At 34.1% G+C, this 144,179-nt stretch overlaps 12 protein-coding genes, 1 long non-coding RNA gene and 1 other non-coding gene across 34 annotated transcripts in view; 6 read left to right on the top strand and 8 right to left on the bottom strand.

Annotated features, from left to right (window-relative positions):
* The window catches only part of LOC110824174 (heat shock cognate 70 kDa protein 2), a 2,890-nt gene extending 1,118 nt beyond the window's left edge, over window positions 1–1,772 (bottom strand). Inside the window, exons 1-2 of the mRNA XM_022054737.2 lie at window positions 1,417–1,772; window positions 1–797 (exon numbers count right to left, since the gene is read on the bottom strand). The exon at window positions 1–797 is cut by the window's left edge and continues 1,118 nt beyond it. Coding sequence (XP_021910429.1) covers window positions 1–797; window positions 1,417–1,630 — 1,011 coding nt within the window. The 5' untranslated portion in view covers window positions 1,631–1,772. The remainder of the gene's footprint in view (window positions 798–1,416) is intronic.
* A 22,922-nt stretch (window positions 1,773–24,694) lies between these two features.
* OBP3 (OBF-binding protein 3) lies at window positions 24,695–26,837 on the top strand. Of its 2 annotated transcripts, none has more exons than XM_022055904.2 (2): window positions 24,695–24,934; window positions 25,195–26,837. In XM_022055904.2, exons 1-2 carry the CDS (start codon window positions 24,881–24,883, stop codon window positions 26,248–26,250), a joined length of 1,110 nt encoding a protein of 369 aa, XP_021911596.1. In that variant the 5' UTR covers window positions 24,695–24,880; the 3' UTR covers window positions 26,251–26,837. The 2 variants fall into 2 exon arrangements, with proteins under 2 accessions (XP_021911596.1, XP_021911589.1); XM_022055897.2 differs by having other exon boundaries at window positions 24,703–24,934; window positions 25,192–26,837.
* Window positions 26,838–34,269: 7,432 nt separating this feature from the next.
* LOC110825487 (alpha/beta-Hydrolases superfamily protein) lies at window positions 34,270–44,339 on the bottom strand. 12 transcript variants are annotated; one of them, XR_015816862.1, is made up of 10 exons: window positions 44,089–44,337; window positions 40,733–40,977; window positions 40,050–40,545; window positions 39,460–39,784; window positions 38,851–38,949; window positions 38,598–38,706; window positions 37,655–37,897; window positions 35,388–35,515; window positions 35,198–35,273; window positions 34,270–34,917 (listed from the first exon to the last, which is right to left on the bottom strand). XR_015816862.1 is itself a non-coding variant. In XM_022055967.2 (8 exons), the coding sequence occupies exons 2-7, from the start codon at window positions 40,914–40,916 to the stop codon at window positions 37,698–37,700; spliced, it is 1,413 nt and encodes a 470-aa protein (XP_021911659.1). In that variant the 5' UTR covers window positions 40,917–40,977; window positions 44,089–44,338; the 3' UTR covers window positions 34,270–34,917; window positions 37,655–37,697. The 12 variants fall into 12 exon arrangements, 5 of the variants coding, with proteins under 5 accessions (XP_021911659.1, XP_021911645.1, XP_088069056.1 ...); XR_015816864.1 differs by lacking the exon at window positions 35,198–35,273; XR_015816863.1 differs by having other exon boundaries at window positions 34,369–34,917; window positions 35,198–35,515; window positions 40,733–41,522.
* A 7,193-nt stretch (window positions 44,340–51,532) lies between these two features.
* Window positions 51,533–52,947, top strand: LOC110825476 (CASP-like protein 4D1). Its single transcript, XM_022055938.2, has 3 exons — window positions 51,533–51,977; window positions 52,356–52,491; window positions 52,592–52,947. The coding sequence occupies exons 1-3, from the start codon at window positions 51,793–51,795 to the stop codon at window positions 52,811–52,813; spliced, it is 543 nt and encodes a 180-aa protein (XP_021911630.2). The 5' UTR covers window positions 51,533–51,792; the 3' UTR covers window positions 52,814–52,947.
* A 553-nt stretch (window positions 52,948–53,500) lies between these two features.
* LOC110825458 (uncharacterized) lies at window positions 53,501–55,774 on the bottom strand. 3 transcript variants are annotated; one of them, XM_022055924.2, is made up of 2 exons: window positions 55,080–55,774; window positions 53,501–54,612 (listed from the first exon to the last, which is right to left on the bottom strand). In XM_022055924.2, exon 2 carries the CDS (start codon window positions 54,592–54,594, stop codon window positions 53,662–53,664), a length of 933 nt encoding a protein of 310 aa, XP_021911616.1. In that variant the 5' UTR covers window positions 54,595–54,612; window positions 55,080–55,774; the 3' UTR covers window positions 53,501–53,661. The 3 variants fall into 3 exon arrangements, with proteins under 3 accessions (XP_021911616.1, XP_021911621.1, XP_021911607.1); XM_022055929.2 differs by having other exon boundaries at window positions 55,099–55,774; XM_022055915.2 differs by having other exon boundaries at window positions 55,076–55,773.
* Window positions 55,775–65,083: 9,309 nt separating this feature from the next.
* On the top strand, window positions 65,084–67,829 carry CER10 (3-oxo-5-alpha-steroid 4-dehydrogenase family protein). The gene is made up of 4 exons (XM_088212929.1): window positions 65,084–65,361; window positions 65,611–65,650; window positions 66,251–67,005; window positions 67,501–67,829. The coding sequence occupies exons 1-4, from the start codon at window positions 65,293–65,295 to the stop codon at window positions 67,567–67,569; spliced, it is 933 nt and encodes a 310-aa protein (XP_088069055.1). The 5' UTR covers window positions 65,084–65,292; the 3' UTR covers window positions 67,570–67,829.
* Window positions 67,830–68,689: 860 nt separating this feature from the next.
* On the top strand, window positions 68,690–79,072 carry LOC110824270 (KIN17-like protein). Of its 6 annotated transcripts, none has more exons than XR_015816861.1 (5): window positions 68,690–69,027; window positions 75,391–76,649; window positions 77,823–77,928; window positions 78,014–78,116; window positions 78,832–79,072. XR_015816861.1 is itself a non-coding variant. In XM_088212928.1 (3 exons), exon 2 carries the CDS (start codon window positions 75,407–75,409, stop codon window positions 76,619–76,621), a length of 1,215 nt encoding a protein of 404 aa, XP_088069054.1. In that variant the 5' UTR covers window positions 68,690–69,027; window positions 75,391–75,406; the 3' UTR covers window positions 76,622–76,649; window positions 78,014–79,072. The 6 variants fall into 6 exon arrangements, 1 of the variants encoding a protein (XP_088069054.1); XR_015816860.1 differs by having other exon boundaries at window positions 77,823–77,933; XR_015816859.1 differs by lacking the exon at window positions 77,823–77,928.
* Window positions 79,073–80,514: 1,442 nt separating this feature from the next.
* On the top strand, window positions 80,515–84,024 carry LOC110824044 (actin-like). Its single transcript, XM_088212926.1, has 5 exons — window positions 80,515–80,668; window positions 81,751–81,820; window positions 81,966–82,359; window positions 82,660–83,273; window positions 83,575–84,024. The coding sequence occupies exons 2-5, from the start codon at window positions 81,761–81,763 to the stop codon at window positions 83,638–83,640; spliced, it is 1,134 nt and encodes a 377-aa protein (XP_088069052.1). The 5' UTR covers window positions 80,515–80,668; window positions 81,751–81,760; the 3' UTR covers window positions 83,641–84,024.
* Window positions 84,025–85,293: 1,269 nt separating this feature from the next.
* On the bottom strand, window positions 85,294–87,324 carry LOC110824041 (epsin-3-like). Its single transcript, XM_022054551.2, has 4 exons — window positions 86,806–87,324; window positions 86,159–86,287; window positions 85,877–86,038; window positions 85,294–85,750 (listed from the first exon to the last, which is right to left on the bottom strand). Exons 1-4 carry the CDS (start codon window positions 86,919–86,921, stop codon window positions 85,396–85,398), a joined length of 762 nt encoding a protein of 253 aa, XP_021910243.2. The 5' UTR covers window positions 86,922–87,324; the 3' UTR covers window positions 85,294–85,395.
* Window positions 87,325–88,150: 826 nt separating this feature from the next.
* Window positions 88,151–92,616, bottom strand: LOC110823920 (Nucleotide-diphospho-sugar transferases superfamily protein). Its single transcript, XM_022054417.2, has 10 exons — window positions 92,457–92,616; window positions 92,271–92,319; window positions 91,568–91,674; window positions 91,017–91,062; window positions 90,428–90,562; window positions 90,207–90,296; window positions 89,970–90,098; window positions 89,777–89,860; window positions 89,421–89,485; window positions 88,151–88,615 (listed from the first exon to the last, which is right to left on the bottom strand). Exons 1-10 carry the CDS (start codon window positions 92,567–92,569, stop codon window positions 88,420–88,422), a joined length of 1,014 nt encoding a protein of 337 aa, XP_021910109.1. The 5' UTR covers window positions 92,570–92,616; the 3' UTR covers window positions 88,151–88,419.
* An 82-nt stretch (window positions 92,617–92,698) lies between these two features.
* Window positions 92,699–92,771, top strand: TRNAK-CUU (transfer RNA lysine (anticodon CUU)). Its single transcript has one exon. It is a non-coding gene; the product is annotated as a tRNA-Lys (tRNA).
* A 1,928-nt stretch (window positions 92,772–94,699) lies between these two features.
* On the bottom strand, window positions 94,700–95,863 carry LOC110824158 (uncharacterized). Its single transcript, XM_022054717.2, has one exon. It carries the CDS (start codon window positions 95,627–95,629, stop codon window positions 94,928–94,930), a length of 702 nt encoding a protein of 233 aa, XP_021910409.1. The 5' UTR covers window positions 95,630–95,863; the 3' UTR covers window positions 94,700–94,927.
* Window positions 95,864–114,012: 18,149 nt separating this feature from the next.
* LOC110823930 (glucan endo-1,3-beta-glucosidase-like) lies at window positions 114,013–116,466 on the bottom strand. The gene is made up of 3 exons (XM_022054433.2): window positions 115,355–116,466; window positions 114,366–114,642; window positions 114,013–114,266 (listed from the first exon to the last, which is right to left on the bottom strand). The coding sequence occupies exons 1-3, from the start codon at window positions 116,384–116,386 to the stop codon at window positions 114,241–114,243; spliced, it is 1,335 nt and encodes a 444-aa protein (XP_021910125.1). The 5' UTR covers window positions 116,387–116,466; the 3' UTR covers window positions 114,013–114,240.
* A 1,062-nt stretch (window positions 116,467–117,528) lies between these two features.
* On the bottom strand, window positions 117,529–118,963 carry LOC148268694 (uncharacterized). 2 transcript variants are annotated; one of them, XR_015816710.1, is made up of 4 exons: window positions 118,786–118,963; window positions 118,307–118,530; window positions 117,830–117,931; window positions 117,529–117,693 (listed from the first exon to the last, which is right to left on the bottom strand). It is a non-coding gene; the product is annotated as an uncharacterized LOC148268694 (long non-coding RNA). The 2 variants fall into 2 exon arrangements; XR_015816709.1 differs by lacking the exon at window positions 118,786–118,963 and having other exon boundaries at window positions 118,307–118,779.
* Between the last annotated feature and the right edge of the window lie 25,216 nt (window positions 118,964–144,179).

Below are 144,179 nucleotides of genomic sequence, written 5' to 3'. Positions count from 1 at the left end.
GACAGTGCTCTTGTCCATCTTCGCATCCCTCAAGCACTTCTCAACAGGTTCCATACACTTCCTGAAGAGATCCATGTTGAGCTCCTCGAACCTGGCACGAGTGATTGTTGAGTAAAAATCAATACCTTCATACAAAGAATCAATCTCAATGGTGGTTTGGGCAGTTGATGAGAGAGTTCTCTTTGCTCTCTCGCAAGCAGTTCTCAGTCTCCTGAGGGCTCTTGGGTTCCCGCTAATATCCTTCTTGTTCTTCCTCTTGAATTCCTGAACAAAGTGGTTCACCATTCTGTTATCAAAATCTTCACCTCCTAAATGGGTGTCTCCAGCGGTGGCCTTCACCTCGAAGATACCTTCTTCAATGGTGAGCAAGGAGACATCAAAGGTACCGCCTCCCAAATCAAAAATCAACACGTTCTTCTCACCAACACTCGTTGCCTTTTTGTCAAGACCATATGCAATGGCGGCTGCAGTTGGCTCGTTGATGATACGCATCACGTTAAGGCCAGCAATGACGCCAGCATCCTTGGTAGCCTGACGCTGAGAGTCATTGAAGTAAGCTGGAACAGTAACGACTGCGTTCTTCACGGTTGAACCCAGGTAAGCCTCTGCAATCTCACGCATCTTGATGAGGACCATGGACGAGATTTCCTCTGCGGCAAATTGCTTCTCCTCGCCCTTGTAGTTGACCACAATCATGGGCTTGTCACCAGGACCAGGAATAACCTTGAAAGGCCATAACTTGATATCGCTCTGGACAGATGCATCGCTGAATCTCCGACCAATCAAACGCTTGGCGTCTGCAACACAAATAAACTCAATTGTCAATTTCGCTTCTCCAAAAGGATACTCCTCTTACTCATTAATTATGACAGACACAGAAAAATCATAAGCAATAGCTAATTCACTGATTAATCAGAAGAGAAAAAAAAAAAAAAAAAAGAGATTCTCCAGGGAAAATATTCTATAGTTCAGAACGTAGGCCCAGAAGCAACTAAAGGCCCATAAGAAACAATCTCTGACTACAAGCCCAGAGAGCCCGACACAATGAAGTCTTCAATTCCTTCCGTCAGTTTCAAGTATATAATACAACTAAGTATACTAGGCAAATGAAACTCAATTTTATAATTTACTCAACAGTTGATAATTAGACAATGAATTTAACTCTCGACATGCAAAAGCTCCATCGTCAAATAACCAGACAAGTCATAAATAATATGTGGAAACAGATCTTGCGAAATTTTACAACACAAATAGTAAATAGAACCTAGATTATACTTGGCACATCCTAGATCTGAATGTTTCATTTCTCAAAAGAACACCAGATTCATGATTAACGTAGATCTGCGAACTAATCATCACCAAGAGACATCCAAATTGACCCTCGGAAAATTATTCAACAGAGTAGGAAATACTTACCGAATACCGTATTCGTGGGGTTCATGGCGACTTGGTTCTTAGCAGCATCACCGATCAACCTCTCCGTATCGGTGAAGGCGACGTAAGACGGTGTCGTCCGGTTTCCCTGGTCATTGGCGATAATCTCAACACGGTCATGTTGCCAAACTCCGACGCAGGAGTAGGTCGTGCCAAGATCAATACCAATAGCCGGCCCCTCACCTTTTCCTGCCATAGTTGATACCGAAACTGATTCTCAAGCAAGCTGGTTGTCAAGCGAAGAAAGGAATGAAAGAAAGCGAGAAAAGTAACCAGAGAGATAGATCTAGGGTTTGTTTGAGATGAGATTAGTGAATGGCTTTGGGAGCGCTAGGGTTAGTGCATATATAGGTTTTAATTTTGGCGGAGGGAGGTCTGATTCTAGAATGTTCTGAGCGGGATGACTGGTCATCAGACGTTGATTTAGGGAGAAGCGAACGGTCTAGGATTGTCTAGATGGTTCGGTTTTGTTGGGCTTTCGTGGCATCGGGTTGGTTGCGTGGTCGTCGGCCACGCGGTTTCTAGAATATTCAAATTCTTGCCCGAACCCGAACCCGAGCCCAATAGATGCTAATGGATCGCCCATGGTTTCTTTTGGATTATATGCGGAGATGACTGAAATTCAAATTCAAATTTAGATAAATTCGATAAATAAAAATTTAAATATGAAAATAATAGAAAAAACATAATAAAAAATAAAAAATAATTAAGTGGTATATCATATATATATATATATATTTTTTCTGTAATTTTACGTATTAAATATTTGACATAAAAAATTAAATAATCAAAATTTATATATTTAACACAAAATTACTTCAATTAAATATTTATTTTTTCACATTTTTATCAAACTTAGCATCCTTGATTCATATAACTAAAAATTCATATCCCTTTATTGTCAAATTATAAATATTTTATTTTAACACCATTTGTTTGTATAATTAGTTATGTTATTAAATTTTTATAATATAATTTGAAATTTTATTTAGTTTGAATAGGTAATGTAATTGGATAACTTATATAAGAAAATAAATTATTAGTAATTTAGCCATTTAAAAATATTATTTGAGCCTTACACATATGCCATCTATATATGTAACTATATATATATATATATGTATGTAATTTCCGGAATTAATTTTAAAATATTTAAAAAGAATGTATAAAATATAATTTTTAAATTTATGAATTTTTATTTAATGTAAAAAATCGGAAAAATAGGTGGATGATGAAATTGAAAATAAATTTAGAGAAAATTGGTGAAAATTTGAATCCTGTTGGTGTTTTTAAAAGAAAAATAAAAAATTGGGGAGTCAAAACACAATTTAAAAAAAAATATCATGTAGGACCGCCAAGTTAGCAGCTCCGACGGACCGAAGCGCGCCGTGTGGCAAAGCGTGCTGATGCAGTGCCACGCGGGAGGCCACGCTAGCAATCCGCGTACCCACGATCAGACGGTCAGGATTTGTTCCTCTGTGTGTGGATGGTCAGGATCCGTTTCCTCTTCAAACACGATTGGACGGTCGCGATTAAATACGATGAACAATTCAAATTCATTCCCTCTTTAAACACGATCATATAGTTTAGATCAAATCTCGATGAGCAGTTCAGATTCATTTCCTATTTAAACGCGATCAGACGGTCGAGATCAAACGTAATTGACGGACCAAATTAAAGGTAGACGGATATAAATATCTCACTTCACACCGAACCATAATCATAACCGCCAACCCCCCGCCAAAAAAGAAGAACCAATTGCCGGAGAAGGGAGCCGATCGTCACCCGCTGCCACGCCGAAGCCACATTCGATCGCCAAAAAAGGTAAAAAATTTATGGTTCGCTCGAAATTTAATTTTGAACACCTCCATGGCCAAATCAAAATAAAAGGACCGGCGGATGAGCCGAAAACCGTGAATAAAACTTGGCGGCGCTGCCGTGGGAAAAATAAAAAACTACCTCCGATGAGGCCCTTACCGATTCCTATTTCGTGCGATTTTTCCACCATTGTATTCATCATTATGTTTCCCACAGATTGACCAAAGAAAAACACCCAACAGCAAATGTGAGTCGGCGGAGCCGTCGCACTAGAATACCCCGCCATTGGTAAGCTTATGTTTTTTTTATTTTTTTTAGTCAACCGAGACCCCTTAACGTTTTTGTTCGCAATGATGAGTATAAAACCGACTGAAATTGGTCAAAACTAGCCAAAAACGGCCAGCTCAAGTTAAACCACTGATGTGGGCGGTGGTGCCGTTGCTGGAGAATGGCGGTGCCGTCGTGCCGAAATTTTGAAATTGGCCGAAAAAGGGGTTTTAACACCGGTTTTAGATTTTTTAGAGTATTTTTAGGTATTTGGAGCGTGTTTTAAGCTCCAAATAAAAATTCAGGGAAGTCGAGAACCGCCAGTAGGCGGAGTTGAAAGTTTAGTGTTCGGACACCGATTCGCATAAGAATCCCTCACCCTATTCCTTAATATGGAATTGAAGTTTAATTATAAATAATGCAGTATTTTGTGCAATTTAGAAAATCTTGATAATTAATTACAGGTTACTAAAAGAGACAGAATCGGTTATTTATCACTATTTATCCTGCTTTAACTGATTGATTGATTTTATAGTTTTAAATGCATGATAATACTCTGGAGTTGGCAAGATGATTCAGTTGTGGTTCCTTGATGCATGTATTGCTTATTTTGTGTGATTTACAATTAAATTATGAAACTGAAAATTAAATATAAATGGAGAATTGTTTGATTAAGTGAATGAATGAATGGTAGTCTTACTGGATATCCTGAGAGATGATGGACAGACTGGGTGCATAGGAAATCCTACCGTAAAAGTTGCCTCATATCGTACAGGGTATGGGGATGGCCCGTTTCACCCTTATACCGGACGGGGTATTGAAGGATGATATTTTTTGCACTCATACCGGACGGGTTATGGGGACAGCCGGTTAGTTGACAATGTTGAATAAGGGTTCACGCGTAGTTGGGACACCTCTATGCACCCCCATAAATACTAGTAGGCAGATAAAAAAAAATTGTTGTTCTGGTTAATTGAATATAAGATTATGATATTGTTTGTGTTATTGCTTCTATGGGTCAATTTTGAAAATTTTGCTACGGTAAGTGTACAATAAATGATTTTACTTATGATAAATTAATTACTTAAATTAAGAGTTCCATTAATTATTTTCATAATTTTTACCAACCATCATTTCTGTATCGGTGAGTAGTGTGACATTTTTACTGTGTTAGTGTCGCTCACTCTTTCATTAACTATTTCAGATCAAGAGAACCAATATCCAGATCCCGAACCACAAGAAGGTTGTGAATAAGATGTCCAGTTGTTTACTTTCTATTTATTTCTTTAATTTTTTGTTATTTTTTTAAAACGGTCATTCCCATAACCCTATTAAATATTCTAATTATTGTGTAAGGAATTAAACCCTAACACTATTTTTTCGCTTCTGTATTCAATTTATAATTTATTTTTTTTATATTCCGGGTCGTTACAATATATATATATATATATATATATATATATATATGTGATATCAAAAATGTTATATGGTGATTTTTTATTATTTTAAATAAAAATTATGAAAGTGTGTTGATATTAATTATGAATATATATATATATATATGTATTATGTGGAGATAAAATTTCAAATATTGTTATCTATTCAAAATTTAAATATGTAAGTAATGCTAAAGAACATCACATGATATTCTTTTTATTTTTATAAAAAGTAAAGATAATGAATTGATATTGATTACAATTATACATCTTATAAGGATAACATTTTAGATATTATTGGCTGCTCATATTTTAAAATATAAAAATAAAATGAATAAAATATTATATAATAATATTTATTTGAAAATTTTAAATATAATATAAAATATGAAAATAAAATTTAATTTTTCATTCATTGCAGATATTGTAATGCTCAAGTTTGAATTTAATGTAAATTAAATTTATTTAAATGCAATTTTTTAATTTTATTTTGGAGTAAAAATAAAATAAATTTGAAGGAGGATGAAATTAAAAATAATTTTAGAGAAAAATGGTGAAAATTTAGGTTATTGGGTTATTTTTGAAAGAAAAATCGGAAACTAATGGTCAAAATATAATTTAGAGAAGTTTCGTTACGTAAGGTGCCCGGTCAGCAGCCCCGACGAATCAAGATGCGCTGCGTGGCTGTGAACGGTGATGCAGTGCCACGCGGGAGGCCAGACGAGCGATCTACGTGCCCGTGATCGAACGACTCAGATTCGTTCCCCCGCGCACGAACGGCCCAGATTCACTCCCTCCCCAAACGAGATCAGACGGTCAAATTTGAACACGATCAGACGGTCCAAATTAGATCGCTATGAATGGTTCAGATTGAATCGTGATGAACGGTCCATATTCACTCCCTATTTAATCGCGATCGGACAGTTCAGATCAAATATGATTAACAGTCCAGATCAAAAGCGGACGAATATAAGTAACCCCCATCCACACCTAACCCTAACCTTAGCCGCCAGACCCCCTCGCCGGAGAAGAAGACCCAGCCAACAGGAAGGAGACTACCGCCACCCATTACCGTGCCGGAGCCCTTTTCAACCGCCAAAAAAGGTGAAAATTTTCCTTCTTGTTCATAATTTAATTTTAAATACACTCATGGCCAAATCGTAGCAAAAAGACTAGCTGATTGGCCGAAAAATGTGGGCAAAGCCCAGCGGCGATGCCACAGGAAATTTCACAAAATACCCCCGATGAGGTCTTTCCTGATTCCTGCTTTACGTAATTTTTTCACTATTGTGATCACCGTTTCCTTCTCTAATGGTTGACCGGAGCAAAACACCCAATCACAACGTGAGCCGGAGGAGCCGCCGCATTAGAGAGCCCCGCCGCGAGTGAGTTTTAGTTTTTTATGTTTTGTCGGCCAACCGAGGTCCCTTAGCACATTTTTTCGTAGAGATTGATGCGAAATCGGCTGAATCCAGCCAAAAACAACCGACCCGAGGTAGACTGCTGCCGTGCTGAAATTTTAAAATTGGCCAAAGTGGGCCCTGAGAATGATTTTGGATTTATTTGGGACATTTATAGGTACTTATAGTGCATTTTGGTTCCCGAAGGAAAATTCAGGGAACCTAGGAACCGCCTGTAGGCACAATAAACAACTTAGCTTTTCGGGCACCAAATTGAGTAAGAATCCCTCACCCTATCATCTATTATGGAATTGGAGTTTAATTTTAAATAATACAATATTTTGTGAAACTTAAAAAATATATATAATTAATTACGTGTTACTAATGGAAGCAGAACCGAAAATTATTCTCTGTTGATTTTTGTTGATTTATTTTACAGTCTAAATGCATGATAGTATCTAATTTATCAATTTTATGGTTTGAATGCATGTATTGTTGCCTTACATGACTATTGTTAAATTAAAAAACTGAGATATGATTGCATTCTCTGATGCATGTTTGTTTCTTTATGTGATTAGGGTTGAATTGAAAAATAGAGACTAAAGAAAAACGGAAAAATTGTGTGATTAAGTGAATAGATGAAACGACAACCTTACTGCATATCTTGGGAGATGGTGGACGGGCCGGGTACAATAGATAACCCTACCATGAATGTTGACTCATACCGGACTGGGTATCAAGACTTAGTAATTTGGCACTCATACCAGATGGGGTATGGGGACGACCCATTTTACCCTTATACCGAACGAGGTATTGAGGTTTAGTTATACGCGTAGCGGGAATATCCCTATGAACCCCTATGGATACTAGTAGGCCGATAAAAGAAAATGTTGTTGTTGAATTTATTGAATATGAATCTATAATGTGTGGCTGTTACCAATTGCATATGAAATCATGATAAGTGCTATGTTATTGTCTCTATAGGTTGCTTTTATAAATCTCATTGTGGTAAGTGGGTGGTAAATGATTTTATTTTTAATAAATGTATTGGTTTAAATTAAGTACTCCATTTGTTGTTTTAATTTTCTATCAACCTTGATTTCTGTATCGGTGATATAATGTAATATTATTACTGAGCAGTGTAGTTAATCCCTTATTTAACTATTTCAGATCAAGAAGACCAGGATCTAGATCCCGATTCGCAAGAGGGTTGCGAGTAAAATGCTAGTTTTCTTTATTTTTTGTTCATTTCCTTATTTCTTTGTATTTCTTTCAAAATGGTAAATTCTGAAACACTAATTGGTACTTTAAGTTATTGTGTAAGGAATGTAAACCTTGAAAATTTATTTTGCTTCTGCACTTTAACTATCATTTATTTTATTTGATTATCTCCGAGATCGTTACAGTTGGTATCAGAGTTGCGTTCCTCGGACCCATTCCTTATACAAAATCCTTAAAAAACACCGAAAACAATGAATTGTCACTCAACCTTTTCTTGTGAAATACTGGTACAGATAGATGAGGAGAGGAAAACCCCCACTAAATTGAGCAGCCCGGGAGGGTTCGCTTATAGAGGATGTCGACCGATTATTTAAGATGGTGGAAAGACTTATTGTTATCCAGCAGGCCTGGGAGAAAAGGAGGGAGCTACCTGATCCTCCCTCGTTGCCACAGGTTGAGTCAACTCTACAATAGAAAGATCTCAAGCCACCCCGATATGACTTTGCTCCTCCACAGTACCACCCGGTACCACTACAGTATGATCTGGTGCCACAGCCACCGCGTCACTTGGCACCACCACATTACAATTCGGTGCCTCTATCGTATCATCAAGTACCACTGCAGGGCCATCCAGCCCAGTCCCTCATCCATGGGACCCAGCTCCTCTCATGATGGATCCAGGCTATATAGAAATGTATAAAAGACTAAATTCTTCTACTTTTGCAAAGGGATCCTCCTTTGAAGAGGCCGAGTTCTGGTTATCTGAGACAGAGAAGGCTTTCAAGACCCTTGGGGTGATCGTCGAACAGAAGGTCATCAATGCTACCTAGATGCTAGTGGGAGAAGCAAAGCACTGGTAGCAACTCAAACAGGCCACCTTGCCCTTTCCAGTCACTTGGGAACAGTTCCTGATAGTTTTTCATGCAGAGTACCTCCCAGAGCATCTCCGACATCTGAAGGAAATGGAATTTACACACTAGGTCCAGGGGAACATGACTGTATCAGAATATACTCGCAAGTTCCTGGAGTTGGGTCGATATTCTCCTGAGAGCATGATGGACGAAAACATGAAGGCTAAAAAATTCGAGTGGGGCCTCCGTCCTGAGATTAGACATCAGTTATTTATGCTCGAGCTCAACACTTATTCGGCTATTCTGGCCAAGGTATAGTTAGCGGAGAGGAGCCTTCACACCTTCCCTCAAGCAGCAAGGAACTTCAGGCCCTCAGTTCCACACTGCAGATCAGTACCTACTGCACATGTCCAACAAAATAAGAGACTCAAGCCAATGACTCAGGCTTCCCCTCAAGTTCGAACAGCAGAACATGGCAAGATCTGTCAGCATTGTGGTAAGGATCATGGGGACCGACCCTGCTATCACCTCAACAACACATGCCGCATATGTGGTAATGCCCAACATTATGCGAGGGAGTGCCCGAAGAACCAGAACCAGGTCAGAGCTTACAATCTCACACAACAGGATGCAGAAGCCAACCCGGATGTGGTACAGGATATATACACTATCTGTAACCATCTTGCTCATGTTTTAATTGATGCTGGTACATTGCATTTATTTATTTTACATATTTTTGCATCAAAATTAAATGTACTGCCTGAAAAAGTTGATTATGTGTTGTTCGTGTCTACTCTTGGGAGTATGACACTACTGGGAGAGGTTATATACAGGGCATGTGTCATAGATATAGCAGATAGGAAATTGAGTGTAGACCTAATTAAAATTGACATAGAAGACTTTGATGTAATCTTAGGAATAAACTAGCTAGCAGCGTATCACGCAATTATAGATTATTTTAGTAAGAAGGTTGTATTCATCATTCCTTATGAGAATTCATTTACAAATTAATAAAATCGTTTATTTGTTTCCCTCATGGTAAATTCTCTTTTATCGAGTGCTTTAACTCAGTTGTTTTCTCTAATTAGGCAAACTCAAGAAAGAAGTTTGTATTCAAGAGATTCCGGTAGTCCGAGACTTTCTAGATGTGTTTCTGAATGAATCTTCCTGAACTGCAAGTTAACAGGGAAGTTGAATTCACCATAGACCTTTAGCCAGACACCTAACCTATTCTTTTTGCCCTTTAGCGCATGAGCCGTGTTGAGATAGAGGAACTAAGAAAACAGATCACTGAACTGCAGGATAGTGGATTCATCTGACATAGTGTGTCCCCCTTGGGGTGTCGGAGTCACATTTGCAAGAAAAGCTGATGAGACGTTGAGACTATGTATTGATTATAGAGGTTTCAACAGGGTCATAATCAAGAACAAGTATCCCATCCCAGGATTGAAGACCTCTTTGATCAGTTGCAAGGTGCCTTGGTCTTCTCCAAAATAGACTTGCGTTTACGTTACCATCAGATAAAAATCATGACATAAGACATCCCCAAGACAGCCTTTTGAACAAGGTACGGACACTATGAGTTCCTGATCATGTCATTTGGACTAACGAACACTCCCGTCATCTTCATAAACTTGATGAACAGGATTTTCAGACAATTCTTAGATAAATTTGTTATTGTGTTCATCGATAACATCTTGGTTTATTCAAAAAGCAGAGAGGAACACGCTCACCATCTGACTCAAGTTTTGTAAGTCCTTAGAGAAAAAAAATTGTATGCAAAGTTGAATAAGTGTAGGTTCTGACTTGAACAGACTATCTTCTTGGGACACATCATATCAAAGGATGGAGTGACAGTGAACTCCAAAAAAGTGAAAGCAATGCTCGATTGGAAAAAATTGATATCGGTTAAGGAGATCCGTAACTTTCTGAAGATGAAAAGTTATTATCGTAGGTTCGTGGAAGGATTTTCTAGTCTAGCTGTTGCTCTGACCCTGCTCACAAAGAAGAATGTCAAGTTTGAGTGAGACGAGAAACGCATACCAATATCTCATATTATATTTATAGACTAATTAGACTATATTTATGCAGCGATATAGCTTATCATAGTAAGGGATCAAGTAATCAAATAACCAAATAAACTAGATAAATCGATAAGACTAATAAAATTATAAATTAAGAACATGTACAATATGATAACAAGTAAGTAGGACAGTACAGGAAAATAAGTAGAAAATCATGACAATTGTGAACTAATCGGTTCCGGCTCCACTAGTGACTTGTAATTATTTTTAGAGTTTTCTAAATTTTTACAAAAACATAAAATTATATATCATTAAGTCTCAATTTACCGTAATGGAGAATAGGGTGAGGGATCCTTATTCAGGTCGGTGTTTTGAGACGTTGCACTATCTATTACGCCTCCTAACAGGTACTAAGTTTCTTGAATTTTTCTTGTGAAATCCAGAACACTTCTTACATACCTAAAAATATTCTAAAAATCCAAAATTGGTGTTTAAAACTCTTTCCGGCCAATTTTGGGGTTCCGGCACGACGCCGCCGCCGTGCTCCAACGTCGAGTCGGCTCTGCCGCCCACGATGGCAGTTCGCTTTGGTTTTGATCAGTTTTACATGTATTCCTGCAAAAAAATACGTTAGGAGACCTTGATTAATCGGAAATCACAAAAAATTGAATATACCGGCGGAGCGGACCTGTAGGTGCGGCAGCTCCACTGGTCCTTCTTTGCGGCTGTGATTCATTTTTTGACTAGTCTGCACAAAAAAGGACAGTGAATACAATAATAAAAAAATCGTCTGAAACAGGAAGTGAGAATGAGCTCATCAAAGAAATTTTTTGGGTTTTGGCTACGGTAGTGCTGCCGAACTTTGCTTGCGATTTTTGGCTCACCTACCGTCCCTCTTGCTTCGATTTGGCCACAAAGATGCTCGGAATCGAATTTCAAGCGAGTAGGGAGAAATTTTACTTTTTTTGACAGTCGGTGATGGCTCCGATGCAGCGATGGTTGCCGGTCGACCTCATTCTCCGGTGCCTGGTTCTTCTTCTCAAGTGGGGGCTGGCGGCTAGGATTTGGGTTCCCCTGCAACAGAGGTATTTATATTCATCCCGTATCGATCTGAACCGTTCATCACGATTGATTTCATTCGTCCGATCGCGTATAAGGAGAAAATGATTTTAAGTCATTCATCGCAATCGATTCCGTACGTCTGATCGCACCTAAAGGAAAAACGAATCTGAGTCGTTCACGTGCGCGAGATTGAACCTGAGCCGTCGAATTGCTGGGCACGTGGATCACGCGGCGTGGCACCGATGTCATCGTGTTTGACACATTATGTGCTTTAGTTCGTCGGAGCTGTTGACTAGGTCGTCCCACGTGGTTGAATTTTTTTTTTTGCACTTTGACAAACTGTTTCTAATTTTTCTTTCAAAAACACCACCGAACTCAAATTTTCACCTATTTTTTTCAAAATTATTTTCAATGTCATCCATAATTGATTTTTTTCTCAAAATTTTAATTAAATAAAAATAAATAATTATTTAATAAAATAATTTAATAATAAAAAATTATTCCAAGCCGTTTTTCGGGCCCGGGTATTACATGTTATCTATTTAAATTTAGATAAAAATTAAATTTAACTTTGTATTAATTATAGACGACATATTATAATTAATTTTTAAAATTATAACTTGTGTATAAGACATATAATATATCTATATTTATACACAATACAAATATGTTTAATCTATGGGCCATTACTACTCAGTTTATTTAGTTAGATAAAGAATAAATAAAAAATATATTTTTTTAAAAAATAGAGAGATTGATCGAGTATGTAAAAATTTTGAATTTGCTGGTGTTGGATATGGGCTTTGAGTTAAAGCCCATTATGACTTGGGATAGTGGGATACAAGCCCATTCTAATTTGAATTAAACAACTAAATATTTTTTTAACCATTTTAAAGTTTAAGTTTAATTAAAAATGCAATGCAAATATTAAAAAATTAACTAAAAAAATATATATTATATACGTATGTAGTTCTATATATATATACCTTTTATGGCTGTAGTAGTACTGTATATATATATTTTCTGCTGTTGGTATGAGGATATTTTTTAGTTCTGAATCAGTTTTCAACTAATAAAAAATGAATATGAATGCGAGAAAATTGAGTCAAAAGAACAAAAAAGTTAGGGTCTTATCCTCACAAATTAAATTGGTCGAATAATAATTTAATTCTATATTATTGACAATACAATTTCAATTATGGGGGCCCATTTTGGCCCAAAATTGTCCATTGTTGGGCCCTCAATTACACTATTTTTGCAGATGCTCACAGACCCACAAAACAAGAAAAGAAATATAGTAGAGATAGATATATATATATATAATATATAATATATATAATTATAATATTGGGCTGGCTGCGTTATAAACATGATACGGATGCAAGCAGGAATGGACCACCATATTGAACACCAAAAAAGCTTGGGTGGGGGAAAAAATAAATAAATTAACGTAAAGTTTTTTATTAAACAAATAATTCGGAATCTTCATTATACGACAGACATCATACCACGTGAACACAATTTTGGACTTACATTTGTTTGCTATCAACCCCTAATTTATGATTATATAATCGAAATTTTACGATTTATGATTAGAGTAAAGTGCATTTAATTAAATTTTGATTAATTTTTATACATCCAATAACTCAAATTTAAGAATTAAATGATAACAAAATATGTTTAACCAAATGTTATATATAATATAAGAAACATAACCGTTGAAAATGTGGTTTTTGATGTAATTAAATTAGGCTTATATATTAACTAAATTTATTAGAGCTCACCCAATTATATCATAATATTAAGATACAAACTGATAATTTAGTATGTGTATATATAGATATATATCAATAAAAAGTTTATAATGGGAGGGTTCTACCCTGATAAATAATTTAGAGTTAAATCATCTATTTTATTTAAGTCTCAATTGATAATTATCATTTAGAAAAAAAGAAAAATAACGTGTGTTTTATACATAGTATGTAATTATTTTATATTTTAAATGCTAATATTTACTTCCAAGACAATTGAATGGCATAAACAATTTAATATTGGGGAACTTGATGTGCTAACTAGGAAAGGTTGCATTTGATTCTAGCTATAGACTATTAACGAGTACCATATACATATTAAAACCCATATATATATATATATGTGTATGAATATAATGCGAGATAGAGGGGGTGACAGGAAGTGATGAAAATAATGGAGGCAAAGGCTGCAGACCAAAGCTTTTTCTTATGACAACTAATATTTAATGTAATTTAATTTGATTTAATGTATGTATAGGAGAAGGACTTTATACTTTTTTTTGCATGAAAATGAGTAAAAGATATATTCTGCTAAAGACTGATTAGATAGATATATATATATATATATATGTGTGTGTGTATAGCCTAAGGGAATTAGATTCCAACACCACTAATTAATTAATTAAATTAATCTTAATCATAATTAATTTTACATGTTTCATATTTGATGATGTAATTAACCACATTAATTAATTAACAGTGTAATCAAATCTGATATGCAATTGGTGGCACGCACCAATTAATTAAAACTAAAATTACTCTGCATAATATTACATATCGCATGAAATTTTTAATATACATATATATATATATATATATATATATATTAGTAATAGGATGGTTGAATGAGACTACAAATTGAAAAATGTGGGCCTGACGAGATTGAGATTTCTTGGCTTATAATTAATTTCACAGCATAAAGATTCTGCTAAAGGTGTGTGTTTATATTATTTAACTTTAAAATCTTTGATTATGATTATAAAATTAGTTGTAATTAACTTTTTTTAATCTATAATTATAATTTTGATTGATACCCACAATTATAATTAAACATATGAAAGCTCCCGTGTCATTAATTAACCTGCCAGATTATTGAGGTTGACAAATAACTCACATATGATTTGCATTCAATACTAAATATCAACAAGAAGTATATATAATTTTAATTTTCTGTAAATATATTTAATGTTACTAAATAAAGTATTATGATACATAAAATTAATCATATTTTTATGTGGTTATTAATGAATGTATATACTTCTTTGTGGTGTTGATAATATATTGATAATATATTGCAATTAATTAAATAATATGGGGTGTCAATTTTGAGTCTTTTTGGTTTGTTAATGGAATGATGTAGAGAGAGGTAAATGAAATATATTTTTGAATTAAATGGATAAGGTTTTATAGAAACAATCTTAATCTTCTGACATAATAATTAATTGTTAATAAACATATAATTAATTGATTAAGGAGAATAATGATGGCTATCGATGTGTTTGTGGAAGCCGATCCAACTTAAATTATATATACTTGTTGTCGAATTCTCTGTGTAAATTAATGTTGATATTGAAATTATGTATATGTGATTATATTTATATGTGTAATTAATCAGATGGGAAAGCATGAGTAGAACTCTCACCAAACTGAACATGAAAGGCAGATGACGAGTTGTGATCTTGAGTGATGACAATTTAAATCTTTAAAATAAAACAGAAATTGTAATTCAAATATGAAATAGTTTAATAATTATGAAGTTGCTGGCATTTTTCCATGCAAATTAAGCTACCAATGTTGATTCTCAAGGGTTTTGTCACTGGCTACTAACCCATTTCGTGTATGTTGAAAAATAATTTACTTTTTTTTTTTAAAAATAAAAAATAAAAAATTATCGAACGAGACAGAATATATAATTAAGACAATAACTACCGATGAATTTGTGCGGCTTAAACAATTACTTCAACATTGTGGTGTTAATACCTCCCTTTGTTTATAACAATTAAGCAACAATCCATATTAAGTTAGTTAGTTAACAACTGTAATTAGATTAATAGCTTGATATTTATTTCACTAAATTATTTTTATAATTTTAACTGAGTATTTTTATTTTTATAACCTTTGTATATACTAAATTTAAGTGGGGATAACAAGATACGCAATTCTCTCTCAATTTCTAGCTTGAGTTTCTTGATAACCTTTGGATATATAAACGTATATGTACGTGTATACAAAAGCTGAAAGGTACCTCCTCCGCCACATCCGCTGTCTTAATTAAACTTGCCTATCCTTTTTCCCGGAATTTCCCTGCTTGTAATCATTCTGGACATAATCAATACTATTGAATTTTCTTGGCTCATTTTCTCAAATGCCAAACACGGCTATTTAATTGCCTGGATTTATATATATATATATATATATATATTTATCACGAACATCTAGATATGCTGGGATCGACACATATACAAAATTAATATAAATGCATTAATTTAGAGCATCCATACTTTTTATATACTCACACCCAGAGTTAAAAATTTTAATTATGTTACTATATACATATTATTTAGTTATATTAATGTATCGCATTTTATTTTTGTTGAAAAATTCTTCATTTAAAATAAAAATAATAATAAATTGGGAAAAAAAAGGTCCAAGCTTTATAGAGAATAATAATACGTGTTATAAAAAGATGGAGTAGATATATATATATATACATAAATATGAATTGAATTGAATTGATTGGATGTGGTAGGTCACATCCCCACATGTGCAACCCTGTGTGATAATAATTATCAATTAGCGGAGGCTTAGGCGTATGTTAGGTCACTCTTAATTGGTCCAGTTAAATCCTCTCTTTTCATTTTAACCTTAGATTCTATGCAACGCGCATTCTTCTACTCAACTCTTCCTTTTAATTTTCCCATAATTTTTACATAATATGTATATGTATATCACTCACATACATATACTTTAATCTACAAAGAGTCAAGTGTGCATGCGCGCGTGTGTATCTATATGTGTGTGTATGTATGTATATATATATATATATATTATATTATATATGAAATATTCATGGAATCAAGAGGCAGAATTATTAGATTAATTAATAAAAAAAAAAAAAAAAAAAAAGGAAAAGAGAAAAACAAAGATTGCATGAAACATGTCTTAGATATTCCATGGAAGCTTCAACGAAAATTTCGGCCTCATGTTTTGTGGGGACCCCTTGTTTAGGGGATGTGGTGCTCGGCTCTACTTTTTCACCCACCAATATGGCAATACATACAAATCCCATATATATATACATTAAAAACTTTAATTGCATATATATACATACATATTATATATAATAAATATTTTAATTTATACCAAATTAGTAATGAAAAATTATTCAATATTTCAGGAATACTATCAAGTAAATATAATTAATATGTGAAGACTCTTTTGTTTTGTTTTGGTATAAATATTTAATAAAATAATATTATAATAGGATAATTTTTTTTTTTTTTTTTAAAGGGACAATAAAAAGACGAGAAGGTGAAGTGGGACCAAGAGGAGAGTTGACGTGGCAGTTGAGAAAATGAAAGTCTCTCGACTGTGAGCATCTGATGAAGACAACTCTCTTCACCCCACGAACCGGCGGCTTGGCGACTACCACAACCACAGACTACACCACTCTTCTCTCGAGAGTTCTTATTTTCTTGTCTTGTTTGGTGAAATCGTACTTATAAGATTACCATTAATAATTAGTCAAATAATGCGGATATTTTGCAAGTTTTTTTTTTTTTTTTTTATAAGGATTGTGAAAAATTAGGCCACTTAACTTAACATTTTATTTTTATGGGTAATAATTTATGTTAAATTTCACAAAATGTCAAAATAAACCTTTTCAATATATTGCTACTATAACTCAAAAAGGGTGTAAGTTAGTAAAATTATGCATTTTTAGTTAGTTCAATCAATTCGACTAAAAAAACTATATTAACTAGCCAACTTAACCAAATTTGACTAAACTAACTAACTGAAATTAAAATATCCAAAAAGTCGATAAATTTCTAATTTTAGTATATTATTTATATTATATATATATATATTGTTATACATATGTATACGTAACAGACTCAAAACGGCGTCGTTTAAGATTAAAAAAAAAATAAAGGCATTTGCCTCTGGTCGGGGAAGGGGAAAGGGAAGGGGCAGAGGCGTACACGCCTCTACCACCGGCCGAGAAACGAGGCTGAGAATTGGCTAAAAATAATTGAAAAGTCTTTTAGGGTTCTGGGGGTGACCGATGAACAAAAGGTCATTATCACCACCTTTATTCTTAAGGGAGAAGCAGAACGCTAGTGGGAGCACTTTTTGGAGTCGTTTAACGTCGAATACTTCTTCGACTACATTCATCATAAAAAAAAGATAGAGTTCGTCCAGTTTAACCAGAGAAGCAGTTGGTCTAGTTTAACCAGAGAAGCCTCTCACTCACTGATTATGCTAGAAGATTCACATAACTTAGCCGCTACTCTCCCGAGATTACATCTGATGAAGGGAAGATGACCCAAAGACTTCAGTGGGGTCTCCATCTAAAGATTAGGAATCCCCTTGTAGTATTAGAGCTTCATACCTATCAGCAAGTTCTAGTCAAGATGCAACTCATTAAGAGTACTATTGGGACCTCTGCACCGACAACAAGTAGTTCCAACCCTCCAGTCCCCTACAAAAAGCCACTCCCAAGTCAGAGCCACCAGGGTAAGAGACCTAAGATAACTCACCATGTCCTACTGTAAACTTTACCATCCAGACAAGGTTAGAGTTGCGTTCAATGTGGCAAGAGTCATGGGAATGTCTCGTGTTACCAGCTCAATAATGCCTGCTTTAATTATGGAATTACCGATCATCAAATCTGCGATTGCCCCCAGCATCAGTCGCAAGCTAGACTAGCAGTCTCAGGCCGAGTTTATGCCATCAAAGCTAAGGATATGAAAGATGCTCCTGACGTGATTCAGGGTACATACCTTATTTGCAAGCACATAACACATACTTGAATTGATCCAAGAGCTACACATTCTTTTGTTTCACATGTATATGCACCATATTTGAGTGTTGTTCCTGTGTCTCTTACCTTTGTTTTAGTAGTGTCTACCCCCGCAAATGGTAATATGACAGCTAGTATAGTTTATAAGTCACGTATTATAAAAGTTGTAGATAAAGAATTTGAGATAGATTTACTATTATTAGATATTAGGGATTTCGATATGATACTATGGATGGACTAGTTAGCAGCCTATCATGTTACTATTGACTGCTACCATAAGAAGATTGTATTCAATATTCCTAATCAACTACCATTTTCATGCTAATGACTTTTCCTTTTTCTTATTAATTATTTGCGTATAAGGAAGAAAATCTATTAAATTTAATTCATGTGATACAATATAACAATCTTAATATGCGATAGGTAAGATAAGTAAGGGGGTTGATATCTAAGAAATTTTAATAGTTAAAGAATTCCTATATATCTTCCCTGATGACCTATCAGGATTGCCTGTAGACCGAGAAGTGGAATTCGCCATCGATCTTCAGCCAGGTACTTAATCAATTTCACTGACCCCGTACAGGATGAGTTGAATTACAATAAAGGAATTGGGGAAGCAGGTTTAAGAAATTCTGGATAAGAGTTTCATCCGGTATAGTGTGTCCCCTTGAGATTTTAACCAATCCTATCATCTTATTGAACAGCTAGTTGAACATCGACAATTTTTAGAATATACCATAAAGTCCATTTCATAACTTGTTAATGTTTTTTTCTTAGATCATGCATATACCTACTCATAACTCTAATTGTATGTGAAATGTCGTATATAATACACATTATATCATACCTCAAGCTACCAACAAGATTTCCATATATGAAACAATAGTAATGTACCTTCGGTTTGCATCATTATTCAAAGATTAAAATGCATCGAGTTTGAAATAAGGAGCTAACAAGATACTAACTGATTTTGATTTTTCATTCATACGAAACCATTTTAGCATATTCTTTAAATATTCTTTTGAGTTAAACACAATCTTTATAAATTCCTCTCTCTACTTATCGCCATGCAGAGAATCTTCGTGGCTTTGCCAAGATCATTCATTTCAGGCTTTCAATTTCTCATTGATTCTTTAAAACAATTAGTATATCATCAATAAAAAGAAAAAGATTAATGAATGATCTTTCTTGTAGCTTATACGAGTACACACGACGACTATATTTGCTTTTTGTATACTCTTACCCTTGTATAAACTTGTCAAATCACTTATATCATTGCCTTAGGAATAATTTCAATCCGTATAACAATTTATCAAGTTTAAACGACATACTCTCTTTACCAGTAATCTTGAATCATTTAGATTGAGTTATGTAAATTTCATTCTCCAAGTTATCATGTAAAAACATAATGTCTACATCCATTTGAACTAGTTCTATATCAAATTGTGGTTTCAAAACTAACAAACTTGTAATGGAGGAATGCTTCGCCACTAGAGAAAACACTTTAATATAATCAATTTTCTCTGTATGGGTATACTTTTTTGACATGAATCTTGTCTTGTAATGAACAACATACTTATCAACTTTCATGTTTAATTTTTCTCAAGAAATTGTGTTTTTTCTTTCATTATTTATCTCTATTTATCTTTTATGGGACTATATGTTGCTTTTTGATAACTTGTAGGAAGTTCATCATTGGCAATTTCAAGTATACAATCCATTTTAGCATGAGATACTGAAACGCGATAATGAGTATGTTTTTGGGCATTTTGCTTTGGACTATTCAAGATAATAGATTCTTGTTGCTTCACAGGTTCTCGAATAAAAACCTATTCTTCATTTGACTCCTTGTTTAGTGAAGGAGTATTCCTATTCATTGTTGGATCAACTATTCTTCTTTCAAACTCTATTTACTTTGGAGTATACTCCTACTATATATTACCTTTTATTTATTGAGGAGTACTACCCGATAACTCAATATTTATCATATTTTTTAACGAAGTAGATCGTCAAAATTAATATCTCTATTGAAAATAATTTTTTTATTTTGAACACCGTAGACAATATCTCTTTGCTCCATTAATAATCACCATAAACATTAATTCCTTTGCTCTTGGATCAAACTTTAATTTATTGACATGGAATTACATAGTGGAACTAAACACATGTAAGGAATCATAATCTTTAGTACATTCACTATACTAAACTTCCAACAATGTTTAAGCATACTAGTTATGATCATAGTTAGAACCATCTATCAAATCTAGTATTGTATAACATACATCAAACTTTTTAAAAAACTCTAATTCAAGCATTCTACCACCCCATTTTGTTGTAGTATTTTTTTATTGAAAAATGCTGATAATACCTTTATCTTTGTAAACTTTCATGAACATATCACTTTTGTACTCTCCACCATTATTTGTTCAAATAAATTTGATCATTTTACCATTTTGAGTATCTATCGTCCTTTTTAATTGAGGAAAACTCCATATACTTCATCTTTGAACTTTTGAGTGTATGTCATACTCTTCGAGAAAAGTCATTAGGGAAGTGTATATAATAGTATTTCTTCCCTAAAGAAGCTATCTTGGAAGGTCCCTATATATTAGAGTGAACCAAAATATCTTTGGTATTATGGATCATAATATCAAACTCTAAAACTTGTTTGCTTTCTTTTGACATATTGTTGATAAAGTCCAATTTGCCAATGCGAACTCCTTTTAGGTCCACCAAGATTTCTAGTGATTTACTTGTATGCCCAAGTTCATATGTCATAACCTTGTTATTTCTAACTCATAACCTTCACTTATTGTTGCCTTAGGGATTGCAACACCATCCTAAAAATATAAATTGTTGTTTTTCTATCTTTTTTGAATGCTACAAGTGAACCCAAAATGATCCTCATCGCTCCATTTTATGGCCACAAAAAACCCCTTTGATTTTAAGATTCATACATAAATGAGATTCTTGATCAAGCTTGACATATATCTGACTTCTATCAAAATTTTGATTGATCCATCATGATTCCTTAAATAAATCGAACTAATCCCTTTTGTGGCACAATGGTTGTCATTTGTTATATAAAATAACTCCATCATCCAATTCTTTAAAGTCCATAAATCAATCTCTATTGGGATATATATATATATATATATATATATATAATGGTTACAATATGAATCCAAAATCCAGATACTTGGCCAATTTGATGGTGGCATGATAACCAGTAAAAGATCTGAGTTACCATCATCATACTCAGCCACATTAGAATTTAAAGTACCCTTCTATTTATTAAGTTTGTTTTTGTTCTTTAGCTTGAAATAATCTCTCTTATACTCTCCATTCTCTCAGCAAAAATACATTAATTTTTGCTTAGTCTAGTTTTAAATCTTTCTTTCTTACCCTTCTTCTTTTGGTTTTATAGTTGATCGCTTGTGACTAACGTCTTCATTATTTCACCTAAGTTTATTTTGTTTTCTTTCTTTCTCATTTCATAGCTATATAGAGTTGAATAGATTTCTTTGAGTGTGATTTCATCCTTCTCATAAAGTAGAGTAATTTCAAGATGTTGATTCTACTCAGAAAGGGATCGTAACAATATTATAGCCAGATTATCATCTTTAAAAGTTTCATCTGTGTTTAGCAAATGGTCCTTGTGGAGAAAATGAGGATATCTTATATTGATTGAAGTAATGACTCCTTTTAATTAGTCAATGTACCCTCATCACAACTATTTTTATGCTAGTGGAATTTATGTAAGTGGTTTTAATTAGACATACAATTAAGGAATCCTCTTTACTCATGTCTATTTTAACATAATTAATAACCAAATTTTTTTTTTCTCTATCCATATAATGCAACTACTAAATAAAGTGAAACTACCTTCTATGAAATTCTTTAATTTCATTTGCAACCAAATAAAGAAGTAATACGAATAGCATAAGCTTTATTTCAAAACTCATGACATATTCATCTTTTCATCTCCACAATCCAATATCAAATTCTAATGTCTTAAAACTTAAAAAATAATATTTAGAGTCCTTCTAATTGTCAAATAATTTTATCATATAAGACGAAGTAAAAATAATAGTTAATAAGAAAGTACACTTGACGATATCATTATATTGCCTTAACACAATGCCAATATCAACTCGACGTGGCTTCCCCAACAAAACATATTAGAGGGAGAATAAACTCGGAACAAATGTTTGAAAAATATAATATCGACATATACTTATAACCTTTATTTCTTGGATGGAAAAGAAAAAGTCGTTAATTACCACTTGACTAAGATATTAAAAAAAGGATACTACTTCATATATATATATATATATACATAGATATATATTCATAATTTACTTATTTTAGAGATTGATTGTATAATCATAAATCCTTTTTTATATATACGTGGGCTAGCTATTTCTATGATAAATTACGTGAACAAGTCTTGAATCAGCGTCGAAATTGAATGATTGAGCTGGATATACGTAGTAGAACACAAGTAGATTGATGATTGATTTGATTATAACTCCGTATTTATTACATATATATATGTATTATCCATGTATGTATGTATATATATATATATATATCTACGTACGTGGCTTTTTTGGTGCTTATGAAATTGAAAAACCATATTGGGTTTGTGGACCTTTACAAATAGAACACGTCTTTTGGTTTTTCATACATACAACAGAAACTTTTTACTTAACGTCTTTCACTAATTAATTAATAAAGGGATCAATATATGTACATATATTGGTCCCTTTTGAATAATCTTCTCTCATATCAAGAAATTAATTTCACAATACTAATTAGAATCATTATATCCCCACCACCAAAAATTACAATAATTATACACTCATTAAATGTAATTAATATATGAAAGTGATCATTAGTCAAATCCCAAATGATTCCTCTATATATATATATATATATATATTTATTTATAATATAATATAATATAATAAATCCCATTATAAATAACTTCTAAAAATATTAATTCAATGAAAAAAGATAAATACATTTGATTATCTTTATTCGTTATTGGTGTATAAATATAATCTAATTATTAAAATATACAAATTTCTAATAAAAATCACTAACAATAAAATTTTAGAATATAATTATACCCTTTAATTATTTGAAGAATTACCTTATTTGGGTATTCCAAAATTAACACAGTTAATGCTTTGGTCAATAATAGAAAAAAAGTATGTGTGTAATTGGAACATTCTTTTGGTAGGTATACCAGTTCTTGTTAAAGAATAAATATAAAGAAATATTTATATTTGTATGTGTATGTAGACTTTTTTTTTTCATAAATAATATATATAATTACCATAATATGCTAAGAATTTTGAATTAGCCGAGCAAATAAAAGCCACAAGAATATACATTCTTAATTTTACTCCACATTGTTTCACACTTTTGGAAAATTCTATTTTAGATATTGGGCGAAATTAATTATATATATATAGTGTATGTATACATATATGCATAGATATATACAAACCCAATTTAAGAAGTACACATAATAATATATAATATAACGCAGGCAAATTAATTAATTGTTAATATACGTTATTGAGAAATTAAGTAAGACATATATATATATATAAAGTTTAATTACCTTAACACGTGTGTAACAATAATCTACGTAAAGGGACATCAAATGAAAATCTTTCTATATTTTCCATGCAAATTTTTTTTAATTAAAAAAAAAAAAAACCCCATTTGGGACAGCCCCAAGAAACAAAGGTACATTCGATTGTGACAAGTCCACCCAAGACCACCCCACCAAGACTCAACTTTTTATTTCTTAATTCCCAAAAAATATATATATATTATTTTAATCTTATTAATTTAATTATCTAATAATTCACATTATTATAATAATCAATTACTAATAATTAATTCTTTAGGGTTTCTCTATGTTTGTTACATGCATGGCCATATTAATTTTAGCCACTAATTAATCTCCTCTTCTGGGCCCCGCCACTGTAAATTTTATCTATTATTTATTTTGAAGTGTCTGAAGAATTTTCAGTTCATAGTAATTAATTAATTAATTTGTATTAAGATTAAAATGAGACTGTAATTAAGAAATTTATGAGAAAAATTAATAAATTTTCCTTAATAATTTTACTTTTGGAAAATTAGATATTGAATTTAACTTATAAATAATTCAACTATTTAATATTAGAGCATAAAAAGAAGCTTACATGTTAAGAAAACCAGTAAGGTTTTGTTTTTCCCACAAAACCCTAAAAAGAATTTTTATTAATAAAACAAAAAGAGAGAGAGAGAGATAGGGAGATGCTAAGAACAAAAATAAATAAACACCTCTCTTTCTCTTTCTCTCTCTATCTCTCCCTCTTCCTTTATCTTTTTTTTTTCCCATCTTTCTCTTTCTTTTTTTTTTTTTTTTCTCTCTTCTGCAATTCCCTCTTCTTTGATGTGATAATCCACCATATCTTCATAAACCCCATCAACCCTTTACAAAAGAGAGAAAGCTCTCATCATCAACCATGGTTTTCTCTTCTGTTCCAGTCTATCTAGATCCACCCAACTGGCCACTCCAGGTATATTACTTCAATTTCATTTCAACTTGAAATAATTTTTTTTTCCTCCATTGATATTCATCGCTATACCAAAGCTAGCTAGCTTCTTCTCCAAAAAAGTTAAATCATCAAAAGATAGAATAATATTCCTATATATATACCCTTCTTCTTGAATATACCACTTGCTTGATCTTTTAATCTTTTCTTTTTTTATAAATTGGTTTCTTGAACTTTTTTTTTTTTTTTTTTTGTTTTTTTTTTTTTTTTTCAATGTTCAGCAGCAAGCAAATCAACATCAAGAAGGAGGAGGAGTAAACAGTAATGATCAGCATCATTATCCTCATCAAAACCCTCATCTTCCTCCTCCTCCTCCACCTCCTCCTCCGCAAGCTGGCGTCGGAATCAGGCCGGGATCGATGGCGGAGCGGGCCCGGCTCGCAAAGATACCGCAACCCGAGGCGGCGCTCAAGTGTCCCAGATGTGAGTCCACCAACACCAAGTTTTGTTACTTCAACAACTACAGCCTCACTCAGCCTCGTCACTTCTGCAAGACTTGCCGACGGTACTGGACACGTGGCGGTGCACTGAGAAATGTTCCGGTCGGTGGCGGTTGTCGAAGAAACAAGCGGAGCAAAGGGAGTAGCGGTAACAGTAGTAACAGTAACTGTAATAGTTCTAGCAGATCAAAGTCTCCAGCTGCCATAGCCGACCTCGCCGGTGCCGGCCAAGTTCATGCAGGGCCTAGTACAAGCTCCTCTGGTGCAGCAATGGCTTCTAACAGTGATATAATAAGCCGGATGACATCACAGTTACCAATCTTGCCTCCTTTACACCACCTAGGCAGCTACAATTCAACTGATATCGGGTTAAACTTCGGAGGAATTCAGGCTTCCATGGCCGCGGGAGGCGGGGATATGGAGTTTCATGGGGGTTCAAATGGGCTTGTTGAGCAATGGAGACTGAACCAAGTTCAGCAATTTCCTTTCTTGACAGGACTAGAGCCATCGCCAACAACTGGGTTGTATTCATTTGATCATGGGGATCATAATCAGCAAGCTGGTGTTGAGCAATCAAGCTTTGTAGCTCAGCTTCGGTCGAGTTCAAAGCCAGTACTGGAAATGATCAGTAGTGGGGTTACAACGACCCATTTGGCTGCCGTGAAAATGGAGGAAAATGATCGAGAAAAAGGGTTGAATTTGTCGAGGAATTTCTTGGGAAATATTTCAGGGAATAATAATAATGATCACAATCAGTACTGGGCTGGTGGCAGTAGTACTACTGCATGGACTGATCTGACTGGTTTTGCATCTTCTAATTCCACTACTCATCTCTTGTGATATTCCACTTTTGATCTATATTCATCTTCTCTTAATTTTCTAAACAAACCAACAATCCAACTTTATTTATTTCATATATTATATATATTTTTGGTCAGTACTTGAAATTGGCTACAGGGGTTTTCAAGTAAGAGAATATGAAAATGATGATCCTCATCAGAGAGTGAACAAAAGAGAGAGAGTTCCAATGGAGTACAAAGTTATACAAGATTCTAACTTTGGAATCAAGAGAGAGAGATGTAATTAGAAGACGATGATGGTGATGATGATGATCGATCAATTTGAAAGATGGGTCAATCACGGAAAGAATTACTTCTTGGTGTCTTCTGATCTTCATCATGAATTATTGCTAAAGGAAAAAAAAGTTGAGAAATGGTAGGCAGCTTCTTGAATTTTTATCTTCATCTGTTTGTTTATTTATTTCTTCTTTCTTCCTTTCTGTGTTTTGTTGTATTTGTATGGTGGGTATGTTTACAGAAAAGTAGGAGCCGAGCTGATATATATATATATAATGTGTTTTCCATGGAGTCTTGATTATCAATATCTGACAATTAATGAGAGTTTTAAATTAATATTTGTTGCTACAATTACTGACTGATTGTCCTTGAAATGATATGTCTATATATCTTCTTTCTTTAACAATTTTGATAATCTACTTTATTTCCAATGAAGGGACTTGTGATCTCATTGCTAAATTTCAGAACATATTATATAATGTGGCAATCACTATCTGGGTTTTCTTTTCTTTTGGCTTCTTCAAAGTTGTGTATGTATATATGTATACCACATGTATTGGATCAAAAGCCACCTTCAATATGCAGCAGAATTAGCAGTCTCTCTCTCTCTCCCCCTATATATGTTTGTGTGTATGTATATACATAGACATAAACTACTGTATGATGTTCGTTAATTCCCAATGGAGACTAAATGGAATCAATCGAAATCGCAATCCAGCTTGTTCATGGTCACCCTCTAGCTCTGAAACATGTACAGAGATATATATATGTGTGTGTGTGTGTGTGTGCATGTATATTTATGCCTCTCTTTAGTTCTCATAATTAAATATTGTAAGTTTAACTCAGTTCAATTAATTAATGACGACCTAAGTACATTTGATCCTTGAAAACCCATTCGTTTGCTCCCTGCGAAAATATACGATAAGAAGTTAGATACATGACATTCTTTTTAATGCTTCATAATATATAATTCAGTAATTACGTGTAATAATGACTTAATCACACAACATTACATATTGTCTAGCTTACTATACAACAGGCTTATGGTTGAAGGTTTCGCCGATGTTTGTTTGAGCCTTAAGCGTGTGATGTATCATCTTTTCAATCTCACTCTCTAATATATATATATATATATGTATATATATCTTTCTTCTAACAATTTTAGAAACATAAGATTTTAACAAAATGATTCGTTAATTATAGAAAAAAATAAACTCATGACTAAGAGATCGTGTGTAGTACTTATTTTTGTTGTTTTGTGTACGTGCTGATGACTAAAATGATTGTTCCATTATAGGAAAATTTGACCAAAACATATATAATTTCTTACATGTGTATATATATGTGTGTGTTTGGGTGTGCATATATATATATATATATATATGCAGTTGATAACAAAGGCCAAAAACAAAAAAGGGAGTTGAGAGTTGGACAAAGAAGAAGAGAGTAAGCTAAAGAAACGCCAAGAAAGCCACTAAAAACCATGCAAAGGACACTATCCAATTTCTCGAACTTTGCTTCATACCAAATCACTCATTCTTTACCCTTAGACTACTCCAGACAAAACAACGAAACAGTCAAAAGCATGTTCATATAACAAGAACATCTATAAATATATATATATGTCCAGTCAGATTTTGTAGGTTGTCTAAAGTGATTATATGTATTTGAATGATGGATGGTGCTTCAGAATTTGAAAGCTAGATTAAACAGAGAAGCTTAAAAGAAACAGTGGTATCAAATTAATTACATGGATTTGACACATTTTCTTTGGCTCATTATATTATCATCATAATTGAGATGCGTATATATATATATAATATATATATAGAGAGAGAGAGAGAGAAAGAGAGAGAAAATATAAATGAGAGAATGGAATCTGGGTTCTGGATCTGCTTTTGCTACAATCAAGGCTGTTTACTAGCATGGAATAAAGTTACCTATAAACTGTCAAAAAAGCACTTCTCTCTCTCTCTCTCTCTCTCTTTCTTTCTCACAAGAGTGATGAATATATATGAGTGAGTAAGACCATTTTTGGTCGGCTGGTTGGATGGTAGGGATGAGATAGAGGGATCCCAAAATTGAAATTTCTCAAGAAAAAAAAAAAAATCAAAGTGCAAAATAGTGTTATCTCAATAAACCCAAAAAGATAAACATGAAGAACAACTAAACTTATAAATGCACAAAAATCCAAGCAATAATTATATTATATTATATTATATGATAAATTAATACGTAAATCAAGATCATAAAAATTAAAAAAGACAAATAATATTTATACACTTTATAATACAAAATATTAGTTAAAATATATATATATAAATTTAAATTTATAATTTTTTTATAAAATAATATAAATACTAATCGTATAACAAAAAATGATTAAAAAAACAAATACTTTTACGCGATCTGGATCAAAGTGATTTACTCCATAATTTATTATGTAAAATTACAATATATTATTTCTCAAATTCGAATCTAACAAAAAAAAAAAAAAAAAGGCATACACACCCTAAATCAAGATATATTTCGTTATAAGAGATTATATGTAATAGTAGTAGTGAGGAGGTTTTAATTAATTTTGTGAAAAAGAAAAAAAAGAAATGTGGGTATCAAAACCCACATGTGTGTGTGTGTGTGTGTGTGTTTGTATGTATAGGCGTGAGATGTTCTCTCTGTTTCCATGGCAGCTTTCACTTTTGAGAGATGTTCCTTTTTTTGTTATCTCTCTCTTTCTTTTCTTTATATATATATATTTTTTTTTTGGGGGTGAATTTGCAGAAGGAATGCTGGTGTTGGTGTTGTTGTTGTTTCTTGGTACTCAGTCCTTCACGTTCTTCCACATGTGCTCAATCATATAAGCGTTTTAGATTCTTTGTCATTTCTAGAAACCCACTGATTTCCACACAACATTATATACGTATATATATATTCTTTATCATTTATCACCCAATTAAATTTCAAACCAAACAACACATTAGAGCCAACCTACAAAGTCAAATTCTTTATATTGTGTGTGTATATATATATATATGTATACATACATATCAACTTCTTAATTAATATAAGTACCGCTTTTGAGTAACTAAAACATGGGTGCAAAATCTCCCTCGTCTTACCTATTTTAATATATAGCATGAATAATAATTATTTTGTAAGAAAAAAAAAATAGGACCAAAATAAAACAACTATAATAATTATTTTGTAAATTATAAAAATTTATAAATCAATGATGAGTAATATGTCTTGAGAACCGACCAATAAGAATTTATTAGTCACAACCTTTTGACCAATAAAATGTAGGAGGAACTTTGATAGGGAGAATACAATCAAATTCAATTATTAAATTTTATTTTTTTAAAAAAAATATTAAAAAAATAAAATATATTATCTGACTATTATAAATTTTAAGATTAAAAATTAAAATTTAACTCGCTATTAAAATCTTCTTAGAAACATCATAAATTAATTGATTGGCTTCCACGTCTTTATTTGAAAGGGGTAACCCCGTGTATCATCCAAAAGGGTATAAAATCTCATTTTGCTAAACTCACATATATTAGTTTAATAATATTTTATTTGATTTGTTATGTAATGAATTAACGAGTAAAATATAATTATTTAACTTTATTTTTTTAATATATTTATACCTTTTATAATTCATCAATTTATTAAATTATACTATTATAATTTATATTTTTATGTCTACAAATACGTTAAAATATTATAAAATATTTAAGACTATTTAAAATTTTATAAAAATTTACTAATAATAATCAATTACTATACGAGCCAAACAAAATTTCTAAATGCTTTCCCATCAATTCATAGCGTGCACAAACACACACACACATATATCATATATATACATATCGTATCATATCATATCATATATAAAAAATCGTGAGTGGAAGCTAGCACATATTAGAGCACTTATTAATTTTACATTGATCATTTACACACACACACATATATATAGATTTGTTTTATCCTATTTTCCAAATAATCAAAGCATTGATGTACAACCAACAAATCGTAGCAAAACGATTATGAAATGACATTGTTAATTAAGTGCGAATGTGGAGACGGATTCCTTGACTAACATAGTAATTCTAGATTCAAACAAATTTCTAAAGTTAAAACACAACTATTTTATTCATATATATGTATATGTATTTATATAATTAATGACGAGGGAAACAAGCAATTACCACACATACAATCTTATGATAAAATTTCAATTACCACTCTTATCTTTAACTAAATTGGAGAATAACATATTGTCGATGTAAAGACTAGTCCAAAATTACCCATTAACAATTACATAATAGTAAATAACAATTGGCTAATGTATATAGAGATTATATATATATATATATATATATATATATATATTACTATTATAGTGTAATAAATGATTAAATTGATTAGGTGCTTTTCCATATCAAATGCTATTGCAATTTTCTCCACAAATTGGCTTGAATTTAGCAATCATCAACCTCGAAATTAACATTTACAATTATATAAAAGGTGATATAGATTTTATCAAATTGTGTAATTTTGAACATCATCATCATCATCATTAGGTTAGAAGATAAGATTTTATGCTGCTAATAGTTTTATAAATTAAGTCTAATGATGTGATGGCCTTAAAATTATGAGTTTGTTGGAATATGATGTCATATAAAAGGTAAAAGCTGGGATTGTCTGATCCCCTTCTAATCCATTCCAATTAACTTTTCTTTTTTCTTACAAATTAAAATTAATACTAATTTTAGAGTAATTAAATTATATTAATTAAGGCATAATCTTAGTAATTTTGTAAGTCTCACTCATTTACCAAACTAAAATGATCTTAAAATCATACCCCCATTTCTTAATCATCAATAACATAATCAAATTAAATAGACAAATTAAGGATTGCAAACTTTTTGGTCAACAATATTATTTGAAAAGTTAATGGGGCCACTATGTCTTATTAGCTAGGGTTTTAGTGTTGGGCTTTATCAATGAAAGGTAATTTGTCCTATGTATTACCTACCTTTATGACCAAGAATTGAGCCAAAAAAAAAATAATAATAATAACCTAAAGTTTTAACATAAAATAATTAAAATAAATAAGTGACCTTCTTAATTATTACTTCAATCCATATCTTAACTCTTAAGTAATTTTTTCTAGTTACATCGTTTTAGTATATGATCTACTTAATCAATAAGCGATGTCGATATACTTAGAACAAAATAAAATACTACAATAGAGTTTAAAATTGCATCAATGCAAGTCATATGACTCACATGTATCGTTTCATATATAATGTAGTGATCCAATTATTACTAGTTTAATAATTCATCGTAATTATACGTACCAAAAGTTCAAATTCAAAATTTTAATAATTAATTACGTAAACACTAATATATATTTCAAAATGTAAAATTTTAATATCGTAACGAATTTAAGATACAAATATTATAATTTAAATAAATAACTAAAACTATAGTCGATATACATAAATACGAATCTTTGTGATATAATTTAAATAAATAGTAAGATAGCTGTTGAATATGTCAAACATGGTAGCTACCCTAGTGCTCATGCAACTGTTATAGTAGCTAGCCAGGTTTCCACACACATATATATATATACATACATACATATATATCGTTGAACAAGATTTTGAGTCACGACGAGAAGATTCCTAACCTATAAACTTCTAAGTAGGTCAGATTTAATTCATCATTATTATTAAGAATTAATCACTTGCTGATGAAAGGATTTGGTCACGGATGATCATGAGTTATAATTACATGAGAGGCCTATATAACTTATTTTAATTAATTACGATAATATATATTTTTTATATATATACTTGTATATAAACTATAAAAAAGACATAAAGCATACATATATATATATATATATATGCGCTATAATTAGGGGACCTAATCATATATATATGGTTAATTAATTGTTGCTTTTTTTTCCTCTCAATTGCGTCACGTCTGGCTTTAATTCTCAAAGTTGATTTGATATCCAGGTATATAAAACTATTGTAAACACTAATTTTTATCATTACTTAACAATATTGATAAGAACGACAAAAGAAAAATTAACATTAATGAGATTATCATATATGTAATTATATATTTATATATGCATGATTATAACACGTTCATAATTATATCACAAGGTGGGTTGGTAAAAAGGCTTGCTTTGTATCGTGTTGTAGGCTTCGAGTAGTTCAAAATTAGTATTTAAAAAGATAAAAAGGATAATATATATATATATATATGTATATATGTTTATCTTCCCGGCCCATTATTATGTGAAGATAAAAAGGAAACACCCGGAAGAAAATGATGGGCGAACATAAGTACAACATATTTTACACATATATGCATACATCCATACACAAATATGTACATCAACACATAGATATACATAAATATATATATATATATATATATACACACACACACATGGAATATAAACTTTGATAAAATCAAATTCTAAGTAATTTGTGAAATTGAAGTTCAGTACCACACCTAAGTTCAAATGGGTAAACAATGAATGGCACATGTGAAATTTGCATGGTCATGGTCCATGGAGCTTTTCTTTTGCTTACTTTTGACCCAATTTTACTTGTTGGGTTTTGGACCACTGATAATTTTATATTTTTTGGCAGCGAAAACAGAGCATCCAATTCAAAAATAATACCTTCTTCTTCTTCTATCATCATTAAATTGGTCAAAAGAAAAGGCTTTTCCACCTATACTGCAACACATTATAAGTACCAATAGACTGAACAAAGAACAAACCCATCAATTGTTTGTATATTTTATATATTTATATATATATATATATATATTCATACATTGCACTATATGACATATATATGATGCAGATATATTGCAAATCCTCCCAATAATTGCATAATTTAGTGTTTAATTTTCACATTACATTTATTAATTGGCAAAAAAAGAAAATATATTAAAAAAAATGGCCTAATCAAATTCGAATGTGTTAATTATTTCATGTGAATTCAAGGCTGCTCTGCAAAAAGCTCATCTTTGTTTGCAAGTGGATCCCAAATAACTGTGACGGATTGAAGAGACATAAAAGTGCACTGGAATACGTATTTAGGGTAATTTTTGTTATAAATTGACTTAATCATTTTGAGAGCTAATGGTGATATTACAATAATTACAACATTAAATGACAAATTGTATTGATCAGGACACTTGGGACGTTTTTTTAAACACCATAATTTTTGCACCAAAATATCCCTCTTGACTGATTTTTCTAATAACTCAAAACTAAAGCCATTAGAGTATAGGTCAAAATTTTGGAGCTACCCGCATCTCTGCGCACCGGTTTCTGTTTTGTGTAATTTTTCTTCCAAAGTCCAAATATTTTCCTTCCAAGAGTAGGGATGACAACATGCGGGTTATTCCAACCCTATCTAGCCATGTGTTAAAGAAACTGGAACCAATCCCAGATTCTTATGAAGTAACAGTGAAATTTAAGAAAATTACTTATAGAGTCGAAGTAAGTGGTGGGATCCCCATAAACAAGAACCCCAGAACCCTAAAAGAAGAACAGAAAATGTACCATTTTAATCCCTCACACCACCTACTGCCTAAGCCTATCCGATGCAAGAAATAGAGCAAAAAATACCAAGACAATCTAACATTAACGTTACCACCTTCATTACCACCTCAGTTAGCAAATTTGTCTTCCCCAAAAACTTTGCTACGGCAAAATGCCAATACCATGTACGAGAACTTGTGAGTATAAGTAGTCAAACTTATTGATCTAGGGTGGCTCTCACATTACCAGCATCTTGAATCTTCAGAGCAAGAAACAAGAAAGTACATATAAGACTGGTCATAAATTTTCCATCAGAGAAGAACTCCTTAAATAAACTGATATTGTTTTTAATGATATTATAATTGCTCAACAAGAAACCCATCATGAAGCCATCATATCAAAGTTTCTTATCCTGCCACAAATCGATAATGTGGCAGGATGTCCTCTTCCTCATATATATCCTTCTTTTGAGCTATTGTAATGTTCATGCCCAACGAGGATCATGTTGAAGTCTCTCCCAATCACCGACAGGTCAGCCTGCCTCCTCAGCCTCACTTTCCTAAGATCATTGCATAATGGAGCTCTCTTGTCTTCGTCATCTCCCCCATTTACACCAAAAATACCAATTGACTAAAAGCCCCATGTTCTTTAAGAAAGGGGCTATCGAAACAAAACCCCTCCCATGATCAAAGAGCTCCAGGAGACGATCTTCTAAGAAACTAAGATTCTCCTGGGCTTGATTCTCCTAGTCAAGCCCACCGCTGATAGATTAGACAGGTTCAAGTTTTCAATACCCTAAAGACTACTATTTGTGTTGTCACTGATAGATTTGATTTTGGTTTCCTGCAGATAGAATCAATTAAAAAGTTGTGAGATCAATTAACCCCATATTCAAACCATGAAATAAAATCTAATAGGAACATGGCTACTAGCCTTAGAAAAAATCAGTAACATGACCCCGGACTGTTTAAGATAAAACATCAAATAGTAATGAAGTAAATTTACAGAATCAACATTTATCAGATTCAGGAATAACGAAACCATCACAATGTTAAAAAGACAAAAAAAATCATCACCTGAGAATTTACGAAGTTAAGAACACAAGCATGTAAAGAAACATTACCTGATCTTAACTCTTAGACATTTTTGTCAGAAATGGGGGGTAGAAATGAGCAATTTTTTAGGTCAAACACCTAATACTGGAAAAGAATAAAAAGGAACGGAAAAAGCATATAAAGTCAAGAAGCTGACTGGATTATATATGAACATATCACCAAAGCACAAAAAAAAAAGTCATATGAAGGGATATTTGCCTATCTCGTGCAGAATTATATGTGAGTACTTTTGCTTTTACATCATCAAACTCTATAAATCAGGCCATTTCAGCGACTCGGATTCAAAAACACCAAAGCCAGCATCAAGTTTGCCCCTCCTTATGCATCTGAACCATAAAGTAAAGATAATATTTTAAGCAAGAAACACATTGAGTAAATAAATAATTGTAAGATTTAGGTTACATTTGGTTCAAAATGCTAACTCTATGGAAAAGGAATAGAATACAAAAAAAGATGACAAAGGTTGGAATAAGAACAATATTCTAATTTTCTTTAAATAAAAAGTACACATATTCACAAGCACCAAGGAAGTGCAAACCGAATATACTATTTATAAGTCAATCAAAATATCTATAAGGTCCCCAAAATTTTCGATAGAATATAGTGGATTATCCTTATAACAAAAAATATATCTTGTTCTTTGCATTAATCAAAATTATATTCAGTACCCTGAAAGCCATTCTATTCCTAATTTTCCAAATCACCCAAAAAGTAGCCAACAGGATGAGTCTCATTCTCTTATCCCCTCGGATTTCACCTCAAGCACAAAACTCCTTCACCAAACCAGCAACAACCCAATCCAAACCCAGAAGGCCATAAGCTAGTCTCCACAATCTCTGAGCATATGGACACCATAAGAGAAAATGATTACTGGACTCAACTTCTCTCCTACACAGAAAACACCCATTCATAAGAATTGTTCCCCTTTTAACAAGGTTGTTCAATATTAGAATGCACCCCCTAACAGCTTCCCATGTGAAGAAGGCAATCCTTGAAGTTGCTTTTACATTCCAAATCAGCCTATTAGGAAAACCCTCCTCCTCCATCTCACCCTTATGAAGGTAATCATAATATGATGTCACTGTGAAAACTATATAAGAGTCTAGTTTCCAACACGGTCTACTTCCAGTAGACTGACCCCTTCTGAACAATTATACCATCTCCAATAATTTCTTATATTCGAAGACCTCCTGGTCATTTAAGTTTGCTTCAGCTCAACCCACAAATCCTCATCATTGTCCTGACCACCATATAATTTTTTCCTGTCGCTTCCCTATCAAGAGCAACAGCATAAATGTTCGAAAATTGATGGCAAAGAGTCCCCCTAATGGACTCTCCACCTAATGCACTCAAACAATTGTCCCCTCTCCATACTGATTCTCTTCCAGGCCCTTAGGATTTGTAGAGAACCAACAGTGACCATCCACTTTATGCCCTGCCTCAATAACCTCCTCTAGAAACCCCCCTGCTCCGTCATGAATCTCCATAGTCACTTTCCTTGGAGGGCTCTATTTAACACCGACAAAGAATAATATTCTAATTTATTTTAAATTTATACTCGGTAAATTTATGATTCTTCTCTAGACAAGTACGAATAGAAACTCATCACCACGTAATCTAGTACAGAAATGGCATTTATTCCATTATAAATCAAATATGAAAATTATGATTACTTTTACATATCATGCAATTATGTTCAGGAAATAGAATGGAGATACAACAGGATTGAACTAAACAGGCCATTCCAACCTGGCTTGAATTTTTGGAAATATGAACTATTTCACAAGGTTACCTTTTGAACTTGTTTCTTTAATTTCCTAAACAAGTTAGAGTCTCATTAGAAGAAGATCATATCCCTCGACGCCTTGTTTTCAGGTAACTTGGTAAGAAGGAAACATAAGAGCTTTTGAAGAATCAATTGTCCTTCTGCTACTATTAAGTATAATTGGTTCCATGCCCTTCCTGTCTTGTTTACAGGCAATCCTCTCTGAGATGGAGTTTTAGTGATCTCTGATATTTTTCACATTTCTTCCTTATAGATCATTTATATATGGGATGGCATCCCTTTTGTGCCTGTTTGTAATAATTTATCTTCTCTCAAAAAATTCTTGAAAAAAATCAACTACAGAAGAAGCTTCAAGTTAGTTCTCAGAAATTAGTGAAAGCATTTCTTGGTTATTTGTACTAATCCTACCTGTTACACATATATCTAATGAGATAGCTCTATTTGTTTTTCACACCTACAACAAGTCGTTTGTATCAAATTGTATCCAGCAATCCAACCCTAACAGAAGTTTAGAGTGATTTGTTAATTTGGTGGGTCATAAAGGAGATGGGGCTTTAATGTCGTTATGACATTCTACAAAGGTCAAGAATAAAGATTATTTATGTATACTACCTGGGGCAGTTAGCCATACTACTCTTTAGTATTCTGAAATTTGATTGTGTAAATATATAAAATTTACCATTCTGCTCCTAAACAAATGCTGAAGGATGAGTGCCGAAAGACTAACTATGCTCCATTTGCCCATCAAAAACTCTTTGCAGAAACTTTTTAACAACTGAAACAAATTCTTCCACTGCTTCCTCATGAGGCAGATGCCCACAATTCTTAATTATTTCAAGAGTAGATCCAGGAATGGTCCGGGATAGTCGCTCAGCATTCCAGGAGGGGACAATACGATCTGTATCACCTGTGATAATCAGAACTGAATTTCATGGCAGAATGATTAGTGTCAGCATCGCATTGTAACTACTAAAATAATGAAAGAGACATTCAGTGCAAGAAGTAGCAGTCATGATTTGATATGTTAGTCAAACACTGAAATCAATATGCACATACAGTAAGCAAATCACATATATGCCAAGAAAAAGAATTTTTCATCAAAGAAGACGAATGGTCAATTCATCCAAATAGCCTTAATTAAATTTAAGACAGACCTAGGTACGGTACTCTATTGACTTCAACTTCTCAATTTACAGCTGCACAAAAGACGACGATGCTTTTTGCTTTGCAATTTCAATCTTCTTAAAATGTGTTTCATAGATGCATACATTTTATTGTTTACATTTTCAAAATCCTTCAAGTGTGTGTGTGTTTATAGATAAAAACATGTCAGAGTAGTATACGTTTGTGCTGCTCGCAAGTATAAACATAACCAATTCTAAAAACTCACGCCATATTTTCACTATTATCTTCTGCACATTGTTTTCATGTTCAAGTTTCAACTATCATACTTGTTGAAATGTAGAAACATGCATGGAATTAGGAAATGAAAACTAAAACTATTTTAATATCAAACAGAACCTGAAAATTTTCTCATTTTGGATTCAAGTACACTATTTTCAAACTAAGCATCCACTTGTAACAGCTCTAACTGGGCAAGTTTTATATTTTCAAATTATTACCAGGACATGATATTTTGTGGAGCCTTTTAGCCAGAGGTGGCCTTGTATCTGTAAGCATTGCTGCCACGAATTGCACTAGAGCACTGTCCCAACCTTTAGCTCTTAATGGCTGAATATATTAGTAAATTCCAGGTAAGAGCCATTCAGCTATTCAAGAAAACAAGGGCTAGTTAAGCCATTACGTGGTTTAGTATTTAATTTCGTTCTACCCCTCGATAATTGAGAAGAAATGAGAAATTATTAGAAAAATCACCTTTGTATAACCATGTAGGACATGATCGGTAACTTGTTTTGAATCATACCATGCACTTCTTACGGCAGCTATGCCAAATTTATCGATTAGCAGCCTTACCTGGGAACCAGGAAGCAAGTTATTGTCAAAAAGACAAGGAAGAGAACTTGTTGTTTAAGAGGTAAAAGGGAAAATGAATAACTTAATACATAAACAAGAGCTGAAAACTGAGCATTTTTCAACAGCCAAAAATCTTGAACACAGACAACAATTTGAACATGCCATACAATGGACAATATATATATACACATACATGTCCATATAGACTGCCTATCATATGGCATTAATCTCCTCATAAATGTCAAAACAGTCAAAATCCAAATTAGTTGCCTTAAGACTTTGATATCTTGAATTAAGATGCAGGTCTTTTTCTTTTGGTAATATATCAATATGTACAGTCCTTATATCAATAAGAATATATCATTATTCTTCTGAGTTCAGCTGATTTGAGCTGCAGCAATTTGGATCCATGTCCAAGTTCCGAATTATTTGATGGCTTGTACTTGAAAAGGTCTATAACTAATTAAGTAAATGAAAACTACAAAATAAAATAGCAAGAACTATCAATACCAGTTTTACAGCTAGCGTGGAGTGCAAAATGGCTAACAGTGCTTTCTTATAAAGAGACTTGAGCATATCTGCAATTCCTTTCACAATTTGCATTATGGATTGAACAATATACATGCTAAACCTAAGTAAAGTCTTACGCAGCTGGTAGAATTGCTTCCCCATGTTACTTGAATCTGGTTTGGCTCTTTCAGTTTTATTATTTCTTTCAACAAACTTAGGCATCAGAGGGGGAGCCAATATTGCTGGTGCAACCAGGATTAGAGCAGCAACACGCTCAGGAGCTTCAAAATATGTATTAACTGCCACAAGAGAGCCAGCTGAATGCCTGCCACGTCAAGTTCTTTAGAAGTTCAGAGAGATGCAAAACAAAAGCCAGCCTCTTCTTTCCGAAGAATAATGAGAAAAAGCAAAATTAATGAAAAAAATGGTAGAAAATAGATTGTTGTTTATCATCCATCCGGCAAAAGATACTGAATCGTACTGTCTGATAAAGGAAATCCCCTAATATGATAACCAAGTAAAACTACTGCGGCCCTTATCTTTCCTGTCGGCCATGAAACATAGCAGAATTGGAAAAATGAGAAACATACCCCACCAGGATTGCCTTGTCAGCTGCCAAGAAATCAATAAAGTGGAGGGTAGCTAATACGGCAAACGCCATAGAGTAAGGATTCAATGGTATTGTGTCATTGATGCTTGAATGATTGAAAGAATGGATGAGCCTGGATGTCAAGCCAAAGGCGGGTCTATCAAAGGCAAGAACTTTGGCACCTGTGAGTTCAGCCAAAGGCTTCAAAACACGGTTCCATGAGAAAACAGAAGCTCCAAATCCATGCAACAAAATCATGGGGAAGCCCACTTTCTTGGTTTCTGGAGGAAGTTGAGAAGAAGAAATAGTAGTCTGGGTCTGGAATGAGATATATGGTTCTGATTGGGGATCACACACTTTGTGGTGTATGTGGACCCCTTGGAATTCGCAAAAGCAGCTATCAAGGTCTGCTAGCAGTTGAGGATCAAGTAACTCATCCTGATCAACTCCAGCTATCCTCTTTTGATTCTCCCTGCTTTTGGCATCCAACAATTGCTCTGAAGATTCAATGTGAAGAAAACATTCTTTCTTATACAAAGTAACAAATGGCAAAGAGAAAAGAAAGAAAATATACTAACTTCACTAGTATACAAGTCAAGTACTTAAATTTTGATTCGCAAGATGGCAGATTGTTCATAAAATGGAAGAAACAGGAACAAAGAGACAAAGAGAAGAATTAGTTACCTGGGGAACCGGAGATAAAGGAAGAGGAGGAGGAGCTAGGTACAAGAGAGGGGTATGCTGGAGCATGGCGAGCTTTGCTGAAAAGGGTGTAGCTTTGGGGATGGTGTTGGTTGTTTCCCAGAAAACGATGGCGATGGGAAAGCTTAGGGAGGCAGAACTGGTGCTGCAACTGCAAGGGAAGCATATTTCCGTTCCTCGTTTCACAACTTCCCCTTTTCCAATCGGTAATGTAGTGGCACGTCAAACTTGATTTACAATTGAAAGAGTTACCATAGATTCTATTGAAAGCAAAAACAGATACCAAAACTATGCACTGGTCAATAACAGAGAAATGAGCTTAAAATAGTATAGAGTGGATGATGTGAGACAACTAACTTGTGATGTTGACTAATTACTTAAGGCCTAAACTGTATATATTTGTTTGTCTTAACTAACACACAAGCGTGTTAATCTAACATTCAACATCACATCAAATCCGCTAAACTTCAGAGATTAATTATTTAAAAACCAGATTAAGGAGTGTGATTTAAATACATGAAAAAATCAAATAAAAGATTAATCAAGAGGAACAGTCTTCAAGGTCTCTGCAGCCTCCAAGCATGCCTTACTGATTTTGGATTATACAAAGACAAAGCTCGTGTTTCATCCATGCATTCACACATCAGAGGCAGTACTCACACAAAAGTAATCAATTTCAGCATCTGCAGATCATATCCTTCAAAACTTTCTGCCTATTCACTGCCTTTTTAAAAGCCACCAGAAAGTCTCTGTTTACCTTACTTTGGCCTTCCTGACATGACGCCCATGGATTTACAAAGTTAAAACAATGACATATCTGCACTTCCAACAAACAGGTCTATACAGGTGTGCTCTCCCATAAAATTAGACAAACCTTTAGCACATCATAAGCAAAGTGGAAAGTCTAGGAAAATTATGGTTGCCCATTCTGGATAATATATATTTTTCTGAAATAAAAATATGGAGTCGTATTGATGTTAGAGTGCCAAGGGGGCACAACCCATTTACAATATATTTACAAGTCAATTAAACTATCGACAACAAAACCAAAATCATTAAGACAATCGATATTATGACCCAAAATAGTGAAACCAACAATTAATGAATTTATTAAAATCAAGTTCTATTCCTTCAAAAGCACGATTGTTTCTCTCTTTCCAGTGGACCCATATTATGGTGAGTGGAATTAATCTTAACATTTTTCTCTTGCTGCTGAAGTCTTCCCATGCTAGGAGTTCAGCATGAATGTTATTGTTCATGACCCAAGACAGCCCCATAAGACTAATAATGGGTTCCATAAGTGCTGTGAAACCGAACAGCCCAAAAGCAAGTGGTTACAGGTTTCAAAATTATTTTTACATAGAAAACATTTATTGACGATCATGAAACTTCTTTTCATTTAGTTGTCAATGGTAAGAATACAGCCTTTTATAGCTTCCCAAGTAAAGAATGAAATTCTTGGAGTTGTACCCAATTTCCATATTATGTTGGAAGGGAAAGTAATGTTGTTTTAATTAAGATTGTCCGCCAAGTGGTTGTAGAGAGATCTGACAGTAAAAGTATCATTTTTGGAGAGTAGTCATTTTAGATTGTCCTCTCTGTCATAAACTTGAATTGAAGACAGAGTTTATACCAAAGATAAATATTCCTCTAACTCCCAATTTTTTAAGTTTCTGAATACTGACACCTACTAAAAGTCCAGATTGTCAAGAACTGCAGCATCTTTAACCAAAATATTTTTATTCCTGACAATAGCATAAATAAGAGAGAATTTTGTTTGAAAAGTAGACTTGTCATGCCATATGTCAGACCAAAATCTTATTTTGTTGTCATTCCTAATAACCCAACTAGAGTGCTGTAGAATGATATTATTTAGTTTCCAGATGTTCTCCCAAAGGCTCGAACCAAATGTACTATTTTTAATTTTAGTGGATCATGATAGTCACTGTTGAACCATTTGCACAATATGATTGATTTCCATAGACTATTACTTTCGTTCCAGCATCTCCAAATCCATTTTCCAAGAAGGGCTTTGTTAAGTGTAGTTATAAATCTCAAGCTCAAATCACCATCTTTAATAGGTTTCTTGATTTATTTCTAGTTTACAAGGTAGGTTTTCCTATTGTTACTATTATCATCTCCCCATTCTGAACAATATCTATTTGAGATTTACAAGTTTCATGAGATAACTATTACAACTTCACACCTTTATCTAAATTATGATGCCAATAAGCAGAAACTCATAGGAAAGCATGAAAATTGCATTCCTATACATAAACTAGGCATCATGTGTCTTTCTCAACAGATAAAGACAGACAAAGCATTCCCCAAACAACATGTTTAGTTTTGCTTACACAATGACATGCATGATGATGTATCTTGACCCCCAAAAGAAACCTTCCACCATGAAGGGAAGTTGCAGACAACAGCATGATCAAATCTAGGCAGACATATACCGATTCCCTTTCTCTATATCATACAACAATCTCAATTTGAAGATTCAAATAGCAAAAAGAAAAATCTATGCTATCTTTCACTGGCAGAACAGGTTTGAAGGTAAGACAAAACATCAAGGAAAACCCAACAGAACTCTCTCAGGACTTTCTACAAACAGTTTAGCTCAGTTCCAGAAGAAGTTTCTCAAAGTACATAGAAATCTATTTCAACACCCTCATCAAGAACATAAAATGCCTCATCATGTCAGTATCCTAAAATGAGTATACAGTTTACTCATAGCATGCAAAAACACCGGATATTAAAAAGATAAATATATATATAGAGAGAGAGAGATAGAGAGAGAAAGAGCCCACTGATGGCATTCATGTAAAGTGAAGAATACAAAAAACTGCGAGGCTAACAAATATCTCCAAGAAAAAAAAAAGTGAGAAAGAAGACAGGACATATATAAGCTCAAATCAAAGTATTAGTGTTCAATTTCGGATTTCAACTTCAAGTGTTCCCAAAACTAAATGAAAACTCATTTTGGCATTTCATCAAACAAGCAATATGCAAAAACCAAAATTAAAACCCAATGCCAGTATTACACTTTAATCAAACCTTTCCTTTCAACGTTTCATCAGCTCTCATAGAAAGAAACCAGCAATGGGACGAAAAGAAGAATAACCAGAAAGAAAGAAAGAAAGAAAAGAGAGAAAAGAGAAGGGGGGAAAAAAGCAGCTTCTAAATAATCATCCTTACTGAAAATGAAGAGGAAAATAAAGAGAAGCATTTAGCCACTCAGTCGGTGGTGTCAAACAAAGGGAGGATTTCATTTTTCTCAAGCTCAAATACTAACTGAACAAACAAAAACTGTAAAAACTTTAAGTCTGATTATTTACCCCTTGCCGATACTCTCTTTCACTCTTAAGTCTTCACTTCGCAAAATCTAGCTCTGATTCCTGAAAACCCCATCAACAGAAAGTCCCCTTTCCCCGAAAAGTACCTGTGTTTTCCCCCCCTCGGATTCTCTTTCTGGTTTCACTCGGATTCTCCAGTGAAGCTCTCTGTTCCTCGCTCAAAATCCAAAGGTTCCCATAAAGCTCCTTCCCTCAGGAAAGAAGATAAACACACGCGCACATACACACATATACATATATAATGCAATCGTAAAATTGTGTAAATATATCCGGCCGCTATTTCTCCAGTAAGAATCAATCTCGAGATTGACAGTGCTTAACTAGTATGGTAAAATTTTAAAAATATGTGAGTTTATTTCATCAAGAAAATTAATTTCGTCCATTAAAAAGTAATACTTTATTGGTATTTCTTATACTAAAAATCCATGATAATTAAAAATAAAATAAAATTTATACTTTGATTATAACTATCAGTAATAAAAGAAATGATGTAACACATATTATTTTCATCTTATTTAATTTAAACTCAAGAGATTACTGATAGGAGAATCAAAATAAATTGATGTTAAAATTAATGAAAATGGATATGGCATATATATCTTGTTTATTTAGATATTTAAAGTGACATTTTCACTAAAGTGTTATCTAATTTTTTCAAGAGCTATGTGATAATACATATAAATATAATTAAAATTTAAATAAATAAAATATTCAACGACAAAAATTTAGCGAAACAACGTAATTTGTATGTTTTTTTCTTATTTTTTTAAAATTATTTGATGCTATTGGAAAATATAAAATTAAAATTTAAGAAAATAATACATGAAGCTATAATCTATATATCACAAGTTTAGAACTGAGAAGTACAATTTTCTTGTAGTTGTATGTCATTTTAGTGTGAATTTTTTGTAATTTCATATAATTTTTCAGTAATTATAAAATAATAATTATAACATTTAAAAATAAAGTAACCTATAAGACTATAAGTTATAGTTTATATTTTATAACTTTGTGTTTTAACATGTGTTTATGAAAATTCTTTTTACTTTATATAATTTTTTAAAAGTTACAGTGATATCATAAAAAAAAAAACTATCACATAAAAATTCAATATATGAAATGATAAGATTAGAAACTATAGTTCATGATGTTTCAAATATTTGAAAAACAATAGTATTACACTTCATAACTATTTAAAGTAACTTTTACATTAAATATTTGTGACTCTTCAATAACAATATAAAATTATTTATGATAATTGTAACAACCTAGTCCGAGAGAAAAAAAAACCCAACCTACTTGCTTATCAAAAGTAGGAAAAACAAAAACGAGGTCGCTTTAGAAAACCCTAAGAACAACACTGTTTTGATATAAAGGAAGAAAACATATAAACAAGTAAAACAACATCGTTTTGAGAGCATCAAAACGACGTCGTTTTGGTTATATATAAGGAGAAAAAATTAGGGCAACTAGAGGCGTGTATGCCTCTAGCCGCCGAAGAAGAAGAGGAAAAGAGGCGTGTACGCCTCTTCCCTCCACCAAAGAAAGACGAGGATGGCCTATATGGGGCTCTCCTCTCTCTGACTATAAAAAAGAGAGAGAGAGAGAGCCATGGAGAAGAGAGATCCCATGCGTGAGGAGAGAGAGATCTGTGCATAGAGAGAGGAAGGGAGCTGCATGTAGAGAGAGAAAGTAAATCGCAGAAGAAGACCAGCGTGCAACGAAAAGTGTTACCTGGTGCGCGGAGCTGGATGCCGAATCTGAGAGACCGGTCTATTTGCATTGAAAATAGAAAGCCAAAAAAGGAATAGCGCAACAGTGTGCGGTGGGAAAAGGAGACCTGTGCGGTGCCCAGGTGCAACTTCGCGATCTGTGGCACGTTCCCTGCACGATTCCATAAGATCTGTACCGGAGTTGGATGCGCAAATTGTTTCTTAGTGATCTCTGGCCAAAACGTAGCAGTTCGTGACTGGTTATAGTGGCGTGTGCCAATTTTGGTGGTCGCGCATAAGGCGGCAAATGGCACTCTGACGGTGGCACGTGGTGAACCGGAAGCACATGAGTGGTGACGTATGGTGACTCTGGCGAGCGGGATCGCGTGCCCAAGGTAAAACTAGTTTTTTGTTTGGTTCGTTTCTAAAAATCTCTTATTGTTTAGTACGCATGTTATGTATTTGTGAATAAGAAAATTAACTAAGCGGCAGTGAAGATTTAAAGGAGGCCGTAGACTTGAACCAATAAGGATTCATATATTTTTTTATTCGACTGTAGGTAAGGGATTGAGTTAGTCTCATTTAGAGGCCCCTATATTTTCATGAACCTTATTTTTCGTTGAAATGACTTGTTTACAGATTTTACAAACTATTCATGTTTTCCACAACGAGTTCTGAAAACTCATCATATTCGCATGTGTGCAATTGCATATGATTGAAAACCTACATGATATTGTTAATGACATAGTATTATGTATTCATATTTTTACTTGTATATATATGCAGATTTTATGCACACTAGTTATCGAGTTATAGGTGTGTGTAATGTATATATGTATAATTGTAGGTTGTGCAACGTGTGTATGCATGAGTGAACAACTTGTATGTGTTTGTTTATAGAATACATGTATGTCTTGCGTAAATATAAAAGTATGTTCATATTGTATGTGTTGCGTATTTATATGTACTTAATTGAATCAATAATTGTGCATATAAAGTGTATATATTGTGTAACAAACCGGAACTTGAAAGGAAATAAATTATAAATTTGAATACAGAAGCGAAATAATAGCATTAGGGTTTATATTTCTTACACAATAATTCTGAATACCTAATAGGGATACAAGAATGACTCTTTTAAAAGAACAACTAACAATCAAAAAAATAAATAGAAAGCAAACAAACTGAACGTCCTACTCATAACCCTCTTGTGGATCAGAATCTGAATCTTGGTCCTCTTGATCTAAAATGGTTAATGAAAGAGTGAGCTACACTAGTCCAATAAGAATGTCACATCACTTTGACACGAAAAAATGTTGATAGAAATCATAAAAATAACTAATGAAGCTCTTAATTTAAGTAAATCCGTTTACCATAAATAAAATTGTTTACCGCACATTTACTATAGCGAGATTTCAAAAAATCGACCTATAAAGGTAATAACATAAACAATATCATAATCTCATATTCAATCAGTCGGAACGACAACTTTCTCATTTATTAGCCTACTGGTATACATGGGGGTACATAGGGAGGTCCCTACTATGCATGAATCTTTATTCAACATTTTCAAATAACGGGTCATCCCCATACCCCGTCTGGTATGAGCGCCAAAAGATATTATCTCTCAATACTCCGTTCAGTATGATGGTGAAATGGGTCGTCTTCATATCTCGTCCGGTATGAGCGCTAAAATACAAATCCTCGATACCCCGTCCGGTATGAGACAATGTTCACGGTAGGGTTTCCTACATACCCAGTCCGTCCACCATCTTTCAGGATATCCAGTAAGGCTATAATTCGTCCATTCACTTAATTAAATAATTTTTCGTTTACCTTTAATTTTTAGTTTTCCAATTAATTATAAATCACGTAAAACAAACAAATACATGCATAAAGAGACATAAACGAATCATCATACCAATTCTAGTATGTTATCATGCATTCGAAATTGTAAAATCAATCAATCAATTAAAACGTGACAAATAGCAATAAATAACCAGTTCAGGCTCCATTAGTAATCTTTAATTATCGATATTTCCAAATCACACAAAATACCGTATTATTTATAATTAGACTTCAATTCCATAATAGGAAATAAGGTGAGAGATTCTTATTCGAATTGATGTCCGAAATGCTAAACTTTCAGCTGCGCCTATTGGCGGTCCCCAAGTTCCCTAAATTTTCTTTAAGGGATTAAAACACGCTCCAAGTACCTAGAAATATATCAGAAATCCAAAATCGGTGTTATAAACTCTTTTTGGCCAATTTCAGGATTCCAGCACGGCGACATATTCGACTAGTTTCGGTCGGTTTTGTGTTCCTCCTTGTGAGAAAACACATTAAGAGGCATCAGTTTGCCTAAAAAGTCGAAAAATAGAGGCTTACTGGCAGCAGGGTTTCCAGTACGGTGGCTCTGCCGGCTTACATTCGCGGTTGAGTGTTTTGCTTTAGTCAACCTGTAGAAAAAGGAATGGTGATTACAATGGTAGAAAAATTGCATAAAACGGGAATCGGGAAGGGCATCATCGGAGGTAGTTTTTTATTTTTCCCGTGACTGTGCCGCTGGGCTTTACTCGTAATTTTCGGCTCATTCGTCGATCCTTTTACTCTAATTTGGTCATAGAGGTATTCAAAATTGAACTTTGAGCAAATGAGAAAATATTTACTTCTTTTGACGGTCGAAGGTGGCTCCAGCTCGGCGACGGAAGGCTGTCGGCTCCCTTCCCGGTGACTGGTTCTTCTTCTCCGGCCAGGGGTCTGACAGCTAGGGTTAGGGTTTGACGTGAAGAGGGGTATTTATATTTGTCTCATTTTAATTTGGACCATCCGATCTAGTTTAAATAAGAAGTGAATTTGGATCGTTCATCGCGATTTGATCTGGGATATCCGATCGCATTTAAAAATAAGAACGAATCCGGACCGTATATACGCATAGGAACAAATCCAGACCGTCCGACTGCGATCACGCAGATTGCTAGCATCGCCTTCCGCTGGCACCTCGTCAGTGTGCCTCGTCACACGGCGCGCTCTGGTTTGTTGGGGCTGCTAACTGGGCGTTCTACGTGACACATTTTTTTTAAATTGTATTTTGACCTTTAATTTCTAATTTTTTTTTCAAAAATACCCCCATAACCCAAAATTTCACCTTTTTTTCCCAAAATTGTTTTGAATTTCATCCCCTACCTATTTTTCTTCATTTTCACATTAAATAAAAATTTAAAAATTATATTTCTACATTAATTTTAAAGTTATTAAAATTAATGTAAGGGTATTACATATTATGCCTATTGTGTAGACTTATTGATGTATAATATATATATATATATATATATATGATGTATAAATAAGTGCATATCTGAACAGATCATCTAGTGGCAAACCTGATTAGCAAAAGAATAACATAAGAATCTTTAAAAGATTGAAAAATCCGTTTAACCAGTATCACTGATGAATGGGTGTGTATGTAGCCTTTTGGTGTGTGACTATGGTGCACCTTACTCGTGGATACGACTTCAGCCAGACGTGACGAAATGATAAGAACTGTTAAACGTGAACTGAACTGTAATGTATTCATGTGGTAGAAGAGATCCTTACAGCCATCGTTGATGTCGGCAGAAACGGTGTCGCATGGTGAAATTATTTTTAATAAGACATAAACTGATAAAAAAAAAGAAGTCATGAGTAAAGTTACAGTAGAGAAATATTGAATTAATATTTACTGAACTGTTTACTGCTTAAATTGTAATACTAGATACTGAATAATTTTATTAATGAAACTGGTATGCCCTGAGTTATGATACTGAAATAAGAAATTTTGAATGTTTACTGAATGAATAGATTTAAAAGATTTGGTGACTGAATGTATGTATTTTGGGAACTGCTCATTTTTCTTACTGAGTCCATGAAACTCACCCCAATTCACACCTTCTAATGTATATTAGTTCAGGTCAAGAGTAAGTTCAAGGTCAAAGGAAGACTTAGAATAACTAACCTTTAGTAACAGTAAGAGTTCATCTTGTAAAGTCAGCTTAATTATATTATAGTGATATAATATAAATAATATTGTAAGTCTCATGACTTGTATTCCGTATAGGAGATGATTGAATCTTAAATTTTTGTTTATTACTGTGTAAATTTATCATGTTACGTGAGTGGAATAATACCCATATCTCAACAGAGAAAACATGTCGTTACAATAATTCAATACTTTGTAATTATGAACGTATATAACTTCGCAGTTTTTATTATTAATCAAAGTGATTTTTCAACTTATATGTAATTAAAATAAAATAAAGATAATCATGAAAGTAGGAAAATTATATAACTTACATATTTATACTCAAATATCTATTATGAACAACTTTCATATCAATTCACGAAACTTAAAAGTGTTATATGGTTGAACTAAAACAACAATAATAATTTTTTTTTTATAAAAACTACATTTAGAAATCATGGTGTAGACTTAAATTGTACTTATATAACTTTGAAAGAAATAACTTGTAAAAAAGTTTTCATTTGAGACGCTTATAAATCAAACATACTTATTATGAAAAATCATGAATGTTACGAAACATATTATAATACAGAATGAACTTTTTCATATAACATATTTTAACACATGTTATATGAACTTTTAAAAAACTCATTTAACTATTTATTTGAAAAACTTTTAGATAAATTTTTAAAAATTAATGAGAAAATACAATTGTATTAAAATTCATAAAAATGACATATATACCTACGAAATTTACACAATGCTTGAACTTTTTGAGCAAGTGTCCATTTATAGTGAAATTTTTGATGAATCCATGTGGGCTAATCAAGGATTACATGATGCTACTAAACAAAGGGACTATAACTCACAATCGCTACTAAATTTGTAAGAGCTATTTAATACACTTAAAAACTTATAATATTAAATTATAAAAATAATTTATAAGATCATAAGCTCTATTTCAAGATTTTAGAAGTAGAATTTTACTTCAAGACCCAAATAAGTTGTCAATGGGTGTATTTATATTTGATTATTTGACAGATTTAAATTTTGATTTGAACTTCAATTTCAGTCATTCTCGAACTATTATTTATTATTTTTAATAAAATTAAAAGCAAGATTTAAATTCAAATCATATAATTATTATTTAGATTTTAGTAAATCCGAAAGATACTAAATGTATCTAATTCGATGTTGAGATTAAGAAATTCAATCCAGTTGAGTTAATTATTTGAAAAACTCTAAGAAGTTTACAGTAGATTATATATATATATATATATATATATATGTATATTGCAAATGGCCACTTGGTTGGGGAAGAATTTTCCTGTAAAAATGGCAGCTTTTTTTTCAATAATTGCCGAATTGGTGGTACAGGCCTACAGCGGCTTAAGTTGACTTTGACCCGGCACGTTTACTAATCACAGGGAAGAAAGCATATATACATATACACACACATTAACATAAAATTTTAGATAATTATAAAAATTATATTTATGTGGCTAACACAACCTAAGAATTAGTGGTTGGCCAATGAAATTAAGCTGGCGACTTTTCAACTCTTAGACCAATACATTTGAAAGAAGTTTCTACCCGCAGAATTCCATCCCATTATTCAATACTACGCTATAAACACATGCCCACAACCACTTACACACATACCTATCTATATACACACACACACACACGCATATATAAACCTAATTTTTTTTTCTTTTATTAACATTTAAGGGTTAACGTCGGCCCACATGCACGTTCTCATTGTTATTTTGGTTTCTTTTTTGTTTTTTGTTTTCAAAAGTAAACCCTCACAGGGTAGACCATTGATTCATCACTGGAATTCTAAGGACTAGGCTCAATGATTTGCATATATATATATATATATACACACACACACATATATAGTTGGCTATATATGTACGCACGATCATCCACCAATTTATACACGCCAATTCTGCCAACGAAGAAAAGAAAATGGCACCACCACCTGCTTCTACTGTTTCAAAATCGATTAGTCTGGTTCTGAGAGTTCTTACAGTAGCTTCTCTTGTTATCTCAATCATCATCCTCATCACCAACAAAACATCCTTAGAAGTCACTCTCACCAGCGATCTCGTTGCTGTGCTTAAGCTTAGATTCAACGACATCTACGCTTATCGGTACGTACTGCAATATTCTATGCATACACAACATATATAAGGTGCTATACTCAAATACTATTGACTCACAGCGTTAAACCATCCATTTTTAAAATTTTAATTTTAAGTTATTGATAGTGTATGATTTTATCTTGTACATATAGTTCAATAATTATAAGGTTTCGAACCCAATTATCGCTGGTTTAATAATTTTTAAACTCAAACTATTAGTTGTTAAATTTTAAACTTAAGTTATTTGTAGTTTATGATTTTATTTTATATATGTAGTTCAATAATTATATATTTTTTTCACCTGAAATTGAGATCTCATAGTAGATATATATATATATATATATATATATATATGTATTTAATTTATTGATGTAACTTTCTGTGCAGTTATATGCTGGCTGCGGTGGTAATCGGATTGGCTTACACAATCTTGCAAGTTGGATTCACATTATGCCACTTTTCAACTGGAAATCACGTTATAGGTGGCCAAGGACACTTGCTCTTTGATTTCTACGGTGATAAGGTATGTATGCATAGATATACATACATACATATATATATATATATATAATCAACACAAACTTTTACTGATGAATCAATTTTTTTCTTCTTTTGGGTATCAGTTTATATCGTATGTATTAGCAACAGGTGCTGCAGCTGGATTTGGTGTTAGCAAAGACTTAAAAGATACCGTAAAGATAATATTCCCAGAATCAAGCTCCAATATTGATAAATTCTTCAGCAAGGCACATGCATCTTGCAGTCTTCTTCTCATTGCATTCGTCTTCACTGCAGTTTTATCCACTCTCTCTTCTTATGCACTACCTAAGCGAGTCAATAATTAATTAATTGATTGATTAATTAATTAATATTAATTGGTTGTTAATTTATATATGTCATAACAGGGTTTATTTGTTTGAATCATATGCTTCATCTGAAATATTAATACATGTAATTTGTGATTGTAGGTGTGTGTTTATTTGGGTGTTAGAAATTCAATTTCTTATCAACAAGTGGTAAGATATTGATAATTAATTTGTGATTGCAACTGGTAAAAATTGTTCATGTATTAAGAATACCATATAACATACATACTGGGAGGGCAACAGAGACGCTGACTACCTGAACTCCTGAGCATCCTCCGTGAGGATATACTTGGTATTTTCTGATTTAGATTATATCTGATTATTTTCATTAACTTTTTTATTGTTTTTTCTTTATATATATATAATTAAATATAATATAATATCTCTATCAAAATAGATCCTCAATGCCCATAATAAATTGTTTTTGGGTTTAATTTTAAACATGACCTTACCAATCCAAATTTAAAGCCCAAATCAATTTAAAATTTAAAAATTCCAATTAAATGGTCTGGTTTCAAATATAACTTAATTGTCCTAATTTCAAAAAGCCCAAACTGAAACCAAGATCATAATCAATTTATTATAGCCAGCGCATAGATCTAAAATTATCAAGAGGCAGTAAATTGGAGAAGATTTAAGAGAGAAAGAAAATCAATGCTAACAATATCCACATAAATGAAATATTACTGGGATCTTTACAAAACGTGGGTACAAGTACCCATGAAAAGGAATACATCATATATATATAGCACACCCTAAACTATATAGTGAATTTTTAAACCCTAATTTATCTAACTAGAAATAGAAACACAACCTCCATTAATGAGTTATGTAAACAAATCTATGAATGCAAGAGGGAAAGTTGGATCACCAAGAAGAATGCCAATAATGGTTTTGACCATTATTTTGGCTATCTTCCACCACTTACCATCCTTTTTGTTTCTTTTCAGACGTTGAATAGGAAGCTCAATTTTCTCAAGAACCAAACAATCATTATCATCATTATCATTATTGTTCTTCTCTCTATTCTTCGCCCATGCATTACCATTTCCTCCATTCTTTTCCAATGATTCAAGTATGAATTCGTTAACACAATACACATGAAACTGGTAGTCTTCATTTTCAGACACATAAGACAATCCTCCAACACTTGAGTAGCAATCTTTAACGTTGAGTTTTCTTCTATCACACCACTTGCATAACTTTTCTGAAACATCCATACTTTTCCGAAGTCGAAATTTTGTTCCATGAATGTTTAATTCAGACTTTAAGTTCATGCAACATGGATGTAAATCAAATTTTTTTTCTTTGCATTGGTATGCAAAACCGTTTATAGGTTTTGTACATGCATCACAGTATCTTTTATGATCTTTGCAATTGTATTTATTACAGTTATGTATAGAAGATTCTTTAAAAAATGTAAAGGTTGAATTTTTGAAAAATTCATGGTGAATTGTGGGGCTAGGGAACATACAAGCCTCATGAAGATCATAGTCACAAGGTTCACAATGGTATCTTGATCCAAATCCTGTCTCTTTGCAGCCATCACATGTGTAGGGATGTAAAATTTTCTTTTTCTCAAGTTTATGTTCTGGATGGCTGCAGTAATTGTCACATTTGTCGAGTTGCAAATGATCTTTTACCTGAAGCTCATGATTCAGGTTGCTAGAACAACCATCGCATGTACAGGATTGCAAACGGTTCCTTGGCTTAAGTTCATGCTCAGAGTGACTAACAGAAGAGCTGTTTACACATCCCATAATTGTTGCGATAAAATCCTAACAAAAAAATAATAAATAATGAGGAAATCTAAATTAAGAAGTAGATTTCTCTTTTTAAAAGAAGCATTCGGAGTTGTGGGATCGTACACCAAGCTTGAAGTTCTATAATAACTTATTATGTGTATATATATATATATATGTATGTATGTTTGGTCATTCTACTTATTACTATATAATTTTCTCTATGGGCTTGTCTATTCATGTAACTGCAATGTATGAAGTGTGCACCAGGAAAATATAACAATAACAATTACATTGTTTTGAAATCTTCATATAGCATAAGTTCCAAGTATATTAAGTAAATTAATTAACATCATAACATGGTATAATTAAGTTGACTAACTACTAATCAAGATCAAGAAGAGAAAATATGTGAATTATAAACTATTAACTTGAAAATAAAACTATGTTAATTATTTATGGGTGCATGCAAGATAATATAATCAAAACACACACATACATGCCTCGAAGCTGAATGATCACCTCTGAAGTGTAATACGTATCTGCCGAGAAGAGAAAAGTTTACAATCTATCAATCACCAAAATAGAAAGATAAGAAGGTTGCAGGTAGAGGTGATATATACATACACACACACACACATATGTATATAAGAACAAAGGAAGGAAAGAAATTAAAAGAAGTCTGGACGTTAAACGGACTATCAATCACTAGGTTTATATAGACAACAAAATAAGTATTGATTGGGTGTTACGGGAGATGTTTCCTCTCTTATTCCAGGAAATTAAAATTTCAGCATATGTACAGAAAACACGGTGTGTCGTTTTAGTTTACAATATCAGTCAGAAATTTTAAAAGTATTATTAAAAGATATTTTAACAAAAGTGTTTGTTAGATATAAATAACTTCTGAAATTTTATTGTGTAAATTTTTGTTAAAAATAAAAATTATTTCTTAAAATTTGTAGTTAACAGACTCCGGAAGGCGCTGGTGTAAGTATTGACGTAAAGAAATTTCAGTGTGTATATGTATATACCGCGTGAATATTAGAGAAGTTTAATTTGCAGGAAGTATCGATTATTTTGCTGCGAAGTGCAGGGCGACGTATTCTTCCATGACAAGTTTTTCTTAGACCACGTTGACTTTTCAAGCAAGTATTCTTCATATCTCCTGTCCGGAAGTTTCGCACTTTAAATTATTTTCTACGAGCTTATAACTTCAAATTAAGTTATGCATTTTATATCTATGTGTATTCATTAGTAAATTAATTGTGTTATTTTTTATTATTATTAGTGTACATGTAACAGTTCGAAACTTGAAATGAAATAAATTATAAATTTAAATGCGAAAGCGAAATAATAACGTTAATGTTTACATTTCTTACACAATAATTTAAAATAACTAATAGAGATACGATAATAACCATTCTAAAAGAACAACGAATAATTAAAGAAATAAATAGAAAGTAAACAACTGAACATCTTATTCGCAACCCTCTTGTGGATCGGGATCTGAATTCTAATCCTCTTGATATGAAATGGTTAATGAAAGAGTGAGCTACACTAACCCAGTAAGAATGTCACACTACTTACCGATACAGAAATGAAGGTGGAACTCTTGATTTAGGTAAATTTATTTATCATAAATAAAATCATTTATTGTACACTTACCGAAATAAAAATTTTAAAACTGACCTATAGAATCAATAACATAAACAATATCATAATCTCATATTCAATTAATCAGAACAATAACTTTCCCTTTTTATCTACCTATTGATATTCATGGGGTTCCATAGGGATGTCATCACTACGCGTGAACCCTTATTCAATATTTTCAAGTAACCGGTCGTCCCCATATCCCGTCCGATATGAATGCCAAAAATATGATCATTCAATACCCTATCCGGTATGAGAGTGAAACAGATCATCCCCATACCCTGTCCAGTATGAGCGTCGAAATACCAATCTTCGATACTCCGACTGGTATGAGGTAACGTTCACGGTAGGGTTTCCTATGTACCCGGTCTGTCCACCATCTCCCAAGATATTCGGTAAAGCTACCATTCATTCATTCACTTAGTCAAACAATTTTTCGTTTATATTTAATTTCTAATTTCACAATTTAACTGTAAATCACGCAGAACAAGTAATACATGTATCAAGGAAGCGCAAGTGAATCATCATACCAACTCTAGTGTAATATTATGTATTTGAAAAGGTAAAATCAATCAAACAGGATCAACAGTGAATAATAACCAGTTTCGCCTCCATTAGTAACCTGTGATTAATTATCGAATTTTTTTAAATTGTACAAAATACCACATTATTTATAATTAAACTTCAATTCCATAACAAGAAATAGGGTGAGAGTTCTTATCTGAATCGGTGTCCAAATGCTAAACTTTCAGCTGCACCTACTGGCGGTTCTCAGGTTCTTTGAATTTTTCTTCGGAGATTAAAACAAGCTTCAAGTACTTAAAAATACTTCAAAAAAGTCAAAACCAGTGTTAAAACCCTTTTCTGGCCAATTTTAAAATTCCAACACAGCGGCACCACCCCCTGCAGCGGCGATTTGCCTCAGACTGGCCATTTTCGGTCAGTTTCGACCGATTTTGCACTCATTCCTATGAGAAAACACGTTAAGGGGTCTCAGTTGGCTGAAAGAAGTCGAAAAACAGAAGCTTACCGGTGGCAGAGTTTTCCAGTGTGGCGGCTCTGCCGGCTCACCTTCGCAGTTGAGCATTTTTCTTCGGTCAACCTACGAAAAACAGAATGATGAATAAAACGGTGAAAAAATCACATGAAACAGGAATCGGGAAGGGTCTCATCGGAGGCAATTTTTGATTTTTTTTTTTGTGACGGTGCCGCCGGGCTTTACCCGCAATTTTCAACTCATCTACTGGTCCTTCTGCTCCGATTTAACTATGTGAGTGTTCAAAATTGAATTTCAAACGAATGAATTTTTTTTTTTACCTATTTTGATGGTCGAAGGTGACTCCGGCACGACAGCGAGCAGCGATCGGCTCTCTTTCCCGGCGACTGGTTCTTCTTATCCAGTGGGAGGCTAGCGGCTAGGGTTAGAGTTTGGTGTGAAGTGAGGTATTTATATCCGTGTTCCTTTAATCTACACAATTCATCGTGATTTTGTTTGGACCGTACGGTCGCACCTGAATAGAGAATGGATCCGGACCGTCCACGCGCGCGAGAATAATTTCGGACCGTCCGATTGCAGACACACAGATTGCCGGTGTGATCTCTTGCGTGGCACCGCGTCAGCGTGCCTTGCCACGTGACACACTTTAGTTCATCGGGGCTACTGATTGGATGGTCTTACGTGGCATATTTTTCTTAAATTACGTTTTGACCCCCAATTTTTTATTTTTCTTTCAAAAACACCCTCAGAACCTAAATTTTCACACATTTTTCTCAAAATTATTTTCAATTTCATCATCTACCTATTTTTTTAATTTTTTTATATTAAATAAAATTTATAAATTAAAAAAATTATATTTTATACATTAATTTTAAATTAAACTTTTCTTTAAAATTAATTACGGGTATTACAGTACAAATGATATCTAATTATTACAATATATGAATTTCTATTTACAACATATTTTCATATTCACAATTTAAAATTTAATCATTCTATATAATATTATGACAATAAAATTCTAAACCATTAAATTAATATAGAAAATTACTTTTTTAAAGATAGTGTTATGGGTATGCAAATATTAGAATAAATAAGTTTTAGTACCTTCCTTGCTCTCCAAGATTTTCCTTATGAAAATCAGTCATAATGTTGTTTCCTAACAACATATTCTTTTATATTTTTTAAGAAAGTGAAATTCGATGAAGACTCGTTACCATATTCTCTTGTTATAAAGTTTTTAATCCACCAAAATTAAGATGTTCATAACAAAAATGTCACATCCAAATTTTATCTCTTTACCTTATTGAGAAACATGATTGTTTTATGTTATTGAGATAGAAATGAAACATGTTTTTAGTAGTCATTTTAATTTGAGCAATTAAGCATATATTATAATCCTAGACATGACATACTACATTTTTAATAAGAATCTCATATATTTTCTCTTGTAATTGACTGAGACTTATAAGACTCGTTTTTAAATATATAACATAAAATATATCAGAATATGTTTGAATTATATTATTTTTTTATTTGAATAGTCATTTATCATTTTTATATGACTGAGACTTTAAAGTTGTCTCTAAATTTTATTGTATCTCGGTATTACTCATCTTGAGTAAAGAATAATAACTTGTTCCTACATATATGATTACTACATTCGTAACATCCAATTTTAGATTTGTCTGTTGACTTTGGCTTTGAATGAGTTGTATAATTGTTGTCATGAACTTTTTATTTTTTTCGAATATGAGAATACTAATTATCTTCATATTTCTGGAGTGAGTTTCTACTATAATTGTTGATATGTGCTTTCCTTTTTTTCGACCATATCTTTTTGGTGTTATAGACTGATTATTATATGAAATTGTAGATATTGCTCCTTTTAGTCATGTTATTTCATTTTCTATTTGTGAATTATTAAAAAACTGTACAATTTATCGATCAAAAGTTTTTCGGTGTTTTTAGATTCTTTAATAGAACAAACAATATAATTGAATTTTATTGTCATAAAACAAAGTATTTTTTTCAGCAGTAGTTACATCTTCCAGGTTTTTTTTACCATAAATGCACATCTTACTTGCATTTGGCATGACTCTTGAGAAATGATTTAAAACTAATTCTCCCATCTTCATGTCTAACGTCTTGAAATAAGCACAAAAAACTTGAATTTCTCTACTCGTCTTGCTTTTGTTGTCCCTTGATACTTTCTCTTCATAGAGTTCTAAATTCACTTTGAAGTGTCTTTGCAAAGAATAATTTTCAAAATTTAGTGATCAATCATCATCCTCATCACCAACAAAACATCCTTAAAAGTCACTCTCACCAGCGATCTTGTTGTTGTCCATAAGGTTCGATTCAGTGACATCTATCTCTATTGGTATCTACTATAATTTTTTATACATACACATAATATATACATATATTATACAAACACAAATATATTATGTACTAAATTCAAACATCAGTGATTAATAACTTCCGGAGGTAACCCATCTACCTTTAAAATTTTAAATTCAAATTATTAATAATATATGAGTTCATCTCTTATATATACAGTTCAATAATTATAAGGTTTTGAAGAATCCAAACAACATTACCTCACTAGCTTTTCAGACTTAAAGTATCAGTTCTCAAAATTTTACTTAAAAGTTATTGGTCGTGTATGATTTTATTTTGTATATACAGTTTTAATAATTATATATCTTTCCCATGCAGAATAAAGTATATCATATTATATATGTATTTAATTTATTGATGTAAGTTTACACAAAGTTATATGTTGGCTGCGATTTGACCTACACAATCTGGCAAGTTGGATTCACATTATGCCACTTTTCAACTGGAAATCACGTTATAGCTGGTCAAGGACACTTGCTCTTTGATTTCTACGTATGTATACATAGATATGCATGTATACATATATAATCAGTGCAAAGTTTTTAAGCGAATCATATGCTCTACCATTGGTTGTTAATTTATGTATGTTACCATACGGTAATAACATATCCAATCTCTCTCTTCCTATGCACTTCTTAAGCGAATCAATAATTAATTAATTAATTAATACTAATCGGTTGTTAATTTATATATGTCATAACAGGTTTGAATCATATGCTTCGTCTGAAATATTAATACATTGTGATTGTTGGCGTGTGTTTATATGGGTGTTAGAAATTTAATTTCTTACCAACATATTGATAATCAATTTGTTAATTGCTTATTTACAATATCTTTTCTTGATAATTAAATACAAATGGTTGGAGCAGAATTTTTGAAGGGGATATATATATATATATATATATATATATATTAAGAATACCATATAAAACTTCTATTTCAAAATAGGTCCTCAATGCCCATAATCAATTGTTTTTGGGTTTAATTTTAAACATAATTTAAAGCCCAAATCAATTTCTTGAATCAAATCCAAATTTGAAGTCAACTACCACTATAGAAAAATATGATCCAAATATCCAAAATTTCAAAATTTCCAATTAAATGATATGGTTTCAGATATAGCTTAATTGTCCTAATTTCAAAACCCCCCAAATTGAAACCAAAATCCATAATCAATTCCTTATAATCCTAATTTATCTACTAGAAATAAAAATACAACATTCATTAATGATTTATATAAGCAAATCCACAAAGAGAGATATAAAGAGTTATAGTTGGATCATCATGTAGAACTTACGTAATGGTTTTAAACATTAATTTTGGATGTTATTCCACAATTTAGCACCCTTTTTATATCTTTTCAGATGTTGAAATAGAAATTTCAAATTTTTCGAGAACCAAACAATCATTATCATCATTATCCTCGTTGTTATTCTTAGTGTTCTCCCTCCATGCTTTACCATTTCCTCCATTTTTTTCCAATGATGCGAGGATCAACTCGTTAACACAATGCATATAAAGAAAGTTGGAAATCTTCACTTTCATGCACATAAGACAATCCTTCAACACTTGAGTAGCAACCTTTAGCCTTGACCTTTCTTTTATCACACCACATGCACAATTTTTTTGAAACATTCTCACTTTTTTGAAGTTGAAATTTTGTTCCATGAATGTTTAGTTCATACTTGAGGTTCATGCAACATGGATGTAAATCAAATTTCTTTTCTTTGCATTGGTATGCATAACCTTTTATAGGTTTTGTACACGCATCACAATACATGTCATAATCTTTTTTGCAATTATGCTTATTACAGTTATGTGTAGGAGATTTCCTAGAAAATGTGATTGTTGATTCTTCAAAAGGTTTATGGTGAGTTATTGAGTTGGGGAATGCACAAGGTTCATGAAGATCACAGTCACAAGCTTTGCAATGATATCTTGACCAAAATCCTTCCTCTTTGCAACCATCACATGTGTAGGGTTGCAGTAATGCTTCTCTACGCGCTTGCCTATTCATGGAACTGCAATGTATGAAATATAACAATAACAATTAGATTGTTTTGAAATCTTCATATAACATAAGTTCCGAGTATATTAAGTAAATTAATTAACATCATAATATAGTATAACTAAGTTGACTAACTACTAATCAAGATCAAGAAGAGAAAATATAATATAACACCATATATATTATTAACAATATGTTTATTATTTATTGGTGTATGCGAGATAATATAATTAAAACACATATATATTTACCTGTTGTGAATTATCCATTTCAGTCCCTTTAAGCTGAATGATCGCCTCCGCAGTTTAACATGCATCTACCAAGAAGAGAAGATAATTATATTAATCACCTAAATAAAAAGACAAGAAGGTTGCAGGTAGAGATGATATCTATACATATAATATATATATATACGCACAGAGGAAGGAAAGGAATTAAAAGAACTCTGTATAATCTGGGTGTAAAAGACACCATAAATCAATGCGTTTGAATAGGCAAAAAAAGAAGCAGCAAGTTTAAACCCATTATTATTGATTGGGAGGTGAATACACGCTGTGGTAAACTTTCAGAAATCTCCTCGGTAAATCAAGGTGGTTGAAAAGCTAAGTATTTTATATTAACAATTTATGCACACGCCGATGTTAAAATTTATTGTGTTACTATTAATGTGCAAATTGTTATAAATGATTAATAGTTAACAATAATAAAATTATTATTTTAATAAATGATATCGAAAAAAATAATGATATGGATTCACAAAAAGTTCAGCAAATTCTTGAAATAATGAAAGTTAACTCGAGAAAAGACGAAGGTAAGAGAAACAATTGAAGCAAATCTTCCTCTCAAGACACGAGTCAAGGCTTTCAATACAATTTCGTATTTAGGTGTCAAATAATCGAAGAAACTTTTGTCCAAAAGAAAATAGTTTGGTATGACCAAAAAAATTTATAAAATAAAATATGATGGAAGAGATTAAAAAAAAATGAAGAAAAAGAAAAGGAAAAAGGGAGGAGTGGTATCTAATAACTTCTACTTACTACTGAATTTGAATACATCTAATTATTATTATTATGATAAATAAATTTTTACTTACAATATTATTTTATATTTACAATTTAAATTTAATTATTATATATAATATTCTGACGATAAAATTCTAAACTACAAAATTAATATAGAAAAATACATGTATATATTTGTTTATTTAAAAACTAATTTTCTCTGTTCGTTCACATTGATAGTCTGGAAGCTACAAGTCGGCGATAGCTGAATGAATTAGTGTTGTGGATTAAAGTGAGACATAAAAAATGAATAGAAAATTTGGAGGAAGGCAGCCGACTGGAACGCCATCGCTTTCTTGGTCATGCGTTGTCGTCATAGCTTCGCTTCTTGCTGGTGCTTCTCTTGTCCACAACATTTACAAGCCTGATCTTGTAACATCTCTCACTTCTCTTTCATATCTCTATTCAATCTCTTTTGCATTTTTTTGATACCTATATTTCTGAATTAAGTTCTCTTTTTGAAGTTTTATTAGATTCTTCCAATGCCCGTAAACTGTTCGGTTAAATTTCTGAGAGAAACTGTTAATTGGGTTTTTTGTTTTCTTTAAATTATTCTGAACGTGCTTTTAATGATTTAATACCCACCAGTTTTTTGTTAAGATTCTCAGATTGAATCTACTGAATTTTGTGATTGTTCTTAAGGTGTTCGATGAAATGCTCGTTAGAAATTTTTTTTATGAGGGTTTTGTTTTTTAGGCTGGGATTTCTTCATTATAGAATATAAATATGAAAACAATTTCTTGGATGAAAATTTGAATGAAATGAGCATTCTACATATTGGGTATTGAATATATGAGTTTGAATTTATGAATAAGGTTGATTTATTTATACATTAAATGTATAAACTAGAACTGATTTCTTCATATTGGGTTATTAAAATATAGTAATTGAATAAAAATAGAATAGGTTTGAAACATAGGTAAAGTTAGTATTATTTCAATCTTGGAGTACTATATATTAGCGGTCAAGTATTCATGTACCAACTTTTATATAATTATCTTAAAACTCTTTTCAATTTAATTCAGTTAGTATCAAGCCATCTACACAAGGATCAGAGAATTCATCAAAAATATTTTCATGGTTCAAAGAAATTTAACCTTAAAACTAGCGTACGCATATGAAATACTTGCTTCAGACCAAAATGAACTTCTGTGATTGTTTTACATTTTCGAGACTGATGAGAAATCCTCCATTAACATGTTTGGTTATAATTTTACTGATAATTCCAAATTCTTTAATTGGGTTTTCTTGTTGTTGTTTATATAGACTCTACCTTCAGTTGAAAGTGTTGATGGAGACAAGCAGCAGCATTCTGAGAAGAAATAGTAAATGCATTTATCTTTTACTTTTCTCTTTTTAACTATGTTATGATTTTTCCATTATCTCTATTATTAACAAATGTTACCGACCCTTGCATGTTGGAAATTCATTTTATTGTATTACGGACTAGATTGGTAGCTGGTAAATACCATTGAATTTCAAGAAAAACATGAATCAAGCCAGTCAAAAGAAACACAACAAGGGATAGTCAAGGTGTATTTCTTACCCCCTTCTACAATCTGAGTATAATTTCGTAAAGCATATTTTAGAGATACAAAAATTACTCATAAATTATATATAAAAAAATGTATAGAACAAACCTCTAGTTATACTAAATCATCTAATAAAGCTCATTAACAAAAAAAAAGAAAAAGAAAAGAAAAATCATATAAAAAATAAAGTAGTAATATAGAAAAAAGACCATATAATATAATTTTTATATATCTTTTTATTAAAATATCATATTGTCTCCTGTTTATATTTACAATTATTTATTTACGGAGAATACAATATACATAATATAATTTTTTTAATGAAATCGATAATTACAAGAATGCGCATCAATGGGACATGCATGATCTCTTAATTGCTTTGAAAATGAAAAATAAACAGCTAAAAAATAGCTATCAAAATCCTACTTTTAAGTAAACCATTTCTGTTAAATGTCACAAAGGTGTATTTAGGAATTAGGAACATGTACTTTCAACATTTAATTTTATCAATGTTAATTGGTTGTTCACCAAAATTTTTAAATTTTTCTCTGGGAAAATTATTTAAAAGATAACATTAATTTGTCAATAAATTCAAATATTTATAAATTTGAAGTTCTAATGTACTTTAATTTTAAATTTAATTTATATTCAAAATAAACCAATAAATTTAGTTGGGAAATGGGAAATTTATGGAAGAATCCAATTGCGTCCATCCTTGTTGTTAGTTTGGGTTAAGGTAATTTGTCTTAAAGAAGTTCTTGAAATAAATTTTCCATGGACAGTTAAAGGTGTGGCCCACTATTAAGCTAGTGATGAAAGGCATACTAGTTTAGGGAACGTATGGTTCATCGGTTTATTTTGTTGGTTCTCCTACCCCACCTACACTCCTTTAATGTCATCTCCCAAACGGCGCCCTACTGTGGTTTTAAGTGCTTACCCATTTTAAGATCTCAATTCACTCCCATCTCTGCTGAATCTTGCTCGAAATTCTACGCAGTTTAAAGGGTTTCTTGCTTGAAGCATTTGGTTATCTGGGTCTCTCTCCTTTCGATTTAGAAAATGAAGATCACTGTGGTTTCGCGCAGTGGAAGAGAAGTAATCAAGGGTGGCCTTCAGCTCAGTGATTCTGTATGTGTATTTCGTTTCTTAGATTTCTTTCTTTTTTTAAAGCTTTTATTCGTTATGGCTGCTTAGGAAATTGGAGAAGAAGGAAGAAAGTGATGAACTTGGATTGATTCAATTAATTTCTTGTGAATTTCTCAAGAAAAATTCCTTGTTTGTGCGGTCATAAAATGGACGGAAAGGAAAGAAAATTTGATTGTGGATACAGTGTAGGCTTATGAATTGTAATTGTAAATCAATTTTGTTTGTTTCCAGGCTACTGTGGCAGATCTCCAGGAGGCAATTCATAAGAGAAGTAAGTGCTGGATATGCTTATGATGTTATTGATTTTCTTTTGGCTTGTTACCTAGTGATACTTTTAGATTTTTGCTATTTATGTAGCCTTGTATATATATATGCGCTTGATTATTTGTAAAAGTAGTTCCCTGGAACTAATATCTATAAGTTTTTGTTAAAGTTCTTATGTTATTTGGTGCTAAGTCTTCTGACTATAAACGAATGCAAAAAACTTTTTTTTTTAATTTTTGGTCTTTAAATCATTGACTGCTCTAAAATTCCTTGTTCTGCTATCGTTTGGTTTTGTGTTAATGCATGCACACTTCTTGAAAATTGTCAATGATGGACTGCATTGTTGAATATGGAGCCAATTGTGAAGATGGTAAATGAAAGAGACTCTAACCTAAAACTGTATTTTGAACTTTTTTTTTTTTTTTAATTTATCATTCACTCAGGTCAGTTTTCATATTCAAAGGCTAACCGTAATGGACTTAGCTTTGTCTCTGCCTATTGTGATTTACTTATATGATCTGGCTTCCAAAAGATGTGTGTTTGAATGTTAGAAGCCTCTTAATCTCATTTGATTCAACAATATGTGTTGGGTTTTACTTATCAACAGCGAAAAAGTTCTACTCTTCAAGACAAAGACTGACCCTCCCTCTCCCAGCCGGATCGAAGGAGAGGCCTGATGTCCTTAACTATAAGAAGAGCCTGAAAGACTACTGTGATGGAAACTCGGACAACTTAACTGTAGTTTTCAAGGATCTGGGTCCGCAAGTTTCTTATCGCACTCTCTTCTTCTGGGAGTACCTTGGTCCTCTGGTTCTCTATCCTGTATTTTACTTCTTTCCCGTTTACCAATACTTTGGTTACAAAGGGGAACGTGTCATACATCCTGTTCAAACATATGCTTTGTACTATTGGTCTCTCCACTATGCCAAAAGAATTCTGGAAACATTTTTCATTCATCGTTTCAGCCATGCAACCTCTCCTCTTTCTAATGTGTTCCGGAACTGTGCTTATTACTGGACCTTTGGTTCCTATATTGCATATTATGTTAACCATCCACTTTATACTCCTGTTAGTGACCTCCAAATGAAGATTGGGTTTGGATTTGGGTTGGTCTGTCAAGTTGCAAACTTATATTGCCATATCTTGCTGAGGAATCTTCGTAGCCCTAGTGGAAGTGGAGGGTACCAAATTCCACGTGGTTTTCTGTTCAATATCGTTACATGTGCAAATTATACGACTGAGATTTATCAGTGGTTGGGTTTCAACATAGCAACACAGACTGTTGCAGGTTATATCTTTCTTGTAGTTGCTACTTCTATAATGACCAACTGGGCCCTTGCAAAGCACCGCCGTTTGAAGAAGGTAGCTTCCTTCTCTTTTTGTTATACAGAACAACAATTAATTTCAAAATGTGCATGCTATGTTTAGGAAGATTGGATTACTTTGCTTTAGGTATATATTAAACAGTAAGCTCTATCACATGAATTTGCTTACATGTTTAGTACATCAAAGCAAATGGACAAGTATTCATCCTATATTGTTTCTGTGGTTCTGCAATTGAGTATGAATACATTTGGCTTCCTAAGTAATTCAATGGGTTGAACTTGAATGGACACTAGATCTTTATCTCATCTGGTTAAATTTCATTTGGATTAAGAGCTCATTTTTGGCTTTCACAGATAAGATCTTCGGTGTTATCGGGTTTTGTTAAATCCTAAATAGTTGCTGAAATTATATGATAACTGTTATGTTCATTACATATCTAGACATCATCTTCTCGACTGTAACTTTGAAGCCTTCGTTTAATCTTTTCGTTATATTGAATTTCTTCTTATCGTGATTTATCATCATCTGCAGTTATTTGATGGTAACGAAGGAAGACCCAGGTATCCACGCAGATGGGTAATATTACCTCCATTTCTGTAGAAGCAGAGTCAATGAGACTATCTCTTGTCAGTCTATTTCGAACTAATTTTCAGTCTTGGCAATCCAGTATCGAAGGCATAATTGAAATACATATGTATTAGGCATTATTACACCTTCATCTAGTTTCCTTGTTGATTTGATTTAGTTTTTCTGCTTAGACTGTACAAGTCCTTCGTACTTGCAACAGAAGTAATATCTTCTTTGTTTTCTTTTTCTAGATTATCAATCAAATTATTCATGTTCTTGTGTTCTGAGTATAATTTGTTTCAGATCTCATGCTGGATTACCTTTTTGGGTAATGTCACTGCCGGTCGAGCTTACAACATTGATTGTAAGCGAAAGGATTTCAATTCTTTGATTATATCTAGAAGCCATTGTTCTTTAAATATTGACATAGAACAGCTAAAAATCTAATATTTACGCGAACTTGAGATTACTGGAACATATTCCTTGTTTCTTTCTGCATGTTATAATGGTGGCTCATGGGGATTCAGAAAGATAAAGTTGGTTATTGTTGGGATAGTAGTGATTTGATTATTTTAAGCGACATATACTCGTAGACATATACATATATATCATATTACTGCTTTTATATTTTAGAGCAGGCACTGGTATATACGCATATACATATATATCACATTATTATTATTATTATTATTATTATTATATATAAAACTAACATGATTTAAAAATTTTTTGAGTGAGCTGAACTTAGAAAATTAAGGGCCACTTACTAATTTAATTATTCAATTATGATTTATATTCAATTGAATTTTAATTATTTTTTTACACTTTGGGCCTCTAAATTTATATTATTTTAAATAGTAAATTTTTAATCAAATTCTTTACAAAAATAGAAAAAATTTCTAGTGTTATTTAAATTAGAAAATAAATTAACAAATATAATAGTTTCACTTAACTTGAATTAAATTAAAATTTTTTAAAAAATAATTATTGTGTACTTTTTTTCAGAAAGATTGTTACTTTATATGCATGGACAAAAGTAAAAAGAATTTACAATTATTTAATTAATTTTTAACGTATATATAGTGTAGATGAAAATAATTTTATAAATTTAGTAACTAAAATTTGAAATTTTATTTATAACATGCACAACAAAGGGGCCTGATTCTTTCGGCTCAAGCCTGCAATAAAATGTAAAATGATTTGTTCATCTCAACTTTCAAGTCTGAATTTAATTTCCATTAAAAAGAAATTTAATAGGTGAGCTCTCAGGCTTGAGCAGCTCTGGGGAAACTGAAATGCTCTAATCCTCCTCCGACTCGGTTTGGACACCACTGCACTCCGTCTCCGCCTTCGCAGACCGCACCATCGATCGACAGCTCGTCGCCTCGTTCGGCTTCTTCCGTTTTGCATAGACGAGACTTGACCTTCAATCGTCACAGCTTTCGGCTCCAGGACCTAGCACCGTGTTGTTCTTTCCATATCTCCGAACAGGTGCTTGTTTTCTTCGATGTTTTCTTTTTGAAGAATTACTTAATTTAAAAAGTCGGGGGGGGGGGGGGGGGGTAGGGGGGGGGGGTGTGGGGGGAGTGGGAGGGGGTGCTTAGTTGGTGCAATTTGGTCTTTGTTGTTGATGGTGACTTCGAGAGCAGATTTAGTGCTGATTTGGAGGTTCTCTTCGGGGTCCTTTGCTAGAGGATTTGTATTTGCCAGAATGTGCTTTTGAGATAAATGATCAAATCCATTTATGTTGCAGGCCCTCCTCTGTAATGCTCTCTTGACTGCTTGCTTCTTTGTTTTTCCAGTTATTTCATATACAGGTTTCATATGTCTATATGAATGCTTGGAATATTGAATGTTTGAGATATCCTATTTTAACCCTTATCTCTTTTCAATTCTTCGCTATAACATTTTGATAAGATCTGAAGATCACAGAGGAAGACCAAACAGAATCTGAGATACTTGGATAATTGATCAACCCAGCTGCTCCGCACATGCTGCAACAAACAGAGGAAGAATCCTTTTTGATTTACTTGTATCTTCTATTGTTATTTAAGATTATCCAATCAATTGTACTCATGACTATTTAAAGGCATCGTCATTTATCAATAAAGCGGTCAAGAAATCCAAAAAACTTCTCTAGTATTTTCTTGCCATGAGTGTGAAGCTCTGACTGAGACCTATCATTGGTATCAGAGCTTGGCTAAAATGGCGTCCAACAAGGAATGAATTGAGAACTTCGAAACTGGTCTCGGTGCTTTACAAGACCAAGTTAGCCGAATGGAGATTAGCACAGTTGACAAGCTCCGAGCCATCGAAGAAAATCTCCAACAATTGACAGAAGCCATCGTCTCCTTCCAGGAAGGCTTCAACAACCACCGGGTACCGTGCGTTAATCCACCACACCCCGACCCTACGATCGACGATACTTAGCGGACCCCCTTCTTTCCCAGAACAACTAAGCTGGAGTTTCCTATCTTTTCTGGAGGAAACCCAACCGAGTGGCTGAGTCGAGCCAGTCAGTACTTCGACTTCTAAGGCATTGCCGCACCGCATCAGGTGGCTTTGTCATCCTACCACCTAGAAGGCGAGGCCAACCAATGGTGGTAGTGGGTGAATCGCACCTACAAAGATGAAGGAAGGAAGATCTCCTGGACCGGGTTCGTGGAAGAATTATGGGTCCGGTTCGAACTAATGGATTTCGAAGACCCAGATGAGGCCCTGACCCGTATCCGACAGACGGGGCCCTTACACGACTACCAGCGGGGCTTCGAGCGATTGGGCAACAGGGTCCACGGATGGACTCAACGGGCCTTAGTTGGGGCCTTCATGTCTGGGCTCAAACCAGAGATCGCATGTTCTGGCCCAGAACACTGAAAGATGCCATTGGGCTGGCCCGCTTTCAAGAAGAACAAGTGGGTCGGCAACATAGATTGAACTGCACGGGGCGGATACAATCTGCTTCGTCCTTACCCGAGCAAGCCTCCCGTGCCCTAGTTTCCACTACCGCCGCCCCGAAGCGTCTCTCTTGGGAAGAAATGCAGCGCTGGCAAGTTCAGGCTTATGTTTTAATTGTGATGAGAGGTTCACTGCGGGCCACCGATGTCAAAAGTCACAATTGCTCTTACTCGAAGAAGGACAGAACGAAGACGAAGAGGCAGAAGTTGGTGAACCCGAAATCTCGCTACATGCCTTCATCGGTTGGGCTACTGTCCGCACCCTGAGAGTCGAGGCTACGATTCGGCAACAACCCGTTATTGCCCTCATCGACAGCGGGTCTACACACAATTTTATTAGTGAAAAAGTGACTAGTCGATTGAGGCTTCCCGTCATGCCCACAAAACCCTTCTCTATCAAAATAGCGGATGGGAGTCCCATGCGGTGTCAGGGATGATTCGACGGTGTACTGCTGTTGGAGGAGTTTTCAGAGCTTTTTCAGGAGCCAGATCAGCTGCCACCAGCTTGGAAAGTAAGCCACCAGATCAGCTTGAAGGAAGGTATCGACCTGATCAATATCCATCCTTATCGGTATGCATATTTTCAGAAAGCTGAAATTGAAAAGCATATAGCCGAAATGCTCCGTTCCGGTCTCATCCGGCCGAGTACCAATCATTTCTCATCACCAGTTCTCTTGGTAAAAAAAAAAAGGATGGTACATGGCGTTTTGGTACCGATTACCGGGCACTCAACACAGTTACCATTAAAGATCGGTTTCCTATTCCTATAGTAGAAGACATGTTAGATGAATTACATGAAGCAGCTTATTTCACAAAGTTAGATTTAACAGCAGGATACCATCAAATTCGTGTGCATGGGCCGGACGTCCACAAGATAGCCTTTCGGACATACAACGGACACCACGAATACCTGGTAATGCCTTTTGGACTGTGTAATGCACCTTCTACATTTCAAGCAGTTATGAATTCTATTCTTCGGCCTTGTCTGCGTCAATTTGTACTGGTATTTTTTTATGACATCTTAGGTTACAGTCCTAACTGGCATTCACATTTATCACACATCTGACAAGTGTTTGAGATTTTGGGACTGTACAAGTTCTTCATCAAACTCAAGAAATGTGTATTTGGCCAGCAAGAACTAGAGTATTTGGGCCACATTATCACACCGCAAGGGGTCAAGTTGGATCACACCAAGATGCAAGTCATGCTCGACTAGCCCACACCCAACAATGTGATAAAACTAAGAGGGTTTTTAGGTCTGGCTGGATACTATGGAAAATTTGTGCAGAACTATGAGCTTATCGCGAGACTGTTGACCCAATTGCTCAAGAAAGGATAGTTTAATTGGAATCTAGAGGCCGAAGAATCCTTCAAAAGACTAAAGCAAGCAATGACTTCCACTCCTACATTGGCTCTTCCCAAGCTGTATGCAAAATTAAGCAAGTGTGAATTTTGGCATGAACAGACTACCTTTCTAGGGCATATAATATCAAAGGATAGGGTGTCAATGAATCTTGATAAAGTTGAGGCAATATTCGGTTGAAAAAAATTGACTTCGGTTAAGGAGATTCGTAACTTTCTAGGAATGACAGAATATTACAGCATATTTGTAGAAGGATTTTCTAGTCTTGCCGCTCCATTGACCCGACTTATAAAGTAGAACGTCAAGTTTAAGTGGAACAATGATTGCAAAAGGAGCTTTACAGAACTCAAGAAGCGGTTGACTACTGCACCCATGTTGGCTTTACTGAGTGGGATAACTTCAATGAAGCCTTCACTATTGAGACGGATGCCTCAAATGATGGAATAGGTGCCGTCTTCTCACAACAAGGGAAGCTAATAGCCTACCTCAGTCAAGCTCTGGGGGTATCCAAACAGGCCTGGTTAATTTATGCTAAGAAAATATTAGCCGTCGTCATCGTCGTCCAAACTTGGCGACCATATGTATTGGGTCACAAATTTTTCATCTAGACAGACCAACACAGTCTCAAGTACTTGCTCGAGCAGCGTATCACAACACAAGAACAACAAAAATGAGTTTTCAAGTTGTTTGGGTATGATTATGAGATTACATACAAGCCAGGGAAAGAAAATGCAGTCGCATATGCCCTATCTTGTCACACTGCAGGACCAACACTAAGTGTCTTATTTATTCAGCAAACATAGTTATGGGATGATATTAAAAAGGAAGTTCAGACACACCCTTACATGCAGAAAATCAATGACCTCGCCGATAAACAACCCGGACAACCTTACGACCGAAAGAACGGATTACTCTTCTACAAGCATCGTGTAATTATTCCTCATGGGTCCCACTTGGTACACCAACTCTTGCAGGCATACCATGACTCAGTCCTAGGAGGCCATTCTGGAGTACTACGAACCTACAAAAGGCTGGCACAACAATTCTACTAGCCTTCAATGAGAAAGACCGTACATGAGTATGTCTTAGCCTGCGAAACATGCCAACGAGTTGAGACAGAGACTCTCTCCCCAACTGACCTGCTCCAACCACTGCCAATCCCTTGTCAAGTATGGGACGACGTCACCATGGATTTCATCGAATGGCTCCCTTCCTCTAACGGCAAAAACACCTTCCTAATTGTTATCAACCGTTTAAGCAAATATACTCATTTTCTCGCGTTGGCTCACCCTTATACAGCAAAAACAGTGGCTGAACTATTCGTTGATGGAGTAGTCAAGCTCCATGGGATGCCACGTTCCATCATAAGTGACCGCGACCCTATATTCATAAGCAACTTCTGGAAGAAATTTTTTAAGATGTCAGGGACACAACTGAAAATGAGTTCTGCATATCATCGCCAAACCAATGGGCAACATGAGGTGGTCAATCAATGTGTTGAACAATATCTACGGTGTCTAGCTCATCAACGACCCAACAAATGGCTTTCCATGCTTCCATGGGTCGAATTCTGGTACAACACTACCTACCATCTCTCTATTGGCATGACACCATTTCAAGCATTGAATGGACGACCACCACCAACCATACCATACTACCAAACGGGCATGGTTGCCGTCAACGAAGTTGATCAGCAACTCACCAACAGGAATGAGCTGCTCGCACAACTTAAACAGAACTTGCAAGCTGCAAACCTCCACATGCAGCAACAGTCTTCCTCAAACTCCAACCATATCGCCAACAGACCATTTTTCGCAGGGCTCTCCAAAAACTTGTCTGCCATTTTTATGGCCCTTATCTGATAGAGCAAAAAATCAGCCCAGTTACTTATAAGCTCCAACTGTCATCTAACTCCCGAATTCATCCGGTCTTCCACATATAACTGTTTAAAAGAAAATTAGAGATGCGACCTTCCCTACCAAGGATCTATCGGCCACTACCGGCAAAGCCAACATCATTCTCCAACCTGACTTCATCCTAGACACACGCTGGATCAAACGAGGTGGTAAGATTATTGAAGAAAACCTGGTTAAATGGAAACAGCTCCCAGCTGAAGAAGCCACCTGGGAACTCGCCTAGAACTTAGCCAAACAATTTTCTAACCTTGAGGACAAGGTTGCTCTCAATGGGGGGGTGATGATAAGATCCGAAGATCACAGAGGAAGACTAAATAGAATCCGAGATACTTGGATAACTAATCAATCTAGTTGCTCCACACAGACTGCAATAGAGAAAGAAATCTACCAAAAAATCACGGACGAGCTACTACCCACTCCAGAATTTTAGCAGCAGGAATTATTTTTGAATTCATTTTTAATTTACTTGTATCTTCTGTTCTTATTTAAAATTATTCAGTCAGTTGTACTCATGCCTATTTAAAGGCATCTACATTCATCAATAAAGCAGTCAAGAAATCCAAAAAACTTCTCTGGTCTTTTCTCGCCAAAAGTAGAAAATCTTACTTGAGTGTGAAGTTCTGACTGGGACCTATCACATTTTTGCTGAAATCTCTATGGCACAGTAACCAGAATCACCATTGTATATGTGAATTTAAAGTAAAACTAACTTTCTTTTTCTTTTTGGGGTTGGGAGCGGAGGGTGTTGCTTGAGGCCTGAATAAGATTCTTGAAGATTTACCACACAAGATACTGGTTTTATGGCTTGTCAAAATTAGGAGGTTTTTCTTTTTTGTTTCTTTCCCCTCTGTAGTCGATTGATGGCTTGATGCAGTGATCTTTTGCTTTAATGTGCTGGTGAAGTAAGGCCGGGCTTGTTCCCCATTTTGGTCACTTATTGTATCTCGATATCCATAGGATTATAAATATGGTATTGCATTTAACTTCCTTTAAGACAAAAGTGATATAGATAGAAGATTAAGAATTAGTACAAGATATAATATTTTTTCTGGAATTTTGATAGACAGAGAAAAGGTTTATTGACTTTCATTGTAAACCTTTGTGTACATGAAAGATTGATAAGTGCCGAAGATAGGACAATTAGGACATTATCCAAGAAGGCGAGATTTGATATGAAGTGTTATTATAAGGAAAAGCTACTAAGATAAGAATGGCTAAAATTTTCTCGGGAGGCTGCTTGTGTTATCATTGCTATTGATAATTCAAGTAGAGGTAGGCCTTTTTTTACCAACACATTGCCTATTGAATTATCTTCTTAAGCTATGGGATAATTTGTTGTATAACATGCATTTCCTACTATAGTTTTGATTTTTTATCAGGTTTATTGAAGATCATCAATTGTATTATTTTTTGTTTTTGCTTTATCTCAAAAAAAAATTAATTTTTGTTTTTGCTGATAAATGCACTACTGTTGGTTGGCGAGTTACGGGCGTTTCATTTTATGGATATGAAATATCAAATAAGCATGTCTACATATATGTATTTTCAAGTGTTGTATGCAATTTATATTAATATTCAATGTTCTCAATTTTTATTATGTGGATCCTTTTTTATGTTTCAGATTTGTTTTCTCAAGAATGGGGAAAAATGATTTTCTTACTCCAAAGGCAATTGCAAATAGGATCAAGGCAAAGGGTCTGCAAAAGCTTCGATGGTATTGCCAGATGTGCCAGAAGCAGTGCCGTGATGAGAACGGCTTCAAGTGCCATTGCATGAGCGAGTCTCATCAGCGTCAGATGCAGGTCTTTGGGCAGAATCCAACTCGAATCATTGATGGATACTCTGAGGAGTTTGAGGGAGCTTTCCTTGATCACATGCGATGCAGCCACCGTTTCTCTCGTGTTGCTGCCACTGTTGTCTACAATGAGTACATAAATGATCGCCACCATGTCCACATGAACTCAACTCAGTGGGCAACCTTGACAGAGTTTGTTAAGTACCTTGGCCGCACTGGAAAGTGCAAGGTGGAGGAGACTCCTAAAGGATGGTTCATCACTTACATTGACAGAGACTCAGAGACTATTTTCAAAGAGAAATTAAAAAACAAGCGCATAAAGAGTGACTTGGCGGAGGAGGAGAAACATGAGAGGGAAATTCAAAAACAGATTGAGAAAGCTGCTGAGCAGTTAGCACCTGTGATTGATGGTAATTTAGAGCGTGATGAGAAGTTGGAGGGTAAGGAGTTGAAATTGGAGAGTGGGGTTAAAGTTGGGTTCTCACTTGGGTCAGCAGGTAAGCAGATTACAGGAAGAGAGAAGGGTGAGAGCTCAAAATGGATTTTTGAGGCAGAGCAGGAGAATGAGAGGAAAGTGAGAACGGAGAAGAGAAAGGCTAGTGAGAATTTTGGAAAGAGTGAGAAGGAGAAGAAATCAGTGTCTGCACTGGAAGAGTTGATGAAGGAGGAAGAGAAGGCTAAGGAGAGGAGTAACAGGAAGGACTATTGGTTGTTTGAAGGGATAATTGTGAAGGTGATGAGTAAGGCTTTGGCTGAGAAAGGCTATTACAAGCAGAAGGGAGTTGTTAGGAAAGTGATTGATAAGTATGTTGGAGAGATTGAAATGCTTGACAGTAAGCATATTCTGAGAGTTGATCAGGAGGAGCTTGAGACAGTGATTCCACAAATTGGGGGTCTTGTGAAGATAGTAAACGGGGCCTATCGTGGGTCAACCGCAAAATTGTTGAGTGTGGATACTGATAAATTTTGTGCGAAAGTGCAGATTGAGAAGGGTATCTATGACGGGAGACTGCTTAAGGGTGTCGAATATGAGGACATATGCAAAATTCCTCAGTGAGCTTTATGGAGAATTTTTGCTGGTAGAGGTAAGAGTACTGGCATATTTTTAGGTTGGTGGTGCACAAACTTTGCAGATGTGTAATTTTATATAAAATTAATGTTTGGAGAATTCTTAACCAAATTCTTGCGCCTTTCCTTATCCTCCCGTGTTGATTGATGTCCTTTGCAATGTGCCGGTGCTTACCAGCTGAAAAGGATTCAGAGGAAGATTGGATTTTTTTTCCATCAGAAATTTGTTAAACAACATTTTATCGCCTAAATTACACGTGTTCAGTATGTTCAGTCAAACAAAGTTATATCATCCTTATTTTGTTTTATATTTGGTTAATGTTGTTGCCCTTTGTGAGAAGCTAGTGCTTGCGGGCTGAAAGGATTCAGAGGAACATTGAATTATTTCTGCACCAAAAATTTGTTAAACAGAGCTTTTATCACATGAATTCGCCTGTATCTTCATATCCAGTCAAATGAAGTTTTATTCATCCAAGTATTTTTTCATCTTTGAGCATGCATCTGGTACGTTTTCTTGCCTAGGGAACTCAAACTTATTATTGGAATTGGATAGGAATCACAATTTTATGTCAGATCTGATTAAAAATTCATTTGGATTGAGACCTCATAATTGGTGCTTCCTGATCTCTCAAAAAATTCAGTGTTTCTTGATCAACTTTTTCAGAGTACCTAAAATTCTTTAGAGATCTGGATAGCTGCTGACACTATTCCAAATATTTTTATGTCCAATTTATATTCCTAGTTATATCATCCTGACATGCTCTAGACTGTAAAATTGAAGCCTTACTTTTCTTAGCGTCTTTGTTATATTGAATTTCTTCTCATCAGCTACAGTAGTTCTATGTGAAGGAGGGAAGACCCAATAATCTTGGTGCTATATGTAATATCATTCTTTTTTCTGTAGAGTAAGTCAATGAGACAAGAGATTGTCGATGTCTCAGTATTAGCTTTCGATCACAATAGTCATTTAATCAGGGCCTATTCTCCTCAGTTATGTACTGGGCATGATATATTCATCCATTTTGCTTGTTGATTTAATTTAATCTTCTGTTTTAACTTTATAAATCATTTTTACTGAAACAGAATGATGTATTCTCTCCCACTTATTTTCTAATTTTTCCATTAAATTTATTTATGTTCTTTCTAAATTTTCCATCAAATTTATTTATGTTCTTGTGCTCTGGATATAGTTGGTTTGAATCTCTTGTTTGCGAGCTTCCTCAGACAGTTTTGATGCATCAGAGCTTTCTTCTTAGCTCTACTATTTTGGCTTCATGATGGGTTTGCTTCCATAAAGTGAGGTTGAGATCATTAATTTTCAAAACCAAGACATTTTGGTTGGTGAAGAATAATTCTTCTTGTTGCCATTGATTATTTGCAGTTAATAAGGTGGAGTTGGGTACTGGAATAAATGACTTATTCTCAGTTGCTTCGGATTTGTGGATGTAGAGTTTCTTGGAGCTAATTGGTGAAATCATGATTAGGTACTGTTCTGAATGTCTTTTTATCCTGCTTTTTATTGATATGGGACTGGGACAGTAGGGACTTGGTTAGGGAGCTACTGTACTAATACTATTTCTGGGGACAGCAAAATCAGAATTACCCATTGGGTAAGTAAAGCTTAACCCTATTTAGGATAGTATTGACCACTAAACACTAACTTGGACGCGGTAAAACAAACCTAGAGACTTGGGTTAAAGCAGAGAAGGTAAACTGAAGTTTAGCCGTTACATAGAATTCGTTACATTTGAACTGATCTGCAATTCTGCATTCGAGTGGTAAATGATTGATCTGTTATTTTTGGTCATCGTCCTGGATTTCACTTAGCACATTGACAATTATATGGGTTCGACTATTTTTGCTGGTAAGTACTATACTTTTAGGTAATCTTCAAACATTTATCATAATTTTGTGTAGCGATCACTTACCAATATATAGTAATTACGTCGTAAACTTGTCATGGAAGTATCATGCATCCAAGACATTATAGGTTTTACCAATGCCATCACTACTGACAGTTCTTTCTTCTTTTTTTTTTTCCTTCTCTTGAGGAACTTCACTAGTGAGTCTTGATGCTTCCATTGCTGGCAAAAAAAAAAAGCTTAAACAACTTGCTTACAACAGTCAACTTTTAATGTCCAAGCTGTTGAGTGATTCAAACTTTATCTTTCATTTGCTTGAACGTGTTTGATTGCTTAGGTTGACAGCAATTTCCAGGTGAAGAGGTTGGTTTCTTGAAGTGCAGGCCAACTTTCATGGGTTGGAAGAGGTGCTCTCCTGCTGCTTTTTGGAGACAATTTTGTTTGAAAATATTTCTTACTAAAAAAAAAAAAAAATTGGTATTTAAATTTTCACTTATTTAGGCCCTATTTGATTAGATTTTCAAATTTAATTTTTATATTTGAAAAGTCTTGATACAATCAAAGGGATAAAATTTTAAGTGTTTTTTTAAATAAAATTTTAAATCAAAATATATTTTTAATAAATTTAAATACAAAAATTACGAAGTATAGTTTTTAGTAAATAATTTCAGTATTTATTCGAAATTTACAATTGAAAATTTAAAAGTTATTTTAGTAGGCATTTGGGAGAAGCCATAATTTTTGTTATGAGTTTTAAATAATAAATAATAAAATACTGATTGTTGTTACAAATTTGTAACATTAAATTATAATGAAATTGAATAAAATAAAGTACAATTTACTTTTTCTTTAAAAAAAAAAAAAAAAAGAAAGCAGAAGACAATAATAGCAACAGCTAAATATAGATATACTAGAGATTCTACATTCTGAATATTAAAAATGCCAACAATTGTCTAAAAATTTCAATAATTATTACTTATTTTTTAATAAAAACAATTAATTTTTTTTTAAAAAAAATTACATAATATATATATATATATATAATTTGATTTAAACTTACAACATTAATAATAATTACAAAATCGAATAAGAAATCCACGTGCAGGTATAATTACAAGGCACCAGATTGTCATGTCAATGTCCAAAGGAAAAAAGTTTTTAGTTCATGCTGACTGGTTCTCTACCAACTCCATATTTGTGTACGTGAAAAATTTTTTTTAAAAAAAACCAAAAATAAATTCACTTGTTCAATTTCTCTAAAATTAAAATAAAGATTTTTATTGATATACAAAAATAATTGTAATTCTTTACTTAAATCAGATAGTATAATTATTTTTTTATCTAAATAAAAAAAATATTAAAAAATAAATTGTAATAAATATCAAACTTTATAAATTAATTTAATTATTTACATTAAGTATAATTTGAAAATACAAAATTATTTAAATAATAGAAAATACTTAAATTATTTTTAAAATATTGAGAACATTGAATTTGTTTGTTACAAAAAAAAAAAAATCTCTAAAGATAGAATGATAGGTAAGACATATGAGACTTGCCAAACAATTTTGTAACGAGAGTTTTGTACGTCATCTAATTTATCTTGATAAAATATGTACGTACATATGTATGTATATATATATATATATAAATCTAACTATAAATATATTAAAAAAGAATATTTTGATAAATACTAAAATTACCTCATAATTTTGTCCCGTAAATAATTCTCTGACACTTAAGAAAACGAAAGAAAGAAAAAAATTAGCATGAGTTGAAAACATTTTTATTCCCGTTGACCATTTGAATTTAAAAATTAAATAATAATAATAATAATAATTTATTTTATTAAATTTTCATAATTTTCCGAAATTTATTTCTTCTAATCTTAAATTTTCGAAATTTAAAAAAGGAAATTGACAGTGAAGAAATTAAGGACTGGAAAACCGACCCACCACACATAATCGCCCCAACGACGCGCTCTCTCCCAAAAATAAATCCAACGGTTCTCCTTCCATCTCGTTTCTCTTTTTAACATCTCTCTCTGTACCCTTTCCCCTTCGTCGCGTTCAAAACAGACCCCTCTCTCTTCTCGAGCACACACTCTCCTCTCTCTCTGCTCTCTCCTATCTCTCGCTCTCTTCATTGCTCATCGCTTCTCATTCTCAAATAAGGTCTATTTCTCCCACCATTCTTTCTCTCTGATCTCTTTCTGATTTTCCTTAGATCTGGTGATTTTCTGTTTTTCTTTCCTTTCATTTATTTTGTTCATGATTACTTAACATTGATGAATGATGATTCGTTCTTTTAAGTTCGAAATTGAGGGATCATATTTCCTCTGGCTATGGGTTGGGGGGATCCGGTCGTTCTTATTTGCTTATCGTTCGCGTGTTTGGATGGCTGCGTGTTTGTTTGTTTTCTTTTACGTTTTGTCAAGCAGGAGATATTATGATTTCGCTAAATTATGTTAATACGGGATTAGGAAGAGAAGTCGAATTCGGGCGAGAGAGAGAATTTGGGAGTTTAATGACTGAACTTGACAATGCAGATGGTTTCACACGGGTGATTGGCAAATTCATTTCTTTGATTAAATGGTGGATGGATCATGGTTAAACGGGTCTCGTTTTTATTATTTCCTGTTGGTGCCAATTGGTTGATGTTACTTTTTATGATTGCTCCCCGTTCAGCTGACCACGAGGATTTGCAATTTGATATTTTGACGAATGTTCTTTAATATTATAAATGGCTAACTATTGGAACTCGGGGAGTTTGGATTTGATATGAACTGATGGCTATGTGTATATCATTTTTATGGGTAATATGTCTATCCAAATGTTGGTAATTAGAATTTAGTGTCTAATAAATTCCAGGTCCCTCAGGTTATTGTGTGGATCGTATAGGGTCTTTTAAGTTCAATATCTCTCGATAGTTTGTTTAGTCTGTACCTTACATTGGTCTTTTATTGATTTAACAATTCACTTCTTCATTTTCGCTGTATTTCCAGTTATTTCTTATTTCATTGTAATAGATTTTCTTGGGTTCCAGAGAAAGCTTGGAATGCCTTAAGATTTCAATTTAGTTGCCCGGATTTAGTACTTATTTTCATGTTATTAAATTGTGGATTGTTACTAGTTTGAACAATATTATTCTCTAAAAGAAAATAGGAGAAATAATGTTTGCTTGATGTACTTATTTTGCTAATGATTCTTTATAAAACAATGTTCTTGATCTAAATGATCACAGCTTGGTGTTACAGCTTGTAGAAGATGGCGGAAGGTGAGGATATTCAACCACTCGTGTGCGACAATGGAACTGGAATGGTTAAGGTAATTACCAGGTCTTATTTTTCCAGTGGAGATTTCTTTTGCATGGAGGTTTTATAGACTATTTGCTTCCAAAGTTATGGTCAAGTTCTTTTTTCTTGTTCCTTCCAATTGGTAATTAGTCTAAGTTAATGATGACTCCTTCTAGGCTGGATTTGCTGGAGATGATGCTCCAAGGGCTGTGTTTCCTAGCATTGTAGGCCGTCCACGTCACACTGGTGTGATGGTTGGCATGGGTCAAAAAGATGCCTATGTTGGTGATGAGGCTCAATCAAAAAGAGGTATTTTAACTCTTAAATACCCCATTGAGCATGGTATAGTGAGCAACTGGGATGACATGGAAAAGATCTGGCATCACACATTCTACAATGAGCTCCGTGTTGCACCAGAAGAGCACCCAGTTCTTCTGACTGAGGCTCCTCTCAACCCCAAGGCTAACCGTGAAAAAATGACTCAAATCATGTTTGAGACCTTCAATACTCCTGCAATGTATGTTGCCATCCAGGCCGTCCTTTCTCTATATGCAAGTGGTCGTACAACTGGTGAGCTTTTTCTTCTTTTTAGTTTGTAAATTAATTTATTTCCCATGCTAATAAGTAGTTCATAAAAATTACAGTTGGCAAACTTTTGTCCCACGAATAGGCATCTTGATATGATTGAGAGTTTTGACAAATGATCAATGATATTATTATTTTGAAGAGGATGGTCTTAGTTGGTGCTAACTATCTTTGACATTTCCACTTTTTGTTGTTTACTTCGAAATCATGTAACTGTTACAGGAGACATTGGGTATATAAGTAGTCCAAAACTTCATGATTAATGTTGTGGCATTCATCGTGTAGGTATTGTGTTGGATTCTGGTGATGGTGTCAGCCACACTGTCCCCATATATGAGGGGTATGCCCTCCCACATGCCATCCTTCGTCTTGACCTTGCCGGGCGTGACCTTACTGATCACTTGATGAAGATTCTCACTGAGCGTGGTTATTCTTTCACCACGACAGCCGAGCGTGAAATTGTGAGAGATATGAAGGAAAAGCTGTCTTACATTGCCCTTGACTATGAGCAGGAGCTAGAGACCTCCAAGACCAGCTCCTCAGTTGAGAAGAGCTATGAGTTGCCAGATGGGCAAGTAATCACCATTGGTGCAGAGCGTTTTAGGTGCCCTGAAGTACTTTTCCAGCCATCTATGATAGGGATGGAAGCTGCAGGTATCCATGAGACAACATACAACTCCATCATGAAGTGTGATGTGGATATTAGGAAAGACCTGTACGGAAACATTGTCCTCAGTGGTGGATCTACCATGTTCACTGGCATTGCCGACAGGATGAGCAAGGAAATCTCTGCACTAGCCCCAAGCAGCATGAAGATCAAGGTGGTGGCACCTCCTGAGAGGAAGTACAGTGTCTGGATTGGAGGCTCCATCTTGGCTTCCCTCAGCACCTTCCAGCAGGTTTGCTCCTCTTTCTGCAACTCCAAAGTTTTCTTTTAGCAATTTAATCCCTGCTTTAGTTTTTGAAAATTATTTTATGTGAATTAATTTGGTAGATCACAATAAAAAATATAGAATGGATCCGAGAAGAATGAAAAGTTGTTTTATGAACTTGTACCTTATTTTCATATTTCGACAACTACACCTGTGATTTTGAATAGATTATAGATATGAATTTACAAAATGAAATCTCAGAATAGATTTTCATCACTGGTCAGGACACGAGATTTCGAACTGATCTTGTCATATGTTTTTCACGCAGATGTGGATTGCAAAGGCAGAGTACGATGAGTCTGGGCCATCAATCGTCCATAGGAAGTGCTTCTAAACATCCGAGGATAGAGTTGTGAGAAGTGAAAAAGAAGAAAAGGCAAAAAAGAAGAACGAATTGATTTTATTCAAAAAGATTGAAATGCAGCTTCAAATCCATTTTGTTATAGCTTTCGTTATCCGTCTATGTTTATTTTACTTCTTGGTGGAGTGATGACTTTGAGAAGGGGAGGAGTTGATTCTTTGATTACTATTTATGCTGAGAAGCCTTTTGACTGTTGCCAATTCCAGAATTTCATTCGCAGACTGAAATTGCTACATACCATAGTTGTCTTTGTGAGGGGTCTCAGGGTATATTGTAAAAATTGGGCTAATACTCTGTTTGCTTTACTTCAAATTGCCCATGAAATATATCGGATTTTGGCAGTGGCCTCTTTAAATATCTGGTGTCTTAACTTTGATTCACATCTTTTTCCTCACTTTTCTTCTGTAAATTAATTTTGTTATTTAAGATTGCGGTGAGATCTATGGTGCAGGGAGCAACTAATTTGAACCAATATAACATAAGCTGCATTTATTTCTTCTTTTTTTCCTTTTCTAAATAAAAAGTCCATATCTTCCCAGCTGACTCCTCAATCTTAAGGCCACAAATTGGTCAAAGAAAGTGAGATCAATCTTGAAGTGAAGTAGAAGATCATTCTCTCTTGAAAGTTTCAAGAAGACAAAAAAAGAAGTGTGTTAGAAAAAAGAAAAAGATAACTGGGAAAAGTAGGAGAGGAAGTGAAAGTAAAAGAAAGTGAAGATGTAAAGATTAAAGCAAAAATGTCAAGCAGCAGGAGACAGGAGCAGTGAAAAATGCTGAAACTGAAGCTTTCTTTTAAATGAATTTCTTCAAACGGTGTCTCTCTTTTTGACACAAAAGCTTGTGAAAAAGAGTTTGAAACCCTGTAAACATATACATGAATATGTATGTATATATATATATATGTGTGTGTGTGTGTGTATACACATATTGAAGTTAGTAAAGTTCTTGACCTCCAAAATAGTAAAATCTTGTAAATTATAAATAACAAATATATATATATATATAAGTATATTACATTCGTAAATAATGTATACATGATATGTTCTACTGTCCATTTAGTGTTAAGTTAATTATTATTTTTTTGTGAGGTGTTTATTATTCATGATTTCAATATAAATTATGTTGTTGTAGAATACATTAAATTTCACCAATATTTTATGTAATTTATCCTTTATTCTATTTTTTAAATATTATTTAGATAAAATTTTAATTGAAATATATCATTTAAATATTTAAAAAATTTACTTTTTAGAAAAATGAGAAAATTTCCATCTTTTGGAGCCTCCGCAAATCAAAGAAAAATGTTAGAATTCTATTATTATTTGATTAGATTTTTTATTATTTTTAAAAATAAATGAGTATTCATTAAAATTATTTAAAAAATTATTTCTTTAGTATTTATTTACAAACCGAGATATTTATAAGGTATTATTTTTGAAAATAATTTAAACATTTTTTAGTTGTAGAATCTAAGTTTGTGATTCATTTGGAATTTATTATACTCGGTTAATTTTTTTTTTAATTTTTTTTTATAATGAATTTGATTCGAAATATAATTGTAATTCTTTTTTGGATACTAAAAGGTTTTTTCATTTAAAATTTTGTGCTCTTGCCTTCTAGTTCTAAAACACAATAAGTAGATTACCAACTGTTAAAAATTAGTGGACGTCTGATATACCATTATATAACCCAAGTGTTCATATATAAAATCCCTACAAAAACTTCATCTCATGGTAGCATTGCAAGCAATGAAGCTTTAGCTTCATATTTTGTGTTGCAGAAAGGATGATGACTGCTACTGAGTTGTGTTGATAATCCTTTCTCATCATCTTTCTCCATCAAGAAGTCTTTGCGAATGTCCATGGAATAGCTTCTTCCACGCATCTTGTTTGACTGGTAATTGTTTGAACTCATCGTCTTGTCCGTGGAAGAGGTTGTGACTGGTTGACTGAAGTTACCAAAACCTTGAATATCTCGTGTTACTTTCCGACATCTTGTTCTTTCTTCTCTTAAGAATGTTGTATTTTCGAGCAACTTCAAAACTCGTTCAGATAATTTTCTGACACTTAAACCCCAGTTGAATCTGTACATTTAAAACAAAATAGGATTTAACCACCACATCTTTTCATCATGAGGTTGAGGCATCACTACTACGTTATAAATAAATAAATATATATATATATATAAAAGAAAAGGTAAGTATACTAACCCTTTTTCATCAATAAACTTAAAGTTTGTCATGTCTTCAATCACTTGTTTTTCACCTTGAAACTCGTCAGCAATCCTCAGAGGTCCATGAGTTAAGAGATGATCCAGTAAAATTACAGCATTGTACGAGATTCGCCAAGTTTTTTCATCAAATTTCAGCAACCTGAAATTGGATTAAAATTAAACCCACCTTAAATTAATCAATTAATAACAAATTAATCAGACTTTTATAATCAAACCGATCATATAATTATTAATTAAAAAGAAGAGAGATTCAGATCACCTCCCGTGAAGGACTTCAACAATTCGCCAGTAGTTATCGACTTCAAAGGCAGCCTGGGAGATCACACGCATGGCACGTGCGTCCGGTGATGTTTTTAAAGGATTATCATCTGTTACTTCTTCTGTTAATCTTGGCACCAAGCCAACCAAAAAATAAAAAATAAATAAATAAATAAATAAAAACACACACACTAATCAAGAATTAATTAAGATGGATTAATTAACAGCACCCACAAATATGAAGTTAGGTTCTCTTTTCTTTCTTCTTACATTAGAGGGTGTACAAATAATTTACATTTATAATCAATTATTAAGAAAGCTTAAACAGATTGTTTTAGTGAATTTTTTTAATTATTTCAAAGAAAAAAGATCAACAATTACTCAAAAAGTAAAATAACAAAGAAGAACCCAGAACAAAATTTTCAAGACAATATAATATTTTTTTTAAGTTATAATCCCTACATGAAATAATTTTACTAAACGTTACCAAGTTTTCTTGGTAAGATCACAAAATAAGGTTGTTGAATTTTATTTTATGGAAATTATGAAGATTGAAAATAATAGAATTTTTTTATCAAATAATTTTTAATAAAAAAATAAAATAAAACAAGAGAAAAATAACTAGAAAGAACAAATTAATTAACTTACAATTGCGCAGGTGTAACATCGGTAAGGACCAACCGGGCAGTCTTGATCTTCTCTTTGAGGAAGAAAGAGGCTTGTCTCTTGAATTCATTGAATATAGGATTTGCCATTTTTCTCATCCTTTATAAAGTACAACCATACTCGTATATATAAACGCATGTATACATATAGCTACCTATAATATATATATATATATATGTCCCTAGTAAGAACTGATCTTTATGTCAGTTTGCTAGATTTTGCCTGAATTAATGTATTTAATTATTCAAAACCTTATCTAATTAATCATCTTATACGTAAGAAAAATTAACAACTTCATTAAATTGCAACTACTCCTCAAGAAGCTGGATTTTGCAAGAGGTAAAAGACAAAGCAGAAGATGTCCAAAGAGAGTATTTTAATGAAAAAGAAGAAAGAAAATTAGAGAGGGAGAAGGTCAATTCCAAGTTTCTGCAGGGTTAAGAAATGGTGATTTTAACATTGAAAATTCTAATTACAGGTGAGATGATTATGTTATTTTTGTTTTATTTTAAAAATGAAACAGTATATATATATATATATATATATATATATATAGCTTCCCCTAAAATAATAGTGATGAAATAGGTTTATTTTTCTTTGGCAGAATATTAATAGCTTTGTTGTTGACAAGCTTGCATTTAACCAGTATGAATTAATGTATCATATACACAATATATAGGTAAACTACTATATATTCCCATACCCTAGAAGGACTTCACTAAAAATTCCACCATGTTTTTTTACTAGGGTCATTGCCCTTATTTAGTCTACAGCTTGAACCCTAACATTTTTCTTTATATAGTGAAATAGAATTAGTTATTGACCATCTTTTTATAGTGAAATAAAATTAACGATTAACACATGTTCTTTAGTTGTAATCTTCAATTATTCACCACGAAATTTACTTTTAAGAGCTAAACAAATATAAAAGTTGTAAGCTGAGGCTATACATCAAATAACTGAAGATGAACGAATCAAATATGGGTTGAAGCAAACTTGTTACTGGCATCCTCTATCTTCAACCTCCCTCTCTCGCAACACCTGCTCAAATTTTCTATTTCAGATGGAATTCGACAATACCAACTCTTTTTTTTTTTTTTAATTATAGATGGAGTTTGGAGTAAGGCTCGAACTCGAATCTTTAATTCCACAAACAAAAAGTTGTCATCTCATTTAAACGACAAGTTTTTTTTTAGCAATTCTTGCACAATTTTACAATTCTCAGAGCCAATGCTCTGACAGTCACCTTCTTGACATAACAATAGGAAAGCATATTATAAGGCTGGTTTGAATTCCGATGGAAGTACTAATCCATTCAAGGATATAATTACTCAAAGATAATCTTTATAGTAGCTAAGAAACATAATGCGTAGTCTATAGTTACAATCTGAAACTGCATGGTACTGGTTAGATCAAGACTTGCATAAACAAGCTCATGAAAAAATGTTTGAGTTTCGTATAAAGTGATATTTTTATGGTTGGCTGAATCTAGTGTCTTGTTTTCCTATTCCTGCACTGGACCAACAACCATAGAGGCCAGTGAAAAGGAAAAAGAAATCTCCTTTTAGATAGTTTTAGACAGTCTAACACGAAGAGTTACTTGGTTAGGGGATGGAGTTTCCACATGCCGGTTCTATATCCAGCAGACATCAGCGTCATCTCCCAAAGCATGGTGGGAATGCTCAATGGATTCAATTTTGATCCAGGAATTTCAGACCAGTTTACGGATATCTCAATCATTGGGATGCCAAACCACTTGCATAAGAAAACAATCTCAACATCAAAACACCATCTGCACAATATCCCGATTAACCACGTCAACCACCATAAATACAATATGTAATCAGCACAAAAGAGAGGAGGATAAAGACGATGATGAAAAAAAGCATTGCTCTGTGCAGACTCCTACTTTTGTCCCTTTGACACATGCCATAAATATAATATCTAATTAGTGCATAATGAATTTGGCATTCTTTACCTATTACATTCGTTTTAGGACTAACCCGCGTATTCATTCCAACAAAAGGACTTAAAAAGCCATCTCAAATGCCCCCAAAATCAGATGTTCTCCAAAACATAGCCAGCTAACACAGACACACCAACTCAAAATTAACTTAACTAGAGACACAACATATCGATATTCTAACTAGTCTCTTCCTCTCTCTCTCTAGTACTTGTTCATTCCCCTGTAGTTTCTTGTTGTCTTTACCCTCTTTCTCCAAATACAGTCTTCTAGAAGAATGAAGTAATAATCAATTCAAATCTTTCACAAATATCCAATATGTTTCTGGAAAAGATAAAAGTTCTCTTGCTTCCTGACAGGAGAAATGGTCTAATCAAGCAATGATCGACTGCCAAGCATGCTTTTCTTGAAAATCTATAAACAATGTCCTTCTTATGCATGTAAAAGTTGTGGAAAAATGACCAAAAAAACAGGTACTTTAAATAAACAGTTGAAGAAACTGATACAAAATGTAAGTGTAAGACAAAGATCCTAGTCAATGAGCACAGCAAGAGTATTTTCTTTCCTTTAAAATTAGATCCTTTAAATCTAAGGCCATGATTGTCAATAATGGGCAAAGCAAAGAGCTTCTTACCTTTTCAGTCGGATGTTTGCGAAAAGCTTCCTTGCTGCAGCCCGAGTAAACATCTTAAAACCACACTGCAACAACAGTTATTCACAAATAAGCTCATATCTTTCAATTGGAAAAAAGAGCAAGTACTTGGCAGCAAGAAACAATCTACATTTATATTTCTATTATGACTTTTCATGAAAAAATGTTTTGCCCCTTTTAGAATATTTTATTGATTCGAATTCACAAGAAGCGTTTTTTAAACTTCTAGGCTCTTCCATAACTTACTAATTTAACATTGAAAGTAACTAATTAGTTATTTGGATATAGAGCGCTGGTGAACATAAACTGGGCTGAGAAAGTTCAAGGCAAAAACATACCTGTGTATCACGAATTCCAGGACCAGCAGTCAAGAGAACCACGAGATGGAAACCCTTCATTAAGAAGTTCCGGTACCACTTTCTCTGAAATACAAGACTGTAAAGGTTCAGCTGAAAGAAAGATAGAAAGAGAAAATAAAATATAATAGAAGGCCACAATACAAGGCATTAAGTGGCATCAACAAGACTTAACTGTTGCAAGAGCTTTCTCTTCAAGATGAGCACGAGAACCAAATGCAGCTACTGGAATATCAGATATCCTAAAGTTTGAAGAAAAAGAAGAATCTCCAGGAAAATTTTCCTTTTTGGCAACTGCATGAATCTGAGAAGATATAAATCAGGTAGTCTGCGGTAGTTATACTCAAACTGCCAGACTTGACGTCGTTGGAATAAATAACAAGTTAAAAGCCATCTATAGGACGGAGAGTACCTTTGTTTCAAGTTTTTCAAGGTCATTCACTTTGGTAGCCCCATCAGCATCCAGCATCAGAAGTAGTTCACCACGTGAATGCAGCATTCCCTGTTTTACAATGCTTTCACAGAGGTAAAAAGCTTCAATCAGTTTTTGTTTGACATGGTGGAGATATTAATCCTTCAACTGCACGACAAATTTTTTTAATTAAGTAAATATATAATTCGAGTTAGACTCACTTTTCGTATAGCTTCCCCCTTCCCATGATTTCTTCCAAGAAGGATAACTCTTACGTTGTCTACTGTGTACTTCCTTACAAAGTCAAAAGCTACTCTTTTGGTCCCATCAGAACTTCCATCGTCAACTATCAAAACCTGCTCCAGAATTTTTTCATGACCAAATAAAAAAGAAATGTTAAATATGGTAGTTATAAAGTGAATCCTATTAAAAAAATGAACTCGGAAAGTAAATGACAATATAGATAGTTATGCAAATTATCCTAACAAAGCATGGAAACCAGAGAAAAAGTCAAGATCAATTTATCAAGGTAATACAGTGACTAACATATGAACCTTGAATGCTAAAGCTAAGATAAAGTGGAAGAAGGATTAGTTGACAAAGGTCTTGGCAGCAGCATGCAACCAATAGTGTGATGAAGCACCAGAAAAGATAAATGCAAGATTTTTATCTCTGAGCATTTGCTTAGTTGTGAGCAGAAAACACTGCTGGAGAGATATTTCTCCTGATATGGAGTGAATTATAGATCCAATAAAAGCAAATGGCCATATACCAATAGATATTAGAATGAGCAGAGCGACAAAATGGTACCTCATAAGAAAAAGACTTATCCTTTGCTGCACGTTGCTGAAGATAACTACAGTTGAGACAAAAACACCATTATTCCTTAAAATTATATATTAATCTGGAATTCAATTGATCAAATGATTAATTATTTCCTAACAGCATATCTGTGGAACTACATGTGCCACTCTGCAAAAGCCAACCTTCTTACATCCTAATTGAAGGTAGCGTTCCTAACAAATTGAGAATAAGCTTTGAATCAAAGGGTGGTATTATTTTAGGAGAAGGTTAACTGAAGCGGTGTGCAACAACCTTTATGATGATTAGGTTACTCAAGGCATACATTGTTTCTTTCAAGTATATTTTCATAAATTGTAAACAGAAAAGAACTACGAGTAAAAATATGACATCTTTTCCATTCATCTTCAATCCTACCTTCTTGGGGAAAGGCCAAGGGCATCATGGTAGGCTGGAGTACTATTTGGTCATGCATTAGGTTGTAAAGGTATCACTTGGTATTATCATGTACATAAAAAACGGTGATAACAAGAATCTATTGATCTAACGCTTTAACTTACATCATTGTTTCTTCAAGCGCTCCAGGAAGCCTATGTTCCTCATTATAGGCAGGAATTATCAAAGATAAATACTTCTCTGCTGGATCAGAAATATGAGGACATGGAACCTGGACGATACACATCCATTAAAGTCAGCATCACTCACTAAACTGGATAAACTTACTGTCAGAAAAAAGAAACATACTTTGGTCAAAGACATCATTTAAACCATGTTAGGTTGCTGGAGTGATTCAGCTCCTACTATCACATAACTGATATTAGGTACATTGTGATTATTTAGTCGCTTCAACAATTGGATAAAATTTAGCCCGATATTTATATACACACATATACCCAAACTTATAAACTAAACCCTAAAAAATCCAAGTTACAACCAAGTTCAGGGACTCTTCAAGAAACACCACCGATCAAGACATTCATAAAACCCCACTCTGACAATGCAGTGAGGACAACATACTTCAAAGTCCACATCATAAAGGTCAACATATTTCCTAATCAATGTAAAAATAAAAAATTGCATTTTACTATGCCTAATGCAACTACTTGATCGCCCAATACTCCAGCAGTCGACTTATCAACAAGAAAATTCCTCACATTTTTGCAACAACCAAACGAAGCTTCAGAATTAATACAGCTGCTTTTATACAAGTGATATTGTAACAGAAACAAATACATTTTTTTAAAACCAGATTGTATAGTTGACCTGTTTCAACGAACTCGGATCCTCGAAGATCGCCGGAGCTTCAACATGACTGCAAAAACAATTGGAAAAAAAAAAACCATCAATCAATTACAAGTCTCAAAAATAAACTCTTCTTTTGCCAAAAAGAAAGATGAGGCAGAAAAACAAGGCAAAAGAAAATTAGGAATTGGAGCTGAAGAACATTACACATGATTGTCTCTCCTCCTATAGGATTCAAATAAAATCGCTGAAATTAAACCTAATACTCCGATCAAAACCAGGATGATAAGAAGCTCCGCAAGCGTCCATAGAAACGCCATGCTCTTCCCTATTTTTTTCCATTTTTCTATAAGCCGTTTGGTTTTAAGCTGCTCCACCTGCGGAGGAGACGATTTGAACAATTTGAATAGCCATCAATATTTTTAATTTATGAACCAAATTTACAACTGGCCCGTCTAGCTCAGTCGGTAGAGCGCAAGGCTCTTAACCTTGTGGTCGTGGGTTCGAGCCCCACGGTGGGCGTTATTAAATTTCCGTGGAATTTTTTCCTTTGTCTGTCTCTTTCAATTATCATAAAAAGCATTTGTTACTCTTCTGAAAGGCCAAAATTCATCAAACTTTTACGTCCGTTATTTTCGCTCTAATTTTCTTAAAAATTTAAATTACATCACGTTTTTATTTTATTTTTTAAAATTTTCCAAAATTTTAAATATATATTTACCGACCAATACTATCAAAAAAATTTATTTATAAAAATTTGAGGCATAATATTAAAAAATTTCAATATAATTTTTATTTATAAATGCAATTGTTTCATGCATTTCTAAAATAAAAAAAATAAGAAAAATATTATAATGTAAATACATCAATTATAATATAATATAAAAAAATTATAAGTAATAATATAAATAAAAGTATACTTCAACTCAACACTATAATTTTTTATAAATAAAAAAAATGTATTTAATTTGTTTAATTTGTATATGAAAACTAAGTTTGTAATGCCAAAAATTTAATGCTAGGGTAGGTGGCGTTGGCGTTGGCGTTAGTGAAAGGCATTATATATATGTGTGTGTGTGTGTGTGTGTGGTATTTATATTGTTTACAGCGAATACAACTCTAAATGTGTATAAATTTGTTGGAGTTGGGTGCAATAGAGTGGAAGAGAAGAAGAGAGACCAGACTCATGTGAAAAAAGCTGCTTGGCATGGGACCAGATCATGATTAAACTCACAACACATATTCAGATTTAAACAAAATAAATCAAACATACAATTCTTTTCTTTTCTTTTCTTTTCTTTTCTTTTTCTTTCTTCTCACTTTTATGTCTACCCTAAAGCCCTATATATATATATATATATACATACACATTCACGGCCGTGTTTGGTTTGATTTAATTTGTGTAAGCTAAGCATGAGTTTTAATGTATCACATGTATGCATTTATGGGAGATTCTTAAATTATTAGATTACTAAAATGCTTATTCACTATACAAATATATTTTCAATTACTGTTATTTATTGCTTAATCTGACAATGGATTACTATATATATATATACACACACGCAATTGTTTATTTACAAACGAATTATAAAATTAATAAAAAAAAAAGAAAGTTATATGTGTGTGTGTGTGTGTATATAATATATATATATATATATATATATATTTGAAGAGGTGGCTGCAGGCTGCTGGTGTACAAAAATGGCAATTAGCATTACGGTTGTTGGTTCACGGGTTAGATCTCAGCACAATTCACAAGAGTCTGACTCGTTTAGCAGCCCAATTTTTTTGGACGCATTAATTTGTGATTTAATAAGATGCTCTTGAGTTGAATTTTTTATTTTTGAAATTATTAAAATACTGTTTAAAATCAAATTACAGAAACATATTTGATTTATTAATTCACAAACAAAAAAGTATACAACTTTTCGAACTAAATATTTTTTAATTCAAAGTGATTTTCTTCGACTATATTACTTTTTTAATAATTTAATAAATTTATTTTTTATAAAATTTTATATATTTTAATAATTATGAGATACAAATATGTTAATAATAATAATATAATTATTTAACGATTCTCATTACTCAACTCCTATCGTATGACATGAAATTAAAGTGCTTAACAAAGAGAAATGTACATAAGCTGAAAGAGAGAGTGAAAATTAAATAATTTCTTTTTTGTATAGGAATATTTGCCCATGGACACTTTTACCTCTCTTTTGCTGCATTGCCAGAAACACAGACACTCGCCTTTCATTTCAGTACTACAATTATAATCAATTAAAAACGAGAAATTCATTTTACAAGCAATTACTTCAATCCATTTATTCATCATATATATATATATACACACTACAATTTTTTTCTGGAAAAATAAACTAAGTATAGTAATCAGCATATATAAACAGGATTTCTGCAACAAATAAACCAATTCCCCCATCATATACCAAATTGAACTCATCTAATTTTTTAAAAAAGTCAAAGTAAGAGAAAAAGTTCAGATAATCAATATATCATCATATATGTTGACTAAAATAAGCAAAAAAGAAACAACTCAGAGATGAAGAAGAAGAAGAAGAAGGTGGCTGCAACAGCAACACTGTCGACCTCAGATCATGATCTGCAAATGGAAATCCCAAGCTTGAAGAAGGCGATCGAAGAAGGGTAGCTAGCTAGTGAGCCATGGCGACCGGAGGAGGAGGAGAAGAATAGTTAATGCTTCTCTGGTTGGGCAAAGCCAGCATGGCAGTATGATCCAAGAAATCTTTAAGAGCAACAACAGACTGCAACACAGTCCTCAGATCATCAGCACACAAGAACCCTAGATTCCCAACTCGTCTCACCGCATAAACATAGAACGTGATGCACCCTTTTCTGAACTTGAACCGAGCCATCTCGCACCCACTCAGCCCTCTTATCAACTTCCTGTTCACTTCCCCTAGCGGTATCTCCGCCGGCCAGACCCGGTCCACTCCCACCTTCATTGCCTCCGACTCGAACACAAACACCACCACTTTCGACTTCTTCGTCCCCAGTCCAAGCGTCAAGGTGTGCCACGCATGGTGCGCCAGGATGGTGAAGTTGGTGGGCAAATACGCTGTCGTTGAAGGAAACGGGAGTTTGTTGGTTTTGCCGACCAGCGACGGGAGAGGGAAAGAGAGGAGTTTGAGGAGCTCAAGAGGTCTGGCTCGCCGGATTGTGAAGGATTTGACGATGAACTGGCCGCCGAACTTGAGACCTTTTACTTCTGAGCTGGGTTTGAATGAGAAATCTGAGGAAGATGGTTTTTTGGCTTGATCATTTGGGTGCTGGTGTTTTTGCTTCTTGTTTGTTTGTTTGATCTTCTTCTTGGGGATTTTTTCTTTTTCTTCCATGGATTTTCTGTAGGATCGGTTATGATTTTCAGAGAGAGAGTGTGGGAATATTGTTTCTGTTTGAGTGATGGGAAAAAATTCCTGCAAAAATTCCAAGCTAGAGCTTTTGATGATTTATGTTTTGTATAATAATATTGCGTTTGTGGGTCTTGTATTTTGTTTCACCACTCATGAAGAGCTTTGCCTTTGGTTTTGATTGATGAGAGATGTCGTAGAGCCAGTCAAAAAGAGAGGGGCCATTCCTCTTTGCATAAATTTGATTATCTTTAAATTATATATATATATATGTATACACCATTGAAAATTTTTAAAAGTAATATGATATTTTAATAATTTAAAAAAAAAACATATATGGTACATATTTTATTTATTGTCAAAATTTTCAAAAATAAATTTCTAAAATGAATATTTATAACTCAAAATTTGTAAATAAGCATAAGATTTTTTATATTTATACATATACATATATATATATATATAAGAAGAAGGCCAGATTAGGAAATACAATAGCATAATTTATATAAAATTTATTTTTAAAAAGAAATCAACTTCGTGTTAATTAAATACTTAAGAGTCTGGGATTATTCTAAATAAATTATTATTTCTTGAAATTTTATCTATAAATGAAAAATTAATTCTACTATGAAAAATTTTCTATTCACTAAAAATCAATTAAAAATTATTTTGCAATATTGCGTCATAATTGGACTTTTCAAATGAAATAATATTGAATTAGAAATTATCAATTCCAAATATTGATAAATAAGTCATATTCAGAAAATTAAAAAAAAAAAAAAAAAGACCATAATGTTATTGGCCTATGTAAGTATCTCATCGAATCATATTTAGAAATCAATATTAAATTAAACTGAATATAAAATTATAAGTTTGATTTGAATTTATGTGGAATATTAAATATTATTTTAAAAGTGTGAATTTTAGAGGTGGAATTAAAGTAGCTTGGCTGGCGTCGGGGTTCTCGAGTGTACTCACATTTTTGATGTTAATGTCTCACGGTGCTTCTTTTCCTCTTTATGCACTTTATATTAATGTCCAATCTAGGTATGACGGGTATGAATGCACCAATGTCAATATTAGGACATTCAGAAAGTGACTGAGGTAAAAGTCTTCAACTGATACAATATACATGTTGCATTTACTGAAAAGAAAATAATTTCAATTTTGATCTATGTGTATGGTTCAAAAAGAAAACCAAAAAAATTGGAAATATACTAATTTATTTCTTGATATTTTTACCCATTTCATATTTTTTATTTGTTAAAGTCCAAATTAAAGAGAATTTACAAGAAAAATCCAAACAATTTACTTAATCATAATAATGGGTTTCTCACCCATTTGTAAATTTGAGAAAAGATTATAAAAGAAAATTGAAAAAATTAATCCAAATTTGTGTAATTAAGATATGCCAACAATAATATAGGTGAGTTGCATGTATATGTGATGTTCAAATTTTATTGGAATTAAGAGAGGTTTATATAAATATAGGGTGAGGCATATCATGTGGCATAACATCTACTGCCTTCTTGGGTTTATGAATGATAATAACCTCCTAACTGTGGTGTAAACATTCTATTAACGGAGAGATTTGGACCACATTCATTAAAAGAAAGAATTATGCACACACCTCACCAATAAATTCATCGGTTTCCAACACTAATCATTACACTCATGTGTTAATGCTCCTTAACCCTATTTTATTTTTATATATCATCATGATCATTAACATAATTAAATTGTATGAGCAAAATATATATACACTAGTTTCTTTTTTCAAACACCTTTACTAATTAATTAAGTCAATTAAATAGGATGCAATCGTTATCAAAAGTAAATGTAATTTATCTGAAATATAAATCATTTAAACTAACCGAAATACAATTGTAACGGCCCCGGAAAATATTAAAATGAAATGAGTATTTAAATATATCGAATGCGGAAGCGAGATCAAAATTTCATTTAACATCCCTTACACGAAAAACCAAAAACGTACTTAAAATATAAAAGATTAAACTAACTAAGAAAGAAACTCGAAAATAAAACTATGCGTATGACTACAGAGTCTCTAGGCATCCCCTTCGTCGTCCTCCTGCGGAACGGGCTCGGGAACCATGTCTTCCTGATCTGAAATGGTTAATTAAGGAGTGAGCTACACTAGCCCAGTAAGAACATCACGATATCTCACCGTCACGGAGATAAAGGTGGGTAAAAAACCACAAAAAGACCAATGGAGCATGATTTACAATAAACTCGTTTATTAACAACAAAACCTTTTATCAATAATAAAACTTTGACCATCCACTTACCTTGGTGGAATTTATGAAAACAATATGAGAAAAACAATAACATTATCATAATCATTGAATAATCTAAGCTGTAAAACATAACACTTATCACGCCTCTTGTAATTCAATCATTACAATAGGAACTTATCGGCGACAGTTTTTCGGTGCAATGGCTCCACCCGCATCACCTCATGGTTGGGCATTTTTCTTCGGTCAACTTGTGAAAAACAGAATTGTCAATATAATGGTAGAAAAATTGTACGAAACGGGAATCAAGAAGGGTATCATCGAAGGCCTTTTTTAGTTTTTTTTCCGGCAGCACCGTCGGGTGTTACCCGCGATTTTTAGCTTATCCACTAGTATTTTTGCTCCAATTTGACTACGAGGGTATTCAAAATCAAATTTCAAGTGAATGAGAAAATTTTTACCTTTTTTGGCAGTCGAAGGTGGCTCTGGCACGGTAGCGGGCGACGGTCGGCTCTTTTTTCCATCGACTGGTTCTTTTTCTTCAGCGGGGGGCTGGCGGTTAGGGTTAGGGTTCAGTGTGAAGTGAGATATTTATACCCGTCTCTCTTTAATCTAGATCGTCCATTGCATTTAATCTCGATCGTCCAATCATGTTTAAAGATGAAATGAATCTGAATCGTTCATTGCAATTTGATTTGAACCATATGATTGCATTTAAAGAGGGAACGGATCCAGACTGCTCATGCATGCAGGAACAAATCCAGACCGTCCGATCGCAGGCACGAGAATTGCCAGTGTGATCTCTCACGTGGCACCGAGTCAGTGTCTTTTGCCATACAGTATACTCTAATTCGTCGAGACTGCTAACTGGGCGGTCTTACGTGGCACATTTTTTTAAATTATGTTTTGACGCTCAGTTTCTGATTTTTATTTCAAAAATGCCCTATGAACTCAAATTTTCACCCCTTTTTCTCAAAATTATTTTCAATTTCATCATTCACCTATTTTTTCCTAATTTCACATTAAATAAAAATTTATAAAATAAAAATTTATATTTTTATATATTAATTTTAAATTTTTAAAATTAATTCCAGGTAGTACAACTCTACCCCCTTAAAAGAAATTTGGACTATCAAATTGTCTCCCTCTCACTCAATCAAATAGTTGGAGATACTGGGCTTTGAAGTCTGATTCTAACTCCCATGTGGTTTCTCTGTATATGTGGTTATACCATAGGACCTTAACGAATGAAATTTTTTAGTTACTGAGTACTATGCTCTTTTGGTTCACAATACCCACCGGTACCTCCTCGTAGGACATCCTCACAAAGTGAAAGGAGCTCGTGGACCGAGACGTGAGAAGGGTCCGAATTGTACTTGCGTAGCATGGACACATGAAATACGTTATGAACCTCAGATAGTTCTGGAGGTAGTGACAGTCTGTAGGCGGCGGTGCCAATTCTGTCTAAGATTTCAAATGACCAAATAAATTGGGAATTTAGTTTCTCCCTCTTGCCAAACCTATTGATTCCCTTGAAAGAAGTGACCTTAAGGAACACCCGATCATCTTTTTCAAATTCTAAATCCCTCCTCCGAGTATCCACATAACTCGTTTGTCTGCTCTGAGCCATCTGGATATTCTTCCTGATCTTAACCATTTTGGTTGTAGTCCCCTCCATAAGATTTGTATCGAATAATTTTTTATCACTCACTTCTTCTCAACAGATCGACGACCTGCATGGGCGCCCATATAATGACTCGTACGGAGCCATGTCGATATTTGCTTGGTAGTTGTTATTGTAGGCAAACTCTATTAGGGGTAAATGATCATCCCAATGGCCCCCGAAGTCAAGAACACAAGCTTGGAGCATATCCTCCAGTGTGCGAATTGTCCTTTCTGATTGTCTATTGGTCTGAGAGTGGAATGTGGTGCTAAGGGATAGTTTCGTTCCTATGACTTGCTGAAAACTATACCATAACCGAGAAGTGAACCTGAAGTTCCTGTCAGACACTACTGTTACTAACATTTCATGTAATCTGATTATCTCCCGAATATACATTCTTGGTAACTTTCCCAATGGATCGGTCATCATGATGGCCAAGAAGTGAGAAGACTTGGTGAGTCGGTCAACAATTACCTAAATGGCATTATGTCTCGAGCGTGTTTTGACAATACTGTCACGAAATCCAATTGTGATATGTTCCCACTTCCACTCCGGAATTGGTAATGGCTAAAGTAGCCTACCTGGGCGTTGATGCTCTATCTTGACTTACTAATATACTAAATGCTTGGAAACAAAATCCTCAACTCCTCCATCTCAAACGACTCATGCGGTAAAGGGCAACCGAAATAGGTTGGGTGCCTGGCTGAAGGTGTATGGTGAATTCAACTTCTCTGTCTACTGGCAGTCTGAGTAGTTCATCTAAAAACACATTCGGAAAGTCTTGAACTACCAGAATATCTTGAATACAAATTTCTTTATTAGGTTTGCCTAGTTAGAAAAAATAGTTGAGTTAAAGCACTTGATAATAGAAAAAATTTCCATGAGGGAATAAATGTTAAAGAATTTTATTAATTTATAAATGACTTTTTATTAGGAAGGTTGAATAAAATCTTCTTATGAAAATAATCTATGGTGGTGTGATACGTTGCTAGCCAGTTCATTCCTTGGATTACATTAAAGTCCCACGTGTCAATCTCTATTAGTTTCACACTCAATTTTTTATCTGTTATATCTATAACACAGACTCTGTATATAACCTCCCCCACTAGTGTCATACTCCCAAGAATAGACATAAACAACACAAATTCAAGTCTTTCTAGTAATACATTCAAGTTTGATATAAAAGCATGTGAAAGAAATGAATGTAAGACACTAGTATCAATCAAAATATATGCAAGATGATTACAAATAGTATACGTACCTTGTGTCACACCTGGGTTGGCTTCTACGTCTTACTGAGTGAGGTTATAAGTCATGCCCTAGATAGGAGGTTTGGTCTAGTTCTGATTTTTTGGGTACTCTCTCGCGTAATTCTGGGCACTCCCACATATACGACAAGTATTGTTGAGGTACTAGCATGGTCGGTCCACATGATCTTTGCCACAGTGTTGACAAGTCCTACTACGTCCTGTTGTTGGAACCTGAGGAGGAGCCTGAGTCATTGGCCTAGGTCTCTTGTTCTGCTGAACGGGTACAGTAGGTGCTGGTATGAAGTGGGAAATCGAGGCCTGAGGTTCTTTAATGTTGGAGGAAAAATGTAAAGGTTCCTCTCAACTAGCTGTGCTTTGGCCAAAATATTTGAGTAAGTACTAAGCTCGAACACATACAGCTGCTATCTAATCTCAGGACGGAGACACCACTCGAACTTTCTTGCCTTTATGCCTTCATCTATCATACTCTCAAGGGAATACTGGTCCAACTCTAGGAATTTTTGAGTATATTCTGATACAATTATATTACCTTGGATCAGATGTGCAAACTCTATTTTCTTTAGATGTTAGAGATGCTCTAGGAGGTACTCTACATTGAGGGCCATCAAGAATTATTCCCAAGTGAGTGGAACGAGCAGGGTGGCCTACTTGAGTTGCCACCAGCGGTCTATCTCTCCCACCTGCATGTAGTTGGCAAGTATGACTCTTTGTTCGGGAATCACCCTAAAAGTCGTGAAGACATTCTCTATCTTAGCTAACCAGTACTCAGCCTCTTCAAAGGAGGATCCCCCTACAAAAGTAAATGTGTTTAGTTTTTTATACCTCTCAATGTAGTATGGGTCCATCATGGGAGAAACTGGGTCTCCTGGAAGAGACACTGAATTGTGTTAGGAATAGATCGGATGGCCCTATAGTGGTACAAGATGATACAATAGAGGCACTAGATTGTACTGTGGTAGTGCCGGGTGATGCGGTTGGGGTACCAAACTATATTGTGGTGGTGCCAGGTGATGTGGTTAGGACACTTGACCATATTGTGGTGGTGTTGGATGGTACTGTGAAGTAGCAAGGTTGTACCGAGGTGGCTTAGGATTGGAGCGCTGCAGGGGTTGCTCAACCTGTGGTATGGGGGGAGGGTCAGGTAGCTCCCTCATTTCCTCCCGAGCCTGCTGGGCAGCGATGAGTCTCTCCAGCATTTCAAATAATTAGTCAATATCCTCTCGAAGTGAATCGTCCCAGGTTGGTCGATTTAGTAGGGGTTTTTCTCTCCCCATTTATCTGTACCTGCATTTCACAAGAAATAGTTAAGTGATAATTCATTTTTTTAGTGTTTCATAGAGTTTTTGTGTAAGGAATGATTCTGAAAAATGCGGCTCTGATACCAACTATAACGACCTGGGACCTGAAAGGAAATAAACTATAAATCGAATGCGGAAGCGAAATAATAAAGTTAGTGTTTACATTCCTTACACAATAATTTAGAATACCTAATAGGATTACATGAATGACTATTCTAAAAGAACAACAAAAAATTAAAAAAATAAATAGAAAGTATACAACTAGACATCTTATTCGCAACCCTATTGTGGATCGGGATCTAGATCTTGGTCCTCTTGATTTGAAATGATTAATGAAAGAGTGAGTTACACTACCTTAGTAAGAATATCACGCTACTCAACGATACAGAAATGAAAGTTGGTAGAAATCATAAAAATAACTAATGGAGCTTTTAATTTAAGTAAATTTATTTATCATAAATAAAATTATTTATTATATACTTACCGTAGCAAGATTTATAAAACTGACCTATAGAGTTAATAACACAAACAATATCATAATCTTATATTCAATTAAGTAAAACAATAACTTTTTCTTTTTATTTGCCTACTGGTATCAATGGGGATCCATATAAATGTCCTCATTACGCGTGAATCTTTATTCAACATTATCAACTATCCGACCGTCTCATACTCCGTCTGGTATTAGCACTAAAAATATCATCCCTCAATAACCCGTCCAGTATGAGGATAAAACAGGTCGTCCTCATACCCGTTCAGTATGAGCGCCAAAATACCAATCCTCGATACCTCGTCCGGTATGAGATAACGTTCACGGTAGAGTTTCCTATGTATCCTTATCCGCCCACAATCTTTCGGGATATCCATTAAATCTATCATTCATTCATTCACTTAATCAAGCAATTTTCCGTTTATATTTAGTTTTTAGTTTCACAATTTAACTGTAAATCACAGAAAACAAACAATGCATACATCAAGAAAACATAACTGAATCATCTTACCAACTTCAGTGTATTATTATGTATTTAAAACTGCAAAATCAATCAATCAGTTAAAACAGGATAAATAGTAATAAATAACTGGTTCCAGCTCCATTAGTAACTTGTAATTAATTATCGAGGTTTTCTAAATTTCGCAAAATGTCATATTATTTATAATTAAATTTCAATTCTATAATAAGAAATATGGTGATGGATTCTTACCCGAATCGATGTCCGAATACTAAACTTTCAGCTGCGCCTACTGACAATCCCCAGGTTCTCTGAATTTTTATTTAGAGATTAAAACACGCTTCAATTATATAGAAATACTCTAAAAATCCAAAATTGGTGTTAAAACTATTTTCTGACCAATTTTGGAATTCTGGCACGGCGGCATTGCCACTTGCAATGGAGATTTGCCTTGAATTAGCCGTTATCAGTTAGTTTTGGCCAATTTCGGCCGTTTTATACTTATTTATACAAGAAACACGTTAAGGGGACTCGATTGGCCTAAAAAAGTTGAAAAATAGAAACTTACCGACGGTGGAATTTTTCAGTGTGGCTACTCCGCTGGCTCACCTTTGGGGTTGGCTGTTTTTTTTTTGGTCAACCGGTGAAAAACAGAACGATGAATACAATGGTAAAAAAATCGAACGAAACAGGAATCAGGAAGGGCCTCATCAGAGGTAATTTTTTGATTTTTTTCACAGCGGCACCGCTGGGCTTTACCTGCGATTTTTGGCTCATTCGTTGGTCCCTTTACTCTAATTTGGTTATGGGGGTGTTCAAAATCAAATTTCGAACGAATGAATTTTTTTTTACCTTTTTTGACAGTCGGAGATGACTCCGGCACGACAGAGGGCGGCGGTCTACTCTCTTTTTTGACGACTGGTTCTTCTTCTCCAGCAGAGGGCTGGCAGTTAGGGTTAGGGTTCGGTGTTAAATGAGATATTTACATCCGTCTCTCTTTAATCTGAATCCTCCATTGCGTTTAATCTTGACCGTCCGATCGCGTTTAAAAAGAAAATAAATCTGGACCGTTCATCACGATTTGATATGGACCGTACAATCGCATTTAAAGAGGGAACGGATCCAGACCGTCTATGCGTGCGAGAACAAATCCAAACCATTCGATCGCGAGCACGCGGATTGCCAGCATGGTCTCCCGCGTGGCACCAAGTCGGCGTGTCTTGCTACACAGCGCGCTCTGGTTCGTCGGGGCTGCTGACTAGGCAGTCTTACGTGATATATTTTTTTTCAAATTACGTTTTAACATCTAGTTTTCGATTTTTCTTTTAAAAGTACCACTGAAACCAAATTCTTACCCATTTTTTTAAAAATTATTTTCAATTTCATCTTCCACCTATTTTTTCCTAATTTTACATTAAATAAAAATTTATAAAATTAAAATTTTTATTTCTACATATTAATTTAAAATTTTTAAAATTAATTCTGGATATTACATCCCTCATACATTCTCTTCTATGTATATAATAATGGGTTTAGATTTTAGGATTTCTGATCACTCTATTTTTTTTCCACACTCACGTATTGTGTATGTTAAATAATATAAAAAAATTGTGATATTTTAGTTAATTTAGTATCAGAGAGATAATTCAAAGTATACTTATATGTATAGAAAATCTTGCTACGTTTGAGTTAATTTTGTTATGTAAAAAAATGTTTCGTTTAAGAGAAAAAAATAACAATTTGTAAGAAAAATTCTTAAACTCTAAAATAACTTTATAAAATATACTATTAAAATAGTATATTAGATCATAAATTGTGAATCTAAAAAGATTTAAATTTTTCAAAAAAAAAAATTAAGTGGTGATAAATTTTTATCAATTTAAATAAAATTATCTCACTCGAGAGATGATAGCTTATTATCGTAAACAATAATATCATATGAAGTCTAACTAATATAAAATGTAAAATTTTTTGTATAACCAATAAGAGCTAAAATTTTGTACAGTAAATTTAGTATTGTTTTTTAATCAAATTTATCTTAATTAAGTTTATTCTTAATTTGATTTAAAAAAATTATTTATATTGAAATTGAAATTGAATTTTTTTTTTTTTTAGAAAAAAGAAAAAGACTTTGCAGTAGAGTTGTTTCCTTCAAAAGGCACCAAATTTGCCTTTAATCATTTTGATGGAGAAGAAATTCAGAGGGTCCTGAGGCAGACCAACTTAACAAAAAGGTAGGAGATGGGGCCCACATGGCTACACCTTTGGCCCCACTTAACAAAAAGGATCCTGCCAGGTATTATGTCCCTCCGAGCATGATTTGATCTATAAAAGTCACACCTCTCTCTCCTGTGGATGATTGAGCTCCAAAATAATTTTGATTAAATTTTTGTTCGCACTACAACAATAATTAATAAATTTAATTTTATTTGTATCAATTAATTTAGTCTAATATCACTCAAGATTGAGAACTATTTTAAAATTTTTAAACCTTAACTACAATTTCATAATATTTAATAATTTTTAAAATTTTAAATAATTCATCGTGCTATCATAATACAACTTCTACATTTTAAAATATTCAAAAAATTTGAATAAATTTCAAGATTTTTATAAAATACTTAGTATTATAAAAAAAATTCAAGAATTCATAACTAATCGTAGCATTTTTGCAACAATTCAAGAACTTAGATATAGTTTCAAAATCCCAATGCAATTTTAATATTTCAGGTAATTCAAAATCTTAGGTTTAGTCGCAAGATTTTTATAAAATTTATTTTGTTGTTGGTTTTTAAAGAATAAGAACAAATGTGTCAAATGAAAAATTATATATATATATATATATATAATTGAACTGTGGTATCATATTTTTTAAATATATATATATCAAAATTTATTTTAAATTTTTAAAAAAAATATACAAAGGATTACTCACTAATATAGTGAATTAGTAATATGAAATTAGAACCAAAAAACCAATATAGTTGAATTAAAATTGAATTGGGAGTTCAACTTCAAGTGAGTAAATCATTAGATTCCTTAGAGACCCAAGAGTTCAACAAAATGATTTGGTTAGACCTTGGACCAATTTAAATCACAAAATTGTTTGGTAAGTAGGTGGTAGATAGTCACAAGGACCGACCTTTTAACAAAGTCTCCATCTCCTTATATATAATGACTTAATACCTACTAGTACTTGCATTTCATTAATCACTTGTTACCCACTTAATTGATATAAATTAGACAAATATCTAAAAAGATTAATCTGGTTACACTTTCTATTTAAATTAAATTGAAATGTAAGTTTTAAAAATTGATGCGGGAATAAGACTTTAACTACCAAAGAAAAGAATTAGACAACTAAACGTGTTTCCAAGTGTCTCTAATTACTTTCCTTATAAATAATTAAAATTAAATGATTATTAATTATAACTAACATTAATTAGCATTAAAGTGAAAATACATCATATATATATATATATATATATATAAAGCTGCATAATTGGTAGCAATACATCAAACCACATCATCAAGGGAAATTAAATATTTATAAAATTATTTATAATTGATTTAATAAATGCATCTATCAAGTGATATGCATTTATTACGTATAGTAATTTAATAGAATTAATTATTTAAATATTAATTTCATGTTATGTTCATGCATGTTTTTTTTTATTGGATAAAAGGGAGAAAAAAACTAAAAAATACAACTAAATAGCACACATTTTAGACCAAAAAACTCTAATAAAGTCATCTCTAAGGATACTCAGAAGCTCAGTGGGTGACCGCTGCAGATAGTAGGATCTGAGAGGAAAAGTAAAGGCCAGATTGGCCAGGAAGTCCGCACAATGATTCCCATTGCAATAAACGTATTGGATCATGACGTATCAATCTTTCGCAAACCAAGACTGAATAGCCAACACCATGTGAGAATTCATATTGGTGGATATCTACTCCTTGTTAAGGGCACAATTCAGAAGCTGAACAACAAGGACATTATCTATTTTCAAGATCACATGACGCAATCCTAAATTCTAAGTCATCTCAAGACCATCCAGGGCACCCCAGAGTTCGGCCTGGAGAATGGTGCAGGTGTCGTACTCCTAATGCAGCCTTCAAGCCACTGACCGTTACTATCCTGGCCGATGACACCCGCACAAGCCATATCAGTGCTACCTCAGAGAGCGCCATCAGTGTTGATTTAATCCAATGGTAAGGAGGTGGGATCCAGTTGATAAGTTTGTCCACTCTACCAGTGCAATGGCTAGAAATGATCGTCCCAATGGTGAAAGCCTGAAAGGTGTACTCTGTCAACCTGAAAATCTCGTGTTTTAGTTCTTCCAAACTGGAAGAGTTACTCCCAAACATGAGTGCGTTCCTTTGTTTCTAAACGAGCCAACAGGTAATGACAAACACAGTCTTTCAATCTCTGAAGAACGAGCACCAGTTGAACTTATTCTGTAGGTTGGCGGCGAACCAGGCATCAAAAGGAACACTGAAGAAAGTAGGGCCAGCCAATTGAGGAATGATCTTGCGCCAAAAAATATGCGCCCAATGACAACCCCTCAATACATGGTTGAGGTTTTTCAGTACGAGTACCGTAGACCATGCAGTTATGATCATCTGCCATATGCCGGCGAACCTGCTCCTCGCTCGTGATGAGGCCCTTTCACAAGACCAGTCAAAGAAAATGACGAATACACTGGGTGCCCGACCACTTCCACACCAAGTCCCACCTATTATCTGTAAAAAAAAAAAAGAGAAATGTCAGTAAGCATATGATAAACAGATTTAACCAAAAATTTACTGTCAGATGAAAGGCCCCAATAAGGGGCATCGGCTCCCCTATCATCCCGTGGGGGACTAACAACAGCCAACTGAAGTAGAACATTGTGCAGGAGCAAGTTCTGCAGAAGATTCCAGTCCCACTAGCCGGTTGATGTCACTAGATCCTTAACACGCATGGAACCCTGTGTATCCGTGAGAGGTTAAAAGACGAGAAACTTGAGAGGGCCACAATTCATTAACCAGTTAACATCCCAGAACCTCATAGTATTCCTTATCTCCAACATGTCAGGCTAGCCCATGGGTAAACTCGTTCTAAAGATCACTCAGTTTCCTCCAAAGGTGGGAACATGTAGTCAATTTAGGGGGGCCTTATAGGGATAGTCCCACTTATATTTATAACACAAAATTTGAACTTAAAGAAGGTGCGGCTTGGTCAAGATAGAAAAGCCACTCTCATGAGGAAAACCTTGTTAAGAGCTCTAACGCTGGGGAGGCCGCCCCCACCATGAGAAATGGGGTGACACATCTCCTGCCAACTAATCAAGCTGACCCTCTTCCCCTCCCTAGAAGAGGCTCATATAAATTTCGGCACCAGATAGTCGATTTGATCACATAGTGAGTTGAGAAGGGCAGTGGTCTACATAACATAGGTAGGAATAGCTATAAACACATATTTGGTCAAAGTGAGATAATCGACCATGGAGAGGCAGTTAGCTTTCTACCCAGAGATTTTCGTTCGTAACTTCTCAAGGATATACCTATAGGTGTCCTTCGTGATTCTGCCATAGAGCATGGGCACCCTAAGATACATATCCAGATCTGCCAAGACTTGAAAACCAAAGTCATTGTTGATCCTAATAGCTTCATTAGCCACAACATTGTGAAAGAAACAAATATGAGTCTTGAGAGCACTAATCTTATGCCCGAAGCTCTCACAGAACTCAACGAGCACCATTTTGATGAGTTGAACCTGCCTAGTCGAGGTGCGACTAAAGAGAATCAAATCATTAACGAAAAAAAATGTAAAAGTTTGGGGCCCCTCTTACTCAGGAAAACCGGAAGCCATGCCTCACAATCAACCAACTGATTAATGTATTGTGAGAGGCGCTCCATGCATAAAATGAAAACGTAGGGAGACAGAGGGTCACCCTGACGAATGCCACATGAGGGTACAAATTCTTCAGTGGCCTCCCCGTTCCATAACAACTACATGGAACCTGAGAAATACACTACATAATAACTCTGACGAGTGGCTATCAGAAACCAACATCACGGAGGGTATCTTTAGTAAAATTCACACTGAGTCTATCATCGGCTTTCTCGAGGTCCACTTTGATCGCCATCTAACCGACCTTGCCAGTTTTGCACCTCATAAAGTACTGACCTCTTGGGCCACAATAATATAGTCTGAGATACTCCGGCCCTCTACAAAACTAGCATGTGTGTCAGTGATGAGACTAGGCATGATGTTCTCGAGCATATTGGCAATCAACTTGGTAATAATCTTGTAAGAGACATTATAGAGGCTTATAGGACTGAAGTTCTTGACGGAAGGGTCTAGCCATCTTGGGGATCAAAGTAATTAAAGTCCTATTAACACCCTTCTCCATATCAGCCCCCTGGAAAACCTTTGTCACCATCTCATAAATCGAGTCCCCTACAGCCTCCTACTAGTGTTAGAAAAAGATTGCATGAAGGTCGTCCAGTCTAAGGGCCTTGAGTGATTTCATGGCAAACAGGATCTGACGAACCCCATCTTTTATAACAAAGGCATTAAGCATATTCAACATGTTCGTCGTGAGGGGCAAGAATCTATCCCATATTTAGTAGGTCGGAGCCTCTAACGTGTCTCTAGAGTAAAGTTCTTTGAAAAAACTCACAATCATGTGTCTGAGATGGGCTTCATCGGATACCCAGTTCCCCTCAGCATACTAGAGCATAACAATTTTATTATGTCAACGGCGAGCCATAACATGTGCGTGGAAGTGCTTCGTGTTCTTATCACCAAATGAAATAAACTCACACTGTGATTTTTGCATCCAAAATAATTCTTCTTGCAACAACAGTTCCTCAAACTCTTTGTGCATGTCCATTTCTAAATTAATGAGATATTTATAGTGGATTTGTTCCAACGTCTTCTGGATGCCAGCGATACAGGCCAACAAATGCTTCTTCTTTTTGAAAATATGACCAAAGACGATGGTGTCCCAATCGTTGTCCTATTTAGAGAAGTGCTCAAGGGTGGCCTGGAAAGAGCTATCTTTCTACCAACTATTATAGATGAACATAAGGAAGTAGGGATGAGTAAGCCACGTTGTAAGAAACTGAAAATGTTGGGGTTTTCGGCTTTGCATGTGACTCCCCCTAATATTAATCAGGAGAGGTCGATGATCCGATTGAACTTTAGGCAGGTGTTGCACTAAAGTCTCGGGAAAGGTACTCAACCATGCCATATTGGCAAGAGCCCTGTCGAGGTATTGGAAGAGAGTGCCTTTGCGACAAGTGAAAGCAGGGCCTACATAGTCCACTTGAGAGAGGGTGTTGTGGCTAATAAACTGAAAAACATACATGTACCCTTTAAAACTTTTCCTAACCCCACCCCTCTTGTTTGAATTAACCAAAATCACATTAAAGTCACCGGCAAACAACCAAGGGCCATCAATAATTGTACTAAGCTAGTTGAGAAAGCCTTATAAGTGGCGACATTTCTGTACTTTGGGGCTCCCATAGACAGACGTGAATAAAATCTTACGACCATCTTCATTCCTGTGGATCTCGGTGTGAATGAATTGACTATTTTTAACCAAGATATTAACTTAATAGGGGTCATTTCAGAGGAGTCAAATACCACTAGAGAACCTAAGAGGTTCCACCTGGTGAGAGCAGTTAAAGCCCAGGCTACGAATAATCTTGTCAGCTTTATTCCCGGCAATATGTGGCTCCATAAGGACTGTAATTTTCAGGCATGTATTGACGGGTAAAAGCCCGAAAAATCCAGCTGAAATCGGGGCTCGCCGCATCTATGTGAGGATTTTGTGTTCCATGGATAAAAGTAGGAGGGAGATAAGGTAGCTAAGGGAGAACATCAAAGGAATCGAGAACGAGGCAAAATTCTGCGTGACCATATCAGATCACAATGCTTATAGGCTCGCCGAGCGAGCTGGTGCTAACCTTCATCTCAAACCCCTCCTGTGTCCCACCTAGAAGAGATGCAATTGCGAGTTTTGATGCCTCTGTAACCTCATCGTAATATTTCTTCAGTTTCAGATTGCAACAAGAGACCTTGTTAACCCTGATGCCAGACAGACGCTTGTCTACTGGTCGAGAAACTTTCTGAAGGGTGTTGCTCGAGAGCTTAGTGCCAGAACTAGAAGTGGTAGCCAATGTGACATTATTGTCTTGCCCGACCTAGTTCTCTTTAATTCGAATCGTAAAATACTTTTGTTTGTCGAGGATGGAGCTGATGTGTTGGATCGTCATGTGCGGGCTAGGGTTAAAAGATAAGCATATTAATCTCCTTAACTTGGCCTGCGTGGTCAAGATAATTTAGGCTGCCACTTGTTGAGAAGAGGTTTGAATCAAGCCCGAGTTTGCCACTAGCCCACTATTTTTGTCCAGGTTAGCAGTTAAGGGGCTATGCTTCGTTGGGCCTATTTGGGATTTGCTTGGCCCATCACCGAGAGGTGCATCTCCTTTTTTCTCCTGCCTATATTTAAGGCTTTTCTCCTTCTCTCCTCCTATCACACCCATTTCCAATTCTTGAAAATCTTCCCCCACTGAATTTGCTTGCAGGCTGTTAGAGTCGAGATTGACGTCGCCCATTTCGACAATCAGATCAAATCTCGATCTAGAGCCATTTCTTCCATGATTCACTGAAGTCTCCTTGTTCTTGGGTAAGTTTCATTTTCTGGTATCTTTCCTTCCCCGGCAGGTCACCTGCATTCAAGGGTCGAACTTTTCTTCCGGCGCCACCGTGTTGCAGTAGGTCCGCTGGTTGTTTCCTTCTTCCGTTACCATTCCACTAGGGCGTCCTTGGCCATCCTAGGGTAGTGTTCTCGAAGATGACCATAACACCCACATTCAAAGTAGATGACAGGTTATACTTAACCCCTTGCAAGTGTCATTCAATCATAATTTTGAATATCAGTGGTTTCGTGAGGTCCACCAAAATGCAAGCCTGGCAAACTTCCCTCTCTCAGTAGTTTTTATGTTGTAATCGATCTGCACAACTGTCCCGGTTACCTTAGCAATTGCTCGCAAAATGCTTTTGTGGTAATATTGGATTGACAATCCAAAAAACCAAACCTAGGCAACCACCGATGCCACACGATCCTCGCTCACCGAGAATGACGATGTCTATAGCTGCACAGTCAGATAGTGTCCATAGATGACCCAAGGACCACCAGTTAGAGTGTATGTGAAGTCATCTGCATCACTGAACTTGACTAGGTAGCAGCCATTTTCCAGGTCCACCAGTTGGAAGGTCCTTGTCGGTCACCAGAGACTTTGAAGTCGGCCAAGTAGGGGCCTATATCCAATTATTGTGCCCAATAATATGATGATCGTAGAATTCTTCATGGAGTGAGATAGGTAGTTATGAACTCTGTCTAAGAACGAGATAGTGGGATAGTCTCCACTCGACACGACCACCGCATCTTCCTCATGAATTTCAAAGTCTTCTCTTTTTTGTTCCTGGGCTTTGGTGTTGGTGAGCTTATCCCTGAATAATACCCTGTCTCATCCCCAAGCTTGGAATTGCCCTACTCTGTTTGGAGTGATGTCCACTTGATAACCCTTGTCTGATGCTGTCAAGTCCATCTCGCTTCCCTCGTCCATGTTCACATCTGCCATCTATTCCCCCCTCTTCTCTCCTTCCAAAGGTGGTTCAACTGATTCCTTTCTTATCCTAGCCTTTTTGGTGACCGATTGTCATCGAGGCATGGCAGAACCTCACCCTTTTCATTAAAAGGAATATCATCAAGAGAAACCATGTTTTTAAGTGGTTCTTATGTCCATGCATGCTTTTAATAGATAACTTAAAGTATTTGTACATGCATGTATATAAATAAATCCTCATAAATAAGAGATGGCTTCTCAATACATATTTCATTTCACATATATAAACTTAAAACAAACATCAACTGGGTAGGAAACTAATTATATATATATATATATATATAATCTTTTGTAGATTTGATTTACATTTCTGTTCATATCGAAATTGGATTTGATTTTCTCTCTCTAAGATCTCTTAATTAATACTCATTTAATATTATTAAACAAAATTAAAAGAAAAGTACGGCGACATCAAGAATTTCAAATGCATAATTTAAAAGGTGGTCACCATAACCAACATTAATTAAAGAGAAAAAAGAATTGAGATCAGTTAATTAGATTTGTAAAATTAATTAATTAATTAAGATATTAATTATTAATTGTAATTAATAGATGAGGAGGAGGACAAAACAGATCGAGTGTTGCTGTCCAAGGAAGTTAAGGTCTTCATGATTAAGATAATCATCTTCGTACAAGCTTTCCTTCCTTAATAAATTTGTGTGTATGTACATATGCGTATATATATAAACATATAGTCACTTAGAATTGATTATATATAAAAATTAAATAAAAACATATAGAAATAAATATTATATATATATATATTCCACGTTGCTAATGAATAAATTAGTATAGTATATATATATATATATATATATATATGGAATCAGATGCAACTGTAACCTTCTCTTTAGCACTTTTAAAATATTCTCATATAAATGTAATGGGAATCTTTGAAGATTTGAATCCAAATATATATGAAAAGATATTCAATTTATTGAATACAAATGCAACAAAAATATTGTCATTATTTTCTAATTATTTCATATTTCAAATAATTACACACGTTCAAAATATATTAAATTTTAGTGTTGAAATTTTAATTTTATAAAATAAAAATAAAAATATATTAATCCTGTAATAGATTTGTGAACAAAAATATCAAATTATAACTAAGTATATTACATAACTAAAATGTAAAAATGAAATGAAAATATAATAAATTTGAATAAAATCATAATGTTAATATGATATAATGCAAAATTTTTAACTACGAACATCCAAAAAAAAAAAAAGAGATCATATTAACAATAATAAATTAAATTGAAACAAATAATGCCATTGGTGATCATCTCTGAAACTCTGAAAATAAATTAAACACAAAATTATCTGCAGGTAGCAGACACAATTCATGAGTTAAAGAATTTCCTTTAAAAAAAAACAAAAGGCATTTGCCACATCAAGATCTTGAATCAGAGTCTGCAAGCTCTACAAAGTGCTGTTCTTCTCTTATACTTAGACATTCAGGTCCATCATATGTATCTACATGATCCAGAGCCTGCAAAACAAGCAAACACACACATTTAAAATAATCACATACATAAAAGTTATTTATATTATAATATTCAAAAAAAAAAAAAAGGAGAGAAAAGCTTACTGGGGTCAGCCGCGGTTAATAGACCTGTGCCGGAGAAATCGCAGGTATGGGCGGCGTGGCCTCGGAGTTGGTAGAAGGAGTTCATGGCATAGGCTGCGTGTGCGGCCAAGGTGTTGGGGTTGAAGCAGATACCGCCGGGTTGAATAGGGCGGCAGTCAATTCCTTGGCTGCACACGTAGTCTATGTTGGCTTGCAGCTGTGCATTGTTGGCTTGAGGTTTTGGCACGCACCATTTCTTCCCTGGCAATGGTCTTGGCCTTACATGTCCTCCACCACCCTGCAATTTCCCATTTTCCTTAATCTCCAATCTTCTTTCATTTGTAATTAAAAAATAATTCTCAATTATTTTAAATAATAAAATGTCCTGTTGTCAGAATCACTAATTATAAAATTTAACTTAATTATTATAATTTTATAAATTAAATATAAATTAACTGAATTAAATATTATAAATTTAATCTGAACTAACTCAATCTTGTTAATTAATTAAACAGATTGGATTTGGCCTAGCTCGGTTAGGCGGGAGAAGTCGAGCTAACCCATTTTATTAGGCTCATCCAGACTTTGTTAAATTTTAAAAATAAGAGGTTAGCAATTGAAAAAAAAAAAAAAAAAAAAACACTCGGAGATTAATCGAAATAGTCATAATAAAAATTGATTTAATTAAAATATTAATAAAAAATTTCTAAAACCATAAAACAAAAAAAGTGACATATATGCTTGCTCAGCCGTGTTCATTTAGTACGGGCTGCTGAGCTAGGGTCCAAGAACTGTTTAAGGACCTAATCCAACTCATTCATAACAGAAAACGGGTCGACCCGACCCGACCTGCAAATCTTAATATTTATACTGATTAGTGCCGAATAACTTTTTTAATTCAAACAGATTTGAAAGTGTCGATTCGAGAATCAAAACTTTCATAATTTAAAACAGAAAAGAAAAGAATAAAATAAAGAAAGGTAAAGAGCAAGAAAGAGAACAAATCATACCCCGTTTCGCATGATTCCGACATCATAGACCGGACTGAAATCTGGTCTAAACAATCCCCAGTTCCTTTCTGCAGTTGGACCTGGCTTCAACTCTTCATTAAACAAAGCAAAAATGTAAGTCTCGAATCGTTTTCTAGGCAACAATGGCGTCCCTTGTCTTGTCGCTCTCCATATCACATTTTTGTTAAACCCAGCTGCAATTTCCGGGCTGCAAAACCACTGGTCGCACGCCGATGGCCAACCCGTTTCTCCGATTACCAGCCCCACGTCGCCATAACCCAAAGCTTTCATGGCCGAGTATGTCCCATCAATTAAAGCATCGTAACTGTTCTTGTATACGTGGCCTGTGAATCTGTCGCGGATCCCTCGGTTCGGCCTGAAAATCGCGTAGTTTACATTGTTCGGATCAAACCCAAAATACGGATACGGGTTCACCATTAGCGGCGATCTCGTCTGCCGTAAAAACTGGAGCATTGGCGCTAAAACCCCCACGTCCCAACCCGGTCTGAACCGGACTGAGCTCGGTGAAGCGGTGAGGTCGAATGCGATTATGTTAAGTGCATGTGCGCTTGTGACCTGAATGTCTCGTATTCCAGAGCGCATCAGGGCTCGGTGGAGACTTCTCATGGCGGGGACAAGATTGGAAATTAAATTATTGTCGAGGGTGAGCAGGACTTCATTTCCGACTGAGATGCGGTTGATTCTGGTTTGTGGATGGAAAGGAGCGATGTTGGCTGCGACCCACCTGCGAGCTTCGCGAACATTTACAAGCGCCGGAATCAGATTGTTGGGGACGGTGACCGTGACCGTGATTCCGGTGTTGGCAAAAGCTCTGAGTATGTCTGAATTGACGTCGAAAATCTTGATGCTGTCAATTATGGTTTGGGTTTTGAGAAAATTGGCTACTTGGGTTGGGGAAGGGAGGTTTCCGAAGGTGCCGTAGTTTACTCCAATAGCGGAAATGGTGGCGGAGAGGTGGAGGAAGACGGTGGCGAAGAGGATGAGGATGGTGCAAATCCTCGTCGCGGCCATTGGGGAATCTGTGGATGAGGCCGGCGGGGTGGAAAAGTGAAGTTTGTTGGGGAATTATATATATGTATATAAGTTATATCTATGGCGGATAATATGTGACTAAAAAAGGTGAAGTTTAATAACGAAAGCTGTCGTAAAGATTGACTGACTGTTCTTGCTTTTCTCCATAGATTTAGCTTTCATCGACAGCTAGATTCTAAAATTGCGTACAATTTTAGTTTTACTTTTCTTTGACTGTTCGACTTTTCATAATTTCACATTAAACACATTCGTAGCTTTTTTTGACAGGAAATAAATACACGCCAATAGATTTATTCTTCAACCTCATCATCCATATGCGATTGTGTCAGGTATAATATCCGAATGATAAATAGATAAAATATTTTATTTTTCACAAAATATTTATATTATTAAATTAATCTCTGTCAATATAATTTTATATCAATTACAGATAAAATATTAATATTAATAAAATATTTATTTAAAATCAACGTACAAGTTAAAAATAAGATTCATATATCATAATTAAATCATAAATATTTGATTTTATTTAATACAATTATAAGCTTATTTCTACATGATTTATTTTAAAAACAATATTTCAAATGATTTAATATAAACTGTACATTTTATATAGTATTGTTATTACCTATCTGTATATAAATAGTTGTATACAACTGTAAAACCAAATTAAGATACAGAAGTTAATTGCTACTTACTACGTATTTATTTAAATTTTTGTTTTACTTTTTATTAAAATTAAAAAATAAATCTGAAAAAATAGTGAAATTATGTACATTGGTTAATTTCCAATTTTATAACTATGTCCATTTTTTTATTACCAATAACTTTCTTTTATTCTTAATTTTTCTTTTCTAAACTTGAGACTCATTGCTACTAGTTTGGCTCAAAGTTCATAAGGTTCTTTTTATAATTCTATAACTTTCTTTTCATTCAATTTTTTTTTAAAAAAATAACTTTCTTTTCTCAATTTTATAAAACGTACTTATATATATATATATATATATATAGTTGAGAGATATTCAACCACTCTTAAATTATCTTATATATAATGTTCAAATAATATTTCATTTTTTATTACTGATATTTATATAAAGTTACAAAGAAAATTCAATCTCAAGTTCTCACCTAATATATTAATAATTGAAATACTAACTATAACATGTGTATATTCAGATCTATTTTTTTCTCAAGTTTGTTATCTCACAAAAAAATGTATACAAATTGTTCCCTCCTAAAAGTCAAGTTATTAGAAGCATGTTGAGCGACTTGTCGATTCATTGTTCCTGTCATAAAAAAAAGCAAATTGAATTAATTAATTATGATAAATATAAATGTGCATATACATATATATATATATATATATATATACATGCCGGTAATATAACACTTATATTTTAAACTTTAAAGATATATACATACCTCCTCATCCCAATTATCAATGAGAATTATTAATAGTTGATCTCAAGCATATATTATGTCGTATCTACTGTTGTACATATTTGCATTTGGATCGTAATAATACTGCATTAATTAACATAAGAGAACTTAATTTATAAGATATTTAAGAGTATTGTAAAATTAATAAAGTTTTTCTAACTTTCAAAAAATATATATAATAACAATTAGTAAAAAAAACTTAGATGGTATAGATGCGTTAATTATCATAATATTAAATTATCGAACAACAACAGATATCTCTTTATTTAATAATTAGTTTAATTATTTAACTTGAAAGAAGTAGGTTAATAATTAAGTAACCACATTTTAAGAAGATATATATAAATATATACACATATATTCATAGAGAAAATAAATAAATAAATATTTAATTAGTGAATAAAGGATAATAAAATAAAATAAAAAATAGCACGTATAATTAAAGTTATATGTGTTTACCCTGTAGATCCGTCCAATGACCATCCTCCTCTCTTCAACTAACCAACATGGGAGTAGCCAACTATATCTTTGGTTCGTCGTGTGAAAAAATATGCTGGTAGCCCTTCTATGTTGGTGAGTCGAGCGTTTTTGCTCGATTTTGGCCAATGTTTCCGGTGATGGCAGAAAGCTTGGGTGAAGAACCAGCCTTCCATTATTTGCTTGGGTTTCATTCGCTGTTGCAGCTGCATTAGTATCCATTATTGGGGATGAGAAAGTTGGCATTGGAGGAATAACAATGCATTATTTGGAGAAGGAATACAAGCAGTTGTTTTCAATGTGTAAATGAAATAGTGGGTGACTTAGCTTTTTATATGACAAATTAGGGGTAACTTGGCAAAATCAAATTAATACATATATGTAAATGTAATTTGTCTATAGATCTTGATAACTTTGAAGTTTGCAAATGCCATAACCTTTCTTTATTTTCTATTTCTCACCTCAACTCTCGAGATCATCTTCAGTTTTGGCTCTATTTACATTATAATTGAAATATACGCTCAATAACAAAGCATCTATTCATCAAAAATCTTTTAATTTTCTCCTATTTCATTTCTATTCTTTAACTGTAAGAATATTTTTTTCAAGTTATTTTTGTGTATACAAAATAAGTTTAAAAAATTTAATGTTTACTCTTTTAATAGAGCGATTATAGTTAATTGAATTACTATTTAATTAATGATTCTTTTTGTAGATTTAGAATTAATTATTTTAAAATTTTTCTATCTTAATATCCTCATTTTTTAATTATTTCGAAAAGTTAACCTAAAAATTTTGAGATTAAGAATTAATTATGCTGAGGAATATAAAATAGTTTCTAGAAATAAGTTAGTTGACTTCTTTGTAATATTGATAAACTTAAGGGTTTATATATTTATATAAATGAGCTGTGATGGAAAATATTTTTAGTAGTATATTATTCAATGTTGAGTTACTAACTATTTTAATACAAATATTGTGTTATATGTAAATATTACCAATAAAAAAAATTTAGATTTATGAAAAATTTTTTTGACAGTGAATTTGATATTATTAAATACCTAACTACTAACTATTTTAATATAAATATTGTGTTATATATAAATATTACCTGTAAAAAAAGTTTAGATTTAGTAAAAGTCATTTTGACAGTAAATTTGATACTATTAAATAGCAAGCTACTGACTATTTTAATACAAATGCTGTGCTATATATGAATATTATCTGCCAAAAAAGTTTAAATTTAAGATTATATATATAGATATATTATATTGAGATAGAATTTAGCTTCTAGAAAATTTCATAATTAGGATAAAACATGTGTAGATATATATAATTGAGGATAAAATTTGAAATATAACTATCACTTTGTCATTTAAATGTCAAATAATTTGTATAAAAATTTACTAAAAAACTGATTTAATATTATAAATAGGCAGTATGTAGTAAATAAAATACTTATCTTTTCTAATTAAAATAAGTTGTCTAATTAGTTTGATTTTTTTTTTTTTTGCAAAATAACCTTATAAATTTTAGTACAACTATCTTTTTTTGTGACATCATATATATTGATATTGGACAAAAAACAAGACAAGTTTGTAAAATAAATTATTTTTATCTATAATCTCTATTTTCTAGTGAGTCTTAAAAATTTTTACTATATTAAATTTATGACATAATATATATATATATATATATATATATTTTATTCGAGGTTTTCTATTTTTCTATTAACTAAAGAGTTTTTGTCATTAAATTTTATTTCATTAAATTTAAATTTTACTTCAGTATTTTATAATTTAACCTCCTCTAAATATTATTGACAAAATATGCATCACTATTTCCGTATATATTTACACAATAAACACAAATAGAATTAAAATGCAGAAAAAAATGAATTGAGAAAATATCTTATATACCATGACATAACAATGCGTAAAACCTTACCAAGTGAAACAAGTGCAACATGGTCTTGGACCCTGCAAGATTTTTCTGGCATAGATCTTCTCGAAGGTTTTCTCTTTTAAACCTCATAACTCAAGATTTGGCGTTTGGAATTATTAACATCAAATATCTAAATTTTGTGTTTGTACATGAAAGTACAGAAGAATGAAAAAGAATAAGTTTTTTCTATTGTTAATCGCGTTTGTAGCATAACATTTATATTATGATTTAAAAAATCTTTAACTTAAATGAAGGATCTATCACTATCTAGAATTTGATTTTTCAAATGAAATCTTATAATTTAAATAAAGAATCTGTAATAATTTGAAACACGATTTTATAATACTTATTGAATATCTCTCTTAATTATAAAAAATAATTATAAAAGTTTACTTGATTAATTATATAGCTGCCACTTGTATTAAAATTAACTTTAGAATTTTAATATATGTGCATGATGGACTTATTAGCCATTTAGAATATTATTTGTGTTATCTTTATTTTTATTAAATTATTAAACATAAAGAAATGCAATTTAAATTGGTGATATTGTTCTTATCAATTCCTTATATTCCTCAAGAAAGAAACTACAAGCCTGATCTTGATAAATGATATAAATTGGAAGAGCAAGTTATTTGATTTGTCCATTTTTTTTTTTAATTTTGAGAATACTATTTGAACCAATAAATCAATATCATTTTGAGATTTATAATTGAAGTTTTTTTTTTCTTATGCTTTAAGAGGATTAAATTTTATAAAAATCTTAATTTATAGGAAGTATACTATCTAAATTGTTTATACACTGATAAGTATTATACTCTTTGAAAAATTAGTTCAATTGTAACATCCCGCATCCCAAGTTGAGTTATGAGCACCATCACGTTCCATGCATGAGAGAATTAACAATCATATTAAGATAAGATGCCATAAATTTAGATGATCATAAGTCTTCATCACTTTCAACGATATATAAAAGTTGTAACACTCCAAAATAAAATTATAATGTAATTTAAATTAATAAATATAATTTTTTTTAATTTAATTTATTGTAAAAATTGAAGGATTATGAAATTAAATTTTTTTTTGGAGAAAATGGGTAAAAATTTGGGTTCTGAGAGTATTTTTAAAAGGAAAATCAGAAACCGGAAGGTCAAAATGTAATTTAAAAAAGTTTTGCCACGTCAGATGCCCGGTCAGTAGGCCCAATGAATCAGGATGCACCGCGTGGCAGCAGACGCTGACGCCCGCGCACGATTGGCCCAGATGAGTTCCCTCCCCAAATGCGATCGGACGGTTCAGATTGGATCACGATGAACGGTTCAGATTCACTCACTATTTAATCACGATCGGACGGTCCAGATCAAATGCGATGGACGGCCCAGATCAAAAGCGAACAGATATAAATAACCCTCATCTACACCAAACCCTAACCCTAGCCGCAGACTCCTTTACCGAAGAAGAAGACCCGGCCGCCCGAAAGGAGACCGTCGCCACCTGCCGCCGCACTAAAGCCCTTTCCGACTGCTAAAAAAGGTAAAAAAAAGATTTTTACTCGAAAATCAATTCTAAACACATTAATGGCCAAATCGGAGCAAAAGAACCGACCGATTGGCCGAAAAACATGAGCAAAGCCCAGTGGCACCGCTGCGGGAAATTTCACAAAACACCTCCGATGACCCCCTTCCTGATTTTCATTATGCATGATTTTTCTATCGTTATGATCACCGTTTCTTTCTCTATAGGTTGACCGGAGCAAAACACCTAACTGCTACGTGAGCCGGAGATGTCGCCGCACCGGAGAGCCCCGTCGCTAGTGAGTTTCGGTTTTTTGTATTTTTTCGGCCAACTGAGGCCCTTTAACGTATTTTTTCATATGGATCGATCCAGAATCGGTCGAATTCAACCGAAAATAGCCAAAAATAGCCGACCTGAGGAAGACTGCTGCTGGAGTACGGCGGAGCTGCCATGCTAGAATTTCAAAATTGGCCAAGTGGGCTCTGGGACTGATTTTGGGTTTATTTGTGACATTTGTAGATACTATTAGTGCGTTTCAATTCTTGAAAAAAAATTTAGGGAACCCAGGAATCGTTCGTAGGCACAGTCGAACAACTTAGCTTTTCGAGTATCAAATCGAGTAAGGATCCCTTATCATATTTTCTATCATAGAATTGAAGTTTAAATAAATAATAATCCAGTATTTTGTGCGAATTGGAAAAATGTGCATAATTAATTATGGATTACTAATGGAGCCAGAATCAGAAATTATCTACTGTTATTTGTTAATTGTTTTTACAGTTTATATGTATAATGGTATCTTATTAATTAATTTTATGGTTTTGAATGCATGTATGGTTTATTCTATGTGTTTACGGCTGAAATGAGAAAAATGAAGGTTTAACGGTAAAAATTATGTGATTAAGTGAATGGATGAAACGACAGCCTTACTGAATATTCTGGAAGATGGTGGACGGATCAAGTACATAGTGAACCCTACCGTGAACATTATCTCATGTCGGAGGGAGAATCGAGACTTAATAATTTGGCACTCATACCGGATGGGATATGGAGACGGCCCGCTTCACCCTCATATCGGATGGGATATTGAGGTTTTATAATTTGGTGCTCATACCGGACGTGATATTAGGACGACCTGTAATGGAGAATGTTAAAAGAAATGGTTCACTTGTAGTGGGGACATCCCTATAAACCCCCATAGATACCAGCAAGCTGGTAAAAAGAGTGACAGTTATTGTTTAATTTATTGACGATGGATATAGAATTATAATATGTGCTATGTTGCTGATTATACATGAGATCATGATCTGTATATTATTATTGTCTGTATAGGCTGTTTTTATAAATTTTACTACGGTAAATGGACAGTAAATGGTTTTATGATTGATAAATGAATTTGCTAAATTTAGTATTCAATTAGTGCTTTTTTATTTTCTACCAACATTTATTTCTGTGTCAGTGATATAGTGTGATGTTCTTACTGGGCTAGTGTAGCTCATTTCTTATTTAACCATTTAAGATCAAGAGTACCAAGTTTTAGAGCCTGAACCGCAAGAGGATTGTGAGTAGATGCTAGTTTTCTTTATTTTCCGTCTATTTCCTTATTTCTTGTATTTTTTTTAAAGATTGAATTTTGTAACCCTGTTTGGTTCTTTAAGTTATTGTGTAGGAAATGTAAATCTTAAATATTCACTTTAATAGTTTCATGTCTTAACTTTAACAGATCTATAAGTACTCTTATAAGTCCCTATGCTCATCCACTTTTTACTACTTTAATTTATCTGAACTAATTTTCCTTCTTTGTCTCTCTTATTTGTTTTCTTCTGTTACCCTCCCTATTTCAGTTAGTTATGATTTACCATTCTAATTATTAGCTATCATGCCCTACACATTTATATTTTCATGCTTTACAATTACAATTTTACTATATACAGATAACAGTAATACAATTCACAATTAAAGAAACAAAAACATAACTCAATTAATAGTCACAGAAACACAATTCACAGTCAATAGTATGGTATTTCATATCAAAAATAGCGGTTGTAATACCCGAGCCCGAAAAATGATGCGATATAAATTTTTTATTCTTTAATTATTAATTTAAAATAACTAATTAATTTATTTTATTTTTATTTAAGTAAACTTTTGAGAAAAAATGAATTAGGGACGAGATCGAAAATAATTTTGTGAAAATAGGTAAAAATTTGAGTTCTGATGGTATTTTTGAAAGAAAAATTAGAAACAGGGGATCAAAGTGTAAATAGAAAAAGTTTGGCCACGTAGGACTGTCCAGTCAGCAGCCTCGACGAACCGTAGTGCGCTGCGTGGCAAGGTGCGCTAATGTCGGTGCCATGCAGGAGGCCACACAAGCGATCCATGTGCCTTGTGATCGGACGACCCAAGATCGATCTCGCGCACGTGGATGACCTGGATCCATTTTTCTCTTCGGCGTGATCGGAGGGTTGAGATTAATCGTGATGGACAGCGGAGATCAATGCGGGATGGTTATAAATACTTCGTAACACACTAGAACTTAAACCCTAACCGCCAATCCCCGACGGAGAAGAAGAATCAAATATCGAAGAAGGAGGCCGATCACCAACCGCCATCGCACTGAAGCCACCACCGACTGCTAGAAAAGGTAAAAATGTTCCCTACCCGCTCGGAATTTGATTCTGAGTACCCTTGTGGCCAAATCGGAGCAAGAGAGACGACGGGTGAGCTGAAAACTGTGGGTAGAGCTCGACGGATCCGCCGTGGCTAAAACCACAAATTTCCTCCGATGAGCTCCTTTCTGATTCCCATTTCACATGATTTTTTGATTATTATATTCATTGTTCTTTTCTGTGTAGGGTAGTCAAAGAAAAAACCTCAGCCGTGAAGGAGGATCGGCGGAGCCGCTGTACCCGGAAGTCCCCTTGCCAGTAGGTTGAGTTTTTTTGTGATTTCTCGACCAACCAAGGCCCCTAACGTATTTTTCTGCAAGGATACGACCAAAACAAGACAGGCTGAGGTGAACCGCCCTCATGAGCAACAGAGCCGACGCCGGAACACGACAGTACTGCCGTGTTGGAACTCCAAAATTGGTCGGAATGAGTTTTGGATATTTATTTTGGATTTTTTGGAGTATTTTTAGGCACATGATGAGTGTTTTGAATTTTACAAGAAAAATTTAGGGGACTCAGTACCCGTTAAGAGGCATAATAGACAATTCAACATCTCGAAATACCGATCCGGGTAAGGATCCCTTGTCATATTCTCCGTTACGTTAAATTGAGGCTTAATAATATATAATTTTGTGTTTTGTAAAAAATTAAAAAATCCTAAAAATAATTACAAGTTATTAGTAGAGCCGGAATCGGTTAATTCATAATTGTCTTGATTTTCTGTTTATTTTTATGTACTATCCTACTTGCTTGATTTTCGTATAATATATATTCTTAATTTATAGTTCAATAGTCTTATCAACTTATCTGGTTATTTTGGTTATATTACGTCAGCATGAATGTAATTTAATTGATCTTTGTATGTGATATGAGATATTGGTATGAGTTTGTTGGTTGTTTGTTGATAAAAATATGAATGTGAAAGACTTGTTGGTTACCTAGGGAAAGGGCAGATAGGCCCGGTACATAGAGAATCCTACCGTGAACGTTACTTTAGTCGGACGGAGTTGGGAAGTCCCTTATCGGAAAGGTTTAAGAGATATAGTTTACCCTCATACCGGACAGGGTATCAAGGTGATGGAATGTTTGGCGCCCATTACCAGACAGTGTATGGAGACGGCCGATCAATTAAAAAACTGGATATTAGATTCACGAGTAAGGGGGACACCCCTATGGACCCCTAGGAGTTAAGAAAGGAAAATTATTGTATCACGTTCTCTTATACGTGAAAGTGAAAACTGATATAGATTGTGTCTTCATAGGTTGTCTTTGAAAAACTCGTTATTGTAAATATTAAACAAATGTCTTCAAGTTTAAATATATTTAAATAAAACAAGGGCTTCATTAATAGTTTTTTCTGATTTTTTACCAATCTTCAGTTTTTTGTATCCATAATTAGTGTGATATTCTTATTAGAGTAGTGTAGCTCACCCTTTCATTAACTATTTTAGATCAAGAGGACCAAGATCCAGATGTCGATCAGTAAGAGAGTTGTGAGTAGTTCATTATCCTGACTCACTTCAAGTGCTAGTGAAGGTTGTTCTAGGATGCTTAGTTATTCACTCTTCGTTTCATTTGTTTAATTTTTGTTTGTCGTTTAGAAGAGATATTCTCGTAGCCCTATTAGGCGTCCAAAATTATTGTGTAATGAATGTAAACACTAAATCTATTAATTGTTTTTGCATTTAATTCATGAATATATTTTCCTTTAAGTTCTGGGCATTTATAGTTGGCATCTAAGTCGCGTTCCTCAGAACTATTCCTTGCACAAAGACTTAAAAACACCAAATATAAACTATCACTTAACCTTCCGTGTGAAATGCATGTACAAGAAAATGAGGAGAGGAAGACCCCCATTAAATCAAGCAGCCCAGTATGTCTCACTTTGAGAGAATGTTGACAGACTCTTTGAGATACTGGAGAGACTCATCTTTGTGCAGCAAGTCCAGGAGGAAAAGAGGGAGCTACCTGACCCTCCCCCACAACAAGAAGATGCAGAGCCACCCTGGTACAATCTTACTCCTCTATCATACCATCTGACACTGCCATAGTACAATCTGGTGCCTCCACTGCATCGTTCAGTACTGCCACAATATAACCCGGTGCCTCTACCGTATTATTCAACACCACCATAGGGTCACCCAGTCCCTCCCCAACACAATCTAGTTCTTCTTCTCGGGACCTAGTTCCACCCATGATGGACCTAGGATACATTGAAAAGTACAAAAGACTAAATTAATATACCTTTGTAGGTGCATCCTCTTTTGAATGGGTCGAGTATTGGTTAGCTGAGATAGAGAAGGCCTTCGCGACTCTTGGAGTATTTTCTAAATAAAAGGTTATACTTACCACCTACATGCTTGTGGGAGACGTAGGCCGCTGATGGCAACTCAAGCAAGCCACCTTGCCAGGTCCAGTCACTTGGGAACAATTCTTGATGGCTTTCAATGCAGAGTTCCTCTTAGAGCACTTCCGACATTTAAAAAAGATGGAGTTTGCACACTTAGTCCACGGTGCGATAACTGTGTCAGGGTATGCTCGAAGGTTCATAGAGCATGATGGACGAGGGCAGGAAGATAAGATAGTTTGAATGGGGCCTCTACCTTGATATTAGACAATAGCTGTACATATTTGAGCTTAGTACCTACTCAGCCGTTCTGATCAAGGCACAACTAGTGGAGAGGAACCTTCGCATCTTTCCTCCAGCAATGGGGAATCCCAGACCCCCAGTTTCATACCGCAGACTAACACCCACTGCACCAATTCAGCAGAACAAGAGGCATATGTTAGTGACTCAGGCTCATCCTTAGGCTCTGGTAACAGGACGCGGTAGGACTTTCCAGCACTATCGCAGCGATCATGGAGATTGACCATGCTATCGTCTTAATAATACTTGTCACATATGTGGGAGTACACAACATTACACGAGAGAGTGGCCGCAGAATCAAAACTAGACCAAACATCCTATCCAGGGAAGAGCTTACAACCTAACTCAGCAGGATGCTGAAGCCAACCCGAACGTGATACAGGGTATGTACACTATCTGTAATCGCCTTGCACATATTTTGATTGATACTGGTACTTCACATTTATCTGTCTCACACACTTTTACCCACAACTTAAATGTATCACAAAAAAAAATTTGATTTTATGTTATTTATATCTACTCTTAGAAGTAGGATACTACTAGGGAAGATTATATACAAATCTTTTATTATAGACATAACAGATAAAAAATTGAGTATGGACCTGATAGAGATTAACACGGTGGACTTTGATGTAATCTTGCAAATGAACTGGTTAGCGGCGTACCATACCACCGTAGATTGTTTTCATAAGAAATTTACATTCAACTCTTCTAACAAATAGCCATTTACAAGCTAATGAAAATTTTAAATGTTATTTTCCCATGGTAATTTCCTCATTATATAGTACTTTAACTCTATTATCTTATCTTCATTAAACAAATCTAAGAAAGAAGTTTGCATTTAAGAGATCCTAGTAGTATGAGACTTTCCTTATGTATTTCCTGATGAACTACCCAGACTGCCAGTAGACAGAGAAGTTGAGTTCGCCATAGATCTTTAGTCTGACACCTAGTCTATCTTTGTTACCCCTTATCACATTAGTCGTGTTGAGATAGAAGAACTGAAGAAATAGATCAATAAATTACAAGACAATGGATTTATTTGACATAATCTATCTCCTTGGGGTGCTGAAATTACATTTGCAATAAAAGAGGATGAGACATTACGATTGTGTATTGACTACAGGGGATTAAACCGAGCTACGATCAATAACAAGTACCTCATCCCTAGAATTGATGACATTTTTGACCAGTTGCAGGCTGCCCAGATCTTCTCCAAAATATATTTACGTTTGGGTTACCATCAAGTAAAGATCAAGATAGAGAACATTTCCAAGACAACTTTCAGAACCAGATATAGACATTATGAGTTCCTAGTCATGTCCTTTGGACTAACCAACATATCAACCATTTTTATGGACTTGATGAATAGGATTTTCAGATAATTCTTGGATCAATTTGTCATTGTGTTTATCGATGATATCTTACTCTATTCAAAGAGTAGAGAGGAACACGCTTACCACTTGACTCGGGTTTTACAAGTTTTCAAAGAGAAGAAATTATTTGCAAAATTGAGCAAGTGTGAGTTTTGGCTCGAGTAAATTACCTTTCTAGGATGTATCATATCAAGAAATTGAGTATCAGTGAACTCCAAAAAAGATGAGGTTGGTTAAGGAGATTTATAGCTTTCTAGGAATGACATATTATTACCGCAGGTTTATAGAATGATTTTCCAACCTAGCCACTCCTTTGACCCGACTAACAAAGAAGAACGTTAAATTTGAATAAAACATGAACTGCAAAATAAACTTTACAGAAATTAAGAAATGGTTGACTACTACACCCATGTTGGCCTTACCAAGTGAGATAGGTGGATATACAATGTACAGTGATGCCTCCTACCTGGAGTTAGGTTGTGTTCTGATGTAGTATGACAAGGTCATACCCTATGGATCTAGGAAATTAAAGAGTCATTAGAAAAATTACCCTACCCATGACTTAGAACTTACCACCATTATCCACGCATTGAAGACCTGATGCCACTACCTGTATGAGGAGATTTTTTATATTTTTACTGACCATAAGAGCTTAAAACATATATTTACTCAGAATGATCTAAATATGTGTCAGAGGCGTTGGATAGAGCTCCTCAAAGATTATAATTATAATATCTTGTATCACCCGAGCAAGAGTAATGTAGTAGCTGACGTGCTCAGTAGAAAAAGTGCAGGTGTGTTAACTTTCATAATGGTTTCTGAATGCAAAGTAATAGTGGCTGCACAATAGATACGACTTCAGGACTTAAAGAGAGTTGTATGCTTGGCTCACCTGGCTGTCCAACCCAAATTAATTAAGAGAATAAGAGAAGCACAATTAACCGATTCCACCATAGCCGCTCTTAAGAAAGATGCAGAACAGGGAGCACATTCAGAATTTTGAGTCTCTGCCGATATATTGCTCAGGTTTCAAGATATGATGTGTGTTCCAGATGACAGTGAACTAAAAAGGGACATCATGACAGAGGTTCACAACTCCAAGTTCGCTATACATCTCGAAAGTACTAAAATATATCAAAGTATGCGACCCCAATTTTGGTGGAGTAAGATGAAAAGAGAAGTAACCGACTTTGTTTCCAAGTGTCTAGTATGCCAATAGATTAAGGTAAAGTATCAACATCTAGACGAATTACTTCAGCCATTATCGATCCCGGAGTAGAAGTGAGAACATATCACAATAGATTTCATAACAGGGTTACCTAAGACATGCTTAGGACATGATGTCATTTGGGTAATTGTCGACCGGTTTACCAAGTCTTCTCACTCTTATCTATCAAGATGACCGACCCCTTGGACAAGGTAGCAAGAATGTATATCCGAAAGATAGTCAGGTTGCATGGAGTTTTGGTGCCAGTGGTATCCGACAGAGATCCCATGTTCATTTCTTGATTTTGGTCTAGTTTTCAGAGAGCAATGGGAATGAAATTGTCCTTTAGCACTGCATTCCTCCTTCAAACCGATGGACAATTAGATAGGACCATTCGAATACTGGAGGATATGCTTCAAGCTTATGTTCTAAACTTCGGGGGCCATTGGGATGATCATCTACCTCTTATAGAGTTTGCCTACAATAATAGCTACCAAATAAGTATCGATATGGCTCCGTTCGAGGCATTGTATGGTCACCCATGCAGATCATCGATCTATCAGGAAGAGGTGAGTGATAGAAAATTATTCAGCCTAGATCTTGTGGAGGAGACTACAGCCAAGATAGTTAAGATCAGAAAGAACATCCAGATAGCTCAAAGCAGACAGAAAAGTTATGCGGACTTCTAGAGGAAGGATTTAGAATTTGATAAAGGTGATTGAGTATTTCTTAAGGTCACTCATTTCAAAAGGATCAGTAAGTTTAGTAAAATGAGAAAATTAAATTCCTGGTTCATCGAACCATTTGAGATCTTAGACTAGATTGGTACGACTACTTACAGATTGGAACTACCTCCAGAGTTATGTAGGGTTCATAATATGTTCCACATATCTATATTATATAAGTACAACTCGGACCCCTCACACATCCTATTCAACGAGTCCCTTTTACTTCATCTATCCTATAAGGAGGTACTGGTAGACATTGTAGACCGAAAGAGAAGAGTACTTCGCAACCGAGAAATTCCATTCATCAAGGTCTTATGGCAGAACCATACGCAGGAATCAAGCTTCAGCACCCAATAACCCCAATTATTCGACTGAGTGAGAGAGTGACCAATTTGATGAACCAATTTTTTTTAACGGAGGAGAGTTGGTAATATCCGGGCCCAAAAAATGACCTGAGATAAATTTTTTATTCTTTAATTATTAATTTAAAATAATTGATCAATTTATTTTATTTTTATTTAAGTAAAATTTTGAGAAAAAAAAAATTAGTGATAAGATTAAAAATAATTTTGGAAAAATAAGTGAAAATTTAGGTTTGGGTGTATTTTTTTTTTTAAAATTAGAAATAGGGGTCAAAGCACAAATAGAGAAAGTTCAGCCATGTAAGACCACCCAGTCAGCAGCCTTAACGAACCGGAGCGCATCGCGTGGCAAGGCGTGCTGACGTTGGTGCCACGCGGGAGGCCATGCTGGCAATTTACGTGCCCCACGATGGGACGACCTAGGATCGATCTCGCGCGTGTGGATGGCCCAAATCAGTTTTCCCCTTAGGCACAATCGGATGGTCGAGATTAATCGTGATGAATGGTGTAGATTCGTTTCTTCCTTAGACGCGATCGAACGGATGAGATCGATCACGATGGATGGTCTAGATCAACGTGGGATGGTTATAAATACTTCGTAGCACATGGGAACCTAAACCCCAGCCCCCAGGCCCCATAAGAGAAGAAGAATCAAACACCAGAGAAGGAGGTCGACCACTAACCACTGACCACTGCCGCACCGAGGTCACCACCAACCGCCAAACAAGGTAGAATTCTTCATACCCACTCGGAATTTGATTCCAAGTACCCATGTGGCCAAAGTAGAGCAAGAGAGATAACAAGTGAGCTAGAAACTGCATGCAAAGCCCGTTGGAGCCGCCGCAGCTAAAATCCAAAAATTCCTCTGATGAACCCCTTTTCGATTTTTGTTTCATTTATTTTTCGATCATTGTGTTCACCATCCTTGTCCTTCAGGGTAGCCAAAAAAACACCTCAGCCGCGAAGGAGGACTAGCAGAGTCGCTGCACCCGGAGATCCACCCGCTGATAGGTTCGATATTTTTATTATTTCTCGACTAACCGAGGCCCTTAACATGTTTTTCTATAGAGATACGACCAAAATTGGCCAAAACTGACCAGGATGAGGCAAATCGCTACCGTGGGTGGCACGTTGGAGCATGGTAGCGACACCATGCCAGAACCCTAAAATTTACCAAAATGAGTTTTAGACACCGATTTTTTAAGTTTTTGGGGTATTTTTAGGTATGTACGAGCATTTTGAATTCTACTGAAAAAATTCAGAGAACTCGGTACCCGTTATGAGGCGTAGTAGACAGCTCAACATCTCAAAATATCAATCCAGGTAAGGATCCCTCACCCTATTCTCCATTACAGTAAATTGAGGCTTAACAATATATAATTTTAGTTTTTTGTGAAAATTTAGAAAACTCTAAAAAAAATTACAGGTTACTAGTGAAGTCGGAATCGGTTAGTTCACAATTGTTTCTATTTCTTGTTTATTTTCCTGTATTGTCCTACTTACTTGATTTTCGTATAGTACATGTTCTTAATTTATATTTCAATAGTCTTATCAACTTATCTGGTTATTTTAGTTATATACCGTCAGCATGAATGTAGTTTAATTGATCTATGTATGTGATATGAGATATTGGTATGCGTTTGTTCGTTGTTTGTTGATGAAAATTTGTATGTGAAAGACTTGCTAGTTACCCAAGAAAATGGCAAATGGGCCCGATACATAGGAAACCCTATCGTGAACATTACTTCAGTCGGACAGGGCTGGGAAGTCCCTTACCAGAAAGGTTTGAAAGATATAGTTCACTTTCATACCGAACAAGGTATCGAGGTGATGGAATATTTAACGTCCATTATCAGACGGGGTATACCGACGGTCAGCCAATTAAAAATTTGAAATTGGATTCACGACTAGAGGGACACTTCTATGAACCTACCAGTAAGCAAGTAAGAAAGGAAAGCTATTGTTTCTCGTTCTCTTATGCGTGAAAGTGAAAAGTGATATGGATATGAGTCTTCATATGTTGTCTTTTGAAAGCTCGTTATGGTAAATATTAAACAAATATCTTCAAGTTTAAATGTATTTAAATAAAGTAAAGGCTCCATTCGTATTTTTTTTTTATTTTTTACAAATCTTCTATTTTCTGTATCTGTGATTAGTGTGATATTTTTATTGGGCTAGTGTAGCTCACCCTTTCATTAACTTTTTCATATTAAGAGGATCAAGATCCAGATCTCGATCAACAAGAGAGTTATGAGTAGTTCACTATCTGGACTCCCTTTAAGTGCTAGTGAAGGTTGGCTTAGGATGCTTAGTTATTCGCTTTTTGTTTTATTTCTTTAATTTCTGTTTATCTTTTAAAAGGGATATTTTCGTAATCCTATTGGGCATTCAAAATTATTGTGTAAGAAATACAAACCCTAACTCTATTAATCGCTTTCACATTTAATTCATGAATTTATTTTCCTTTAAGTTCTGGGTCTTTACAACGGTATCGTTATATGGTTATCTGTAACGACCCCGGAAATTTAAAATGAAATTGTCTATTAAAAATATCAAATGCGGAAACGAAATTAAAAATTCGATTAACATCCCTTACACTAAAACCAAAAACGTACTCACGAAATATAAAAGATCAAACTACCTAAAGGAGAAACTCGAAAGTAAAAGCTACGTATGTGACTATGGAGTCTTTAGGCGTCCCCTTCGTCGTCCTCCTGCGGAACGGGCTCGGGAACAATGTCTTCCTGATCTGAAATGATTAAATAAGGAATGAGCTACACTAGCCCAGTAAAGACATCACGATGTCTCACCGTCACGGAGATAAAGGTGGGTAGAAAACACAAAAAGACCAATGGAGCATAATTTACAACAAATTCTTTTATCAATAATAAATCCTTCACCATCCACTTACCTCGGTGAAATTCATAAAACAGTATACGAAAGCAATAACATTATCATCATCATGAAATCATATATAAACTGTATAACATAATACTTATCACCCCTTTTGTAATTCAATCATTACACAACATATTTTCCTCATTTACCAGCCCACTAGTATCCATGGGGATCCATAGGGGTCCCGCTACTCGTTAACCCTTAACACTTGAAAAACAGATTCCAGGGCCGTCCCCATACCCCGTCCGGTATGGGCGCCAAACCTATAAACCTCATTACCCCATCCGGTATGAGGGTGAAACGAGTCGTCCCCATACCCCGTCCGGTATGGGCGCCAAAACACATAAGATCTCCATACTCCGTCCGGTATGGGAGACCACAATCCCGGTAGGGTTCCCTACGGACCCGGTCCGTCCACCATCTCCCAGGATATCTAGTTAGGCTGACCACATTATACAATTACCCATTTACATAATCTTTCATTCTCTTTTTCCTCAGTCAGCGTCATCAATCCACATACAAACAAGCAAAACGGTAATTTATGCCAAACAGACAACATACATCATCAATATCCCAGTCATTCAATCCATAATCAATAAAACAGTAAAATATGCACACGAAACTATAAAATGAAAACATTAAACCTCATACTGCATTTAAAATTGTAAAACATGCCAAATAACAGTTAACCGACAACCACACTAGACTCGGGCTCCATTAGCGACCTTAAGCAATTTCACACATTCGTTGATTCATGAAATACCATTTTATCATTTATTAAACTTTAATACCGTGATAAGAAATAGGGTGAGGGGTCCTTACTCGTTTCGGGGTCCGAACACGGCTTCACAGTGCGCCTACAGGCTGTCCCTAATTTTTCCTGAATTTTTTTCAAGGAACTGAAACGCACTACTAGTACCTGCACATGTTCCAAAAAATCCCAAATTAGGCCCACGGCCCCTTTTTGGCCAATATCGTAATTCTGGCACGACGGCTCCGCCGTGCTCCAGCGACAGCGCCGCTGCAAGCGGCGGCGATCCGCCTTGGTTTGGCCGTTTCCGGCCGAATTCGGCCACACTTGCATCGATCCTTGCGATAAAACAACCCTAGGGCCCTCGGGGGGCCAAAAAATTACGAAAAACCGAAGCTTATCGGCGGTGGTACTCTCGGGTGCGGCGGCTCTCCGGTGAGGTTCGTGTTTTGGTGATTCGGCTCCGATGAACCTGTAGAGAAAAGAATGATGATCACGGTGATATAAAAATTGCATCAAACGGAGGCCGGGAAGGGCCTCATCGGAGGTAAAAACCGAGGAGGGGCGCGGCGGTGCCGCTGGATTTCGGCCTTGTTTTTCGGCCATTTGGACGGGATTTTGGCTCCAATTTGGCCACAGGGGAAATCAACGTGGAAAAACGAGTCGGGGTATGAAATTTACCTTAATCGGCGGTCGGAAATCTCCCCGGTGCGGCGGCGGGTGGTGGCGGCCGGCGTCTCCGGCGTCTGGTTCGTCTTCTCCGGCGAGGGCAGGCGGCTAGGGTTTTTGTGGTCAGGTGTGGAGGTTCTATTTATACCCTTTTGCCTTTTGATCTCAGCCGTCCATTTTGTTTTAATCTGGACCGTCCGTTTTTGATTGAATCTGGGTCGTCCGATCGCGCGTACGCGGATCGCCAACGTGGCCCGTCCCCAGTCGATGTGGTTTTGCCACGTGGCAGGTCCTGGTTGGCCGGGACTGCTGACTGGGTCTGCTGACGTGGCTGCTGACGTAGTGTTTTTTTTTTAAACCTAATTAAAATAATTAATAAAATAATAATAATAATTTTTTTTTTTTTCAAATCTCCAGGCGTTACATTATCGGTTAGACACTTGAACATTAATTTTTCATTATACGATGTCATTTTAGTCATTATCAAGGAGTACAGTATGAGTTTCCTCTATCTACGTGAACACAATAATAATACGATGCATTAAACAATAAACAGTAAATAATACAATTGATTTTTCGTCCACGTGATAGGGTTCTTCGATAGTTACCTCGATTGAAGCTCGACCATATACGCACACACCCCTCCTTGATAAATGACCAAATAGGTTTTAATGCCTTGACACTTCACCAACTCCTGACTTATAAACCGATACAGTACATTGACTCTTACTTTCTTTTATTTTACTTCCAACATTTCACTTAATTGAAATTCACTATTATTACTTGTTAATTTTAAAGTTATGTCTCGTCACCCTTCAACCCTTTTTTATTTTCATACAATATGTTTATTTATCGTCCCATTACCTCCCCTTTTCTCACGTATTTTCATTTATTTACCTCTACATTATGCTTTTTAATGTTTCTTATTGTAATATAACTATGTCATCCAATAAACAGTGACACCTAATTTTATACTATGTGAAGTGATCATAATTTGTACTCCCTAATTATCAAGTAATTTTGTGAATAGTCCAAATTTCAAATATATCCTAATATATTCTAACATCCCTCCCCCATAGATTTCTTTATTGCTAGCAGTTTAATGTTATATTTCTATTTAAATAATATTTAGAGTCAATGGGGTTCATTTTATATGGGCCAACGGGCTTACTAAGTTAACCAGTTGGCCCCTTTAAATTAATTAAACTCAGCTGGCTTCCTTTTTATTTTGGGCCCAAACAAACATTAGCCTAAATCACTAATGTATTTTGCCCAGTGTTTTTCAACCCTAACAGATTAAAAAGGTGACCAACATTAAAACAATTTCAATTCAAAACCCTAAATAGTTTTAAATTAAACCCTAAAGTTCTAATACCAACTTAACCAGTTCATTTAAAACTCGTTCTAAATGCTAACATGATTATAAGCAGCAAGTTAAATATAACCTAGCTCTAAAACCTTCCCAAATCTGAATCCTAACGCCTAACGGATGCAAAGTATGCAAGTACTCATAACATTAGACAGTAAAATTAACAAAGTTAAACCTTCCCATAACAACAGGATTTAACGAATAAATTTAGGCTCCATTAAGGGCAAAATTGTCTTTTTACGTGGTCTTTCAACGAGAGCGAATCTTCACTATCCAATCTCCGTGTTTTCATGTATGGCGAAATTAGGGTCGTTAATTTTTCACCAAGTTCCTGTTCGTACGATCTGCAACCCAGCATCTGTGTGGCACGATGGGGACCGTTCATTCAAATCGCCTTTCCATGTGTTATGTGGCCCGCCACGTGGCTTGTCCTAGTTGGTCCTTTAAGACACCTCAACCACTGAGGTGCTGGAACTTCATAAAGTTACATTTTTATCCCAACTTTTAGAAATCTTTTTTATTTAGGTCCTCTTTTAATTTATTTAGGTCCTCTTTTAATTTATAGATTTTTCTCAACTTTCTAAATCTTTTTCAAATTGACCCTTATACAATATTTTTTGTGTTTTTTCATAATTTCTGAAATTTTAAAATTATTTCTTGGAAAATTTTATATCTTTCTAGGTTAAATTAAATTTCTATCATTTAATTTTTCTCCCAAAATTTAATTTTTGGAGTTCATCACAATTTGTAATCACATTTTAAGATAAATTAAAATTTATTTATGTATTATGATTATTATCATTATATATTTTTTATTTTTTATTTCATTATTAATTATATATATTATATTAAATTTTTACACAAAAATTTTACATTTTGAGTTCGATTTCAAATTCCGGGAACTTACAGTTCCCAAATTGTTACATGTAATATTTGGCTCAAAGTTTTTAAGATGCTATTTGGTGATTCTATTTTCTTATATTTAATAAGAATTTTAAAGAAATAACTTTCTCACTGAAAGTTATGATTTTCTCATATCCTATAATAAATACTTATATATTTAGATAGTTGAGAGATGTTCGACCGACCTTAAATTATTGTACATATAACATTTAAACAATATCTCATTTTTTGTTGTTGATATCTATATGAAGTTACAAAGAAAATTCAATCTAAAATTCGCACCTAATATGTTATTAATTTAAATGTTAACTCTTATATATATATATATATCTCAGGATCTACTTATTCAAGTTCATAATATCAAAAACAAAACAAGATATACACATATTGTTCCCTTTTAAAAGTCAAGTCATTCAATGCATGTTAAGCAGCTTTACGATTCATTGTTCTTGTGATAGAAAAAGTAAATTGTATTAATTAATTATGATAGATATATGATGTGTATATATGCACCCACACATAATGGTAGCATTAAACTTGTATATTAAAATTTAAAGATATATACCTTACTCATCATCCCTATCATCAATGAGAATTAGTCTGATCCCAAGTATGTATTACATCGTACTTATTACGGTACATTCTCGCATTTATATCATAATAATACTGCATAAATTAATGTAAAGAGACTTAATTTGTAAGATATTAAATAGCTATTCGAAAATTAATAAAGTTTTCTATTTTTTCAAACAATATATATAATAACTATTAGTAAGAAGAACTATATAGTATAGATGAGTTAGTTCTCATAATATTAAATTACAAAACATTAGAGATCTATTAGTTTAATAATCAGTTTAATTACTTAATATAAAAGAAATAAATTAATAATTACCGAACCAGTTTTAGAGAAGATATATACAAATATATACGCATACACTCTTTGAGAATATATATATGTATATGCACAAACATACACGCAATTACTATAACATTTCATTAGTAAATAAAAGAAAATAAAATAAAAATAAATATATTAAAATAACACATATAATTAAAGGTATATATATTTACCCTGTAGATCTGTCCACTGACCATCCTCTTATCTTCTACTAACTAACCAGGGAGTAGCCAACAATATGGCGGGTTCATCATGTCAAAAAATGTGTTCGTAGCCCCAGGTTGCCTTCTATGTTGTCGAATCAAATGTTTTTGTTTGATTCTTTTGGGGATGAGTTTGAAATTAATTTCGAAAAAATGGGTGAAACTGTAAACAAGGGGGGTGTGTTTGAAAAGAAATGTAAAAAACTGGGTAAAAATATAATTTTAAAAAATACAGCCACATGGGACAACCACGTCAGTAGCACGGGGAGTTAGAGTATACCGCGTGACAAAACACACTGACATTAGTGCCAAGAAGGAGGCTACGCGGACGATCCGCATGCCTAGTGATTTGACGATCCCGATCACGTCCCACGCGCATGGACAACTCATATGCATTTTCTCTTTAGTCACAATCGGACGGACGATATCAATCGCGATGAACGGTCCATATTCGCGCATGCAATAAGCCTAAACGGGCAATGATCAGACGACTCTCCTTACTCCATGTCGATGTGAACGGACGACCCAAATTGATGCGAGATAGGTATTTAAACATTACATCGCAGGAGAATCCTAACCCTAGCCGTACCTGCCCTCGTCGGAGAAGAAGAACTAGCTACCAGAGAAGAAGACTGACCCTTGCCGCTACCGCACCAGAGCTATCGCCAACCGCCAAAAAAGGTAAAATTTTCTCCTTCCTGCTCGGAATTTGATTCCAAGTTTTCTTGCAGCCATATCGGAGCAAAAGGGACGACGGGTGAGCCGAAAATTGTGGATAAAGCCCGATGGAGCTGCCGCAGCCGAAACCCTCAAACTCCTGCAATGAGCCCTTTTCCGGTTTTCGTTTCACATAATTTTCTGACCATTGTGTTCACTGTCTTTTTTTGTGCAGGTTAGTTGAAGGAGAAACCCTAGCCGCGAAGGAGAACCGACGGAGCCGCCGCACTTGGAGACTCCCCCCCCCCCCCTTGTAGGTTTGGTTTTTTTTTATTTTCTGGCCAATCAAGGCCTTCTAACGTATTTTTCCATAGGGATACATGTAAAACTAGTCAAAACTAGCCAAAACTAACCAAAATCGGTTAGGTCGAGGCGAACCACCATCGTGGGCGACGGACTTGGCACCGAAGCACGACAGCATCACTGTGTCGGGACCCCAAAATTGGCCAGAAAGGGCTTCCAACATCGATTTTGGATTTTTGGGGCATTTTTAGGTACGTGACAAATATTTTAGTTTTTGTAGAAAAAATTCAAAAAATCTGAAACCAGTTAGGAAGTGTAGTAGATAGCACAATATTTTGAAACACCGATCCGGGTAAGGATCCCTCACCCTATTCTTTATTACGGTAAATTGAGTATTAATAATCGACAATTATGTGTTTTGTAAGAAATTAGAAAATTCCTAAAAATTATTACAGGTCACTAGTGAAACTGGAACCGGTTAGTTCGCATTTGTCCTGATTCCCTGTTTATTTTCCTATACTGCCTAAACTAGTTACTATTATATTGTGTATTTAAATTGATAGTTTTTAATGGTCTTCTCGATTATTTGATTTATTTTGTTCCTCCTACATTATTTATTTAGTTATCTGGTTACTTGGTTATTCGGTTATGTTAACTATATCACTTGTTTCAATGTCATTTAAATAAATTGATGAATATAAAATGAGACGTTGGTATGCTCTGGTGCTTGTTTAGATTATGAGAATCTAAATAAACGAAAGCTTACTGGGCATCGTGAGAAATGGTGAACAGACTCAGTACATAGAGAACCCTATCGTTGACATTATCTTAGTCGGACGGAGCTGAAAAGTCCTATATCGGAACGATTTTGGGAGATATGGTTAATCCTCATACCATACGGGGTATCGAGGCGATGATATTTTTGGCGCCCATTACTAGACGGGGTATGAAACAGCTAGGTTAATTATCAAATCTTGATACTGGGTCCACGAGTAGAGGGATATCCTTATGGACCCCCAGGGGTCCAAGTAAGTAGGTTAAAAAGGAAGAATTATTGATTCTATGCATGAAATTGAAATGTCATTTGTTTATTTGTCTTCATATATTGATTTTGAAAAAAACCGTGATGGTAAGTATCGAATAAAACGTTTTAAAGTTAAATGTATTTACTTAGATCAATGGCTCCATTAGTCATTTTCTAATTTTTACTAACCTTCGGTCTTCCGTATCAGTGATTAGTGTGATATTCTTACTGGGCTAGTGTAACTCACCCTTTTATTAACCATTTCAGGTGATGCAGACTAAAATCTAGATCCCGATCAGTAAGAGAGTTGTGAGTAGTTCACTTCCCGAATTTCTTTCAAGTACTAGTGGAAGTTAACTATTAGGATATCTATTTATTTGTTTTTTATTATTGTTTGTCTTTTTATGAGCCAATATAGAAGGGACATTACCGTAGCCATTTTGGGCATCCCAATTTTCTATATAAGGAATGTAAATGCTAACTTTATTGTTCGCTTTCGCATTTAAAAATACAAATTTATTTCCTTTAAGGTTTCAGGTCTTTACAATGTATGTGCAAAAATACATGTATATATAGATATATATAGAATTGAGGATAAGATTTGAAATACAACCATTATTTTGCAATTCAAGTCTCAAACCATTTGAGCTAAATATTCGTATCAATATATATTTACTATTCTAGTAATGCTACACATATAAAAATTTACTAAAAAACTGATTTTTTATAAATGGGTAGTATGTATTAAATAAAATACTTATTTTTAATTGAAATAATTCGTCTAGTTAGGTTGAAAAAAGATTTTTATGAAATTATTTTGTAAATTTAATACTATTGTCTTTTTTCTATGATACATATATTAATATTAGACTAAAAAATAAGACAAGTTAGTCAAAAATATTATTTTTCATGAAAGATATTTATTTTTTAGTGAGTTTTAAAAATTTTACTTAAATAAACTTAAGATATATATATATATACAATATTTTTAATGGAAGTTTTCTATTTTTCACTTGCAAAAGATTTTTCATGATTGGGTTCGAAACAAGATGATTATGAATCTTGTGTAATAATGTATGAACTTAATCTGCATTAGTCAATCTCAAAGCACCTTGAAATCCATGAGGAGAGAGAAAATGAGTGTTGAATTTTTGAAAAATTCACACTTCGAGAAATGTCATTGATAGGATGACTAACATTATGTAAAATATATATATATATATATCTATAAATGAAAAAATAAGTAAATAAAAAAAAGAGAGAGGGAAGAGTGAAAATAAAATAAAAGAGAGAGGAAAGAGTGAAAGGGACGGTGTAGATTAGGGAAAAAGAAAGTGACGGCTAGGATGAGCCACAAGGTAAGTATAAATAGGCTGAGAAAATAGAAAAAAAAAAGGAAAAGAAGAAGAGGGAAAAAAGGAAATCGGTCGAGGAAGAAGGGAGAATGAGTGGGCTGAAGAGGAAGAGTGGATTCAGGCGAATTAGAAGAGAACTGTAGCTGAGTAGAGGACGATGGAGGAGAGAGATAATGCAAACTCAAACATTGCAAATATTGAAATGGCATTTGGCATTTAAGTCTCTAAAGTGTAGTAGGGACGATAGAGGGAATTAGAGGAGGTCGGTTTTTGAAGGGATAGGAGAGCAAATGAGGGATTATGGTTATTAGAAGGTTTGATTAGGACTGTGAATAAAGAAGAGTGGGGAAATCTATGGGGTGTTGCGATGAGAAGGGTGAGTGTAGAGAGATTAAGAGCTCTTACACAAAAACGTACGAAAGAGTAAAATTTAGACGATTACTAGAGAATAAGAAGACAGGAGATGCGAGTCTTAGGTAGAAAGAGAGAATGAGTAGGTTTGTGGGCTCTAACGAGTCATAGGGAGAAGGGAGAGATGGAGAAATGGAAATCAGGTTGCATAAGGGGAATTGAGACACAGAGAGAATCTGGAGAGGGTGTTAGCATGAAGAGAGAGACCGGAGGGAGAGAGAGGCAAAACAGAATATGGGGAATAGGTTTTGATGGAAGCGTAGGGGTTTACGTGATGCCTAATGGTGATAGAGAGAAAAGTGATATGAGGTGAGAAAGATAGAGATAAGATAAAAGAGAGACTGTGAACAGGGGAGAGTTTGAAAGAGGTGTAGGTGTGTAGGTGGGAGGTGAATTATTGAGTGAGAGAGAAATGGATTGGGAAGGTAGGATAGAGAACAGTGATTGTGTGTGTGTGTGTACAATATAAGTGTGATTATGTATTTGAAAACTGTATGGAAATTTTGATTATTTGTCAGTGTTTTAAATTGAATTAACTAGCATGTGTATTAAGTATGCATGTATATGTGGTACTTGAGTATGATTGTGGTGATGGTATATTATTGTTTGTAATGTTAGCGTAGGATTGGGACGTCGATTTGGTTGTCGTCACTCAAAAAGGTAAGTTGGTCGCTGATATTGGTGATGTTTGGGAGTTGCAGGATTAGTAACAAGTTGGTTGTCGATATTGGTGATGACTGAGAGTTACCGGTGTGGTGATGAGAGAGTGTGTGGCCAGGTAATGGTCGTTAGGTATGGCAGGTAGATGAATTGACTCCCTAATATGGTGATGGTGTGTGTGTATATGTGGTCGAGCGATGGTTGAGTGAGCAAATAGACTCACGAAGGTTACTGTAGACTAGGGTGTAGTGTGGTGTGGGTGTATAGGGAAGTCATATGAGTTTTGGTAAAGGGTAGTGTGACTAGAGCTGTGGTAAGCCGGTAAAGGTGGGGTTTGAATGTGTAAAAATAAGGAGACTTCCAAAAATAGGGGTAAGGGATAAGGCTGATAATGTAGGCATTTAACCTGATTCAATGCTTTGTTTTATGTTTGATTTTATTTTATTGGGCTTGTGTGTGTTCATTATCTCTTGTTTACAGATGATGTAGAACAAGAAGCTAGACTGGGACTTCCTTCCTTCGAGCTTAGTAGTTAGAGGAGGCTGCACTAGGAGTGTGGATGTTAGATTTAAACTATTGTATAATTGACTGAAAGTAGAGTATTTAGGGAGGACAATTTGATATACGTGACTTATGATGTGGATAGTTGTATGATCGAGGAAGTTGGATATTAAATGAATGAATTAGAATACTATTTCCGTATAGATTCATATTAAATTGTTTGACTTAGATTGTGAAGTAAGATAGGATCTTCCATGTATATAAGGGCGGGACCTTCATAATGCCCGGGTTAAACTAGGGGCGTTACACATTATCTTTTTTTAAAAACCATGAATTATAATTACTCTAGTTAGGATTGATTTTAGTTAGAGATGTAATTGGATATTTCTATTGATTTTAGCTAGAGATGTAATTGGATATCTCTCCTTTCATTGATAAGAATATAGAAGGTAATTTTTGGTGAAATAGTCAATTAGGATTTACGAGAACAAATATACTCATGTTATGAATATTTCTTAACTAAATATTACATGTAATTTTATAAGAATTTAGGGCTGACTACAAATTCTTGTTTGGTAATTAAAATGGCATCACATTCTTTTCATGAAGCCTATGTAGGTTATTTATAAAAAGTCAATTTATATGAACTTCTAATTAGAACAGTTTATGTAATCAGAGATCTTTTCTTGTTTATTTGCCTTTCTCAAGCAAATGAATACCCATAAAGACGATTTATATCCAAAGAAGAAAGAGTATTCAGAAATATTGTGAAGTAAAAGAGAAGATGAAAGGTATTTTGGAA

This window comes from Carica papaya, chromosome 2, assembly GCF_054855325.1.
Source record: "Carica papaya isolate Zhongbai chromosome 2, ASM5485532v1, whole genome shotgun sequence".
Lineage (NCBI taxonomy): Eukaryota > Viridiplantae > Streptophyta > Magnoliopsida > Brassicales > Caricaceae > Carica > Carica papaya.
Note: the sequence above shows the minus strand (reverse complement) of the source record. Positions and strands in the feature narration are given on the sequence as shown.

What these genes read in the sequence shown, in the direction of transcription:
- OBP3 (XM_022055897.2), top strand. Translation starts at nt 24,881, where the DNA reads ATGGTTTTCTCTTCTGTTCCAGTCTATCTAGATCCACCCAACTGGCCA. An exon ending in CACCCAACTGGCCACTCCAG is followed by an intron (nt 24,935 to 25,191) that starts GTATATTACTTC and finishes TTCAATGTTCAG; the next exon opens with CAGCAAGCAAATCAACATCA.
- LOC110825487 (XM_022055967.2), bottom strand. Translation starts at nt 40,916, where the DNA reads ATGCTTCCCTTGCAGTTGCAGCACCAGTTCTGCCTCCCTAAGCTTTCC. An exon ending in CCACGCTAGCTGTAAAACTG is followed by an intron (nt 38,950 to 39,459) that starts GTATTGATAGTT and finishes CCTGGTTCCCAG; the next exon opens with GTAAGGCTGCTAATCGATAA. An exon ending in CCACAAAATATCATGTCCTG is followed by an intron (nt 37,898 to 38,597) that starts GTAATAATTTGA and finishes CATGAAATTCAG; the next exon opens with TTCTGATTATCACAGGTGAT.
- LOC110825476 (XM_022055938.2), top strand. Translation starts at nt 51,793, where the DNA reads ATGGCACCACCACCTGCTTCTACTGTTTCAAAATCGATTAGTCTGGTT. An exon ending in AACGACATCTACGCTTATCG is followed by an intron (nt 51,978 to 52,355) that starts GTACGTACTGCA and finishes CTTTCTGTGCAG; the next exon opens with TTATATGCTGGCTGCGGTGG. An exon ending in TTGATTTCTACGGTGATAAG is followed by an intron (nt 52,492 to 52,591) that starts GTATGTATGCAT and finishes TTTGGGTATCAG; the next exon opens with TTTATATCGTATGTATTAGC.
- LOC110825458 (XM_022055924.2), bottom strand. Translation starts at nt 54,594, where the DNA reads ATGGGATGTGTAAACAGCTCTTCTGTTAGTCACTCTGAGCATGAACTT.
- CER10 (XM_088212929.1), top strand. Translation starts at nt 65,293, where the DNA reads ATGAAGATCACTGTGGTTTCGCGCAGTGGAAGAGAAGTAATCAAGGGT. An exon ending in GCCTTCAGCTCAGTGATTCT is followed by an intron (nt 65,362 to 65,610) that starts GTATGTGTATTT and finishes GTTTGTTTCCAG; the next exon opens with GCTACTGTGGCAGATCTCCA. An exon ending in AGCACCGCCGTTTGAAGAAG is followed by an intron (nt 67,006 to 67,500) that starts GTAGCTTCCTTC and finishes CATCATCTGCAG; the next exon opens with TTATTTGATGGTAACGAAGG.
- LOC110824270 (XM_088212928.1), top strand. Translation starts at nt 75,407, where the DNA reads ATGGGGAAAAATGATTTTCTTACTCCAAAGGCAATTGCAAATAGGATC.
- LOC110824044 (XM_088212926.1), top strand. Translation starts at nt 81,761, where the DNA reads ATGGCGGAAGGTGAGGATATTCAACCACTCGTGTGCGACAATGGAACT. An exon ending in ATGGAACTGGAATGGTTAAG is followed by an intron (nt 81,821 to 81,965) that starts GTAATTACCAGG and finishes GACTCCTTCTAG; the next exon opens with GCTGGATTTGCTGGAGATGA. An exon ending in CCCTCAGCACCTTCCAGCAG is followed by an intron (nt 83,274 to 83,574) that starts GTTTGCTCCTCT and finishes TTTTTCACGCAG; the next exon opens with ATGTGGATTGCAAAGGCAGA.
- LOC110824041 (XM_022054551.2), bottom strand. Translation starts at nt 86,921, where the DNA reads ATGAGAAAAATGGCAAATCCTATATTCAATGAATTCAAGAGACAAGCC. An exon ending in GATGTTACACCTGCGCAATT is followed by an intron (nt 86,288 to 86,805) that starts GTAAGTTAATTA and finishes CTTGGTGCCAAG; the next exon opens with ATTAACAGAAGAAGTAACAG. An exon ending in AAGTTTATTGATGAAAAAGG is followed by an intron (nt 85,751 to 85,876) that starts GTTAGTATACTT and finishes TTAAATGTACAG; the next exon opens with ATTCAACTGGGGTTTAAGTG.
- LOC110823920 (XM_022054417.2), bottom strand. Translation starts at nt 92,569, where the DNA reads ATGGCGTTTCTATGGACGCTTGCGGAGCTTCTTATCATCCTGGTTTTG. An exon ending in GCGCTTGAAGAAACAATGAT is followed by an intron (nt 91,063 to 91,567) that starts GTAAGTTAAAGC and finishes TCTCAACTGTAG; the next exon opens with TTATCTTCAGCAACGTGCAG. An exon ending in AGGGGGAAGCTATACGAAAA is followed by an intron (nt 90,297 to 90,427) that starts GTGAGTCTAACT and finishes ATTGTAAAACAG; the next exon opens with GGAATGCTGCATTCACGTGG.
- LOC110824158 (XM_022054717.2), bottom strand. Translation starts at nt 95,629, where the DNA reads ATGGAAGAAAAAGAAAAAATCCCCAAGAAGAAGATCAAACAAACAAAC.
- LOC110823930 (XM_022054433.2), bottom strand. Translation starts at nt 116,386, where the DNA reads ATGGCCGCGACGAGGATTTGCACCATCCTCATCCTCTTCGCCACCGTC. An exon ending in TCGGAATCATGCGAAACGGG is followed by an intron (nt 114,643 to 115,354) that starts GTATGATTTGTT and finishes GGGAAATTGCAG; the next exon opens with GGTGGTGGAGGACATGTAAG. An exon ending in ATTAACCGCGGCTGACCCCA is followed by an intron (nt 114,267 to 114,365) that starts GTAAGCTTTTCT and finishes CTTGTTTTGCAG; the next exon opens with GCTCTGGATCATGTAGATAC.